The 133,340-nt window shown below is 34.6% G+C and overlaps 8 protein-coding genes across 9 annotated transcripts; 4 read left to right on the top strand and 4 right to left on the bottom strand.

Moving 5' to 3' along the window:
- The first annotated feature begins 7,405 nt into the window (after positions 1–7,405).
- Positions 7,406–12,661, top strand: LOC117333727 (QRFP-like peptide receptor). The gene is made up of 4 exons (XM_033893153.1): positions 7,406–8,038; positions 8,619–9,058; positions 9,869–9,985; positions 10,573–12,661. Exons 1-4 carry the CDS (start codon positions 7,708–7,710, stop codon positions 10,942–10,944), a joined length of 1,260 nt encoding a protein of 419 aa, XP_033749044.1. The 5' UTR covers positions 7,406–7,707; the 3' UTR covers positions 10,945–12,661.
- On the bottom strand, positions 12,258–26,916 carry LOC117333737 (protein Wnt-8b-like). Its single transcript, XM_033893164.1, has 6 exons — positions 26,597–26,916; positions 24,229–24,319; positions 19,912–20,044; positions 16,724–16,849; positions 14,685–14,827; positions 12,258–14,513 (listed from the first exon to the last, which is right to left on the bottom strand). Exons 1-6 carry the CDS (start codon positions 26,671–26,673, stop codon positions 14,016–14,018), a joined length of 1,068 nt encoding a protein of 355 aa, XP_033749055.1. The 5' UTR covers positions 26,674–26,916; the 3' UTR covers positions 12,258–14,015.
- On the top strand, positions 17,360–19,404 carry LOC117333747. The gene is made up of 3 exons (XM_033893173.1): positions 17,360–17,593; positions 18,153–18,578; positions 19,052–19,404. Exons 1-3 carry the CDS (start codon positions 17,497–17,499, stop codon positions 19,228–19,230), a joined length of 702 nt encoding a protein of 233 aa, XP_033749064.1. The 5' UTR covers positions 17,360–17,496; the 3' UTR covers positions 19,231–19,404.
- Positions 26,917–32,983: 6,067 nt separating the features above from the next.
- On the bottom strand, positions 32,984–35,282 carry LOC117343138 (carbohydrate sulfotransferase 9-like). The gene is made up of 2 exons (XM_033905495.1): positions 35,175–35,282; positions 32,984–34,241 (listed from the first exon to the last, which is right to left on the bottom strand). Exons 1-2 carry the CDS (start codon positions 35,280–35,282, stop codon positions 33,117–33,119), a joined length of 1,233 nt encoding a protein of 410 aa, XP_033761386.1. The 3' UTR covers positions 32,984–33,116.
- Positions 35,283–39,141: 3,859 nt separating this feature from the next.
- On the bottom strand, positions 39,142–90,470 carry LOC117333691 (DNA ligase 1-like). Its single transcript, XM_033893113.1, is given in 23 exon segments — positions 39,142–39,676; positions 40,213–40,305; positions 41,820–41,846; positions 41,848–42,018; positions 43,190–43,342; positions 43,825–43,907; positions 44,114–44,219; positions 44,221–44,331; positions 45,338–45,544; positions 45,885–46,000; positions 46,336–46,421; positions 46,786–46,885; positions 47,610–47,778; positions 49,181–49,282; positions 50,702–50,766; positions 51,531–51,703; positions 55,033–55,089; positions 56,506–56,610; positions 84,527–84,659; positions 85,976–86,050; positions 86,411–86,633; positions 88,019–88,332; positions 90,324–90,470. Coding segments are annotated over 22 exon segments (2,751 nt in total). The 5' UTR covers positions 88,322–88,332; positions 90,324–90,470; the 3' UTR covers positions 39,142–39,583.
- LOC117333717 (complement C1q tumor necrosis factor-related protein 7-like) lies at positions 64,794–81,066 on the top strand. Its single transcript, XM_033893142.1, has 4 exons — positions 64,794–65,529; positions 76,414–76,763; positions 78,266–78,409; positions 78,952–81,066. Exons 2-4 carry the CDS (start codon positions 76,511–76,513, stop codon positions 79,356–79,358), a joined length of 804 nt encoding a protein of 267 aa, XP_033749033.1. The 5' UTR covers positions 64,794–65,529; positions 76,414–76,510; the 3' UTR covers positions 79,359–81,066.
- Positions 90,471–90,765: 295 nt separating the features above from the next.
- On the bottom strand, positions 90,766–96,851 carry LOC117343057 (helicase SWR1-like). The gene is made up of 3 exons (XM_033905385.1): positions 96,519–96,851; positions 91,872–91,946; positions 90,766–90,988 (listed from the first exon to the last, which is right to left on the bottom strand). The coding sequence occupies exons 1-3, from the start codon at positions 96,533–96,535 to the stop codon at positions 90,766–90,768; spliced, it is 315 nt and encodes a 104-aa protein (XP_033761276.1). The 5' UTR covers positions 96,536–96,851.
- Positions 96,808–130,670, top strand: LOC117333701 (transmembrane protein 184B-like). 2 transcript variants are annotated; one of them, XM_033893131.1, is made up of 8 exons: positions 96,808–96,920; positions 99,589–99,810; positions 117,336–117,501; positions 119,368–119,458; positions 120,894–120,969; positions 121,229–121,320; positions 122,339–122,508; positions 123,082–130,670. In XM_033893131.1, the coding sequence occupies exons 2-8, from the start codon at positions 99,589–99,591 to the stop codon at positions 123,609–123,611; spliced, it is 1,347 nt and encodes a 448-aa protein (XP_033749022.1). In that variant the 5' UTR covers positions 96,808–96,920; the 3' UTR covers positions 123,612–130,670. The 2 variants fall into 2 exon arrangements, with proteins under 2 accessions (XP_033749022.1, XP_033749015.1); XM_033893124.1 differs by having other exon boundaries at positions 96,836–97,013.
- The last annotated feature ends 2,670 nt before the right edge of the window (positions 130,671–133,340 follow it).

Raw genomic sequence — 133,340 nt, 5'->3', positions numbered from 1 at the left:
TTTCATCGTCCTGTCCATAAGTATTCGTGAAAAATGTTTATCATTGATTCGACACGTTTCGAAAAGTGACATAGCTTGGTTTAGATACAAGATATGGCGTGTGTGACCTATGTAGGACTAGGACGCTCACACTCCCCAAACACCTGGTCCAATATTTGAACGTTTTCATTTGTATTACATTTCAACATATTTTATTGGAAATCAAATGGATTGAACATCAGGCTTAGCCTATATTAAAGTTCTCTCCATAACATATTACATTTATTTCAAATAATTAGTATCCGGTTATCAGTCAAGAATGGAAAGTATAGTATATATATAGAAAGAGTATTTGTGAATAATATATAATGATAATCTGATGTTATTTTCTTTTTCTTTATAATATTTTACAAATCATTGTTAAATATTTATTAGAACTCGTTAACTACGTAGGAGAGAGACAAGTGCCTGATCAACAACAGAGTTTCTGACTATAATGTCCATCTGGTAAATACCAGTAGTCTTCTACTCATGTGTTGACTAACACGCATCTCCCTACCGCATATAAACTGGTACCATATACGAATTTAAAATAAAACATACAATTGTCTTATTCTGGTTAAGCCCAAATCAAATAAGATTATCAATTGAGATTGTAATTAGTATGGAGATAAATAAATTATACATAACTAGCAAGTCACCACATCTCACCCAACTTTACCCTGTAAGGCATGTAATATATATAATGATGCTTAGTTAAGAGGGTTACAATCACATTGACACTATTCACTTTTGTTTATATATATATATTATATATACATTTGTATGTGTGTGTATGTTGATAATATTATTTAATAGATGTACAGTGACTACTCTTGAAAACAGAAAATAACACGTACACAATGACAGCGTCCATAAATTGTTGAATATTTATATATATATTATATGATTATTAAATTATAAAGTAAGAGATATTTTGCACAGACTCATAGTGATATGTATATGTGTATATATGTGTTACCTGGCCCTTTGTTATGGTATTACTTTACTAGTAAATGATAATTATATGTATATGATCATAGTGACAGAATACATGTATGCTGTTATTAATATTCTCAATAAGTGTATATTTGCTATTTTACACAATAAGAAATACTTGTCACCGGTACATTATTAACATTTTCCTCATCATTAAGATCATCTGATCCATTTAGTAAAATTCCCTAAGAGTGTCCCTAGGTATGTTATACTGTGGACATAAGAAGAAGAAATGGTATGATGTTTCTAACCCAATGCCACAACTGCAGTCAGGGGAATCATTTAGATGATCTTTAAATAGATCATAGTTTAACTGGCTTGCACCATTCCTTAATTGACATAAAATTATGTTATCATGTGTAGTACCATGATTTTTGAAGATAGCTGAAGTAGTATTATTATTTACACGGTTGTTAGATATCATCTTTTCAAATACTCTAATGGAGGATGCGTTAAGGATTTCAATACTAAGATCATTCAATTCACGGAACATAGACGGAAAGTAGCTATTATAATAATTTTCACTGTGGCATAGTGGAGGGTTGAAAGTCCGAGTGGTTCTGAGAGGATGATTATGTTTATCAATATTATTTCTAAAATTGCTGATAATATCAGATAGGTAGGTAGGCGTACTTTGATGTAGTATCTTGTACATAAGAAGAAGTTTATGTATTCATTTGTATACAACTAAATCTTTTTCTTATTAATTTTTTGACTTTGTTTCGCCTTTTCGTTATTTTACTGTTCTTTTTTACACCTCGGCATGTTTTCCTCTCGGGAATAATTGGGGTCATACTATTTTCTAACTGTGATGTCAATATTTTACTGATGCTGGACCAGGTATCACGTCTATATAGCTCTGACTGCGTATATTAATATAAGTGGATCCTCCATTGTATACAAAACACAGATTACGCCACCGCTGAACAATAGGGATCTATCTATATTCAGAGGTATATCAGGAATGTACCTACTTCTCTTAGGATGAACCTTATTTATTGTCGTTCACGACTCACTCCGGTATATTATTCCGTAAATATATTCGAGTGATCTCCCTTCACACGATCATAGGATAGATGTATTTAGAATCTGAACGCAGAAGTTGAGGCGTACCAGACGTTTGACGGAGTAATGTCATTTGTATTGATATCCAATATGAAAAAAAAATCACTTTATCAATTTATTATTTTTTTCGAAAAAAAAGTCCGTGCCTTCTACCGGAACGACAATGGGGAGACATAATTGATCGGTTGCATCCATTAGATCTAAACCTGACTAAATTGACCATTTGATGAATCTGTTGAAATCAACGGAATGGGAATGTTAAGTATGTGTGTCATTAATTCACCACCACGTGATCATAATTGATGAAGGATGAGTTACTCAGAGAAGAGTTGTGCATATTTGATTTATAAGTTTGAGGACAGTAGAGAAATTAAATCCTTAAGATGAACTTGATGTGGAATAATTTAAGTGATAACATTGGTCAGTATTGGAATGGTAACATTTACATTACATTGTATAATGCGAATTATTTTTAAGTTATAACATGAAAATGAAAGAGTTGTCTCCCTTCCATCAGAGTGAATGTCTCATTTTCCAGGTATTGAGTCCCTCCGCGATCCATCATAGTGCATATCTAAAGGTGGCAAACATGTTGAATCGCAATGCCATTCAAGAAAGCACTGCTATATAGCACAATTATAAAAACTACCATGTCTTCTCAAAATGTCCCGACACTTTATCACTAGCCCTCCACCTCTGGGTTGCGAGTTCGAAACCTACGTGGGGCAGTTGCCAGGTACTGATCGTAGGCCGGTGGTTTTTCTCCGGGTACTCCGGCTTTCCTCCACCTTCAAAACCTGGCACGTCCTTAAATGACCCTGGCTGTTAAATAGGACGTTAAACAAAAACAAATAAACCAAACTTCTCAAAATGACCCTTTAAATACTGAACAAAAGTGAATTATCAAATGTCACTAAGGAAAACGCTCTTAAATATTAACCTAGCCGTGTGTTAGCGAGTAAAGAAGTCATTAAAATGAAGGACAACGGAAATATGTCTACATGTATAGTAACAATAACCTCAAAAGTGACATCAGGAGGTTGAAACGTAAAACCATTGAAGAGATGATGGTTGTGAATAAGTCATAATACAGACGGCAGAGCGAGGACATCAAATATATATCAATAGTAACTATGACCTCAATTTTGACCCCAGGTGGGTGAAACGGAAACTCATTTTTGAAAGTTCTGAGTAAAATGTAAATTTCGGGATAATCAGACAATTAACGAAGGCAGAAAACCGATGACGTCAAAATGTATTTATAGTAACAATGACCTCATTTTAAAGCCAGGTGATCAAAACACAAACTAGTCCAAGAAATGACAATTGCAAATAGCTATATAAAGTTTCAGGACAATCGGGCAATTAATTAAGTCAATAGAGCGAAGACATCGTTTGGTAAAAAAAGAAAGAAAATAATTTAAAATTGATAGTGCCAGAATTAAGGCAACATTAAAAACGAAAATTGATGGTGCCAGAATTAAGTCAACGTTACAAATTGATGGTGCCAGAAGTATGTTGCTAAGAGCGTTACAGCGGGCGTGCTACATGATGGGTTTTATTATGGAGCCTGGCAGTCCAGTAAAAGAGCAAAACAACCCACCTGGGAGATGTAAAGTAAAATCTAATTTTAAAAGTGCAGCTAAACTGGTGTTCAGTAAACGATCACTAAGTATCGTACGTGTGCCCTTTTAAATCAAGATATTTTAAAAGTAAAATTTCACGCAATACAAATACCTGTTATTACGACATAGAGGCAAACTGTGTTATGCATGGTAATCTAGAGACACTCTGAAAACCTCCCCAGACACAACAGAACTATTATCTCAGTTTTAGATGGTTCAAGTTGTAGCGACCAATTGTTAGCCACTATTTCGTGGTAAAATTGAAAATATCGATTCCCAGTCTTACAAAATGAAACTATTGATATTTCGTCCTTTTTAAATTAAACAGTAGACATAGAACAATAATGGTAAAATGACAGGGGCAATCTATTGGATGTAAATTACCTTAAACAGTGAACTAAACTGTAAATCTTGAGGAGGACACCATCTGCTTGGTAGGTAACACAACGCCAACATTTCACCATATGTCAATCATCTTAAAGTGTATGATATTCATTTATAACCGTATCATAAGGATATTATTAAACACCTTATAATTAAGTGTTTCCATATAACAACGCTAGAGTATTACGTGTTAAGGGCGATCATATTGTTATTTTTTACATAATGTAACGATGCATTTTTATGAACTTGTTAAACAAAACATATTTTTTATACAAGCATGTAAAATATGGCTGCCATAATCTAAGATGAGGCTTCGGCGGGGAATGTGCTTTAGTTAATTTAACGATTATAGCCAGTTATAAACTTTATTATTATTTTCCGAGTAACACCAAAACAAAGAGGAAGGCAACACAAAAACCTTCTATAAGTACTAAAATGATCTGTATAATTACAATTAGACTGAGCATGTGGAGGATTCCGGTAACATGTCCGCTTATAAACCATTCGTATTTGCTGTAACAGTACTAGACTAACATACATGCAAGTCGCAGCAGTAACTGTAACGAACCAACAATACATAATTACATGGAGACCCCCCACAAAGTACAAAGAGAATACGACCAGGTGTTCCGGAGGAGTAAGTGTATTTTGATTCATCGACGGCACACGAAGTGCTAGGAGAAATCGGGGTAAGTACTGTAACACTGTCAAATTGAAATCTAGGGTGGTGACGACGGAACCACCAGGTATATTAACAACAACGAATATTGGGCTTCATATCGTAAAAGGAAATAGACATTTCCAAATGAGGTCATCATGTCAATCATATGTCATCATTTAATAGATAACAATAAACTTGTATACATTTTTTTAAACTTCTTTATTAACTGTGGGCCATATTACCCATTAGTACATGTTCTATACACAATCGTAATATACATGAACAGCAGCAATACAAAATACAATATGAGAACGAGTTAAAAATATACATATAACCTGGATATTATTGGCTTCGAAAATAAATTTGCATGGTATGATTTAATTCACTGACAGAAGGTACCCTCAATAACTTATATATGAAAGTCTAAACTTAATTTCAAATCATGTACTATTGATTACATATAAAATTGATATAATAACAGTATATTAAAAGCTATATATTTGATTCAAATAGAATACTGAGATCCAACGGTGAGGGAAATGCGAGAGTGGTTGGGGATACCCCTACCAGAAACTCGCACGTCTCCCGTTGAAATCAGGCAGATCTGATTGTATGGTGAAATACTTATGTGTATCAAGTTAAAATACATGGAGCGAGCATAAGGGAAAACATGTACATACACCGATTCAAGAATGGCTTGAACATTTTACATTACAATGCGTACCGATACACACAATGTTTGGTATTGAAAACAAAATGATACTTTCCAGTCAATCAGTATATTTATGTATCCATAGAGACTACACTGATTCAGTGGAGATTGGCATCAATATAAAACATTATGTTTTAGTATTGTATTATTTTGTATCAGAACAGTTACCTCATGAACAATTATTTTCAGTTGGTTCAACACAATTACTGGATAAATTAGCATATTTTAATGTTACAATACCTTGTGTCAAACGTTCAAATGAGAGAGAGAGAGAGAGAGAGAGAGAGAGAGAGAGAGAGAGAGAGAGAGAGAGAGAGAGAGAGAGCAATATTATCTGTTTGGTTCAATTGTTTATAATATTGCGACAGAGTCTAGTGTCAATATGTAGGTGCAGACAAACGTAATCACATGTTCCAGCAATATATTATCTACTAAGTGGAGGAGACATTCTGAGTTTTGCTCAGAAGTGTCTTGGTAGCGATCCCTCTTTGGCTAGCTGACATTGTGTTTGAGGATATTGTATTCATTTATTCTTCAGTTTGGTAATGTAAATATGATAGAAGTTCTACAACACAACCAATATGATATTTAAGCGTGTGACGTTTCGATGACTACACTGTCACCTTCATCAGACTAATCATAGTGCTATCATACTGTACTTATGTAGTAGTTGTTTTTGTTGTTGGTACCAATTACAATGTGTTGGTATGTATTGTTTATTTTTATACTAATTTGTGTTTTATTGTGTTTTTTAAAAATTAAAGCTTCATTTACCAAGTAAAACGACACACAAGATGTAAGCACATATCAAAACAAATTAATGGTAGGAAACAGTCGAGCTTAAATGAATGAAATGGTCTCGTCAGACGATGCGACGGAGGAAAATGAAAAAAAGTCGAAAAAATGTGCCCCGGTGTTTAATATTATTGTAAACTAAGATTTATTATAGAATTTCTTACGGACATCATCAATATCCAGACCTTTGCATAAAATCAAATGTTTTACGAAGAATGATATAATTCTTTACTTTGAATTTCCTCCTTGTCCCATCAGCAGCGTTTATGCAGTATCAGACATTAAAAAATATATGTGTGAGCTGATCAACAGCTACAGTGCTTTATCCACCATAAAACAACACTTTGTTTAAGTTGTCATGCAGGCCTTGAACTGGTCCGTCCAGTATTAAGAATTAAATCGCTAACGGGCTAAACACTCCATACCCATTGAAACCTTTTGATATCAAGTCTATTTCAAAAACATTAATTAAACATGATTGAGGAGATAAATATATTGAAACATGACTTATTTGTAACAAAGTTGTACTTTAGAAAAATCGATTAATTGTAAACAGTAATTGTAACTGATAGCCATACACTCAACTATAAGCGAGATTATCCTATCAGTATCATATTCATGAAATGATAACCCTCAATATGACCTCATGTTGCTTTGTCAATATATCTGTTACATAATCCTGCCCTTTGATGTCACTTCAAATCTTTGGAATCCTATTTGCCAGCATCCGTAGCAGACCGGCGAAGGGACAGGGACAGCAAGCATACAAGGTCGACTGTCTACTCCAGATGACAATAAATCACTGCTTTGTTTACAGAATTCGTCAATTGGTCATTTACAACCCGTCTAGTTCTCACACGACCAATATTTATGGCTCAATAAATATGTATCACCATATTATATGGTCGTAAAAACCGACGGTCAATAACGAGTGATTGAAATACACTTATTTAAGCGTGTTTTTTATGACCCGGCGAGGTAAAACGAGTTCTGGACATGGAGAAGAAAATAAAGTCAAACATGAAATACGCTGGTTATTTCAATACGAGACAGGTCTAACGATAGAACGTTGTGCTCCTTCACGGAAATATTATTACGTTTTACCATTTCATGACCTCCTCGACGGGATCCGTACACAGTGGCGAGGTTAATAAGAGGGTACATTAATGGCAACAAAGGTTACCGTTAGAAAACCTACCCAGGAATAAACTTCAAAGAGAATGTTTCATTACAGGACAGGATGTGTGCCGAGCGCAAAGAGATTTTTATTACATAAACCCGTTTTTAAACCAGTCTTTTTCCAAATATACTACTTCAAGTGAGTTTGGTCCATAAGAAGATGTAACCCTTGACATTGGATATAAATGTATTCTCAGTCAAATATATTACTCACATAGCCACAGATGATCTCTAGACGCGTTTGACGTTTCAAACGTTCACCAGCAATAATGGCCGGCAACTGCGGAGAGCAGGTCCATGTCGATGTTAGTATGAATAACTTTCCGGGAATACGTAAAATTCTTCCTGGCTGGGAAATAGGTGTGAAGGTTACCATATTGGCTAGTATGGAACTGATAGCCATTGTAGGAAACATACTCATCATCGTGATTGTCTGGCAGAACAAGAAGATGAGGACGGTTACCAACTACTACATAGTCAACATGGCGGTGAGTGATCTGTTCGTCGCCTCATTCTCAATCTGGATGCATCTGGTGGACGATGTGACCGAGGGCTGGGCCGTCGGTGGGTTCTTGTGTAAATTTAACCCATTCGTCCAAAGTAAGTACTCGAAGAATCCCTCCATTCGATTTCAAACAAAATTCAATGTAACAAGAAAATCGTTCCTTCCTCCTTTAGTGAAAGTATTGGTACTTATTACGCTTTATTATAGGCCATCATTATTTCCCAGTGTAATTTTGAGTTATCAAATACAGTCATAATTGTATTCGATCTCGCATATAAAAATATCGTTCAGGAAACCTCCAATACAAGTTACTGTATATCGACCCACATACAATGTACAATTGTTCAGAAATTGTTTATTCAGCCACTTTTTATATTTCTCAAACAAAGTCCTTTCCAATCCACAAACATTCTAAAAAAAGGGAAAGTGCGCCTGTTTGAGAAACATATTTCTGCTTGGTTGTGCCGTCAAGCGAAATCATATTCAACTGGTGAACAATTACAATCGTGCTGTAATGATTGAATAAAAGGAATGTCATATTTGCTTTTACCTCCCAAACTATGCGCTTTTTCTTATATGAGAATTCTTTTAATGTTAACTCTGTAATCGTAAATAAAATATATTTAATCTTTTCATGTTGAAGAAATGGATTTTGAAGCCATTTTTCTTTCTCAGTTACAGCGATGTGTGCTAGTGTATTTACACTGATGGCCTTGGCTGGTGACAGATTTTTCGCCATCATGTTCCCACTTAAGTCGAGAGTAACTCAGCGGAAAGTGAGCATTGTTGCGGTATTAGTTTGGCTTTGTGCCACCTCAATTGGCATGCCCGTGCTTTTCGTGTATACGTACACTGAACGTCATTGGAGTGACTTTACGGAGAAGTTCTGTACTGACGTTTGGCCGGGAGTACGTGAGGCAGACGGGGACTGTGACAGTGGAAGACAATCCCGTCGTGCATTTTGGACATGCGTAGTTGTTGTTCTCAACTGGATTCCAATGCTCGTAATGACAATAACGTACACCGTCCTCTTTGTAAGACTCCGCAAACAGAAAATAGTACCAAGTACTGGGTCAATATCAATATCAACAGTTCAACAAAGGTCAAAGAAAAAGGTAACATTTGTTCATTAACATATCTAATTTGGTACATACCACGTGTTTTCAACCTCTAAGAATGCCAAAACACGGACAAACCATATTTCGACCACACATTCGATAAAAGCACGGCATAATACGAATTAAAGAAATATTTATATACAATGTAGATGAAAATAAAATGTTAATGTGGTGCGGAAACGAAAGTGTCTTTTGTTACACCGAATATCAAAGGAATCGTGAAATCTATAGCAAAATCTTGAATATATAGTCAACAGGTGGAATAAGTTGTCTGAATATTCATAAGCTCATCAATTTGTCAGGTCAATGTTTTGAAACCAAATTCTAATTGTAAAACAGTACGGTTTATCATGTTATTCTCTGGTTGTAATTTTTTTAAATCTTTGAATGTGTAAGCGAAAATCTCGACAGTTAAGGAAACACGAGGAACGTGAAATTGGCTCTGGCTTCAGTAAGTCGTCATGTAAATGAATCTAGATCTAAAGCCCAATTGTCTAATGTGTGGTTATTATAACATTTTGTTAAAAACATTTAAATTATATTTTTTTTCTCGAAATTTGGTCTTTTTCAGTCTTTTTGGTCTTAAGATGACCATTCTCAATTTGCCGACATGTAACTTAGTTTTAAATATTAATCATTTACAGATGTTCTATATTGAAGTACATTTTTTTATATTATCCTTAAGCTAGTTAAGCTTTTTTTAACGACTACTGTAGGTCAGATCTTAAAAGAAAATACATAATTTATTAACTCAATTAAACGAATCATGTAGGCCACGTCTTATGCTCATTTCTTTTTTGTCTTTAGGTAGTGAAGATGTTATTTGCAGTCCTCCTGGCGTTCATATTCTGTACTATTCCTTTCCAAGTAGCAAGATTGTACGAGCTTTACAGGGAGGTGGAAGATTATACAGGGAACAGCAAGGTAAGAAGTAACATATGATCTATTTAGACATTGCCATCTTATTTCGATGAAATATATTACATTAAAAAACATGAAACAACTTGTCAATGAAGCAGAAAGTGAACAAATGGTATTTTTCTCCATGCACTTTCTCAAGGGCCTGCAAGCAAATTTTACTTTATGTTTTGCTCTTTTGTAACGATACTACTCTAAAAATAGACATAGCTACAAACAAGAGCGAATATCAAGGCAAGTAATCAACTATTATAGTTAATATCAGCAAGTTAGAACAAATATAACTGAAATCAAATAGATGTTCCCAACCAGCCCCCGCTAAAAGTAGTAAGTGATCTTGACATTGACCAAAAAACCCTGAAACTCGAACTTGTCCGAGATACTAGAATTATGATTATTTATGATTGTCATCAAAATCCCCGGAGGAATGAAGCCACTGGAGCGTTGACAAATTTGGCGGACAGAGAGGAAACCTATAGACCCCCTGGTTTCTAATAACAAGATAAGGAAAATAATAATAAAGTAAGGTTAAACACGGATAAATCGAATGTGATAATCTGAGAAGTGCCAATTATATATTTCCTTTGTTCCAGCTACCAGTTTGGTATAAACCGTTGAATTTCGCCGCAGTTACACTGCTTTATGCCAACAGTGCTATCAACCCTATGGTGTACGGTGGAATGAACGAAAACTTCCGAAAGGGCCTCAAAGACCTTATCAGTGGTATATTTAACAAACATAAGACAAACAGGAGTGACTCCGGTCGGAGCCTAAATGTCTCCGAGACTAGACAATCTGTGATCAGTAAATATAACGGTAATATGCACAGAGATTCGATACAAGCGTTTTCAAACGCCGAATTTCAAGAGGAATCTGACACTTCGGATAAAGTGAACGGTGTAAGTCACAAAGAGAGTGATATCAAAATTCTGGATGGATGTATTAACCCGTCTATGGAGTTATAACCAAATGGACTGGACGGTGCTTATTGTGCTGGCTTCCTATCTTGATGTTTCACATCATTTTCAAACAAAACAAGGTAGTGAAACGGACAGATTAGTTATTTTTATTAAAGGGTACTGGCTCATCAATTTTAAAGTTTCTGATATCCTTTACTTCATAAACAATCATTCAAAGATGTGAAGTTTATCTATTATTCAAAAAATAAAATAAAACAAGATAAAATAAAATGAAATAATAAATAAAGAAAAGAAAAATAAACAAACCAATATGACGTCACTTCAGTTAAAGACAGACGAAATCACTATAAAATGAACAATATTGTTACATTCGCATCGTCATTTCCGGGCTTCCCATATTGAGATACGGGGTTTATCCCTGCCTAGCTCATATGTACGAAAGACTCTAAAGTATTTTCATGAACCTTATTTTTGCTGTCTTTAGCACTTATTTAAAGCCTAAAATGAAATAAAATACCATCTTAACATTAAACTTTTTGAATAGTCACAATAAATAGCAAGAGTGGTAAAGTAGCCATTTATTATTATGTTCTATTGATTTAATTACATTTTTGAAAGAAATTAAAACAAAACAACATTGTTTTATACATTGTACCTTGAAAACAAACAGTAAATTAAAGCAGGCTGTATATCTCCACAAGAATGCCACTCTGTTGTATCAGATTTTTCATAATCAGAGTTTGAACCATTGGAGAAACATTTCAGTATGCATTTTTTAGTCCTATTCGGTAAATAAGAATAAAATAAAAATAATAATAATGGCTTAAATAACAGATATAATCTACATTTGCATTACGGCACTTTAAGAAAGCAAGCCCATTTTTACATCTTTGGTATCGTATCAACGGAGGTTGATGATACTTTAAACCTGATGAGCCATTATCCTTAATGTACATATGGACTGTGTAAAGCCAAATATTTCGAAGTAATGCCAATCATATATGCTGAAAAAACACGCCTATGTAGAAGGGAAAATTGCCAATTATATACTATAGTATAGTATGCTGTTAAAGGTCAATTAAGAGCAGATTCACTCAGTGGTGTTGACATTCTTAGAGTTATTGACCTTAAATTCTTCACGGGAGACATAGGTGGTAAGGTATGACAATTACTATTATAGTGAACTGTCGCCTAGAGTATGTTAGAAGTGATCTCTAGTGACAAGCAAGAGTTAGAGTACAACCATATCTAGATAACTGATATGCAGAAATATATGATTGACCACCTGTTAGGGTGTGATTGAAGGACAACCCATAAATATGTGAAGATATAGGTAATGTACAACATAGACGAGTATATAAGCTTATGAACGTCTTTATTATCAACAATTATCACAGATATTCATATTATTTCGCTTCTTATACCCTTTGTCAAATATAGTATACTGAAAAAAATATAGTTAGGGAATATATACTTGTACTTTGATAAACGTTAGGGAATGGTGCCTATTCCTGTAGTTTTGTGTTTAATATGTTAGTCGAAGATATGAACAAACAAAGTATTGCTACGATGTTAGAGAGGTAAATGGTTTAAATGTCTATTACAATCATTTATTGTTTTATTACAATGTTAATCTCTAGTAAATCACTTTTTACTCTGGTTTGATGGCAATTAAATGAACTCTTTAGTGAGAATATTCGCCTATTATGTTTTACTATTATTTTAAAGCTAAGATATACCACGAAAACTCAGGCTTGAACGCGAAAAATATGCATACATTGCGAGAAACCTATTTATCAAATGTTGCGTTTTTGGGTGGTTCATATCTGGTATAATTCTTTTTCATTAACGAGTATTAAATACATCCCAGTGGCACCTAAATGATTTCCTCAACATACAATTAAAATTGTACAATATGTACAATATCGACATATTTAAGTAGTTTTATCAAAATGTTAGAGGTTTTATCAAAGTTTGAGACAAAACTGATAGATTTTTCTCAGAAATATATGTAGCTGACCATAATCCCCCAAATGAATTTTATTTTCAAGGTACCTATTTTCCGGATTCTATGATCACCTCCAAAATATCGAAAATCGAGTTTTCAGGCCTATTTTATTTTTCCTGTCTTCCCTTCTGGTTTCGACACTTTTAACCATAATGTTAAAGAATAGTAATCGAAAGACAAAACAGCTGTATGAATTTTTACATTCAGGATTCGGCATAAGCATATCTATAACTGTATTACTTTATGTTTAAAGGTAATATCTAAGTCTCTTTTGTACAAGCATAAAAAGTGCATGCAAAATCTCAAACTTAAGAAATATATTGCTATGATAATGAGTTAGTAATAAAATACATGGTCTCGCGTTTAAAAATGGAGAAATACACTGATTAATATTTCTTGATTTAACAAAAACATACATTACATCTTATGTTTAATGATTTTGATAACCTGTTAATCTTAGTGACATTTATTAACAAAAGAGATAATTAACAGTCAACTAATTGACTTTTATTAATCTAATAAATAACAAACAATTTAAGCACTTTTACGTAACAGGTCAAAAAGTATTGCAAAAAACTGAATATTGGTAATGCACCTTTTTTTGAGCACTTGAATTTACGCGCATTAAAATAATCATGTGCGTTCACAATATAGGCATTTTATACCGATTATCAGTTTTTACGTTTGGAGGTGATGATGATATTTTAGAGATATATATGCAAGAGATAATTATCTATTTACATCAAACAGCAAAATTCATCAAAAAAAATCCGGAGCAACGAATTCAATTTCTTGACACAGAAAACTAAAATGCGGTTCAGAAAACATCTACAAATATTAACAACTATAATTACGTACATACTTACAAATAATGGCACGCCGAGTTGTTTCTTATTAATACAGAGACAGTTTACATAAATAATTAAATGATTATAATCAATACTATTCTTCGGTAGTATCCCAAGTATCAACTATAATGTACAAAATGAATTCGTATAGCATGGTATTCAGCAACGCAATCTAATGCATAAATGTGTCGAACCGAGGGTCAGAAAGTGTTTCTCGCGAAGTCATGATCAGTTTTCACATTTATGGATTGTTTAACACATTATTTGCTGCATGAATAGACATCATGTTTTTGTTCACAGTCAAAACAGGCCACGTGACAGCACCAATGGAAGCGACAGTTGCACGTTGTCTTAATAGTAACTACTTCATGTTTCACTCTTAATCCACAAGCTTTGCACAAGGTCCGACAACTCTTTCGTTCAGCCGCATTTTGTTTGACACCCACTTTGTTCCTTGAGCATTGCCTCCCTAATGTCCCGTTCAGAGAGAGGCTGTAATTTTCCTTGCAGTAGTTTGGAGACTTTTCCAAAAACACAAGCTGTTTGTTAGAAATCATGTTCAATTTTACACCACTTACAACATTGCCTTGTCGCAGTTTTCCATCAAAGAAATTTACATGTACTGCTTTTTTGTACTTTCGTTTTAGATAGTTTCCGATTGAGCGGAAACTGCCGAGTTGTCGCCAGCAGGTCCGCACAGAACAACTTCCGGAAACACCATGACATTTACATATCAAGTGTGTTGTTTTTCTGACACTCTGAAAAACAGAATTGATGAAACACTTTTATCTATATTTCTTAAAAGGTGCTTATGTTTAACATTCTGAATATCACGTTTTCCATTACGAACAATCGATTTATTAGTTTTAAACATTGATGCGGTGCGTATTTCGAAGTCAATTCAATCTCAATTCCGTTATCAAACTTACCATTCGTCCAGCACCATTGTTGTGAATAACAGCAGCGGCGTACGAATCTTTGCCCTTCTTCATGGAGATAAGATAGTGTTTTGAGACGGAATCTCCAAATTTGATATTGTCACTGCATCCTCCCCAGCTCCAGTTATATCCGCCTGTGAAGACAATTAAATTGTATCAAAATAAACAGTTCCGCTCTTAATATAGATCATTTTCAATTAATTAAGTTATTTGATTAATTTATAAATACAACTCTAAAAACTGGGCGTAGATGAACACTATCCATGGAATGTATACAGTCTGGTTTTATAGACCCAATCAAAGTTGAAGCAGGGTGTATGGTAAAGTTTTAAACTGATGAACTCTTCATGGTATTCTAAATCGAAATTGAACCAAATTGTCAATGAATATAATTATTTGGTAATTATAACAAAATATGTTTCAATATCTTCATTCGATAAAATATAAGCTGGTATTCAAAGAATATAGCTCCCAACTTGACACGTTTTTATTATTCTATGACCAATGTGTAACACTATCTACTTGTAAACAGTATAGACTTGTCCCAGCCTACCAGTATAGTGTTAATGATCTGTAGTTGGTCTACTTTGACGCCCCACCAATGTTTCAGCGACTGACTGATACTTATGAAAACCATATTTCAAATTAAGTAATTACAATTATTTTGTTTTTATTTGAAACGAAATGGATTATTATTAATGATCATACCATATGTATTAAATGTTAGGGGCCAAAAGTGTGAAAATTCATAAGAGTGTTTAGAAAATTCACTAAAATCCAATGTTATATTTCACATGCAATTGTCTTGGTTATGGTGTCATAACGTCCCCAAACGACGGTATGTGTGACATGTAATACTGTTTTGGGGCAACAAAATCGCTACATCATACTAACAGTAAAAGAAAGATTATTGATTTGAAAAAACGCCTCCACATCAAAAAATAGTGATTGACTGTTTAATGAAATCCTCCATACGTTTTAAAGGTATTTGTGATTAAGTGTGCCGGATGATTGTTAAAATCTACTTGACTAATGAATAATCTTTACACACTTATACAGATCATAGGTTCACAAAGTATAACTTGATGTTGAAAAGGAAACCGACAAAACAAGCTTATTCATTGTCCGCCGTACATGTCAATGCATCTTAGACTTGACCGCTCTTGGAGGCATTCGAGTGTAAATAACGCGATGAAGTGACCACTTTAAGGTTTACTGTGTCAAACAGTGTTAAAAGACTCCGGGCAAAAGGCGTAAGTATGTCAGAAAATTGGCTCTACCATCCTTAAGTAGGGATTAAACCGCAGATATCTCGCGTTCATTAATACTATAATGATAGACTCAACACATGTTCTGCCTTGTAGCTTCCGGAATTCAGTAATAAGATTCCCCGTGTCTTAACATGTTTTTTTCCCCTGGAACGTTCAGATGTCATTATCTCATTCTTTGACAGGTTCAAGCCGACCTTTCTTGCATTAATAGTTCCGGATAAGGATAATAAACAAAATATATCTCATATGATATATTTTTCAATGAAGGTAATGCAGGGATTTCTAGTAATTCGACTGCATGTGGTGAAGAGTACATTAGCATAAGTCTCGTATAAGTTAATGTATCAGGGTAGAAAAAGTGATGATTGTTTAAACCTGTTCATCGTTCGTGACTAATGGTATTATCACAATTACCACGTATTTGCATGCGAAAGAATTTTACAAAAATGGACCAAAATTATACTAGATCATTCTCATGGAATTATTTCACCGTGTAAACATCCTTATCGAATGGCTCATATTTATGTTTGAAATGAAAGGAAGATTACAACCGCTTCAACGATAATGTAAATCTTTCATCGTAGGGCTAATATCGAAGAATATATTCCATCATATTTAGTATAACTGACCGCAGTGACAACGTTCCGTTTCTTTAACACTGTAGGGGGGAAAAGACTGTTGCTGTTGTGGATGATGACGATGATGTGGATACCATTAATTCCTGAGAAATATCAATAGGAAATAAAAATATATAAGTACCTTTAACACCATTGCGCGAATCGTCACACGCGCACACGGGGTTCCCGCCAAGGTTACACTGTGACGTCAGATCAAACATAATACTGGCGGAATAGATTGCATGGACAAATGCTGTCTCCCGATTGGCTAAAACAATAAATAAAATAATATATAAGTTATATACGCCAACTATAACTTATCCACATTTACACGTATAAGTTATTGTAACAAAATCAAAAGGGTGATTCTCAGAAAGTTCTAAAGATTCAAAATAAAGTAAATATACTATGTTAAATCTTTCTTAATACACAGTTGTAAAGACAAACTGATAATAACATGCGACCATTGGACAATCCAATGCCGTCATTACCTTTTCTTTATAATAGTTCTGCATACGGCTTACTGCTGAAGTTTCAACAGTCATTTTAACTGCAACTTTCCGCCTTTTGTTTTATCCATTTGACATTCATTTAGAAAAACAAAGACACTTCCACTAACTGACGCTGAATTAAACACTATACCGTCGAGATGGAAATTCGTATATCCAAATACAGAACTGTTAGTCAGGTAGTATCAAAAACGTCATCAATCATCTTCGACGATGGATGACCTAATCTATGCCTGGAAGCTATGACCACGACTGGTTTAGAAAACCGTTCAGAGGGGTAGAACACAACACGATACACATATACTAGTGAGATACCCACTTCCCGGCTTGTGTCATAAGTGTGTTGTGACGGGATATGAAAATGTTAAACGAAACGTTTGATTGGTAACTGGCCTTACCAAGAACCATGAATTTATCGCTAGCAATGGCGATTGTGTTTATTCTACTGGTGATGAAGTGTACTCCAACGATAAGCGATGGAGACCAAGCTGACTCAGTTAGACGTAAGTTGTTTGTCTTATCGTCTCAAATGGTAACGACTGATAATCACAATAATTATGAAATCAATTATGCATTTTAAATTTCACAAATATTTTACGTCATGTTCATACGAAAGCGAAGTTCTTAAACGTTAAATAACAAATGGTATAAAAATACACGTCAGCACAATGTCGTCATACTGACTTTTCCTGACCAATAGTCACGTGTTCATTTGTCATAGAAACCACGACCAGTATGCTTTGACACATTTGTCACGAATATAAACACTGTCGGTACACACGGTGGATGATATACGATAAATGCATTAATGGAATTAACAAACGTTATTATTCAACTAATGACTTGGTAATATGAAACAACATATCAACTATATTTATAAAGATAACGAGTATATGTATATAGCTAAGATTAAAAGAACACAGCCAGCATATTCGTACAGAATTTCGACGATATTGATATGAAAAGTTACATAATTATAATATGGAGAACAGATTCGTACATTTCTACGAAATTAATGAGGATTACTGGTATATAAACTACAACAACTCCATTTATCCGTAGATGATGTAGAAGTGTATAGAAAACACTTCAGTATGACCTTTAAACAGAACCCGGACACAGTGATAGATGCTCTGATGGAACAAGAACAACGGAGGAAGACTAGACAACATCTAAAACCCAGGAGAATACAACCACCCTATGTCAGGTCGCAGAGGGTGGAGGTGGACCAACATGGCCGACATTTCATTTGGGACCACCGATTTGGCTATATGCCTGTCCACCCCTTACCTTGGGACTATCCCGTAATGTGGGTTGATGGACTGGACGGACCCATTGCTATACCTATGGGGATGGAACCTACCTATCTACCAATAGAACCTGTCTTCCTAGTCAATCCGACCCCGAAACCAGATTCGTGTGATCCTATGAGAAGCAGATCATCCATAAAGGAACAAAACAAACCTACGATGTCATTCTACGAACCATGTGAGATATACACCACTATAACGCTACTTGGTTGCTGATTTGATATTTTTATACCGTGCATAAATGGCACAACTCTCTTAGTAACGTAATATAATTATTTCTTACATATCAGTTTTAAAAACTTTTGCTAAGTATGAGAAAGGCGTTTTATATTTGTAGTATGGATATTATAATTATTATTTTTCTATTTCCCCCTAATAATTCTATATGGGCATTTCATTTAAATATGCCAGTCAAATATCACGCATGCAATTGCCATTCAACTAGGCAATGTAGGCGACTGGAGTTCGATTCCACTACCGGGTGTGAAATGGTATGGGGTCACTTGTCCGGGGTTTTTCCGGGTACTTCCCACAGTAAAACCCTTCACGCGCTTCTATCTAGGCCAACAAAAGTTATTGATACATGTTGATATAACTTCTTTGTTGTAAAATACAATTTATATAATAATGAAATATACAATATGATTGCAGCCTCCGATCCGTGTACCGGGAAGCCCCAGTCTGAATTTGCAGTAACGGCGACATCCGGCATGGCGGATATCCTTTGTATGCTCTGTCAGTATCTCAAAAACAAGCGGTGTGTTTGGCATTTCTGTGTTCATCCAGAGGGAGTATACAGGATCAACATCAGTGAGCACCTCAAAACGTAATCAACAAGGTTTGCAGGGACAGAACTAGAAAAGGGTTAATTCTGATTCAGAAGTATTTATTTAGGACTTACCATATTGATATTCATACAGAAAGGCGAGAGAAATATATTTTTAGGCATAATTTGTTTGTAAATAAATCAATGACAGGAAAATTGATTAAACTATTAATAGCCATCCGTGTTTTACACGTTGTCTATTCCAAGGCCTTACAGCGATTCCAGTGATGTACAACTCGTTTAATTTTATATAAAAGTAACAGAATGAACAATGGAAGAATCCGATTGGAATTATCTGGTCAAAATCTTTATCATATAAAGCGAGCGCGATTTGACCGTAGAGATATTCTTAAAAAAAATACTTCCTGTTGTTCTACGCTGATCACCAGTAACAAGGCTAATGCTTTTAAGAGTATAATGTACTAAGTGGCACTATATTGAACACTAGTGACAGTGATTGGATCATTTCAAAAGTATAATGTTCAATGTCGCACAATATTGAACATTAGTGACATTGTAGGGGTCTTTCAAAAGTATAATGTTCTCGGTTGCACTTTATCAAACACTTATGGCAGTGTTAGATCAGATTGAAAGTTTTCTCCTTATTATATTTTATGATAGTGGTGATTGTTGAAATTTCTCCAAACAATTTGTTCCAGAAATGGAAATTTATTTAGCATATTACCTCTAATATTGTGTATTTGACGATCCATGTCGACTATGGGACAATTCCATCTGTCCCATCTAAACTGGTGACGGCATTCTTTAGCTGCTCTAAGTGACCCACGGTCCATACTTTTCATGAACATTGTATGTATCTGTAAAAGAGAAAGAAAATGAAAAATTGCACTACTACAAAATAACATTTCACTTGCCAATGATATGTAAATAAGGATATCAAAAATGGCATACTTCATACGGCTTGGCAAACTGTAAAACGGGAAAGTTTGTGGATACATTTTATCGTGGTTTCAAGATTTAGCTAGTATCGTCGTTCAAATTCCCTATTAACCAATACTAATCTTGTATTGCAAATAAATTCGTTGGATTTGTTTTCGCGGTTTCTCGACAAAGTGATTGTTGATACACACAAATATTTCCTGTTATATTTCATTATCAACGGGTTTAACTGTACTGTATAGATACATTTTGATGTATCCGTTGACCTATTTTCAATACAAAAGCTGTAGCAAACATGCACCGAAAAAGTACTTGGTTGGAAATTATAACAAAGACATTGAGATTGGGTGTTCGTACGATACATAATACTGCATCTCATAATAAACAATTATATCTTCTCTATCAAATCATGTTCAGTTTACGGAAGTCTACATGACATCTTTCACGTTTAAGTTATCTATTACCAATGTTTGACATGATGTAATTCACACTCTGTTGACGGGTAACATCATCGTCTCCATGTCATGGAATACATTAGCTTCGTTATTGTTTGTGTTAAAATACTTGTAATATGACAATAACGGATATCTACCTACGGCATATATTGCAGTGCAGTTGACATCAAACCATTCTATTTGGGGGTCGAGATTGAGTTTACCGAGTCCATGTAAATAATAATAATAAAAAAAAGTCAATGGATAATTTCTGATAGCATCCAGAGCCAAAAGAATAATACTTTTTGTTCAAAAAAGTGAACTGGAAGTTTATCGTCGACCAATTAGAATGCTACCTAAGAAACCTCCACGAGACATATTGTGTTTATGACAAAGCAAAAATGAAATGTTCAGTCAGCCGAGAGTAATTGTTTTCTTGCATTTCTTCCAGTCTATATATTTGATATCAGTATTTCCATTACATCTATTGAAGGTCCACCACAAACACGTCTATATAACATCTTCATGTATTTATGATCCTAAGACTTATTTCCTACATATTCTTTCATTGATAAAATTACGACGGTATGTCTAGCTATTTAAAGATAAGTACGGGCCTGAGTCGCCTATTAATTAACAGGAGTGTGAACTGCTTTATACTGATATTTTTTGCGGTTTGTTCTAACAAAGGATAAGATCCATATAATGATAAGCGCCACACCTAGACAAACAGCTGATTATTTTGAATAAAAAAATGTATCTACAACATTGTTTTACAATGTTTGAAATTCCTTCAATTAGACAACTTGTCTCGGACAAAGATAAATGATTACGTAAGAATGAGGCGTATTGTTCGTGGTCGAGCCCAACCTATCGGGTATTTGGTTGTATCGTGATGTCGTTGGTCATGCCATTAATTGTCTTATGTGACAGATTGCGTTTAAAATAACGAGATCAATATCTACCAGAAAGGTCAAAGGTTACATAACTTAATTGTAATGATCGTCTTCGATGGCATTGTTTTGTCCGTAGACGTATAATGTTAAACAGACAGATATATAATGATTTCCTATAAATGTGCAGTTTTTCTTCTTGACATTAAGATATGTGGAATGTGAAGCCCCCCCTGTGTTCCGTGAATCATTGTCTCTAACAGATAAACCCTTAGTGTTAACACGCTGTATACTTCGATTTTAGAAAAACTGTCACGAAAACCATTAAAGCTCTCCTATCAAATCTGGTCAGTTTAATACACTGAAAACATTGGTTAATGACTTTAAGTTTAGCGTGTGGATTTATAATCTAATTACAAGTTAATGAGTGGTTGCACGCGCATTTTGTATTCAACACATCTAAGTAGTTGATATCGTATTGCAATTGTCTGGGTCATGAATGGCCAGGAGGGGGATCAGGTTTTCATTCATCATTTTCCATAAAAGGACAATTGTACGGACTGTTACGGGATTTAGATAACGATAGAGTCATTCGCAAGAGCGGGTCATCACCCATTAAACGCGCGTGCATTTGGGTCAATTACATTTCATTCCATATTTGGAAAAATTTGTGTTAAAATATATTAACATGTTTAACCCCAGTCGTCGTATTTCAATTAATCAGACTGATGTTCTTTTACATTATATGTGTATATCTTCTTACGTGATAAATGTATTTTGTCAACTTAGTTCTGCACCTTGATGTTGTAACGACCGCAACAATATCTCAGTTCGATTACACGATCATCAACAATGAACAATCGTATCTACTTATTTGGGAAATTTATATAAAAATGTAATGTTCTGTATGATTAAGTTGCCTTATAGATTACACAGAGATTATATAAATGACAGTGATTATAATCTTGATACACAAGATGTAATGTGAAAACAACCTTTCAGTACAGTCATTGGTAGGTAACTATGTCAACAATGTGTCGTAAATATAACAACAATCAGTCTATTTCACAATCACCCTAAACTGGTAATGTATGTGCGTCATGTTAACTTTAGACATTGGAACATTTTTTTTAAAAGAATTTATATTAATATATTCCATCAATTGCGTATTTGTTTTCTAACCGATTAGGTTACTTCTCAATTCCGATGAATAAGTTTCAATGAATTTCCTTAAGTAATCCACGACATTAGATGATTACCTGCAACCAGTGTCATACATTACGAAAACAATTATCATAACGAGGCAGCTCAATAGTAAGGATTAGGTTCTCATATGTTTTTCCGTTTCATGAAGATTAATTCGACTGAAACATCCATTTTGATTTTGTCGCAGTCCTCGTGGTTCTAGTATTCACGCGACCAATTATATTCATAATCTGATAAATGACACTTCTGTCTGGTTTATATAGGGAGGATTCAACTGTGATTTCATTAGATTTTAAATAATGTGGAAATGTATTGTTAACCTATCAAAATATTTTGACATGTCACAACAGAAGAAAAGATAACAAGCTTAATAATTTCTTTCTCTTTCCGACGTTATCACGTGATCTTTTCACCCTCGTGGTTACTTCTGTTACACAGTTTGTTGTTAACGGGAAGTCAGACAGCTTTTTATGATGTTTGTTGAAATAATATAATTTCTTCAATGACTACAGATAGCATTTATCTTACGAAACGAATGTCATAGCCTTGTCTTGACATTGACGACAGTTTTAAGGATTAAAAACACACGCCGGAGTGATATAATTGTTGTAAAGCAAACATTTAACGTCATCAATAATAATGTCTTAATTAAAGACAATGATGTCTTGTCTCTAGTGAGCGGAAAATGTTATGTAATGCTTATACATTTGATTCCCATGCAGACATTTATAGACACTTGTGGTCATAATATCTGTACGGGCAGAAAGAAATTTGTCAACACGGCAAATCATATCACTCTATTTGTTTTTCCGATAAAACACTAAAACCTGAATTGGCACAAGAGACATAGGGGAACCATCAAGTTTCAGAAATATCCTAGCTGTACTTAAAGAACACGAGAAAACAAATTTCAACTGTTAAATTTCAAGATGGCGACCTGTCAACCGTTTGGTTTTCCTGCCCAGTCTCAAAAATGAACGTTATTGTCAAAGCACACTAAAATCACTCATTGCAACGACACGCAGACATCCATATAAAGTATAACGGGGCGTTGGTATTACTGGCATGTCCAAAAATAATGAATAGCAAATCTGTTTTGAATCTGTCCTTAAAAGGATCGACATTAAAACTATTAATTAACAAAGATTCTCAATCGTCACAAACAACACATACCCTATGTATTGAAAAAGGATACAAATGAATAGCACATCTAAAAATAATCAATAACTGAAGTAATCACAAAAAAAGTCTGATAACCTATCTAAAACAAAATCTGTCCAATCTATACTTTCTACGGCTATTTCACGACTCGGTACTAATCATCCGTACGTCTTTTGTGGTCTGGCAAAGAAACCTAGCCGCCTCTACTACGTTGACAAGACTGGAGACAAGATAGATATGGATACACAGAGGTTGATGACATAATTCATATATGTCCATTGTGAATGAATATGACTAGATAAGGAGATACATAGCTTGTCAGATTTATGAGTATGTACTTATTGTGCTAAACACGGGGTGGTATTTCCGCCACCTATACGGGCCAAGAGGCCAAAGAACTATGCCTACCTGGTATTTAGTCCATAGATTATTGTTTCTGGTGAAGTTATCAACCAAATGATTAGCCTTTGGGCCAGTCATTAGAATTTTGTTCAGTGACCTGAAAAATAAAATCAGGCAATTATGGTCATACGTTAAATATAATCCCGTATAAGATATAAAACTGATAGTAAATAGATAGGATGGGTGTCAGTTAGAGACGATCATATGAGGGCACGTAAAGGGTCGACTGGGTACATGGGCATAGACCCTGAGTGCCCCCTTTTTTATTGTCTCGCATTGTTACGTTAAAGAGATCGTTACACAAACACAGCAGAACTGACAGCGTCATAATACGCACAGTAATTGTCAGCTGGTTATTTTTAGTAACATTTATAATAAATCACGTGTCTATGTCCTATTATTTTGTTGGTATGATTGACAGATTGAAAACATTTGACAGACATCACGTAGGCATAAGCGTCCGACTTTTAAATACTATAGAAAAAGTACATAGTACAAAAATTCATAATGAGTGAAAGAAAATTTTGGTTTAAGAGACAATAGAAACAAATACACATCAAAGTGTCACATGAAATAACCCTATCTCAGTACGAAAAGATAAAGAGCATCAGAGTGAAACAAAACACCAAAATAAAATGAAAGACTCGTGATATCTCGTACTAAAACAGAAGGAAAAGGAAAAACAATAATTAGTAGAATCCTGATGCACAGCACATGATCAAAGTATTAATTTAAAGAAAAACACACGATAAGAAGAATAATCATTAACAGATGCTTAATATTTAGAAAAAATATATTTAAGAAACATTTGCGCAATATGATACTTTAAAAAGATATACAAATAACAATATTACACATGCTCTTATTCCGAACCAAAGAAGGATATGTCTGTTTTTTTAAATAAATAATTCCAAAGATTTATATAGGTTCTTAAAGCTTTGATTTTGTGTTCTAGGATTGTACAAACCACACATAAGGTATTATCACATTTCAAAACAAATTCTGTTAGATACAGTAACATGTCAATAACGCAATAACACTATTAGATAGAAGAGTTAGTATTATAGGTTATTCCTGGACAATCTAATTAATCATTTTGCAATAGAAATCCAAACGAACATCGATAATATAGCATTTAATAATCTATATGACGATTATATTTTGCCTAGGCTCCTTAATAGTTTTATAACTGTATTTACTTTGGATACACATATTTCATGACTACTCTTGCAATATTTCCAATGTTTAAAAAACAATTTTCATTTTGCAAGAGATATCTAATACTGATGATAATTTGATATTAAAACTTAAATACCAAGGAATAGATATACAAATGTACATAATTTGAAAACCAATTCAAGCTACTTCATAGAATGTACTTTAACTTATTTTTCCTGTATGCAATGAGTAAAAGAAACGGCGATAAAAACTGATATATAGGAAGACATTTTCATTCGATTTCAAACGAATACGAAATATTTGTTTCCTAACAAAACTCTTTTAATTTGATTACGTTTATAACAGTAATAACATCACTACATATGTTCGATTGCTTTTTCATTAATTTTCGATCCGGTAATATGATTTAATATCCAAAAAGACTTCCTGACTTAGATAATATCTTTATTAAATAATAATATCGACTTATCGACGAATACGAAGCATCATAGCCAGAAGGGCACACCAAAACTTGATGTAACATATAGGTAATCAATAATTAAAATTATGATTATACAATTTTATTTACTGATAATTTGTTATGACAAGTATACGTGGACAACACATGATGAAACATAATATATGAAATGTATTACACGAAATGAACATCACAGTTTACTGACAGACAAAACTAATGATTAACTGAAATTGCTTTAGTTATCTAAGGTTATGATATATACTTTTCAGAAAGATTGTTATAAAAGTTACGTATTGTTTAGAAATATTTTGTTTTAAAAGGTTATACTTTTTAGACTAATAAAAGATAATGGAATGATTTATATCCATGAGAATAACATTAAAACCAAAACACATACACTCTCTACACAAGAAGAGTTACTCATTACAATTAAATAATACAAAGTATTTACAGATGAAACCTAAAGACGACATATAAATAGGAAACATTTCAAGAATTGTGAACATGAATCATATATCGTATCGACCAAAAGTGTCCGGGATAGGACAGCTTCCCTTTTATAGTAATTGACTGACATGGAAATGTTTATCAAATTCGAATATCACATCTTATCTGAAAACTACAAAATAAGTTAATCAAACAAAGGTAAAGTTTTAACTTAAAACAACATTTTCGAAAAGAGACTTTATGAAGCTAACGAATCGCGATCACCTTAGTCGATATGTAGTTTAGACCTACCATGAAGTGACGTGTGAGAAGAGACAGAGGCTGGAGATGAGGAAGACAGGGACCCGGGAAAGGTCCGGTGGCCTCATGGTCACCACTTTGTACTGCAGAGGAGGAACTTGGATGAGTGCTCGGCGAATAATCCCATAATAATTAGTCCAGCATAACTAGCCCTATTTCAACACGAAGGGGCAGCCCCGAGGAGATTCTAGGTTAATTTATTACATTGACAAGAGGACCGCCAATCACATTGTCGTCTCTGTCCACCGTGCCTCCTAATCTTTACAAGGTATCGTTCACACTGATTTACCGACTCAATGCACTCAAAAAATACCACTGAAATACATACTGCCACGTGGGATAAAGGCTGTGTATTTAATCCCTTGAGAATCAGTTCGACTAGACAAAGTGAACTAGCTGTTTGAATGTTGGGGCATGTCTGGCTGGCGTGTCCGCCTTTGCGTAGAGAATCGCTCCCTCGAATAAAGAAGCAGCAGGCTTAGATATGCTGAAAGTACCAGGTGACAGTACGACCGTTTTAACATCTCATCAACCTTGATATAATTAGCTTGAGGTGTGATCATGCAGTTTTATCTTTAGGGGTCAGTGAAACCGAACAAATCAACCATACACTTTACTTCATTTTTTGCAGAGAAGACCTATCGTTTACACAAAGAAAGCAATGACATTTCATTTTGCTGTTTTTTTGGGTAGATTAATATTAGTGCAGATAACAATATCATATTTATTTAGTAACAAATCTTATTGATGTCATAGGTAAGTATTAGTGTTCATATTGTTTGGGACAGACAGTTTTGTTACACGTTCAGTTTAATTATAAACCATGTGGCCAACAGTTTGACACAGATCGTGTTAGATTTTAGGAAGGAAATTTAACATCAGTTGTACAAAACATCAATCGTCACAACTAAAGCTGTTAAATTACCCATTAAAATATCTTATAAGTTGCTACATTGCTTAATCATCATAAAACGATAGGTAACATTCATAAAAGGTAACGATGAGTATCCTTGGGAATGTCAAACACAAAGACAAAAAAACATAACTCAAAGTCGACAGATACGAAATGAAAAAATAGAAACCGAGGATCAATAGAGCTGAGGGTGAAACTAAAGTGTCGAGTAGTGCTCTGTCGCAGTTACCCGTCTGAATAAAATATAGTCCGCAAGACCTCAGAACACAACATACATACATCATTAATTCCCTTGAACTATTCTAGATTTTTTCTTGAAGAGTTGTAGAGTCAAATTTAGTGATATCGAACTCTGATAACTCGAAGTAAAGATTCAGACATGAGGGTAAAAATTCTATATAAAGTTCGGTTCCCTCGAATATTCGGGATATATAGTTTTTTTTCATGACCCCACTGACTTCGAGAAATGAGTTCAAATGTACGTATACACAATTAAGACAAAACTACCTTGGATAACATCGGACCAACTTGTCAATGTTCGACAGTGGATTCAATATAAATTCTGCATTTCGATAAACACACCAGCCATATAATACTGAACATCGTGTAATAATTAAACATCATTTCAAGAAGCATGGTTAACGTATTTCTATGTTGACACAACTTGAACATGAATATTTTGTGGTTGTTACTTTGTCACCTCTGAAATCTAAAGGTTCTGAGCAAAATATTCTCTCTACATCAATTCCATATAAATATATTTTGTACCAATCTCGGGGTGAATGCAGATTGTGCAACATCACATGCAACTAGTTTGAAAAATGTCACTGAAGCATACATATATATTACCAATCTGGGATACAAGATTACTACATTAAAAAGGTACCAAAGGTATTGAGGTATAGTTATTTAAAGGATCGGTATCACACCCATGATTGGTCCAACTCTCATATCACAACAATTTAGAATTTGTATGACCTTCTCCAAATATAAACTTGGATTCTCCAATAAGAACTTGCAACCTCGGTGAAGAAACTGCGGAACACTATTTTTTATGTCTACTATTCAACCATTCACGATTAATACTTAGATATCAGCTGTTTAACCAAACATTACCCATGAGCACTTTTATATAATTGGTTTGTTTTTGTTTAACGTCCTATTAACAGCCAGGGTCATTTAAGGACGTGCCAGGTTTTGGAGGTGGAGGAAAGCCGGAGTACCTGGAGAAAAACCACCGGCCTACGGTCAGTACCTGGCAACTGCCCCACGTAGGTTTCGGACTCAGAGGTGGAGGGCTAGTGATAAAATGTCGGGACACCTTAACCACTCGGCCACCGCGGCACTTTTATATAAACAAAAACATTACCTCATGACCACTTTAATATAAACCAAAAACCTTACCCATGACAACTTTGATATAAACCCAAACCTTACCTATGACAACTTTGATATAAACACGATACTTTGTGGATGTCATGAATGTTATGAAAAAAATAAATACATTGTATTACACTACATGTGTATATACCAAAATTATTTACATATTATATTTAGATATTTGATTAAACATAACTCTTATATATATTTGTTTGATAACTCCAATGTTTGTATCATATTAAAGATATATAGAAAAGGTATATATAGACTTTGCCTGATGTATTATACTTTTTGCATTTGAAACGAAATATAAACTTTGATTTCTCAGGTGTACTATTTTCTCTGACCATATATTGTAACATGACCTAAACGGAAGAGTGCCAACTTGGGCCCTCTGGTGGCTGTCACAGGGAAGTAAATAACTTGAGGTTAGGTGGCCATGATATGACATGAAATCGAGGTCAGGTCAGAGGCCATTTCGAGTTATGAGGGGGTAAAGTGGAGGGTCAATTTCCTGATTGGCCAATTGTTAACGAAACTTAATGATATTTCTGGAATATTTCTTCATAATTATGATGCATTGATATGTTGATATTAAGACCAATTGAAAAAAAACCCACAAAAAAACCCAACAATAGTCAAAAAAGTAGGTCACAGTAACCAAATTTGATTAATGCCAATTATATCCTTAATTTCATGTTCGTTCTAGGACAAGGTTTTAGTTATTGCAAGAAAAATCCTTAGAGATCAAATATCATAACAATTGTTTCCAATCAGAATTCTGCTCGAACATTTTCTGTTGTTTTTTTTAACGATTTCTTTTTCATTTTGTGAAGCAGGAGCGTAGTCATACTTGGTTTAGTTTATTTGGTTTATTTTTGTTTAACGTCCTATTAACAGCCAGGGTCATCTAAGGACGTGCCATGTTTGGAGGTGCAGGAAAGCCGGAGTACCCGGAGAAAAACCACCGGCCTACGGTCAGTACCTGGCAAGTGCCCCACGTAGGTTTCGAACTCGCAACCCAGAGGTGGAAGGCTAGTGATGAAGTGTCGGGTCACCTTAACCACTCGGCCACCGCGACCGCGTAGTCATACACGTTCCTCAAACATATATAAACATAAAGATACATATTATATATATATATATACAAACAAAACATAGCATATTGATATATATCGGGTCTGTTATACAAGAATTCCACGAAAGTTGATGTGTCGCCTGCACAGCAAGCTAAAAAAAAACAAAACAGCTTGGATATTCATTGTATCTATTCCAAGTATAATTTGTATGATTTGCCGGATCGATTCCCATGCAATGAATGAACTCACGAATGATAGTAATACCTATATGGCGCCTTTTTTCACAAAAATTGGAAACATATAGATCCATCGGTTTTAAGTAAAAAACAAAATTTTCAGGATCTGATTTTATTTCCCTTGGTGAACATTTATAAGCAGAAAAACAACAAATGCTGTGTTAAATTAATTTGAGTAGTAATAATAAATTGATATCAAATGCAATCTTTGCACAAAACCCTGTGTGAATTAATTATTATTGCAGTGATTATTCTTAAACCAGTGTTATGAATATCTCACCTGTTGCCAACTCATCTGATGACTAACATTTAACCCTAGTCCTAATTCTAAAGACGTTATGTATACACATCAATTGGAGTGGTGGATCTAAGAGGTTTTGTAGACATGATGAGTGAAGTCGTTGATAACATTTATTGATTGCAAAAACATTTACCTACATTTATGTACAGAACTTCTTACCCCGAACATGTCATCATAGTGCTATCTATACTGGTTTGTGATGCCTGTAGTAAGACCTTTTCCCAAGCAAGAACTTTTGGTAAGGAAGCACTGTATGAAGTTTGAGTTTGATTGGCCAAAAGGAACTCAAGTTATTGCACGGAAACCAATTTTCTATTAATAGTAACAGTGACCTTGACCTTTGAACCTGAAAAGCAATCCCAAGCAAGCACTTTTGGTAAGTAAGCACTGTATGAAGTTTGAGTTTGATTGGCCAAAGGGAACTCAAGTTATTGCACGGAAACCAATTTTCTATTTATTGTAACAGTGACCTTGACCTTTGACCCTTGAACCTAAAAAAGCAATCCCAAGCAAGCACTGTATGAAGTTTGAGTTTGATTGGCCAAAGGGAACTCAAGTTATTGGAAGGAAACCATTGTGCGGACGACGCCGCCGCCGCCGCCGCCGACATAGTAATACTTATATGCCACCTTTTCAAGGCGACACAAAAAATAGATATATATATCTATACACGTATTAGTTAAAAGATTTAAATTGATTTCTATTTATTCCTAATGTTGGGTAGATGCTTTGTTATTGAGAAAAGTATATATAAACCAAATTAGGGGTTGGTGTCTACACCTACCAAATATTTTTTAATCATAACACAATACAGTTTTTGTTAAATCTGTTTGGGTTAGTCATGGGTTTAAGATTTTTTTTTGCTGAAGATGACGTGACAGGAATACTTTATACAGCTACATTATGAATTATAAGCTCAGGCGAGTTAGCGCCCTTGATCAAGGCGAACCTATGTTTTTATACTAATAGATAAATAAACGCTAGTGTTTATTTCATTTGAGCATTAAAGGTTAGTTATTGTACTCTCACATTTAATACATTTATATATAAATACCAAGGTATAACGACCGATGAATGGCTCTTCGTGCTTTTATTCAATATCATAATAAAAAAACAGTCTTGTATTATCTATTGTCTGAAGCCTATAAAACCTGTCACATAAACACACTTAATATCCAGTAACTGACGATGCATCCAGTTATAGAACATAATAGGAGGATCCACAATGATAAATGAATCAAAAGGAACATAGTTACTCTATGTTAATACTTGAAATTCACATTAGTTTATGTCAATACATGAAATTCACGTTAGTTTATGTCAATACATGAAATTCACGTTAGTTTAACATAAAGTACTTGTCTAATGAGACACATCATTGGACCAAGCAAAAAGCGTCTTAATACACAGGTATCTTAATATAGGGGGTCGTCAAGTGGTGCCGAGTAGGGTGGAATAGGGTTTTAATTCAATAACATAATAATAGCAGTATGTGATCATAAAAAATATCATCTGAAAATAACATTAAATATATACAAATTGTTTAAGGAATATCAATTGTATTAACGTTCATGTTTGTGTAGGACTTCAAAGAATTTCTTTTGAAAATTATAATAATTTAATGAGAACTTTGTTTATTGGTTAGAAGGTACGATCTAAGATGGCAGGATGGCGTGGAATCTAGTCCTGACGCATTATCCTGACAATGAGACGCAAAAAGATATAAAATCGAGGGACATTAATCCAATAGGCATTACATGGACTGTCCCAAGAGCCAGAGACAATAATTGAATGTGCATTGTTCTATATCCAAGGCCAAAGGAGCCTTACTGCTCGCTTGGATTCATGTAATTACGACAAATGTTTCCATTACAGGTTATAATGAAAATAGGTTCCATTTGAAATCCATATAACAGGATTGTATTTCTCTTTATATTAGCTAAACCATATTAAAGTAGGGATCTTAACCGTTTTTGTTCTGAGACAGAAAGAGCCAGACGACGGATTGAGTTATAGTCTCTCAGTCAGGATGAGAAATATTGTTAGTAATGTTTTAGGTGTCGTTAAAAGAGAAAGACACTGCGTTACGACATAGGATCATCTTGTTCCTTTGGGCCAGGTAAGACAATAACCATAAACAATTACTAAGAACGAAAATAACTGTATTATCTTGATAGTCAATAACAAGGAATGCAGTCCATACGATACAGTAACACGGCAGACTGATTATTCTCGTATTTGAAGGGGAGGGGAGGGGGTGGTGGTGTATCATTAAAATCACTCACAGCCCTCCGTGTGGACTTTCTTTACTTTTCGGAATCTCTATCAGTTCCAAGTAAGAATATTATGATGCTGACTGGAACCCAACGGAACTGTTATGATATAGATTTTAAGATTTCCTCGCCCTTTCATTGGAATGGATATATATTAAGGGAAAATTCAAATGAATACAATTTCATTTATCTTTTATTTTTCATTACGGACAGACTTAGAGACATACTGATTCTTAAAACTTTTGAATCTTAGCAGGTATTCGAGATCGACAAACTGTGGAAGGTACTTACAAGAGGTAAAGGTTCGATAATATGCTTTAACCAATCATTTATTCAGTGCCAGCTCGTTTAAACAAGACTTTTGGATACTGCTCGTATCCAAAGTAGTCAAAATCATTCTGAAACACATACGCTAGCTTACGTAGTACATCTAATGGTATCTGGCTATAATACTGCAAAAACAAGGACTTCCTTTGTGATTTCAATGCATTAAGTGAAGCTGAATCGAAAGCTTTTCTGATGACACTTATCATTGAATCTAGTGTCAAATCAAACACTTCAGCTTTTGTAAAGGGACATGGTGTATCTAAACTGACAATGCCTTTGATTTGCAGCTTTTTCCAAATTCTCAAAAGTGCAGTGTGAACATCCACACATCTTCTTATGTCTGTTCTCATTGACACAAAAGCTTGTGCAATATCATATATAGTATCATTTATCATGTTATATGACGAACCGTCTATAACGCTCAAGTACGACCGAAGGTTGAAAGTTTCTAGAATGTACCTCACATCATATTTAAATGTCTCCATATGACTTATAATGTCGAATTTAACTTTACATGGATTGCATATCTCAAACGCCGGCATAAAGTGGCTGTCTTTTTTCTCACCTGTCGTCTGAGATTTGATGACATATTTAACAAATTCTAAAAACGTCACATCATGTCCACAAGTTTTACTCTTCATAGTAGCGTTAGGTCGGACCATCCGTACGATGTGTTCCCCTATAGAGTCCCAGAAATAAACATTAGGCGAGAATAACTTGTCTATATATCCAGAAAGTAATCTAGTATATGGGTCTCTGACAACCATGAACTTGACAGAAAACTTTAAAATGTCATCCAATTCATCTAATGTTTCATTTACAAGGTTTCTGTAATTTAGCAATCCGTTTTCGGGCCTAATGTTGTATGGGCTAATGATAACGCCTTTGTCTATTTGTTGAAGAAGTCGACGCCAAAATGTAGAGCCACTTTTCTCAACGCCACAGTAGAACATCCTGTGTTTGTGGTTGTACTGGAAGTGACGTAGGTTTAGTGGAGTAAAGTTTGAATCTCGACCGTCTGCTGGCTTGGTCGTACACGCACGCCATAATCGTCGATATCGTTCGTCTATCTGCTTACGCCATCGAGATCTACTCTTGCCGACTTTGATCCTAGTGGATGTGTCTACCTGTATTAACAGCAGACAAGTATTCACTTTAGCATTTTACCAGAGTGTCGGAATGATCCTACAAGAAGTATGGAAGAAGTATAGTACACACCCCAGTTCAGAAATATATATATATATATATAATTACATTATTTCTTGTTCTTTTGAAAATTGTCCAATATCCCGAATATATATTAAATTCATTTAAATCGTGCAGTTCAAGCGCTTCATTTTCCCCGACATTCCTTCGAGATTTCAACACGTTTGGTCCTTAGCTCCCATGTCCTCAAAGACACCAACAGGAAACCGGTGGCAAAAAAAGATATATCTAGATACAAAAGACATGTTCAACCACAGGTGCCTGACTCGTTTTATAAAATAATAACATATAAGAGTACACACCAGTGGTACAACATGCGGTATGGCGACGCTTTCTCTCCCTGAACACCTGGATCCGCATCCGTTTTAGAAGGAAGTTGGTATCGATTAACGTCGACGCCACATCATTTGTTTTTTGCTATTTCAAATACTGTAAATTACTTATATTTTGCGTGGGATTTATTTTCATATTAATACGCGAGGAGAGTCAATCGCGAATTCAAATCTTTCGCGATTATTTTTACGAGAATAACACCTGTGGATGGCGGCTAAGCTATCAGGTACCGATATACGAGTCTTGCGGTGTCAATGACTCTAGTAGCTACCCATTCGGTTATTCAGCTACTTCTGGTGATTTACAGTAACGTTATGAGAGAAAATACAAACAAAGTTTGCAAAATATACCTAGTGACTCGAGAAAATACAAACAAAGTTTGTAAAATATACCTAGTGACTCAGCATATCATTAATTATTTCAATCTCTGATTGATATGACAACTTCAATGATACAGATACACAGATATACAGATATCTATCAAAATCATTATTAATAACCTTAAAGGCTATTATACTTACCGACTGTGTTTCAGGGCTCTGTCTAAAACGTAGGTGAACGTGGACGCCCAAGTGACCATCTGTGTTTTCTATCGATACCTCTGGAAGTAAACATGTACACTTGGACATTGAAAGTTCGAAACAGTTTCAATAGAAAAGAATTTACAGTAAGATTGAGATCACATAGGATTGGAAAGATACATATGTGAGGAGCACCTTTGTAAATGAAACTTATGACAAATAAAGTATATGTCCTATTAGCCATATAAAAAATAAAAATAAAAGGAAACTTTATTTTTACAACAGTTGCGACACAAGTTAGGCCAGCCAATATTGATCACTCTTTAGCAATATAGAACAGCGCCATACAGATGTTTCGTCTTTCAAAGACGTAACAGAGATACTATAGGTCCAAAGTCTGGGAAGGGAAATAAGGGGCAATCAACAGGCTAGAACATAGCAGGGACAGTGCTTCCAACTGAAATTTAATAAATTCCTATTTTGTTGTTGTTTTTCATTGGATGGTTTCGAAAGCCTTTTCATAATATTAATAATTGAAATACTACGAAGGCAATAGTGTTGGATCATGAACAATGTACTAAATCATGATATGGTTTCTTCTTATTATCAATCTTTGAATTTGCAGGTGGTTGACGCTGGTGGTAAGATTATTTCCCATACTTTCGCCACCTGCATGTTTTATGTTTTTTTTTCGCACTATATCTAACTGAATTTGTATTGAATGGGTGCTAATATCTTGCAGTGTAGCTTGTATACCGTTAGAGATCAGTAAAGACATTATCAAAGATAGTCTTTCAAATGTCTTAAAGGCGAACTAGTGTTGTATGTTGTTATTATCAAAGACATGCCAATTGGTTGCCACGGCTAACCAAGAAATACTTAATACCTTTACAGACTGTTTTTGTTATAATCAACTGTGAAACTGTCGTGCTTTTTTCTGAAAAATAACGGTCAAAAACCAAACCAACCACACAGGACGATGAACAGGACGGCGACAACCACACACACAATCCTCTGACGTCGGCGACGACGGGTGAATATTCCAAACATCACCTTAGTCAATCGACATAACTCTGAAAATAAAAGACTAGCTTGTCAGTAATTCAGAAACATGGAGTAACATCACTGGCTAAAACTAGTGGCATTTGTTCAGGGAAGACCATTAGATCATTAAAAATATTCAAGCTCTAAACACAGTACTGATATTTTAGTGATTTAGCGGGTTTTTTCTTATCTTCTTCATAAACTATACAAATGTAAACATTTAACACGTCCGTGACGATCTTTATTGGTGATATGTAAGACTGATATTTATAGGTTCTATGTAAGACTGATCTTTATTGGTTCTATACAAGACTGATATTTATTGGTTCTATACAAGACTGATCTTTATTGGTGCTATGTAAGACTGATCTTAATTGGTTCTTTGTCAGACTGGTCTTAATTGGTTCTATGTCAGACTGATCTTAATTTGTTTCTTTGTCAGACTGATCTTAATTGGTTCTTTGTCAGACTTATCTTTTATCTCCCTTTTCCATCTTACTCATTTCATAACAAGGGAAGTCTTCATATGAAATCTAAGAAAGATGCAACTTTCTGAGAAAAAGCGATAACAAATTTCAATTGACAAAATCCAAGATGGTCGCCTTTTGGCCATTGTGTTTCCCCGGTAAGACTCAAAATTTAATGAGCACACTTAGATACCAAGAGGAACCTATATCCTTCCAGTATTTCTGAAGAAATAATGATACCTATGATACAGCTGGCCAGTTGTATTTCCCACAAGCTCAAAATTCAATGATAGTGGGCTAAAAAGCTAAAAGAAATAATATCTTTCTCGCTGTACTTCTTGTGACTTTAAATGTATATATGTATATTAAACATGTCGTCATTGTCTTTTGAAGACAATACTCATGCTATAATTAGAGTGCCGTCCTTCACCAATCATAGCTGGTTGTTAAAGTCATTGACACTAACGAATTTGACAGAATGTTACACTATACTTGCAGATACTAGGAATGTTTGAGGGTACATTTTACCTGATTTCCACATTTAATTTAATACGTAGAAATCAGTGTACACTAAAATGAATACAAAAGTCACAAAACAGTCATATAAATACATTATAAAGGGTTTCAGGAACCCGATAGGAAAACCTTTTAGACAAAAATTATGAGTAGGTACAATGTATGTACAAGTAAACTACCAAAGTGCAAAATAAGTAAACAAATACCTTGAGTGGCCGTAGTTGTACAGCTAGGCTCAGTTCGAGAAGTGCAGTCATTTAACGGGTATACATGGTATGTATTGTTTCATGGCGCGGAACGCTGAGGTATTGTCTAGCATTTAAAGCTCTAGTGATCAATGCTTACAAGGCCTTAACACAGCCTAACTTCACATCGGGCTTGGTTTTTTGTGTAATAAGACACGTTAAATGTACAACATTCTAACGAAATACTGCTTTGTCTATGTTAAAATAGTATAAAGTAAAGAAAGCTCAACCAGAACGTGAGAAGGTCCTATCGTGAACTGTGATGTACAATGTGGGTATATTTGTTTCTCAATTAACGCAGTGCCCTTACAACAAATATAAAACCACATATTTTATTCGAGATAAAATTTGCTCACTTTTTTTTCGCCTGACTCGTATAATACAGGGGTGATCACAATATCCCCGGGGTAGATGTATAAATGACAAGGACTTCAGTCTTCGTCTGAAATTTACAAGGACTTACTTCTGAAATTTATGGTTTATGGTAGCATACCTAGAATAATGACAACAGTACTGACAATTTTACACATGATGCAAGAAATCGCCCCTTAGTCCTTACATCAGTTGGCTGTGATGTAAAAGCAGAAGACACTACTTAACTTTCCGGACCATCTGATTTTCGTACCCTAACCCAATATTGAAACTTACTGAATTTCGAGTCTTTTGCAACTACCAATATAGATTTTTGATATTTTCTTTCTTTCTCGACCTTTTTGGACAATTTACATGGTCAACACTTCAGGCCCTTTGCATCACTGAAGAGACCTAGAAGGGCGAACCAACTGTAAGAGGCAGTTTAATTTGGCTCTACATTACCTAGTCTCAATTTGTTTTGAAAGGTGTTAATATCTTGTGCCTTTTGTTCAATTCTTTGAGTGTATGATGTCTGCTTCCTCCAAAAAAGTGTGAACAGCTCTAGAAAATATCTTAATGAGATAGCCATGTCTGAATTGACTGCCAGATGAAGGTGGCATAAAGGCAGGACTTGGTATTTATCCCTCTGAAGGATGCTACTGAAGATTTATAGCATTCCTAGAAACATTTCAGTGCGAATTAACTTTAACTAAATGTTTCTTTTTATATTACACTACAGCTGGAGTAGTTACGTTTATGTTAAATAATCCCCCTCCCATTGTTTTATGGTGATTCGACTAGAAATGAGAATGCATCTGCTATGTTTTGTAGTCATTTTCTTCTGCTAGTCTTTCTGTTCATATCCTATTCTTAATCTCATCATCATGATAAAAATATGAATATTTACAGGATGAAATTTGATGGTCGATCCCATCCTCAGTACTACTGGGGTTACGATCAAATAGCATATGATCGTAACCCCTGGAGTATTGAGGATGAGGAGTTCTATGAAGAATCTGGATCCACTAATATTTACCCAGTATTCATGACTACAAGGGCAAGTTAGCAGAAATGCAAAACAAAAAGTAAATCTTAATAAAACATAACATTTGTATAAATTTTATACAGTGTACATATTAGGTATTTAAGAACTGTCTTCTTAATGCTGTACTGCATTCGGTGATTTAATTGGAATGCTAAACAGTTACAAGAATAAGAAAGGTGATGACAGTTCAATAGGTCACCTGAAATATTGTATAAGGTGACCAAAAAGACATAACCTTTAAGAAATGGACAATAATGATTTGTAGATGTATCAGAAAATAAAGACAAACAAGCATATTTAGTAATTTTTTTTATTTATTCACATTTCATATGAGCTACATAAACATCATAAAAACATAAGAATATAATAAGTCTTTATTCCTAATATCAGTAAATGATCCTCCAATATCGGAATCAGAAAATGAAGTGAAGTTGAGTGAATTATAAATAAATGATGTAAGATAAATATGATCTATTTCACCCATTATCCACATGATTTCCATCCAAAACAATTATACCCCATATATTCGCTTTTTTTCATTAACCCATCAAACATAGCTATACTGCTGTCCAGTAAAATTTTGCCCAATTATTTCGGTCTGTTATGTTTTTTGAACATAATGGTGTTGTAAAAATTAATAGATTAAATAAAACAAGGGTTATCTCATAACATCGCTACTTTAATTCAGTTGTCTCCCTTCCAATAGGACATCATAAGATGTAACAGAGTATTCTCCCTTCAATAGAACTCTTCCTCATCCCCCTCTTTACTAGGTTCTGAGGTAGTCTGTTGGTTCTGAATCTGGTCCTGGTTCTTATACATGTCTGCCACCTAAAACACAAACACATCAACTGTGACATACATCTAACTTGAAAACATGGAACCAAGTTTTTTTACTCCTAAGATTAAATTAAAGTTCAAAATTGAAACCTTTACGTTTAATCATTTTCTTCATAAGTGATAAACTTCATCTTCTTTCAAATTCAATTATTCTGAATCTACAGCATTACATTTTACTTCAATAAGTTGGTTAAACGAATATATTTTTGGATACATGCCAAATTGGATGGTTCTGTCATAAAGCAATGCAAGGTATTTGAGGAATTGAAATTCAGTTAACCAATAGAACTATTAAAGGAATGATATTATATATAAATATTAAGACTATCACATTATATATAAATATTTCGACTATCACATTATATATAAATATTTCGACTATCACATTATATATAAATATTAAGACTATCATGTTCATAAATATTAAGACTATCATGTTATATATAAATATTAAGACTATCACGTTATATATAAATATTAAGACTATCACATTATATATAAATATTAAGACTATCACATCAACAGACCTGGGTGGCTGATGTAGCATCTTCTGGTTTCTTGTCATCTCGGATTCTCAGGAATCGTGGGAACCGCAGAGATATGCCTTTCTCTGGATCAACCTGCAAAAACATCAGCATTTGAAAGTTAGGTTTACCATTGTTAAGTATCCCAGTAATAAATTGTGAATTATCTTGTTATAACAAGGTATTCAGCCATATCCTTCTAATATGATCAGTAAAAGATGACATATATAGTACATACAGGCTACTATAGTTTTACAAAGGTAAAATACAAGTGCAATCAATGATTGTGAAAGCTCACCGGCGGCAGCAATCACACTATGCATTCATTTTTTATGGAAGTATATACATGTCACTTGGAAATTGTACATCACATTATATCGCTCCTAGACCTCTAATGGATGTATAAACCAAATTAGAACGGTGTGGACTTACAAGCTTTCCAAAAACTTACCCCAAAATCTTTAAGTGAGTTTTGGTGCCAACAAAATGAAGTCCACAAAATGGTAAAATGCGAAAAAATCACAATTGTTTTTCTGCATGATTTTGCCATAACATCACCCCTGGACCTCTAATGAATGTATAAACCAAATTAGAAGGGTGTGAGGGGTATACTTTTGGACTTACAAGCTTTCCAAAAACTTTCCCCAAAAACTTTTAAGTGAATTTTGGTGCTAAAAAAGTGAAGTCCACAAAATAGTAAAATATCACAATTTTTTTCTGCAAGATTTTGCTATAACATCACTCCTAGACCTCTAATGAATGTGTAAAGCAAATAAGAAGGGTGTTAGGTGTATACTTTTGGACTTAAAGCTTTCCAAAAACTTACCTAAAAAACTTTAAACTGGATTTTTGTGCTAAAAAAGTTACGTCCACAAAATGATAAACATGGCCGCCGAAAAATATAAGGAAAAAATAAATGATAAATTACATATCTTCCTCCCGAAAAATGCACAATAGAAATAACTGCCTGTCATTGATTTATTTATCTATGCATCACTTCTGAGTACAACGATGAAATAGTACCAATAATATGCGTGATGCCGATAAACACTGACCGCGGCCTTCACCTTTTATACAAAATCAGCATGTGTACGGTCGACCAATTTTCCTGAACTGTTATATTGTTTAATTGTAGCACAATATAAACAGATTTTAAGAGAAATAATGTGAGTACAATATATACATTTATATTCTGATAATGTATGTATCATTTTCATAGAATTTGCTGTACGACTCCGTGTGTAAAAGGCGTGTCTGTATGGCAAAGATAATTTTACTCATTGATTTTGCTTTGATCTGTAACCGTGCACAATATTGTTTATTAGATAAATGAATAATTGTTATCATGTACAATTAATTTCTTTGCTATTATTTATTGTTTATTTTCGACCATGATATCAAGCACATGTTTGGCATACAGCCGATGATACTCGAGTATTTTGTCTCCGTATACAAACGGACACGGATAAGTCAAACTATCGGATAAGTAAAATATTTTGCTTGGTCTCGTGGACTTATCCGAGTTTTACTGTACATACTTTTGGTCAAATAATGAAAAGCTATATTAGATTTCTCTTAAAGCTACTGTTTTTTGTTCACAGTTTACTTACGATTCCAGACGCTGCCCTGTGAGTAGGGCGATATGGAGAGGTCAGCACATTTAACCTCCCATACCTGGACAGGCTCAAACCAGTGATCAGGTTCATGGGAGCTATCCCAACAGTAGTACTGTTTTGGCTTGTCTATTACATTCTCCTTGAAGAATGTGGCATGTTGCTCCAGATCATCATCTTTGAATCCTGTTCCAATCTGTGAAATATTATATCAATATGCAATATGATTAAGACATAAAAAGACAAAGTTCCAAAGTTCTTTGAAGTATTGTTGTGATATCTACACAAGTATTTTACAACATTTTAGACAGATCACAGTAAAAACTTTAAAAGATGCATGCACACAAAATATTTTCTACATATATGTATTTCAAGATAATTTGAGAAATATAACTCACACATTCATACAAAATCCCATTCTCTTAAAACTCTTCATAATATGTTTGCGACAATATTAACCCTTACTTCTCCAAGCTTCGTATGATAATGTTTTCAAAGTAATTGAACAGATATGAAAAGGTGTTGATACAAGAGGCCCATGAGCCTTAACGATCAACTGAATTTGGAAACATTTCTGTCAATTTGACCCTTTTTGATCCTGCCCATCAGCCCCTGGGGATCAGTTGGGCCAACTGCATACCAACAAACTGTCTTCAAAAACTGCTAATTCTAACCAAGTTAGAATCAATTCCAAAAGAAAATCAACAAACGATAGTTCAAAATGTGATATCCTTATATAAATCCCAGGTCATGAAATTCACAAAAAAAGTACTTTAAGACACTTCCACCTACATGATTCTACCTTATTTGGGTTTGAGAAGAAAACATGTGCATACCATCAAACTGTCATCCCATGGTGATAATGTTAAACCAAGGCAAAATGAATTCCAATACAAATTAAACAAATCAAAGTCACAACTGTGATTTCCCTATATAAACTTAAGTTAACTCCCTCCCCAGGAGGGGCCGCGGTGGCCGAGTGGTTAAGGTGTACCGACACTTTATCACTAGCCCTCAACCACTGAGTTTCGAGTTCGAAACCTATGTGGGGCAGTTGCCAGGTACTGACCGTAGGCCTTTCCATCTATGAAAAGTATTTGATTCTTGAGGAGAAGATTTTTGAATGTCAATTTGCCCCATTTTGCCCCGCCCCTGTCCCCTGGGGGGTCAGGGACCATATAATTCACAATTTTGGTTAACCTTCAGCCATAGAAAGTTTCTGCAAAATTTCATTAACAATAGTCCAGGAGTTTCCTGAGAAGAAGTTGAAAATGTAAATTGTTTATGGACGTACGACGCACGACAGGTGATTAGAATAGGTAATTTGAGAGTTTGTCCGAGGTGATCTAAAATACACTATTAGTTACCTTGCATATAGATTGAAACTCTTCACTGTCTGGTTCATAACAGGCCAACAAGAACCCTCCATACTTTCCTGTTCGCTTACCAGACCCTAAGTAACCTCCAATGACTACAAGGTCCAGAGTGTCCCCAACACCTTCCAAGTAGTCTTTCTTTAGCTGTAAATATACATAAATGTGATAAGTGATGATCCTAGAATTCAAGTGGGAGTTACTATTGATAACTTATAGGTATTTATTATCAATTATGACTTCATAGGCCAGAGGTACCAAAGGAATCGAAGGGAGGTTACCATCCATAACTTAAAGGTGTGTATTATCAAAGACGACCTGACATAAGGGAGGTAACTACCCATCGCTGTCTAATATGATAAAGGGAGATAACCACTCAACACTTAACAAATAAAACAAAGAAATCAATATGTACAATATTTGAAAGATTTTGTATTCAAATATCAACATTTAAAAGTATTCACATTAAAAGATGAACATTTACAAGTATTTGTATTATAAGATCAACATAGTGTTTCCATTCTGAAACATGATTAATCATGTATCTAAATCTTTCCTAGAAGTAAAGGCCTTGAATGAAATGCTATGACTAGGACAGAGGACAGACATATTTGTAAATACAACCTTACCTTCAACCAATTGTGGGATCTCTTTGCTATTTCATATGTAGCATCTACATCTAAGGTCTTCACCATAAGTCCTTCACAGTTTCCTAAAATAAACAAACATTTCAAAAAAAGTTTCAAAAAATCATGTTGTGTCAAATCCATTTCTTAAAAACTTTTGTTTCCAGAATAATCAATTGATGAATTGTCTGCTAGCCCGGATTTTGTCGATATGTTCTTTTGAATATATTTCAGCTGTAACAAACGGTCATACATTCAATTAACCGGAGGTGTTAAGTCCCTGTCACTATACCTTTAACAGATTCATCCAGGAAGACAGCTATTTCCTCTGTATCTGAAGAAATCATAGACTTAGCGAACACAAACTCCCCCTCCACTTCTGTGAATGACTTGTGCAAGCAGTTCTCGCCGTCGCTTGAAGGGCTGCTTCACAAGTGATTCACCATTGAGGTAAAGCAGGTCAAAAGCATACACACACACTTGTATCTTTATTTCTGAAGCATCTGCATCCTGGAATGTAAGAACAAGAATATTTTGAGCAGCATATAGAAAAAAAATCAACAATGGCTCGGTTTTGCTACCATAATATATACAATACTTCATATAACTGATCTTTTGTTTTTTGAAAACAAGAACTTGAACTATTATTCCCATTAAAGAAAAGCCACAACATGGTTATAGTTGTACTATTAAATATATTGTAATTGTTTCTCGTGACATTTTTGTTCTTTCTTAAAGCCTCTCTTTGTATTCATAACATAAATTATGACAAAATCACAAAAGTATGTGGATAGAAAATATACCTTAATGATGATATAATATGAAAATCAATACTGTAAGAGTAGTTCTTTATTATTGCAATTAAAACCGGGAAACTAACCACTGATTATAGGGAATCTCTTATGCAGTGCTCCACTCTCTATATGTAAATGAGCCGCAGAAAATTTGTCATGCAGGCATGGACAAACCGGTTTTGAATAATGGTGGACTGGCATTCAAAGCCAAGCATTACAAGCCCAAAGTCAATCAGACATACTGATTGCTGATGTGAAGGCAACGAGAAGGATTGGGTAAAATCAAATCATCAACAACTCACAGAGTCACTGCAGGTCTGTTAGACAAAAACTAAAGGTATGAAAAGCCACCATGAATTGGTAGTGAATCTTTTCGGCATTTGATAAACAAACACATCACAGGGTTAGTTCACACTATCTTTGTTTATTACATACTTCACATATGAATTGTTGAAGTGACTGAGCAGATTTGATGGAAATTAGATGAAGATGAACCTAAAAAGATTATAAAGGTTTAACAGGAAAAAGTTTTATGTTTATAAACAAAAACATTTAGAGGCTTTAATGTCTAGACATCATATTATTGAGTCATCATGATCCTATTTTTTTTTTTTTTTTTTTTTAAATTTCATTCATAGCTAAAAAACAGCTATTGGATCTATCTAACCACCCTTTGTGGGTAGTAAAATAGATCTAGATTAACTTCTGATATCGTTACCTACCTTTCGTTTCCTGTGACTGAGAACCTGGAAAGGCTGTATCTGTTTCTTCTCAGCGTCCCAGGCCACTGCCTCCGAGTCTATAACACAGGACTTCACGGACTCCTTCATCACGTTGGGGATCCTGGCTATGATGTCTGGGTATTTACTTGTGTTATTCTCAGAGTTTCTACTGTAGATATTCACTGTACCATTCTCTAGTATATGTATCTGAAATATTGATTATTACAAGAAAATTTTAATGATTGAACTGGTGTACACTAAAATCATCTTATTATATACAAGATTTTCCCCGAAGGCTGCGATGATATGCCAATGTATCCTTATTTACAGATTCCAAGATTGACCAAGAACTCATTAACCTACAAACATCATGAATCCTGGACATGATGAAATTTGGGGAAATAAAACGACTGCTGAACCTTTTGTTATAGGAATAACACAATTTTTCAAGTTAGTTGGTAAATACTGACGAGATGATGAGACGTTTGGACCAGAAACAAGATAATGTTGATGGGCAGTTGTAATGGACAGAGTTGGAACACCTCACCTGTGCACGTTCTCCGTCGTATTTATATTCACAGGTAAATTCTGCATTCTCAAATCTCTTTAACACCTCACTGACACCTTTGGTTGGATGTGCCAACATTGGTTTCAGAGGAACACCTAAAAAGTGAGAAATGGAAATGATGATTAACACGTATACTGAAAACAGCATCATTATAAAACTAAATCAAAAGATTAATATTTGACCTAATAACACTTTTAAAGCATAAATATTTTTTTCTGATTAAGAAAGTGAGTTTCCTTGATTAAATATGTCAATACATTTTTTTTTTTTACAAATGAAGACTGTTTTAGAGGCAAAGAAAAGAAAGAAACAACTTTTTTTCTCTCTCCAATCCTGATTTTATTATAAAGCACATTATATCTTGGGATGTTTTGAGGTGTCGGTAAGAACCCTACACTTTAGTCAATTATGATGGTATCTTAGACCTTACCTGGTGTGAGTTTGCAGTGTTTTGGTAGATCCTCTATCCCATCCTTCAGTAATGTAGATATGATAGAGCCATAGTTAGGGCACTCACTACAATCAACAATGGACCTTCAACATGTACTGCAATTCTAAACCAGTATAATCTAATGTTGATCTACATTCAGTGGAGAAGACATTTACCATTTATAGCCATTCAAAACATTGAACACATATCCTTTAAATGCTACTGAATAAAATGATTTTTTTTGTATATAATCAGTATAAACACTTATGCTACTGCATAAAATGATTTTTTTTGTATATAATCAGTATAAACACTTATCAGTATACAGATTTTATAATTAGTAATATCCCAACGCCCCACCTTACTTCTGGTAAAAATACTTACCAGTATACAGATTTTATAAGAAGTAATATCCCAAAGCCAGAACTTACTACTGGTATAAATACTTACCAGTATACAGATTTTATAGTAAGGGCAGATTCTTCCATCTTCTTTTTTAAATTCTCCGCTGAAAGACCTTTACCGCCATCAAGTATTTCTGGAGGGAAATCTGTTGATCAGAAACAATATCTATTTAGGGCTTTTCCAGAGTTATTTGTGTGGCACTTGTATTAAAATTTTATAAGTGATGGGGTAAATTCACATTTTTATATATTTCCTAATGCTTTATGTGTTTTGAAATTTTACGGGTGATGGGGTTTCTGAAAAAGTGCCTCACACAAGGATAATTTTGGAACAGCCCTTTATTTGATATAGATACATTTTCAGCTTTTGTCATCTTTAATATGTATAAAAGATTTTGAATTCAGTACTTGAATTTTATATCAGCAAAGGGATTATCCTTCCTGATTACAGATGAAGATGACCGCAATCAAGCAAGGCACAAGAGGGACCAGTTAGAAAGACCTGTTGTAAGTTAAGTACGACATTTTCCAAGGCCATAAGCCTGGATTCCAGGCCTTTTTTTCTCTTTTCAAGTGTGTCTTTTTTATTTCAGATCTATATTTTTTACCTATTGAATCCTTTTTTCAAGGACTTTTCAAGTGTGTCTTTTATTTCTACATTTTTTCCTTATACTTTTTACCTACTGAATCCATTTTTCAAGGACTTTTCAAGTATATCTTTTATTTCAATTATTTTCTCTTATATTCCCTCCTATTTCTACATCAGTGATTGTATTTTCCACATTTGTCATTAACCTTATGTATTCAGACATGGTCTAATATAGTAATGGTCAGTCGCGGCAGTTGTTATAGTTTGGCCGATTGGTTTACCTTGACCAGGTGGTGTGAGAAAAACAGCATTGCCTAGAGCTGTGAGAACACTTTGTTCAGCCAGACCAATCCTGAGCTTGCCTCCTAGAGACCGGATGAGGTAACGTGCCTCTGACTGTCGACACGCCACAAACAAACCTTTGATGATGTCTATCTTCTTGGACATCACCTAAACAAAAATTGACATTTGGACATTTTTTCACAATCTGCATTTCATATATTTTTGAAGTTAACTATTATATGTCTCGCCTGTCCCACTTTTTAAGTATAGTGTTTTAGCACACTCCAAAATTCACTAAAATTTCAGCACTTTCCTGAAATAAAAACAACCAAACAAACTTCTACTTGCATTGGTAGTATGGAAGCACACTACATACACATACATATCAAATTTTGAAAATCTCTAATTCTCAATATTCACCTATTAAATATGTCTTTTTTACCCCGAAAAACACTTTTGGAAAAGTGACAAGAAAAAAATTGATTTCTTATTGAATCACTCCTTTTCCTGAGGACTACCATCCATGTCCCCGAGGACTATATATCATCCATTTTCCTGTAGACTATCACCCATTTTCCTGAGGACTATCACCCATTTTCCTGAAGACTATCACCCATTTTCCTGTAGACTATCACCCATTTTCCTGTAGACTATCACCCATTTTCCTGTAGACTATCACCCATTTTCCTGTAGACTATCACCCATTTTCCTGTGGTCAATCACCCATTTTCCTGAGGACTATCACCCATTTTCCTGAAGACTATCACCCATTTTCCTGAGGACTATCACCCATTTTTCTGAGGACTATCATCCATTTTTCTGAGGACTATCATCCATTTTCCTGAGGACTACCAGCCATGTAAAAACCATTTTTCTGAGGACTATCATCCATTTTCCTGAGGACTACCAGCCATGTAAAAACCATTTTCCTGAGGACTATCAATCATTTTCCTGTAGACTTTCACCCATTTTCCTGTAGACTATCATCCATTTTCCTGTAGACTATCATCCATTTTCCTGAGGACTATCACCCATTTTCCTGAGGACTACCGGCCATGTCCCTGAGGACTATCATCCATTATCCTGAGGACTATATATCATCCATTTTCCTGAGGACTATATATCATCCATTTTCCTGAGGACTATATATCATCCATTTTCCTGAGGACTATCACCCATTTTCCTGTAGACTATCACCCATGTCCCTGAGGACTATCATCCATTTACCTGAGGACTATCACCCATTTTCTTGATGACTACCAGATTGAGATACAAAATGCAATACACTTTGAATTTACAGACCCAAGATTTAACTAAAGAGACCCTCGTTTAATACTGATAAATGGTATATTTACCCGTACTCGTGCCTCTGCATCATAACATACATGCAACAATTAATCTCATATTCAGGTAGTTTTTAAGGCCATTAACCAGCTAGATTAAAAGGTTTCCAAGGTCAAAAGCAAATTTTAATTATTGTTTTTAAGACCACAAAACAAAATTCAAAAGACTTTTCAAGACTGTACCTATTCTGTCACAGTTGGCTGTACTGATTTATGGTAGTACTTACATTGTTGCCAGACATGACTGCTATTTCCTTCAGTTTAGTAAACACAGCCCGAATGGTTAGCTTGGGAGGAGCAAACATGGTCCTCTGGTTACTCCGACTAGACTGTAACACAAAACTCACATACACAATACATGATCATCAGAAAAAGATATTATCAAATGTTTATGCAATATGAGTATTTTAACTAATTTTATAAGAAGGCATCATAAACAAAGCCCCTGAATTACACAAGATAGTTTAAAGTTTTTACTAAAGACATACTTAAATTTGGAAATAAAAGCTTCTTAACATTAAAGACCAGTTATCTTCTTTATTGTGGGCTATATGTAGTCAACATTTTGCGACCCCTTGGTGGCCGTCATCATGTCATAACATACCTATGAACTACGACCCCTTGGTGGCCGTCATCAGGTCATAACATACCTATGAACTACGACCCCTTGGTGGCCGCCATCAGGTCATAACATACCTATGAACTACGACTGTAATGATACACTTATGCCATGATGCGGTACCTATTGCGATATCCATCAACAATACATCTCAATCGATATAAATTGTCAACAACTCCGGTAAAACTTCACAGGTAGGTCAATAAACATCCCCCCTCCTAATAAATGAGTAGCCATATTTGATGCATTGTCGGACTTGTAGCTTACATCGGCAAAACATATCCGGCACGTTTCCACGATACCTGAAGTGTTGCCAAACAGGAGAGCGATAAGGTGTATGAAGGTTTTTAAGTTTCATCTCCGCCATGTTTCATATGTCTATCACTATGTACTTATTTACAACAGTAGCTGCTATTGGACATCACTTAATACGAAAGCTAATCAAAATTTACGTTAGTGCAATGTTATCTCCCGCCAAAATCGAGTTGATACTAAAAACCGGACCGAACCAAACCAAAACAGCAAAAAACGAATCAAACTGAACTGAAACAATTAATCACAGTTTTCTTTGCACCACAGTGTATCGTTACAGCACTACTATGAATATCCCTTTCAATATGAATTTAAAAAGATGGAGCATATGTTGGAGAGGGAAAATAAAACTGTACCCGAAGCTGTTTTGTCTCAAAGAGTCATCAGTAATTCATAGAGATGAAATTGTTGAAATCCTGGCAATATCCTAACCAATGTCAGCTATGGAAGTGGAGATACATTGACCCAAAATGTAATTTATTTCCTCTTTATTTGTTTCAGGACATTTGGATGATTAATGTAGTTGGCAGAGCGAGGATGTTTAAAATATATTTATACTAACTGTGACCTCAATTTTGACCCCAGGTGGTTGAAACACAAACTTGTACAAGACCCAATGGTTGCGAGTAAGTGTGTGAAGTTACAAGACAATCGGGTTAGTAATGAAGTCGGTAGAGTGAGATAATTATTTGGTCATGCACACATGTACACACCCTATATCCCCGCTTTGACTCACCTTGAGGGAATTACAACCTTAATTCTATATAAATAGTTATAGTAACCTTGACCTTGAAACATCAGTATTAACATAACCTACCTCTGCCACAATGCCAAGGTCACCCTTCTCCTGAGCATCGGCCTTTATTTTGTCCATACTTCTCCCTAGGTATAAAAGAATAAAAAATAATCAGTTTATCATATCAAGCCAAATGAAACTCGATGCAAAATTGTTTTTATATTTGAACAATATATTTTAAGTCGAGATTGGGTTGTATGTATTTTCACATATTATCATATGTGAAGTTTTTTCCTTATATACAGAGTGGTAGGTCTCACATAATTTATGTCATATTACAAATAAATATTGTAAACAGGGGCTCATGATCATAAACATACACTCTTCCTGAAGATGATTAAGTTAACCTTTGATCCTTTGACCATGACAGATATGTCACCAAAATATGTTTAGGTAAGTTCAGTTATAATCATACTACAGTGTAAATATCAACATCTCGATCTGTTGATAGGTTAGAGGTGACTTGTACACAATAATTTTTAAATGAATACACACATGCACATATGGAATGCTATTAAAGTAATTGCTACATTACTGCATTAGGGGGTACAATTGGTGTTAACGTACATATTTTAGCGGTAATCTTTTTTAGCACTTTTCACACTGAAAACATTCCACTAAATTTTGATTGCACTAATTGTATTTTATTTTCCAAAGCAAGCGTTGTGAATGAGCCAATTCATCATAAAGCCATTCTATTTAAATCAAGTTATGTGCAAAAAAAAAATGCATTCAATCTAAATTAAGTAAAGTGCAGACAATTTTAGTGTGCCGAAATGAATAATTTACAGTATGCTGTAGAACAGCTTCCTATGAAACATGTCACCAGTCTCACGCCAATCATACTGACCTGTGGTCTGAGCAATGGCCTTCATGAGGACAGTCTCGCCAATGCCTAGCTCCATGCCCTCGTAGGCAGGGGCCAGTTTATTTAGGCAGAGATACACACAAAATAGAAGGTCATCAGGACTAAGGGCTATCACAGAGCGGAAAAAGTTACACAGGATATCAATGATCTTCAACCTAAAAACAAAAACATGTTAGGACTAAGGGCTATCACAGAGCTAAAAATACACAGGATATCTATACAATCTTCAGCCTAAAACAGAAACACATGACTGGGCTAAGGGTTATTACAGAGCTAAAAGAAACAAGAGGTCAATGGGGCCTGTATCACTCACCTGGTTGGATTTGACCAAATGTCAAAATAGTGTTCATGTTCAATTCGTTTTATTTGTCAACCTCAAACAATGCTTTATATAAGCCTTAAAGTATGGGGATCCCAGCTGCTTTAAAGAAAGAATGAAGTCCAGACTCTCTAAGTTTACAACATGCATTCATAACTCTATGACTAGTAGCGATTTAAAGGAATTACCTTTATTTCCCCTATGGGGCCAAAGTCATCATTAAATGCAAAATCTGTTTCACTTTCCCCAAGGATGTTTCTGACTAAATTGGGTTCAAATCCATTCATAACTTTCATAATTTCCCCTATTGGGCCCCACTCCTTTGGCCCCTCGGGGGTCAGGTTCACCATTTATGCAAAATCTGTTCCCCTTCCCCAAGGATGTTTCCGACTAAATTGGGTTCAAATCCATTCATAACGAAGACTAGTAGCGATTTTAAGTCTTTACCTCTATTTTCCCTATTTGGCCCCGCCCCTTTGGCCCCTCAGTGGTCAGAGTCACCATTTATGCAATCTGTTCCCCTTCCCCCAAGGATGTTCCTGACTAAATTGGGTTCAAATCCATTCATAACTTTATGACTAGTAGCGATTTAAAGGAACTGCCTCAATTTCCCCTATTGGGCCATGCCCCTCCTGCCCCTTAGGGGTCAGAGTCACCATTTATGCAAAATCTGATCCCCTTCTGCCAAAGATGTTTCTGGCCAAATTTGGTCAAAATCCAATAAGAACTTTTTGACTAGTAGCGATTTGAAGCAAATGTTGACAGACGGCGGACGGACGCTGCGCCATGACATAAGCTCGGTGATTGTGCAGAAAACTGATTTTCGATATATATAAATGATGAACTTGACCTTTGAACCTCAAGAATTAACAAGCAAAACCAAGAAAGTACTTTCAATCAGTTATGCATCATTGATTATCAGTCTGATCATCCCATAGAAACTGTTATGTCTTAATTGAAAACCATTGCTGTTCACAATAAATGACCTTGACCTCTGAGCATGAAAAGTAATTCCAAGCAAACTCTCTTGAACCCCTATGAAACTTGAGGTTGATTGTGTTTAGGCATCATGTATATGGTAAGACTAGGAGAGGATGAATGTGTATGGTAAGACTAGGAGAGGATGAATGTGTATGGTAAGACTAGGAGAGGATGAATGTGTATGGTAAGACTAGGAGAGGATGAATGTGTTTAGGCATCATGTATATGGTAAGACTAGGAGAGGATGAATGTGTTTAGGCATCATGTATATGGTAAGACTAGGAGAGGATGAATGTGCTCATTGACCATTGATTTCTTTAGTTCACTTTGGTTAAATATAAAGTGCTTTATTTAAATACAAAAGCTTTCTTCAATAAATTGAAAAATGGCAACATGAGCACAAAAGCCATTAAACACCATTCAATCTGGCATGTGTACATTGGTGTGGAACACTCAGTAAGGTTTAAGAATACTGAAGTAAGCTAGAAAGGATTGTCCAACTCTCACTGATTTATCTCGTATAAATCTGTCAGAGATTTGTCATCTATAAATAAATGTCTGAGTCTAAATGCCAGACATCCTTGTAGCGTGCCCCCACACTTCCATTACCAGCTTAAGTATTAAGCCAGAACATAGACAGTGACACATCTTCTGTAGCAGTAATTGTTAATGAGTTGTTTATCACAAAATATCTTCCTGCTTTCTCAATTGCACCTTCAACTTTGCTTGATCCAGAATCACCATGACCAGTATCATTTTGCCTGGTTTTATAACTGAATCTTAAACTGGCTGTTTCACATAGCTAAAATGATCCCCCTCCCCAATTTCCCAAAATGTTGAAAGAATTATAAGGCTATCTTCCACTTTTTTTTTAAAATAAGTCATTACTATATTTCCCCAATTTAATCAGACAATGGGTGTGGTACATTTGAGAATTCCAGGTAGAAACATGAGATAAAGGGGATGTTGGTATCCACTACCTTGTGACCTTCATTGGATTCTATGTAAGTTTGATCTGTCTATACATCAATGGTCTTAAGTTTCTATTTCACTGACATGATCTAACGACAAAACAGGACTAAGCTTCTATTGTTCTGATAAGATCTTATAACTTAAACACGACTGATAGGGACAAAATAAACTCACAAATGAAACTCGCAAAATCTGAGATGGTTCCATATTTGATCAATCTCAAAATTGTACATGATAAATTACGGGTTGAGAATCAACCTATATACAAGAGGCCCTGGGGCCTGAACGGTCACCTGTTCGTGAGTTTTGATATATTTTGGTAGAATTGATTCCACAGCATACTAAAGGCTCAATATCAGGTCTCTGGGCCTCTTATTACCTAATGAGAAGTCGTTTAAAGACATCAGCATATTTGACCCATGTGACCTTGAAAGTAGGTCAATGTCATTATCTTGAACATTCTTGATGGCACTTCACCCCAGCATGGTCCACAGGCACAATAACATGGGTGCTCTTGCTTAATGAAGAGAAGTTGTTTAAAGATTAAATATTTGACCCCGGTGACCAAGGTCATTCATTTGAACAATCTTGATAGCCCTTCACATTGAAGCATGCTACAGGCCCAATATCAAGTCTCAAGACCTCTTGGTTTTTGAGAAGACGTAATTTAAACATTTTAGCATATTTGACCCCTGTGACCTTGAATGAAGGTCAAGTTTATTCATTTGAACACTCTTGATAACCCTTCATTCCAGCATGCTACAGGCACAATATCAGGGCTCTGGAACTCTTGCTTAATGAGGAGTTGAAAATGTAAATTGTTTACGAATGAAAGACGACTGACAAAAGGCAATTAGAATAGGTCACTTGAGATTTTGTCTCAGGTGACCAAATAAAGTTGAGAAATATCCTTGGCTTCTGAAGAAATACTTCATTGAAAACAAGGAATTGTTTACAGATGGATGATGGACAATGGAAGGGTGATTTAAACAGCATTTGATTGTAATGATGATTTGCTAAAAACATTGTACTGAGAAATCTGAATATGGGTAATAGTCGCAGAACATTGAAATGATAGTTCAGTATGAACAACCCCTATTAAAGAGAAATACACCGAAAGGCTTTACATACAATAGAAAGTATTAATTTATAGATTCAACAATTATTTTGATGACTTTAGTAAATGTACAGTAGGATTTTATATACGTATACCTTGCAGATATCTCCTCAATAGCTTCAAAGGTCTTGGCCAGAGCAAGATAAGGTACTCTGAAAGTGGATACACATACATTGTATAATGGACTGCCGGCCCTTCAAGACAATTATTGTGCATCTTTTGTTTACACACAGAACGTGCAGAGACGCAACTTTCAAGGTATAAATATAAATATATTTATATAGAACTCATAAATACATACCATACTTAAGTTATTATTAAAACATCATTTTTGTTTGAACTGTGGTAAGAACAGGTGTATCTAAAGTGATTATTGTTACTGTTTTATAACCACACAAAGAACATCTGCCTTCAACTTCTCTATAATTGTATTTCTGAGATGTTGCTCGAGTGTATTTATATCAGATCGTGAATGCCAGATGTACTTTTAAAATAGCAATAATATGATCCTAATAGACAATAAAGACATAAATAAACAAATGAATTTGAAAAAGGAACTTATGCTAGAGCTATAATTGGTTTTGTAAGCTATTTGTTTCAATATGAATGGGTTTCTTTAAGCATGTTTTGATGTTTCCACTATCTGTTTCATACCTAACAGTCTAGCTGTATTATATACCATTGTATATTTTATATATTTCAATTAATACTTTTTCACAGGTTCTCTGAGATATATCTTAAGTTTAGTCCGACTAATTGGGTTTTCTCCAACTATTTCTATTTCCTCCCAATATAAAATCCTTCACCCACAAACAAGTCTGGAACAGCAAGAGTGATCTATAATGCTGATGAAACTTTTTCACAATTGTGATAAAATAGATAAAATTTTATTCTGAATCATGATTAAGATGTCACATAATATAATTAATTATCATTAAGCTGATTCTTTATTCACATTTACATTACTTATCAATATTATATACTGTCCGATTTTCCTCAATTCTCATTGGCTAAAACATGGTCACATGGAGATCAAAAATATCAGACATTGACAAGACATTCCTATTTTCAGAAACACCGAGTCAACATTGTGTTTATGGTGTAATAATCATTGCGATGTCACAGTGCCCAATGTAAATTTCATGTTGTCAAGATATATATAACGCAATTCCATCTTCTTGTAAATAGTTTCATAACCAATATACAAATTAAGGACTTTTGATTCAGTTATTATGGTGTTATATTGACCTGGTATAACTCCTTATTGACCTCACCGAAGGTCCATAATTGATAATCATTTTTATTCTTTTAAAAACATTTCAAGTACAAGGTACTAATGATTTAAAAGTCTAATATTTTCAGAAATATCATAGGATTTGTGTGAATATCATAATCAACAGCTACACTAGTTATAACTAGTTATATCTTGTATATGCTTGTTATCTGAAAGCAATATAATAGATATTTGCTTTTACCAAACCTGTCACACCTCTAACCTTAAAGATAAACAAATTAAATGACTAAGTTCCGACCTATCCTTAAATCATCATACTAAATAAAATGCTTACTTTTCTTTATGTTTCCAACAAGCATCGTCTATCGGGTGGTAACGAGATTTACTCGGAGCGTACGTAGCATTGTCCTCCTTCTTACTGGCAAATGGGTTTATTTTACTGAAGTGGAAAAACAGAAAATATAATGCAAACCATCAAAATCAAATGAAATAATGCAGCAAAGTTTTTTCTGAATACACAAGTTATTTCCCAGGGACTTTATAATGCAAAAGAGGTAATTATTCTACTCCACAGAAGCTCATCTAAGGGACTGTCCTGGTGTGCTGTTGTGATGGGGTCCCTGGGTAAGACATTTTACCCTAGTAGAAAGCATGCGGCAGGTATCCTGTATGTTGTTCAGTGAGCTAGCCACCATCTACTACAAGGATACAGCCTCGGTTGTTCATGGGGTGATAAACACAGCAAACAAACAATTATATTTCAGCCTGATTAAATCTAGCACCTCTGTTTATAAGTCTGATAATCTCTTGAATTAACTATCAAACAGAGAAATTCTCCCTTAAGCCATATGCATGCTGCAGGCAGCAGAAGCATTGTGATAGGATATCAAACAATACTAAACCAAACCAATAAGCATTCAAAATTTTCCAAGGTAACATTGCTGCCTCTGAGAGGATGCGTCATTTTGTCAATATTTCCTTATTGCTAGACAAAGGTTTTTGTGTAAATGGTGTAAGGTTTTGTGTAAATGGTGTACGGTTTTGTGTAAGTGGTGTAGGGTTTTTTGTAAATGGTGTAGGGTTTTGTGTAAGCAGTGTAGGGTTTTGTGTAAGCGGTGTAGGGTTTTGTGTAAGCGGTGTAGGGTTTTGTGTAAGCGGTGTAGGGTTTTGTGTAAGTGGGTTAGGGTTTTGTGTAAGTGTGTTAGGGTTTTGTGTAAGTGGTGTAGGTTTTTTTTGTAAGTGGTATAGGGTTTTGTGTAAGTGGTGTAGGGTTTTTCTGGAAGTGGGTTAGGGTTTTTCTGGAAGTGGGTTAGGGTTTTTCTGGAAGTGAGTTAGGGTTTTGTGTAAGTGGTGTAGGGTTTTTCTGGAAGTGAGTTAGGGTTTTGTGTAAGCGGTGTAGGGTTTTGTGTAAGTGGTGTAGGGTTTATCTGGAAGTGAGTTAGGGTTTTGTGTAAGTGGTGTAGGGTTTTGTGTAAGCAGTGTAGGGTTTTGTGTAAGTGAGTTAGGGTTTTGTGTAAGTGGTGTAGGGTTTTGTGTAAGCAGTGTAGGGTTTTGTGTAAGTGAGTAAGGGTTTTGTGTAAGTGGTGTAGGGTTTTGTGTAAGCAGTGTAGGGTTTTGTGTAAGTGGTGTAGGGTTTTGTGTAAGTGGTGTAGGGTTTTGTTTAAGTGGTGTAGGGTTTTGTGTAAGCGGTGTAGGGTTTTGTGTAAGTGGTGTAGGGTTTTGTGTAAGCGGTGTAGGGTTTTGTGTAAGTGGTGTAGGGTTTTTCTGGAAGTGGTGTAGGGTTTTGTGTAATTTGTTTGGGGTTTTGTGTAAGGGGTGTAGGGTTTTGTGTAAATGGTGTAGGGTTTTGTGTAATTTGTTTGGGGTTTTGTGTAAGTGGTGTAGGGTTTTGTGTAATTTGTTTGGGGTTTTGTGTAAGTGGGTTAGGGTTTTGTGTAAGTGTGTTAGGGTTTTGTGTAAGCGGTGTAGGGTTTTGTGTAAGTGGGTTAGGGTTTTGTGTAAGTGTGTTAGGGTTTTGTGTAAGTGGTGTAGGTTTTTTTTGTAAGTGGTATAGGGTTTTGTGTAAGTGGTGTAGGGTTTTTCTGGAAGTGGGTTAGGGTTTTTCTGGAAGTGGGTTAGGGTTTTTCTGGAAGTGAGTTAGGGTTTTGTGTAAGTGGTGTAGGGTTTTTCTGGAAGTGAGTTAGGGTTTTGTGTAAGCGGTGTAGGGTTTGTGTAAGCGGTGTAGGGTTTTGTGTAAGTGGTGTAGGGTTTATCTGGAAGTGAGTTAGGGTTTTGTGTAAGTGGTGTAGGGTTTTGTGTAAGCAGTGTAGGGTTTTGTGTAAGTGAGTTAGGGTTTTGTGTAAGTGGTGTAGGGTTTTGTGTAAGCAGTGTAGGGTTTTGTGTAAGTGAGTTAGGGTTTTGTGTAAGTGGTGTAGGGTTTTGTGTAAATGGTGTAGGGTTTTGTGTAATTTGTTTGGGGTTTTGTGTAAGTGGTGTAGGGTTTTGTGTAATTTGTTTGGGGTTTTGTGTAAGTGGGTTAGGGTTTTGTGTAAGTGTGTTAGGGTTTTGTGTAAGCGGTGTAGGGTTTTGTGTAAGTGGGTTAGGGTTTTGTGTAAGTGTGTTAGGGTTTTGTGTAAGTGGTGTAGGTTTTTTTTGTAAGTGGTATAGGGTTTTGTGTAAGTGGTGTAGGGTTTTTCTGGAAGTGGGTTAGGGTTTTTCTGGAAGTGGGTTAGGGTTTTTCTGGAAGTGAGTTAGGGTTTTGTGTAAGTGGTGTAGGGTTTTTCTGGAAGTGAGTTAGGGTTTTGTGTAAGCGGTGTAGGGTTTTGTGTAAGCGGTGTAGGGTTTTGTGTAAGTGGTGTAGGGTTTATCTGGAAGTGAGTTAGGGTTTTGTGTAAGTGGTGTAGGGTTTTGTGTAAGCAGTGTAGGGTTTTGTGTAAGTGAGTTAGGGTTTTGTGTAAGTGGTGTAGGGTTTTGTGTAAGCAGTGTAGGGTTTTGTGTAAGTGAGTTAGGGTTTTGTGTAAGTGGTGTAGGGTTTTGTGTAAGCAGTGTAGGGTTTTGTGTAAGTGGTGTAGGGTTTTGTGTAAGTGGTGTAGGGTTTTGTTTAAGTGGTGTAGGGTTTTGTGTAAGCGGTGTAGGGTTTTGTGTAAGTGGTGTAGGGTTTTGTGTAAGCGGTGTAGGGTTTTGTGTAAGTGGTGTAGGGTTTTTCTGGAAGTGGTGTAGGGTTTTGTGTAATTTGTTTGGGGTTTTGTGTAAGGGGTGTAGGGTTTTGTGTAAATGGTGTAGGGTTTTGTGTAATTTGTTTGGGGTTTTGTGTAAGTGGTGTAGGGTTTTGTGTAATTTGTTTGGGGTTTTGTGTAAGTGTTATAGGGTTTTGTATGTTCTTCTAATGGCTGGGTATTTTATTATCAAGTAATTTTAAAAAACAAGTTTGTCCACTGAATCTTGATAAGAATGACAAAGAACTTCCATTATTTCAATGTCAATGCTGAATTTCCATTACTTTGACGTCAAACATCTACATATCAAGTTAAACCTGTAGAGCCATATCCCTCCAAGTATATCACTATGCATGCCTATAACATCACTCACAAGTATTGATTGGAACAGAATTTCACTCAGATCAACCGATGTCAAATTTCATATTAATTCAAAATCATGTCCACATATGAATCATTTCTGGAAAATAATCGCTGTGATTTCAGTGTGAAGCAGATCTGCTTACATGACTGGTTTCATGTATCAGATTCCAAGTACAAGAAGTTTACAGAAGCATTCTATAAAAAATCGAGATAACTCAAAACTTGGCCTCAAGGATAAGCAGTAAATCTAATCAAACCAAAACTGAACATGTTCCTGAAAGACTTTGCTGCTATAATTGATTTGTGTTATTAATTTAAGCAAAAGATCATGTTGAAATGCTGTAAACAAAATGAATCACATCTCATGACTGTTTTTATGTTATTACAAAAAATTATGTACATTGCATACCCAAATGTGAAAAGAACTGGTCATATTTATTTTTAAATGTCAAGAGTCGAGGACAGCCTCAAAGTTCCTGCTCATTAATACAACTCTGGGTAGAGAATCCTGGTGGTGGCCTTGTGTATTGGTGTTGAACACTTGTCTTTTCTACCAGAGCTATTTTGGTTCCCATTACACGTATTAACGAGTATTAATGAGAGTCTGTTCCTGGTTTTTGGGTAACTACCGAATAAATTCTGTAGTAATTTATAACTTTTAATGATGAATCACCTCAAATTGACAGCACTTCCTGGGAATTATAGTCATATTGATAAACATTCAATTAAATTCCATGGTAAGATGTAGTTTATCACAAATGCTCATATTGCAAACATCATTTGAGAGAGTTTAGTAATAATAGTAGATAGATAGTTTTCTATGCATTATTTATCAACATAGCCGTAATACTTATTCCACTCAACAAGATTTCAATGACCAGAAACTCAACTCATAAAAAACATCAGAGAATATGAATTACTAAAACCCACTCTGAACAAAATTTCTGTCCATCAGTCACCAAACCCTGTACACTCCTGCAATCTTACACAACCAATATATCACATATTGACAAACAAAATCTCTGTTGAAGAGGAAATAAAGAATGTGTGTCTGTCTATCAAACCTTTCGACAAAGTTTTATACATTGACTCAACATCCCTCATCACTGTTACGGAGGCTTATAAGGACAAGGAACAATAAAAGGAACGAGAAGAATACAAGAAACTGGGAAAAAGATTGAAGAAGGAGAAAACAGAACCGAAATTTTAAAGATGGAAGTGAAAGCAGTGATTTTTGGGATTCAGTTCTGGACTCAAAATTTTCTCTGGGACTCACTAAAATTTTGAGTACCTGCTCAATTTCTTTAGTTTTTTTACTTCAAAATTTTGAAAATGGTGCTTTGGTCTTGCATGAGAAATTCCTACAAAAAATACTTGATACATAGAAGGCAATAACAGATATGGAATCGAAGCAACAAGACATAGTATGGGTATTTTAATCAATACATCCTGTAATGACCTGGTAAAAGCCACCGAACTTCACACTCAGAATCATACCCCCATAACAAAGGTCAATAAACAATAGCCAGGCAATGAAACTCCTGTCCCACATCTGTCACTTCATAGATTACAACCTACTGCAAAATTCTTCTGGGAGGAAACTGTAGTATAATGCCAGACAATATTAGCTAGTCAGCCTAAAATGAAGGCATATTCGTATATATTTATTGCTACAACAGGCCAGAATAATTAAAGATGCCCTGAAGGGTATAGATAACATATCAATTGTTTAATGGTGAAGCAAAAAATAATTGAGAGTAAATTCCTTGTAAAGAATTGGAATTCACACATTGACATTTGACCCTTGTGACCTTGAGTGGAGGTGAAGGTAACTAAATTGAAATGATCAGCCCTTGTCCATGGGATATAGTTGCTATAAAACACAAGCCTACAGTTGGTGTTGCATGCCATCAATTAAATTTTCTAAGCAACACAGACCTTGATAGCATAAAAATTGTACCTGCTGCCCCCATTGCATGATAGTAAGAGGCGACTAAATTTGGGATCTTAACTTTTCTCTTCTTTCTGAACAACTTTCTTCTTCCTAATGTCTCCCTTGACAATGCTTCACTTTTGGCCTTTAGTTGAGCGTTCGCCGCTTTGAGGAAGGCTTTGGGTTCTGTCCTCTAGCCGAGACATACCAAAGTCTTTAAAAATGGTAGTTGCTACTCCTGCTTAGCGCTCAGCATATTTGGAGTGGAACGACTGGTTCGCCCGTTGTCAGTATAATATGACCAGGTGGGGTGTGCTGCTGGGTGTCTTCGGCAGTATGCTTCAGTGAGGTAGCACTATAAATCGGCAAAAGTTTCGGCCTATCACAAGGAGACTTAACACCAACATACCGCAGCCTCCCAAAACACACATACGCACTCACGACACGCATGCATGTCGCACGCACGGGAGGCCGTCCTTAAATGACCTTAGCTGTTAATAGAACGTTAAACAAAATAAACCAAACCAAACCTTGATAGCAATGAACAGATGTCTCATTTTAACAATCACTTTAAGCAATAAACACCTGTCTCATTTGAACAATTTTCTGTAAATTTGTGCAATGAAAATAAGGGGATGAACATCTTATTTCAGTGACAGTGACCTTTAGTGTTGGGAGTTTTTGACTTGGTATGCAAGCACCAGAAGTTTGACCTTTTGACCCCTAACTCAATGTCGCACTATAAATCTTCTAATAATATTAAACTGCATTAATTTTCAATACAATTGGTCATTCCTATCACAAGTTATCATCTGGAAGTCAAAATATGACAATAAAAGTCTTTTTAGCAGCAGTGACCTTTGTAGTGGACATTTCGACCCTTAATTCAAACCCACTCTGTATTACCTTATAAGCTAACATTGTATGGAGTTTCAACCAAATCCAGCTATCCTTTCTAAGTTATCATCTGGAAACCAAAATCTGACAAAAAATATCTATTTTTAGCAAAAGTGACCTTCGTAGCTGACCTTTTGACCCCAACTCAATTCCACTATTTATTACCTCTGGCTCATAACCTAACATTGTATGGAGTTTCAATCAAATCCACCAATCCTCTCTTAAGTTATATGAAAACAAAAATTTGATGAAAATTATCTATTTTTAGCATGTGATTTTCGTAGTTGACCTTTTTGACCCCCAAACTCATCACACTCTGTATTACCTTCTAACCTAACATTTAACATTTTAAGTGTCATTCAAATCCATCAAACACTATAGTCCCGTCTGGTATCACCAGCAGGGGACTAAAATCTAAAAAATGTTCCCCTGCTAATAGTACGCTTTTTAAAAAATGTTTTCCCAAGGTGTTTATTTTACCATTTTAAATCTGAGCATACATGGTAGGTTATCTGCTTTTTCACCAGCACAATTTGTCAATGGTTACAAAATCAAATGTCTTATGGAAGAAATATTTCATTAAAACATAGTTGTAAATGCATCTGTTAATATTTCATTTAAAATGTTTTTTTATATCTTTAGGCAATGTTTAAATTGTATGCTGATAATATAACGAGAAGCTTAAAAGCACTTAGTTTGTTCCGAAATTTTTTTTTTTTTCATTACATGTCTTTTAATGTAATATATTTAATCAAAACAGATCAACAGAAACTGAAATATCCTGTCATTAATTCTAATGGTTTATAGTTTGTGATGAAGTGTTAAGTTAGAGTAGGCCGGATACAGGAATTACATTTATATTGGAGACATTTCAGATGCTGCTGAAATGTCTGCCATGTTGGATAAGATTGCAGCTATAGATACCGGGGAGGGTATTCTATAGAGTGATCATGGTGTAACAATTCTATTAGCTGTTCACTCCATATCAACACATAGTTAGATATCAATGTTTGTAAGTAATAACTACATCAACAATCAACCGCATCAGACCTGTCACCTTCAATACACCAGACAGCTGTAACTGTTAATATACACAGTACAATGGAAGCTGGAAAAGCGAGGGACTTCCATCCCAATTCTATTCATTTCAATACACATACATACATACATATATATATATATATATATATCAGGAAAATATTAATATCTCTCTATCTCGATTCAACAAAATGATATACAAATAAATAAAACAAAATATACTAGTTACTTGTACATCTGTTCCGCATTTGGATTATTTACATGGAATTTTGCATTGAAGTGTTGGTAATGAAATTTTTCATTTGTTTCCCAAATTCAAAAATAAAAAGAACACAAATCATTTTTCTTAAGCTAGAAAATGTCTGTAAGACCCTGCTGCCACTTCACACACTGAAAAACTGTTTGGTGAGGATCACATCAGCAGTTCCAGAGATTAGCTAGTTACATTGCATCGGGACAGGACCGAATGGACATGGGAAACACTATATACCCCCATTTCAGGGCGGGGGCATAAAAAAGTAATTTTAGTAATAAAGAAGATATAATTTCCTCCAAATCTTCTACTGAAATTCTGGTGACACCCAATTTTTTTTTAGCCGAGTCCATGTCAGTGACCTCATGAATACATTGTGGAGTCTGTCCCCCATTAATTCTCTGACCACATCTCTATCCTATTACCTGAGATGACTAGCTGATAGACCATGCCTACAATGTACATGAGATTGACTTTTTTCTACACCTAATTTCTCGGTATTAGCCCTGTCCTTGGACGAGATTCCTTTAGCTTTGTAGCAGACCAGTTAATCTGTGGCAAAAAGTTACAGTGACAACAACTCAATAGTCCTGTTATTTCCTCCCTATAAATGCCATCAACTCGGATAATTTGTATGGGCTGTGACCAATGTGGAGCCAATTTCAATCAAATCTGACAGACACGGAGAATGTCTCCTTCCCTGAATACCTATCAGATGTGTTTTGGTCCATCACAGAAATCATTTAATTTCTCATTCCCTATTTTGCGTGTATACGTCACTGAAATTTCAGAAAAATATATCCGCTATAATTTAGAAAGTGGTTTTGTTTAAGTGATAGTGAGAGTTGTAGTGTCTACCCAAGTAGCAGGAGAGACCGTCTGGCGACCAGCATCTGTCAGCTGTGTATCGCTACAACAGTAATCACTTCACCAGATACTTCGGCACTGTCAGCCGTGGTCCAACCGATGCTCTCACACAGGTACGCCAAGTTGTGATGCGGTAATCGCTAAACTTGATAAAGATGGTCAGTAATGGTTAAGTGTTCTTGTCACACAGGTATGTATGAGTGGTGACAACTGTTAAAACTGAAAAATAGACTGTCACAGATACATAGAGGCATTAAACAAGAAAAACTGATCCAAAGCACTTGTCACATGGGCATATCAAGTGGCGATAAGAGTCGTTAAACTCGATACATACTCTGTCAATATTGGTCTGTAGTGCTGGTATATATTCACAAGTGTTGATATTTGTCCAACAGGATAGACATTGTTACAGGTACATCAAGTTGTGAAAATCATTAAATCGGACAGACCCTTGTCACATCAAGTGGTGAAATTGTGAAATTTGATAGACTCTTCAAGTGGTGAAATTGTGAAATTTGATAGACTCTTCAAGTGGTGACAATCGTTAAATTGGATAGACTCTTGTCACAGGTACATAAAGTTGTGACAAGATAAATGGGACAGATTATGTCAGAACTGGTCCAGAGTGATCGTCACACAGCCTGACAGGCACATTGAGTGGCTATTATCATTAAACAGGATACAGACTTCAGTATTGGTCTACTGAGTGTCATCATACAGGCACACAATGAAGAGATGATACCTGTTAATCGGGTAGGAAAACGGCAGGATGCTTTATTGAGAGATCCAGACAGGCCATCTTGACATGGATAGGTAAGTCAAATCTCGAGTTATGTCTCTACTATAGTGATAATCAACCCAGTTATCATGCCGATGTACCAATTCTATATCAATATTATGGTTCCCAAGTATTGTTTTTAAAGCTTAGCTTGCTTTAGAACTATTGAATATTATTTACACCTTTGCTTGTTTTAACTTAAAAGTATCAAAGTTTTTCGTGGAAGAACATTTCCTACTAAATGTCTAAAAAGGTTTAATGTTTTTTTTTTCATATTAAAATGTCAAAGTAACTATATCAACTAATGTTTTTAACTGCTTTTTTCTTGATAATCATTTATAATTTTGACACTTTAAACATAGGTAAAATACTTCTTAAATGGTTTGTTCCATAGGGACTGTTTTCTGAACTGATTAATTCCATATTCAATCATTTATTTTCTGAAACAATCTATTCTGTTGACTTATTCCACTGACTAATTTCTAAAAGGATGTACAGTGCATTCCACTTAATCGGGTAACGCTTAATCGGGTATTTCGTTTAATTGGGTAAAATTTCAAAAACCAAAACCATTTTCTCTTAAATCATGTTAAAAAAATTCGTTTAATTGGGTTGGAAAAGTCGTATTTTTCGGTTATTCGAATAGAACAATCGGGACAAAAAATAGAAATGCTCCGATTTTCACGAAAGTCATCGCGTATTTCTTTAAGTTTTAGACATTTATCAACAAATAGTGTAATTTTGATGGTTCAAATGTCAAAAAACAGTTAAATATTACCTTAAACGGTAATGTTATGTCGGGGTTTTGTCATGTTCAGAACTGTGTTGTTGTTGATTCTGCCTCGTGTGGTTTTTCCCCAACAGGAAGTCGACTAAGAATTGTGGGTAAAATTAAATGTTATTTTTAGAGTCAGCAGCAGGCAAAACGTAATGGGGTTTTAAAAGCATAATTAAGCGACTAGACAATTAAACTTTTACGTCTGGGATGTAAAATCTTCGAAGCAAAAACCAAAACAATAGGTTTTTACCTGGGTCTGATATTGCTACAGATCGATTGATATCACCGCTTACTGTATGTGGCGAATCCAAAGTGAGGGGTTCGCCACGGGGAAATGTGACGACACCGATACACAGGTGAGTTAAAAATCAGTAGCGAGCAGTAAAAGGACAGACGCCCGACGTTAGCTCATAATTCCTATTCAGGTTAGGATTAGAACTGGTTAATAAAAACATTACATTGGATTTCGTGTTGTTTTATCAGTGACTGCCAGTGTCAAGTTCGTATAAATTTATACCACAGGAAACGACCTAAATAAACTCGGTTTCTCCGATCTCTGTGCTTTGGTAATTGGAAATAATATGGAATATTTTAAACTTCAAAGCGAACATAAGAATGTCTCTATGATAAACATAAATGATTTTAGATGTAATTGTCGGCGAGTCCTTAGATCGTATGTCAAATTAGGAACACACGGATGAAACAGGGATGTATGACCCCCCGATTTGAGGTGCTACGATTGTACTGTGCCGCGAATAAGAAAATCATTAAGGTTTTGTTATTTTAATACACACATTTTTATACAATTAGTAATAGTAATCTGACAATTTGACATCAGTGAAAGCACAAACAAAAACACCGTTTATTAACAATAATAACGCAAATATTTTCATCCAAAATCGACCCAAGTCTGACTACCATTACGGACCAAATCCAAGATGGCGACGTGCATTTCGGCTTATCGGGTAAGTCGGTTAATCGGGTAAAAAGTCCCCGCAAATAGGCAACCCGATTAAGCGGAATGCACTGTATTCCAATGACCAATCAGAAACTGTCATTTACATGTGTAAAATTAATTTACAAAAAAAAAAAAAAACATCTAAAATATATATTTATGTAATTTCTTAATTAAAATGTATGTTTTTCTTGACATCTATTTAATATGAAGTACATTAATACATTCTGATATATATTTCTGCTCTCCATTATTAACTATCATAAATTTGAAGAAAAAAAATAAGAAGAAATCAATTTTAACAAATTGCAAAAATCTCAGCCTCCATATCGCTTTTTATTTCCATATATCAAAATTCAAAAGGTATTTGTTCACTAAATAAAAATACCTTAAATATTTCATATATCAAACAGGACATTTAACGCCCAAACTGTCTCATTGCTTTTATTGAATTCTTTATGAAATTATTCAAGGATTTAATATTTCTGTCAGTTGTCATGGAAACAATGTATCTTTTGGAAAATTAATCTGAGAAATGTTCTGAGGGAGTGATCACTGACATACACAAGAAGTCTTGATAATTTCTTTCTTTCCACACAATTATAATCCATGTTTCTATTTTAGTTTATACCTCGTTATCTCCTTCAGCTCTTTCTAACATGATACAGAGGAAAATTGGATGTAGTACAAACGTAATGATATGTAGTAAAAACCAAACAATTTGCTAGACAATTTGGCATTTTACAGTCTCCCAACAGATGGGAAATCTCATGCACAGGTGTTGAATTTGTGTAGAAACTAATTGTTCTGACACTAAATGTTTGACAGAGCCACCATATTCAATAACCCAATAATTGCATTTGTTGGTATAAATGTGAGTAAATATGAAGTATTATCACGTTTTTTTAAAGGCAATATCAGAAGTTCAATGTATTTAGTGAACCCATGCTCCAAGAATAAAGTTGAACACCGAATGAAAAGTGTTTAAAAACTGAGTGCAAATTTTTTTCATACAGATCGAAAGTCAAAATGAAGGGCAGTAATGACATATATAGGTCGAAGGTCAAAATATAGGACAGTCATGACTTACTGAGTTGTTGATGCTTGTTATAATTTGCGCTTTAATGATACATTTAGATGTAACATGTAGATAAGGAGATATATTTAGCATAATGGCACACATATTTTTCCATAGATATTGGCATGAAATTCATTTTTAATCTTTTTAATAGTTCTTGTGCATCGTGAAGTCATAGCTATCTCCATCGCCCCCTCTAGTATATATTAGCATACTTGACCGGCCTTTGAAATAAATGTCTAATTTTCCGATTTCATTCTTTCTTGTGCATCATACAGGCAACTGTGTTATACATACCGGCAACTATGTATATGTACAGGCACAACTGTGTATACGTACAGGTAACTGTGTATACGTACAGGCAACTGTGTATACGTACAGGTAACTGTGTATACGTACAGGCAACTGTGTATACGTACAGGCAACTGTGTATACGTACAGACAACTGTGTATACGTACAGGCAACTGTGTATACGTACAGACAACTGTGTATACGTACAGACAACTGTGTATACGACTGTGTATACGTACAGGCAACTGTGTATACGTACAGACAACTGTGTATACGTACAGGCAACTTTGTATACGTACAGGCAACTGTGTATACGTACAGACAACTGTGTATATGTACAGACAACTGTGTATACGTACAGGCAACTGTGTATACGTACAGACAACTGTGTATACGTACAGGTAACTTTGTATACGTACAGACAACTGTGTATACGTACAGGCAACTGTGTATACGTACAGACAACTGTGTATACGTACAGGTAACTGTGTATACGTACAGGCAACTATGTATACGTACAGACAACTGTGTATACGTACAGACAACTGTGTATACGTACAGGTAACTGTGTATACGTACAGACAACTGTGTATACGTACAGGCAACTGTGTATACGTACAGACAACTGTGTATACGTACAGGCAACTGTGTATACGTACAGGCAACTGTGTATACGTACAGACAACTGTGTATACGTACAGGCAACTGTGTATACGTACAGGCAACTGTGTATACGTACAGGCAACTGTGTATACGTACAGGCAACTGTGTATACGTACAGGTAACTGTGTACAGGTAACTGTGTATACGTACAGGCAACTGTGTATACGTACAGGCAACTGTGTATACGTACAGGCAACTATGTATATGTACAGGTAACTGTGTATACGTACAGACAACTGTGTATACGTACAGACAACTGTGTATACATACAGACAACTGTGTATATGTACAGGCAACTGTGTATACGTACAGGCAACTATGTATATGTACAGGCACAACTGTGTATACGTACAGACAACTGTGTATACGTACAGACAACTATGTATATGTACAGGCACAACTGTGTATACGTACAGACAACTGTGTATACGTACAGGCAACTGTGTATACGTACAGGCAACTGTGTATACGTACAGGCAACTGTGTATACGTACAGGTAACTGTGTATACGTACAGACAACTGTGTATACGTACAGGTAACTGTGTATACGTACAGGCAACTGTGTATACGTACAGGCAACTATGTATATGTACAGGTAACTGTGTATACGTACAGACAACTGTGTATACGTACAGACAACTGTGTATACATACAGACAACTGTGTATACGTACAGGCAACTGTGTATACGTACAGGCAACTATGTATATGTACAGGCACAACTGTGTATACGTACAGACAACTGTGTATACGTACAGACAACTATGTATATGTACAGGCACAACTGTGTATACGTACAGACAACTGTGTATACGTACAGACAACTGTGTATACGTACAGGCAACTGTGTATACGTACAGACAACTGTGTATACGTACAGGCAACTGTGTATACGTACAGGCAACTGTATATACATACAGGCAACTGTGGATACGTACAGGTAACTGTGTATACGTACAGGTAACTGTGTATACATACTTTATTTTTTTAGCAATACAATTATCTGAACCTGAAGAAAAAATAATAATTTAAAGACCTCCATAGTCTTTGTCAATGCTAATTGGTCAAAGCAATACAAAAAGGTCCATCATTATTTAAAAAAAAAAAAAAAAAAAACTCAGGTCCAATCCTTTGTACCATGATAAACAAAAATGGCCTATGTGACTAAAATGTCCAAGTCCCAATTGCTTATTTTTTGAAACTATTCTTTTTAATTTTCATAATCAACAAGATCTACATATTTACTTAAGTATAGCTGTCTACAGCAGGTTCCGAGATATTATTAGAACATCAGCATATTACATGGCTGTTTCCATGACACTGAGCATCATCACTTTATAGCTGCTAATTTGAGCTTTTTATCTGGGAAGTGTTAAGTCATCTGGATCTGAGGTTTAATTAACATAGGATGTTATTGGACTGCTGATTGACTTAATGTACCCACAAAGAACATCAGCACTGATAGCTAATATCAGGATATCACAAATCTAATAAAATATCTCACTTTTTGTCCTATGTAACTATGGCAACGTTTACACACCAAGAGGCATTCCATAGCTAAATTGTTGTGATATAATTCACCAATTTGTGCACTGCTCATTATGATCATGATTAATTGTGAAGGTTATAGGGACTACTAGATTACTAGACTCATCAGTAGAGAATTTCAACCATGGAATACCCGATATTTGAAATCTGACCCGACTGCCAAGATTCCACTTATCTAATTAAGAAGTACATCTTGGGATTAAATATATACCTGTATACGTACCTGTCCCCAGGTTTTGTTAAGAATTGCCCAGCTAAATTGCAGGTTAGTCCTTACTTTGAAAAAGACATAATCTTAAGGGACAACAATTATAAAACTCAATTTTATGGACTTTATTTCATGATTGTATGCATCCTGAGTAATCCCTGTGATCAGGAATAAGATTTACAGTCCAACCCGGTTATGACGAATTTCTGGGGACCCCTCAAATGTGTTCGTACTATACAGGTTTCATATTACGTGGGGTCGTATTTCCAATGTGCCACACCATGTATCACATGTACACTTCGTACATGTTTGCATACACAAGTTTCATGTTACTATTTCCTCTCTAAAAATAAACAAAACTGCATTTTAATTTAATTATTTAATATAAAAATAAAACGTTTAAAACATTGTACATTGTAAGTGTGTGGTGTTCAGTCTTTGGTTATTTACAGTTGGCCTACCAATACACAATAGGCCTACAACGGCTTCATAATGTCATATCACGATCGCGCTAATCACGTTTTGCAGCTGTGAAAAAATCACTGACCAGTGTATGTTTTACTTTTTCTGAGCTGACCTTACTTACAAATATATATCCAGGTCTAAGAGATTTTTGAAAACACAATCTTGAATATCATTTTGATTTTGAACGAATGATTTCAACTTGTCAAGGCATTCGCGGGCCTCGCGATCTGTAAGGCATGTTTCCGGGTCAGTACTATCATCATCGTCGTCATCATCATCGCTCTTGTGGAGTTCTGTTCCTTTCAGAGAAATAATGTCAGCCTCAGTAATCTCCAATGGTTAACATTGTTTAATTGAACACTACTCATTTACCTGTATACCTGCCTACAGCTGTATACACTTTCTAAAATGCGCGTGGGACGGTACGTTTCATTGGTATAAAGCGAGTTTTTGTATTATCAGAGTTTGTATTAAGTGGGTTGGACTGTATTAGTAAATTTTCATTTTGTTATTTTTTGTTTGTTTGTAGTAATTGGTGATTCACAACTGTTCAAATCAGACCAATAGTAAATCTGTCAGCATACATGTAGATGTCTAAAGAAAAGTCTGAAGTATAAGAAATGCCAAGTGGTAGCCTTATCTATGTGTCATCATGTATCCAGTTAGAGCAGTGTATGGTGATAACAACTGCCAACAGACAGCTGATGGATGACAGGCCATGACATAAGATCTTCAGGTCTTTGAAAAGTAAAGCTAAAATTCATCACAAAACATAGCTTAGACAGTTTGAAAATGTATTCTATAATTTGAATCGTCTTAAAATCCGAAACTCTTGTGAGGGAAGGTACACAAGTACCCAGACAATAGTGGTGATGATTTAGGAACCAAAGCAAAATAGGACTTATACATCCCATTAGTGTGCCTCGTTAGGATCATATTGTGATACCATACAGCTTTATTGGCCTGACCCAGACTACCAAGATCGTGGATTCTCTGATCAAGAATAAGTTCATGAAACTCACAATAATTTTTTGCTTCCCCGTTACCGAGGATGTCTGCAATGTAATGTACTTGGAATGCTGAAAATGTGTCTCTAAATTTTGGGTTTTCAGATATCAACAAATTAAGAGCACTTGATTTTCATGTTAAATAAGGCTTCTAAAGCAATGTCCATACATCTCTGTTCTAGAATAACCCTTGAAAACATGTTTGAAATACAATATCCCAAATATTTGACATGCATTGTATGCTACAATTTTTGAAGGTCAAGGATATGCTGAATCATAAATGCGCCATACGTTTCTTTTCATTCAGTGGAAGCACTGACCTTGACGTGAGTACAGTAAAACTACAACTAAGATAAGTGACCTTCAAAGTAGGCCAAGGTCATTAACTTGAACAAACTTGTTAGCTCTTTAACCAAACATGCTGCCATGGGCAAATATCATGACCCTGGGCCTTTTTGTTATGAAAAGCTGTAAAAAGCTTACATATTTGACTCTGTGATCTTGAAAGTATGTCAATGTTATTCATCTAAACAAAACTTCTTAGCCCTTTATACCTCATCATGCTTCTGGCCCAGTGTCTGTAAATTAATGAGAAGTCTATTGCAGATTTTAACATTTTTGACCTGTGACCTAGAAATTAGGTCAAGGCCATTCATTTGAACAAACATAGTAATCCTTCATCTCAGAATAATACTGGTCATATATCATGACTCTGTGCCTGTTGGTTAAAAGACGAAGTGGTTCAAAATGAAATGTTGATGCTGGATGGAAGCTGGTACCGCATTACAGCATAATTAAGTTCGCTTGCACTTCTGATATCAAATGCTAAAAAAGAATGCCTCTATGGTCAAGTATTCTATAACTCAAAGTTCCCCTATAAACTAGGACTCGGTAAAACATACATTGAAGGAGCTAGAATTGACATATCTCAGTTTTTTATGATTCCGTTAGGAAATAGAAACTGATTGAGGTGCTTTATGTGATGCCTATCAATGCAGATTACAATGAGGTTTCGATGTAGTCTAATTATACAGCAAGATGTATTTGTACAAGGTAGCCCTGCAGCAGTAAACCATTCACAAACTAATTACATACAGACTGGTGCTGACACCTGCTGGTGATTTACGTCCACTCCCTGGGTACACCTTATGTAATCTCCATGTAAGGCCTATGTCAGCTTGTAGTAAGCCTTGTACTTATATAAATTACACCACATTCATTAATAACTCCCTAGTGACAGTTTATTAAAACCATAACATTGTAATCATCATATTCACCAAATTCTTCCTTGCAATTTCCACTCATAACCAAACAAGAGGCCTATGGGCCTTATCCGTCACCCAAGTTATCGAGTGTAATGATGTTTTGCTTTAAAACTGAAATTTGAAAAGTATATACGGTATATAAAAGGTGTGTTCATTTGAATAACCTCTGTAGCCATTCCTCCAAGCATTCTAACTGACAAATGTTGTAACTCTTGGCTTGTTGGTTTTTAAGAAAACATTTCAATATTTCAACACATTTTTGACCTTGAAAGTAGGTTAAGGTCACTCATTTGAAGAAACTGTAGCATTTCATCCAAGTATTGTCCTCTTGGTTATTGAGAGATTGTTCAACATTTTAACACGTTTTACTCCTTTAACCTTGAAAGTAGGTCAAAGTCATTCATTTAATCAAACTTGTTAGCACTCTTGGATCTCGATCATGATCCAGCAAAAATTTGACTATTTTGACCGAGTAACCTCGACCTTTGGTCAGTTAACTCCTTTCATTCTAACAACTTTGCTTCATCAGCTAATTAAGTGCTTGTCAGTGAAATGTGAAAAGATGCAAAATTTGACCTCGACTTTCAGGGCCTAGACCTTGAACCTTAATATTTGACCTCAGCATGTATTTTGGGGAACCTAACACATATCATGACCCTGGGCCTCATGGTAATTGTGAGTTAGTCATTTACATATTTTAACAAATTTGATCCTTGAAAGGTTTTAGTTCCAGAGAAGTCATTAATATCAATATTGCCATATGGACCAATTTTTGAGCCCGCCCCTTAGGCCCCTAGAGGGTCGGCCCCCAGAGGGTCAGCCCCACCATTTGTACAATTTTGAATCCCTACCCCATAAAGATGCTACCAATCAAATATGAGCCATGTACATGACTTAGTTTCAGAGAAGAAGTCGTTTATATATCTTTAGCCAAACTGACCCCTTTAAGACCCACCCTTCAGCCCCCTGGGGGTCAGCGGGACCATTTATAGTTTTTTTTTAATACCAATCCCCTAGGGATGCTACCAGTCAAACATGAAAGATATTTAACGTTAACTTCTAGACAATTGATTATATCAATTTAGCCAAATTGTCTTATTTTTAACAAGAGCCAGAACTACTTAATTCTTAGAAGGACAGAGGGAAGGAGAGAGAGAAAAGAAAAGCATATTTGTCCCTCCCTTTTGTTCTGGTAGCTATAGGGGATTTATAAATGAAATGGTTTGTTAGTTCAGATGTTTTAAGATTACCTGAATGAGTGAGTTATCTGGATCTGACAACTGACTTTGGTGGGTTTTCTTTGGATTGAAAATCACTACGGGGGGATGGAGACACAACGTCCCTCTAGGTAGAATTCGGTACTGATCTTGATGAAACAGCCGTGGATGCTAGTAGATACCGAGGTCTCACATAAAATCTAGGTAATAAGTATAGCAAGAGTGAGTCCAACACGGTGTTTCTTCCAAAAATTTATTCCTGCAGTTGTTTACATGTTTCGACTGTTAGACTGGTGTGTCTAACAGTCGAAACATGTAAACAACTGCAGGAATAAATTTTTGGAAGAAACATGTTGTTGGACTCACTCTTGCTTTAGATTGAAAAGTTCGGCATATCTATCTGAATGACATTTTCTGTTGCTAAGCATTGACTCAGACTGTCAATGGTTTTTATAACAATGAAAAATACTTTACAGTCAGTCAAAATAATGAAATATAGATAATAAATTTTATTACATTGGCGAATGCCCATGAAAACACCCACAGGAGAATGGGGGATCTATATCATGTTGTTCACTTCATATCAACTGATATCAGGAAGTCTGGATGTTAAAAAATGGCGTTGATTAACTCCCACTAGACATTGGATGAGATAACATTGATCTAAACAGCTCTTAAATCTTCCTTTTCCAGCCAATTATAAGAGATGTTTTGCTAAGACCTTAAAATATGGAGATAAACACATATCATATTAAACGTATGTGACGTTATAGCTGCCCTTCCCTTCATTTAAATTTCACATGTAAAGAAATATACGTATACAGAATAGGTACATCAGTAAGTTTCAGCTTATGCTTTTTAAATTCATATACCTGCTAAGATTGGCATCTTAAGACTATTCATATACCTGTTTAGATTTCATCTTAAGACAATTTACATACCTGCTAAGATTGGATCTTAAGACAATTCATATACCTGCTAAGATTTGTATCTTAAGATTTCTACATGCAAAGATTCTACCTGGATTCAGGATTACTACACCAAAAATGTGTACAAGCTAAGAATTCAACCTTAAAGTTATGACTATTTCAGATTTATATGCTAAGATTACCACCTGAGATTTCTACAGGCTATGGTTTCTACCTGAAAATCGCTACCTGAGATTTCTCCCTTCTAGGTTTGTTAGCCGAGATTTCTATATGTTAAGACTATATATATTTATTTCCCACATGCTAATCAAGATAATTACCTGAAATTTCTACTTTCACACCTTTCTATTTAACAATGTTTTCAACATTAGCGATAGTTGGTGGTTACAATGATTTGTCTTCATTACATTATTTTGACAAACATACCATTTATAAAGTTTTATCAGTAACAGCACATATATATGTACAAATAAAAATTAACATTTAAATTTACTTTTATCAATTTTATTTTCAGATGAACCCAGGAAACGTAAAATAAAACTAGACTCTTCACAGGATGATGAAAAGTGACCTCAAACTTGTGTTGATCAGTTTAAAACAAGACTAAGTGAATGGTGATCATGAAAAAGTTTTTAACAAACACCAACTTAAACATTAAGGTGTACATACTGTCCTACCTATTTCTGCTGGTAGTGAAGAGTTCTCTTGCAACTCTTACCTACAGCAAAGCTTCTCCTTACTGTCAGTGCTGTTCCGGTCCTCCAGGTACACCTGGGGCACACGGTAACCTGGGACTCCAAGGACCAAGGGGCCAGTCTGGATTTAAGGGACAGAAGGGGGAGATAGGGAATTCTGGAATACCAGGTAACATGACCATTATTTATGAAATTTGAGTTAAAGTTATCATTGCCATGGATCAATTAAATCTAGCAATGGCTTTTTGGTTATACGTCATATAATACTTCAATAGTTGTACTTGAAAACTACTGTCTTACTAATATGCTCTGAACATTTAGCTAGGATTCGCAATGTATACTCAGTTAGATTGAATTTATTGTCAATATATAAAAGCAATCTATGGATGCCACAAATAGTTATCGGTCACCTAGATTGCATTTATATTAACAATAAATGCAATCTAACAAGCGTTTATTTGTATATTTACATTTATGTTTATAACTCTGTCTTTCTGTAATAAATATGTGCTATTTTCACCCATTTCCCTGTATGTTCAAATTCCTTTCTGTGATTGATACGCAAGCAATCTGATACAAAGTACAAAGCCTTGCCATGACGATGATCAACATGGTGCCAAAATTATGTCATAGTAACGTAATTGTTCTCAATCAGAATCCATATCTACATTTGATTCATCTGTAGTGCATAAGTGAAGCATTTCTCTAACGTTGATCAAATTTATGTATCAATCACATCACATGATTTAGACTACATCTATGAACTCATATATATACATGCAGTACAGATTAACATTGGTGAAATGGAAGACTGCCTCAAATGTCAATATAACCTAACAAGTGTATACAAAGTATTACTAAAGAAAATCCTGTCCCCTATACCAGCCCACAATAAAAATAGTGACAGTGACCTCGACCTTGACTCAAAAGCCCTGGAACTCAATCTTGTCCAAGATATCATTGTGCTTTATCATTGTGTGAATTTGATCAAAATCACTCAAGGAACCAGAACTGTAAGCTGATGGCTGTCTAATACCCCCTGCTCCCAGTTATTTGCAAGATATAGTTTTATAGTACTGACACTTTATTTTGAGGTTTTACAAATTTAGAAATAATAGTAAATTCCAACCTGTTAAACTCTATTTTGCACGGTTGTCCTGGCAACAAAACCAGCTATACAATAATATTTGACATAATTTAATACCCCTATGTACCAAGTTTGGTCGAAATCAGACAATATCTAAATTGAGACCAATTAGAGGCCACATTTGCCTTAGCATGGTTGTCATGGCAACAAAACCTATATAGTGCTGTTAGGCATATGCATATTCCCCTATATAACGAATCTAGTCAAAATCAGACAATATCCAAATTTGACCAATCAGAGGCCCAGATTGTGTTGCCATGGTAGTTGTTTTATGTCAAATAATATGTTTTGTTTACTTACAACATTTGACCAAAGATGAACTCAGAAGAAAATCGGCCAAACGACTGACAAGTTAAAGCTTTTTATGGGAAAACCTGTTGGGGTGTACTTTATAAAAGCGATTTCAGTGGGAATGCACTTCAGAGATAGAATTCAGTGCCAACATTAATTTTACCACATACAACATAAGATTTAACAATGAGACAACAAGCTTATAATTTGATATGGAACTACTCTATTTACAGGTCCACTAGGACCTACAGGAAAAGCAGGGGACCGAGGCAGAAGGGGAAGAAAAGGTCAGAAAGGTGAATGTGGAAGTCGAGGGAACAAAGGGATGAGAGGAGAGGTGGGCCCGTATGGTGTCATGGGTCAAAAAGGGCAGAAAGGTATGTTACACAGTATTAGGATTAGAATCATTTATAGAGGGATCTTGGTGCCCACCATCAAATTATCTTATAATTTACAGGATCTGTCTAAGACCGACCTTTATTGGATCTCTGTGAGACTGACCTTTATTGGATCTCTGTGAGACCGACCTTTATTGACCTCTGTGAGACTGAACTTTATTGGATCTCTGTGAGACCGACCTTTATTGGATCTCTGTGAGACTGATCTTTATTGGATCTCTGTGAGACCGACCTTTATTGGATCTCTGCGAGATCGACCTTTATTGGATCTCTGTGAGACTGACCTTTATTGGATCTCTGTGGGACTGACCTTTATTGGATCTCTGTAAATTGATATTTTCTCTACTTTTTCTTCTTTCTCTTACCCACTTTTAAAAACAAGAAAAACCTAGATACTAAATCTGAGAAAGATCAATGAAGAATTCTCTGAGCGATAGGATATACTCAGTTATTTTTTATCATTTACAAGTAAGGCTGGTTCGACAGTATTACAATAACACTTTTTATACATTTCAACACAGGGCAATCTGGAGATGTTCGGAGACAGGTAGCCTTTTCAGCCAGTAGGACCTCGAGACTTGGTCCTGTGTTGGAGAACACAATTGTGGTCTATGACAACATCTTCATCAATCTGGGTGACAGCTTCGACTCCTTCACATCAACTTTTGTCTGTAAGGTCAATGGCACATACATGTTCGCTGCCCATGTTTTATGTAACTTGGATTCCGACGCCTTCGGCTGGATTATGATGAACGGTAACTATGTGATCCCCATGCATGGTGACCAGCGTGCTGGATACGGGACAGGAAGTAACACTATTATACTACATCTCGTACAAGGGGATCATGTCTGGATACAGCTGTCCAAAAATTCTTCTCTCCTAAACGATTACTCAACATTCTCAGGCTTTCTGCTATATGCGGACTGATTCTTTGTATTAAGTTAAATTGTACATGACAGTGACAATATCATGCAGGACAATCTAGTAATGATACAATCTTTAAAGCATGACAAGATATCACATTACATGTACATGTCTCTACAAACTGAATGCAAGGCAATCAGACTATCACATTCATTACTTTAACAAAATAAGTGCAGAAAATGGATTTTTTCCTTCGAACTGGAGCCAGAAAATGAAATAGATGGCTATAAATTGTGATATTATCAATTGTATCAAATCTTATACAAATATTTTTTTAATTCTTCAGCCATGGATTTAAGATCATTAAAGTCTTCAAGCAACTATATAGCATAACTTTACAGTTACACTGTGTTTCCAAATTCTTCATGGGAAAATCTTTAAGCAGTACAATTTTCTAAGCAACTCTGCCTGGTGTATAACATAATTACCTCCCCTTAACTTGTGACAAAAACCGTTGTCTGAATTATAAAATACAAGTTAAGATTTTTCCTGAGAAGAAAGGATAAGAAATTGACCCATCAGTATATATATTCCAACTTTAGCCAAACTGAATTAAGTTAATGAAAATCAGAATCGTACTGTGCAAAATTCACCACAAAAACTTGTAACGTTCACAATATTTATATGAGTTGAATCAATTTTGTTGCTAAAAATATGTTACTTCTATATTCTACTAGAATTCTACTAGAGATGAGAGTGGTTATTTTTATTTTTATATTACAGTCAAACTTGATGATCATTGAAAACCATGATCTATTGGTAAGAAGCTTAGGTAGAACAATCAAAACTACCATTGGTCATTGTCAGAGGTAGAACGATCAATTGGGAATAAAACTACCATTGGTCATTGTCAGAGGTAGAATGATCAATTGGGAATAAAACTACCATTGGTCATTGTCAGAGGTAGAACGATCAATTGGGAATAAAACTACCATTGGTCATTGTCGGAGGTAGAACGATCAATTGAGAATAAAACTACCATTGGTCATTGTCAGAGGTAGAACGATCAATTGGGAATAAAACTACCATTGGTCATTGTCAGAGGTAGAATGATCAATTGGGAATAAAACTACCATTGGTCATTGTCAGAGGTAGAACGATCAATTGGGAATAAAACTACCATTGGTCATTGTCAGAGGTAGAATGATCAATTGGGAATAAAACTACCATTGGTCATTGTCAGAGGTAGAACGATCAATTGGGAATAAAACTACCATTGGTCATTGTCGGAGGTAGAACGATCAATTGAGAATAAAACTACCATTGGTCATTGTCAGAGGTAGAACGATCAATTGAGAATAAAACTACCATTGGTCATTGTCAGAGGTAGAACGATCAATTGAGAATAAAACTACCATTGGTCATTGTCAGAGGTAGAACGATCAATCGGAAAATAAAACTACCATTGGTCAATGTCAGAGGTAGAACGATCAATTGAGAATAAAACTACCATTGGTCATTGTCAGAGGTAGAACGATCAATCGGAAAATAAAACTACCTTTGGTCATTGTCAGAGGTAGAACGATCAATTGAGAATAAAACTACCATTGGTCATTGTCAGAGGTAGAATGATCAATCGGGAATAAAATACCATTGGTCATTGTCAGAGGTAGAACGATCAATCGGAAAATAAAACTACCATTGGTCATTGTCGGAGGTAGAACGATAAATTGAGAATAAAACTACCATTGGTCATTGTCAGAGGTAGAACGATAAATTGAGAATAAAACTACCATTGGTCATTGTCAGAGGTAGAACGATAAATTGAGAATAAAACTACCATTGGTCAATGTCAGAGGTAGAACGATAAATTGAGAATAAAACTACCATTGGTCATTGTCGGAGGTAGAACGATAAATTGAGAATAAAACTACCATTGGTCAATGTCAGAGGTAGAACGATCAATCGGAAAATAAAACTACCATTGGTCAATGTCAGAGGTAGAACGATCAATTGGGAATAAAACTACCATTGGTCATTGTCAGAGGTAGAACGATCAATTGGGAATAAAACTACCATTGGTCATTGTCAGAGGTAGAACGATCAATCGGAAAATAAAACTACCATTGGTCAATGTCAGAGGTAGAATGATCAATTGGGAATAAAACTACCATTGGTCATCGTCAGAGGTAGAATGATCAATCGGAAAATAAAACTACCATTGGTCATTGTCAGAGGTAGAATGATCAATCGGAAAATAAAACTACCATTGGTCATCGTCAGAGGTAGAACGATCAATCGGAAAATAAAACTACCATTGGTCATTGTCGGAGGTAGAACGATCAATTGGGAATAAAACTACCACTGATATAATGACAAGTCATCAATAATGAATAGAGTTTTTGTTGGTTGTATCTTCTATTTTTTTTTTTTTTTTGTAGCTTGAACAATCCTTTATTTCTGGATTCTTCAATGATCATGAGGTAGCACTATAAAATCATCATCAATTCTGCGCTATCACAAGGAGACAAACATGAACATACCACACCTTCCCAAAACATACGATCACCACACATACATCTTGCAAAAAGGGGATATTCTCCTTAATTGATCATAGTTATTGATAGGATGCATGCAAACAATACACAAAAAATACAACTATTCAAAAGATAAAAATTTGAATTTCATTCATAATTTGGGACAGTATGTAAATATTATATTGATGTGTTTACCACTTGACAAACCCAGTGTTTTGGGTTGAAACTTTGACATCTCATTTTGACAGTTTTAAGCCTTTTTGGTAGTTGAATTTTTCAGGACTATGAAATTTTATTCTGAATTCGATTGATAATATATATTGACTTATTTCAAATTCATCCGATTATGCTTTATAGATATTACTGATGTATCACAACAATTTATTGCCGATGGCTTCCTATTTCCAAGAATACAAAGATGTTATAAAAGACCCATATTTTTTTTAGGAAATCTGAGACACAAGACCATTGGACTTGTTGACAATATCTACAACTGCTTTTAAATTTTACATAAGACATATTTCCAACAGATGACAAAATGAAATATAATCTTTGATTTTCTGTTGATGATGGATTACCATAATTGTTATTATAATTTAGTGTATCAAATTCCATGAAATGTTCATGCTCCCATCTAAAGCTTGTAATATTACACCTCTAGCATCCTAATTTATCAAAATTAAGAGATGTCAAACAAGGAGCTGGCAGCTACCAGCCCTCTATATACAGTGCAACTTCCGAAAACCGAACCTTCTAAAAACCGAACACCTCTGAATACCGAACGAATTGTCATTGTACGGAATTGGTCCTTCTATATTATAGTATTAAAAAACTTCCAAATACCGATCCCTCTGAATTCCGAACACCAGACTGATTTTGTGTCCGGTTCCTGTTAAAATATACCAAAAATTACTTCTGAAAACCGGCCTTACCTGAGCGATTATGACACGAGGTCAGGCCAGTCAACCGTGAAACAACAACTGTGACGGGTATTGTGTGAAGCCTTATTGTCTCGGGACTTACGTAGGTGATTTGTTCAGGTATCCAATATATACCCCAAGGGGGCATTATGACGGAAGGCCTAGTGTATAATCAACACGACAATTATGAAACAATGCCACACTTCTTCTCAATGCAAGTAGAGCTAGAAGCCTGAGTTTCGCATTTAATTTAAATGAGGCCCAGAAGGGGTTGTTTTCGTGAAGAACCCCGTGATGTTTTTTTTAGACAACAGCGATGTCGGAAATACGACCAGTATCATCTGATCAATTGTAATCGATATTGAAACAAAACATCTTCACACCCTTTAATATTATTTGATGTGTAAAATATTCTGTATCGGACTATTGGCCCCATCCAAAATGTAGGCCGATCGTAAAGTGTAGTTGTACATGTGAAAATACTGTTTAAAACTATTGTTATAGTCATTTGCCTTTCTTATATATTCTGCAATATATAAATTGATTAACTTTCATAATATGCATATTATTCAGACAATCCAAATTGTCTAAGTATGTACGTGCCCTTTTGTAATCGGGTGCATTCTAATAAAACATCGTCCAACCAATTATATCCGGAATTTGACCGGTCATTTTTCGATCAACTTCTCCAAACCGAACCCTCTATAAACCGAACAAATAGTCATGTCCCATGCATGTTCGGTTTATAGAGGTTCCACTGTATATATATATTGTGACAATAAATTAAGTATACCAAACAAAAATTACTACATATACCTTTAATTACTGAAAACATTAAAGGACAACCTTTAAATGAACTAGTCAGCTGGAGACGTATATAAAAATCAGTACCAAATTTATCCTCCAATAAGCCCCCTCCCCTAGTGTAAAATGTACTACCTTATTTATCCTCAAATATGCCCTCTCCCAAATGTGAAATGTACTACCTTATTTATCCTCAAATATGCCCTCTCCCCTAGTGTAAAATTTACTACCTTATTTTCATATTTTTCTTCTTTTTAATGTCAATTGCAGTAGAAAGTACAAAATAAATTGCATTTCCAATTGTTTATCAAACATTTACAAAGACCTGATAAAATATAGAACAAGTTCATAATTCATACAAAGTCAAATCGCATAGGTACTTTTTATGACAGCAGTCAAGTGTGTCTTCAAATTAATCTATAAATATTCAATTTTAGTCAATGTCAGAATTCAATTATCAAATCTGTAATGGATGGCCACCAATCTATAATTAATCATACAAATAATTAATCCAACACTTGATATGATTAAACTACAGTAGTGAGCAGGAAAACAAAAATATTTATACTTTTGAAATATACCCCTTTACAGAACAGCTGAACCAATGTAATACTGATTTTTTTCATCATATTCCGGTTGTGATTAATTCTGTACATTGTAATAGTCATTCTATTTGTGACTGTAAACACAGTGTAATTGTACATTGTAATATTAATTATATTTGTGACTGTAAACAGTGTAATTGTACATTGTATTATTCATTTTATTTGTAACTGTAAACAGTGTAATTGTACATTGTATTATTCATTTTATTTGTAACTGTAAACAGTGTAATTGTACATTGTAATTCATTCTATTTGTGACTGTAAACAGTGTAATTGATGTTTGTAATTTAGATAGATGTAATTTAACATCATTAACTAAAGCATTTAGAACCAATTCAAAGAAATAAAATCTAACACAAACTTACGTTGTTTGTTCTTTCTTGACTGGTTGTTCTTTTTCTTCCTTCTTACTGCCTTCTTCCTTTGATTTTTCTTTATTCTGGTCAGTCTTAACATCTTTTGTCACATCTTCGGTCTTGATTGTGGTTTTCTTTGGAGCTGACAGTAAAATATTAACAACAATTTTCAATTTGCATTTCACATCTGACCTTCAAAATTAATAATATGCAGAGTACTCTTCCGAGTCTTGAGGTTAAGATTTTTGAAATTTTAGTCAATTGACACTTTTTGCCCCACCCATCACAAGTTTGGTTGACCTTTGGTCATGGAAGGTTTATGGAAAATTTCAAAGGTCAAAAATGTAAATTGGTTATAAAAGGACGCACAAGGTTATTGCAATAGGTCACTTGAGAAGGTCACTTGAGAAGGTCACTTGAGAAGGTCACTTGAGTTGACCTAAAAAAAACGTGTTTACAACTCTGGTCAAGACAGTGATGAGTCTGATGACCCTTTGTAAAAAGTGCTCAACTACATTATAAACCACAAAACATGAGGGGTCAATCTAGCCCTATTTCTCAAGTGTTTATGGGTAAATTTCCCCAGCAGAATTCATTTCTTCTGGTCTTAAATGTTTCACTAAAAGCCAGTAAATATTCCCCAAATGACCGATTCATTTCCCCCCGCGAAAGCATTGTCTTTCTTCTAACAATTATTTTGCAAATACTCTTCCATAATTAGGCCTGACAATTATTTTACATTACATAATTTTTATTCAGCCAGAATAAAAAAATACCAAATCATTGAATATTTTACATACCCTGATCATCTATACAATGCTAACGATGTAGAAAATCAACTTAAACAACCTATAATTAATATTCTGGGGTGGGGGAATATGCCCACTGGCTCTTAGAAACTGAGGGGTTTCCAGCTAGATAGTGAAGAGTATATTCCCCTAAATCCTGCCTTGATCCATGAATATGAATTTTTACAAATTTTAACAGTACAATATGAAAACATGTTCTAGTGTTACTAATGCTCTCACAAAATGGTTTGCATAAATATTGGTATATATACATATGAAAATAATATTAACCTACCAAGATAAAGAAAAGCACTTGAAAAATTTGCTGTATAAGGGAGATAACCTGATATTTATTGTATGTCCCTGTGTTTAAATCCTTGATCATGAACCCATATATTAAAGAATTGTGTGCTATGAACAACACACATGAAGATATTTTTGATGCACTACGAATGAAGGTTTTGATAAAATTCAATACTTCATCTTGGAAGGATGATATAATATCAAATTGTCAAAAATCAAACAGGATTATGACAGATGTTCTCAGCCTTTTTGGTTCATGTAAAGCTATAGAAAGACAAACTTCATGGATTCAGTGCAACTCGCCCTCTTCACATACCAAAGTAGAATTGCAATATTGAATACACACGATTCCTGATTATATTCTCACCAAAGAAGCTGTGAACAGGAGCTTTGGGTTCAGTCTTTACTGAAATAGTCTTCTCTTCTTTTGGCTTTTCTTCTTCTGGTAAAGAATAAAATTGAAACATATCTAAATTATGTCAAAAGGGTGGGGAAGTTCTTTTGATGCCCAAATTACCAACAATTTACCTGATATCATTTCAATAATTCATTAGACTCACATCAGTGATATTTAATCATTGCATCACCTATGTATTTAGTGCATATTCTGATAAAATAATTTACATTTCAACAGTGTATAATATGGATGTACATGTGTAACTATCAATAAGATTGCACCCTTACTCCACTAAACTGCACGTAATACAATCATGCAAAATTTCCAAAGAATACCATTCAATATCACAAAATGTTCCTCTTGTCCATTCAGGCTCAAATTAAGTTTTAGAAGAACAATTCTCACCTGCTTTGTCAATTTCTGTGTCTGATGCAGATTGACTTGATTCTTTTTTCACCTGTTTAGGACTTTTTTTCTTACTTTCTTTTTTAACTTTAGGTGTTTTCTCCTTTTTCTCCTTGGATGACTGTTTCTTGCTTTTGTTGGAACCCTTTCCAGTTTTAGGGGAAGTTTTATCACTACCTTTTCTTGTTTTGCTGGTCTCCTTTTCACTGGATTCTTCATCGGACTGAAGAAATAATCAGATTTAGGAAACAAGTATCAGTAAAGGCAAAGTTGGAAGTGCTCACCTAGAAATCATCCCTCTCCCCCCAATCAATAAAATAAATTTGTTAATTGATTCATGAAAAAAGTATCTTATATATGAGCATTGTATTTTGGAACTATTCAAGTGTGGCCTTTTGACCTTCAATTCTGATACAGATTCCCACTGCATCTAATCCAGCGAAGGACTTTATTTGAGTGATGTAATGGTGTGAATATGACCTAAATCTGTCCAGGCGTTCATGAGATATCTTGTATATTATTGTACACAAGCTTATTATTTGGTCAAACCTAACTTAGACCTTTGACCTTGACCAATGATCACCAATATCCAGTAAGAAATAGATACTGATGGTGTTAATACAATCTAAATCTGTAGATATCATGTACTCACAGCCAGTTCCATTTTTAACTTACAACCCAGGGATCATGTTTGCGGGGGCAGAGCTGGAACTCGGAGCATAGTAGTATGATTGTGTTCATATCAATGAAATGTATGAGTGCTGGGGATACCAGTGGATTGTTAAATATGATAACTAATTCCACATTACAAAAAAGAATCAAGTCACAAAAGCAGAATACTCCAAGACCATTCCTATACTCCAAGACCATTCCTAGTAGCATATACGTGAATCTATATAGTTACAGGATAGGGATCTCAAGCATTTCCATGCAATGAACCTGCTGGAGCTCGCTCTCCTGGAATAGGTTTGAGCGAGAACACCTGGTAGTATACATGAGGAATTTGTACATTTTTCATTCTCCACTTCCCGAGTATGCAGAGTTTGTTACAACAAAATATTATTGAATTATATAGTTTCCATGAAGACACTTACTGCTGTTGAACTCTGTCTTTGGGCGATGAAAGTATAACACTATTACTACTTCTAATATTGGGCCTGTTCATGATGGTACACAAACATGTCAAGGGTAGTGACAGTTCTACCTGCAATCTGAACACCTCGGCTAAATGACAAATGGGATATGTGAATACAAAATCATGTGCCAACTTTGTGTCATTTTCCGATGTTGTCAACATTTAAATTCCAACTACCCCTACTTCAAGTACAGCCAATCACCACAATCGTAGCATGAGTGGGATGCGGATTACTGTTTGTGTCAGTACCTCCAATACAATCAACACCCATCAAAGTAGTGAAGTACTTTCACCGCCCACAGGTAGGGTTCAACTTCAGTAATGAACTATGAACCAATCCTGTTTCTGGTTCAACACATCCAAAAGTAAACCATTACTCATAAAAGGGTAGTACACTTTTGATACAACAGTGTTGACAGCTTAATTGACAATGAAATAACATGATGATATTAGATAACTTCTCTCCACTTTACCTTCATCTCTATATCATCTGAATCTTCCTTTTCCTTTTTATCTAATTCTTTATCCTTGTTTTCATCTTCCATTTCAATATCTTTAGAATCTGTCTTTGCTTTAGACTTTTCTTTCTTTTTTGTAGAAGCTGGTGACTTTACTCCAGTCGATTTTTCTGATGATTTATCAGTTACATCAGCCTCTTTCTCTCCGACTTGCGATTTATCAGTTGCTTCAGCCTCGTCTTCTTTGCCCTTTTTACTCTTCTTAGATGGAGTTTTATCCTCATCACTGTAGTTCAAAGTTTTCCTCTTGCTACCCATCGACTTTCTAGCTGCAGGTACAAAACACATAATTTCATTAAAAATAAGTGTTTAAACTGTTTCATTGCTGTTTTAACTAATATTTGCTTCTTTATTCAATGAGATTTGACATTTCTCTTTCAAAATTTAAGAACTTGATTTTCATCTTAATATAACAAAAAATTACTTATTGTCTTTGTAAATTTGATTATTTAGATCAAGTATTTTTGTCATTATATACGTGTAGACAGGCTTTCTGTTATGACTGTCAGACTTGTAGTTTTTTGGGAGAAATTTATGGTTATTGGTTAAACCATGTTGAAAACATCTAATAGCTGGATAGCAATATATACATGCTACTAGCTATTAGCATCTGGCCCAATACCAAGATCATAGGCCTTCTAGTCACTGAGAAATGGTGTTCAAAAGGAAAAGTTGACACCTGTTGGCCAGTAGATTCCGCACATGGCAGAAGTTATCTTATCTTGCCCTTTGAGCAAATAAGCGGTACCCTGCTCTTCTTCCTTATAATTGAAGGAATATCATTCTACACGACTGTGAAATCACTTCTGTAAATAGTCCCTGTTTGAAAACCCTGGGGCTTTTGTTTTATCTTGAGGAAAATATTGGATTAGCGGGAAGGAAATTTTCATAAGTAATCAAAATTTTTTGTTATTAGCAAATAGTTTCAAATGGAAATAAGCCATCAATTGGCATGAAAAAATCAAAGGGCCAAAGGCCCTGAGAAACGTCAGGGTCTGAGGTCATATAATAAGAAATTTAAAATTGGATTTTATAGTCAGACAGTTACATTTGTATCAGATGAAATGTCTTAATCTGGTTATTCCTATTCTATATATATTCAAGAAAACATGTATAACATATTTATCTGCTGACAACTTTCCAATAGCTGAGTATAGTTCTTTCCCTATTTCTTTAATGCTTGTGGAAGATTATTGATATACTCCTGAATCAGTAAAGCTGCTTGTAAACTTTGAAAAAAAATCAATTGAACGACAAATCGGTCTATTAACAGAACATGTTGTACAACCAAATATAAAATCCAAGATGAGTTTTTTCAATTTTATTTATACTATAAGGTGTTAATTAGGCCTAGCAAACATCTATTTTATGAACCCTAGTAACATATTTTATCTCCGATAGAAAATTGCGGTCGCGTTGTCCGACGAGACATATCTAGTTTTGACATCGACGCCAGTATATCAGTCACGATCATAATCATTAGATTCTTTTCAAATAAACAAATAATAACCTTATTTAATAAAATCCTCACGAAAAACGGCAATGTAGTTTGTTACAACTTGCCTTCAATTTCCTAGTGATATTTCTTGCGTATTCTAGTGACATACAAATGAATATGAAACTGCAAACGGTTGTTGATTTAGTTACATTAGACATAACCGCCATTTTGGCCGACTTGTGATGAGTCAAGTGACAGCTGAAGTTATCTCGTGGAATGCTCGGTTGCATTTCACTACGTAAATAGGGTTGGTTTTAGGCTTATATGAAATGTTCCTGCATATGAACTCAGGATGAACATATGAGTCTAAGACATGTGGATAGTTTCTCTGTGAATGCATGTAAATTGCCACGACGATCAAACTGATTTTTTTACTTTCGTTTTCAAGGCAGAATCGAGACAGAACTACCGTAATCCTATGCCAACAAAATTGCATATACCGACGACGAAAATGTTTATATTTATACTCTAAAATAGTCTAGAACACCAAACATTCATATTTCATTTTAAGTAATTGCAGTAAACACGGTTTACATCAGTTAAATCGTGTCAATAATTGCTATCAAAATAGGAACTATATTAGGCTGCGGATGTATATCATTTGTATGACAGAAAAGAGGAATTGTTAGCCGGAAATAAAAGTGTCACTAACAACATTTTCCCACCACGACTATAACGGCAGGTACCAAAGGCATCCTGACGTTAAAAATCAGCCTTTTATGTAGTCATATCCCATTAACTGTTGTTTTCTTGATTACAAACCAGTTTTCCTAACAGGTATTCCAAATGGTGATTTGGCAGCTGGAGAGGCAGCATTTACTTCTGTCGAGGACTGTGAAGACACACCAGAGTCTTCTTCTTTGTCATCGTTTTTCTTTTCATCATCTTTTTCATCATTATTTTTTGCTTCTGAAATGAAACAAATAAATCCACCTATATTTCACATAAACATCAACCTAATAATGATAGAGATAATACTGAATAATGATAATAAATTAAATTTCAACTATCAAAATCCCAGATAGGACACCTATTGGCGACTTCGTTTTTTTCAGTAAGTAAGGAGAATATTAAAAGGAAACTGGAAAATGATCTTTGCAGAACTGTCTGAAAAATGGCAATAACAAATTAAACACCACCTATCAAAAGTCAAGATGGCTACAGAGGCCTGAGTGGTATGTTTTAAAAACCATATAACATTCAGTCAATATAACGAGTCGGACACCTTCACATCTTCTGTTTGATCCATTTCCTCTGTTTCCATGGCTACTGGCTCCTTAGTATTTTCTTCCTCCTCTTCATCATCATCACTCTCTATAATTCGAGCTCGACTTTTCTTTTTGTTGGGGACTTTGACAGGAGAATCTAAGTCCTTTTTAGGTGGAGATGAATTTTTAGGCTTCAGGGGAGATTTCTTTGGCACATTTCTGGAAATACACAATAAATAAAGCGATGTAACAAACGCTTATCTTAATCATCTTTTAACCTGAATAAGACTTCAGTATGCAATTCTAAATGGTCAAACATGAATTTTGAAAACTATGATTGTAAGGGCTGTTCCAGGAAAACATATATAGGACAGGGAAAGGCACTTCAGTTAATTACATGTGGTTGGGTGGGTTCAAATTAAAATCACATCTATGGGTTGGTGGGGTTTTAAATAGATTGATTCCGTTGTTGGGTGTATGTGATGTATTTGTACCATTTTTAACATTAAAGTTGCTTCTTTACGTAGGTACCATTCATAAAAAAGTTGATATGTGGGAGGGTCATCAAATTTTTAAATCAATTCAATAGGAGGGTCCTCTAGTTTCAAAGTGACTTCGAAAATTCCCCACATCCCAGATATGTTTTCCTGGAACAGCCCTAAATGATATTTGTACTGACAGTGTGTGTGAAAATGAAAAGTAAGGGTTAGCTTGTGCCTACCTTAATGACATTACACCAAAAATAACTTGAAAATGCAGTGAGATGCAAAAAAATATGTCACTCATTGCTTACCATGATTGATACTTATTCACTGGAAAAGCCAGTTGAGTGATATCATGACTAATATCTCAATAGCACGGTTAAATAACCTTCACCTTTGACCAAACCCCATGAAACATTTTAACATCCAAAATACTAATATCGGTTATGAAAACTTGTATAATTAAATACATTCTAACCAATAATTTATTTCATTTGCTGTAAATTTAATTTACTTTGTATTAATTGAACATTGCTTTCTTTTACTGTCTCTTCAAATCAGTTATATTTTCTTAATTACATGTATGAAATATTAGGCCAAGGTTTATATGTTATGCATACTTTTTAGAGTCCTTTTTCTGCTCTACAGTTTTTTCTTCTTCCTTGTTTTTCACCTTTGGTGATGCAAAAAATGCCCTGTAAAATAATGAACAAAATGAATTACATGATATAATTGAAAACATACAAACATATATACAAGAAATAAATTCAGGAAGCAATAATTATCAGAACTCCAGCTCTCCACTACTGTACTTAATTGGTAAAAATTTGTTTTAAACAAATTGTCTTTTTATGGTTGTTTTAAAGTGCAAAATAATTGGTGATTTCTCCTGGGCAGAACTCCAACATAGTTTTGTTTGTTTCAATGTAATGTGTCTTATGCCATATGACATACATGTACATTTTAAGAAAAATTCATATACCTATTAGGCTTGGGTATTGGAAAGGTCAAAACGATATGATATGTATTACGATACACTTAAACGATACACGATATGTACTGCAAACACAGGAGTGTCTGCTTATTTTTGCTGAGTGTCCAATATCTTTCAATATCTTGTAAACAAAATTGCTTATTCCTATTTATTTATGTTTTTTTAAACTTTTGGTTTACAGAATAGTGAAATATTCAAATTTAGATTGATTAACTTTTATAGTTATAACTTTTTTATCCAACAAAGACATCAATTTTTAAGAACAATTATTTCAAATTTAGATATTAATTCCATGTATTAATAGATCCAATGTCAATATTAACAATAAGCTGTGATCTGTAATTTGTTGTTCTTTAATTTACCAGAAAGATGTTGATGCTAGCCTATACTACTCGGGGTATAAATAAACAATATTTTATGTGCAAAATATTGAAGAAAATTTTCACATTTCATACCATTTCGGTGTTATCTAATCAACTTGTGCATCACAGAATAGGCATATCACCTTGTTTTGTTCAGGAGCTTGTTGTCAAAATTTTCAAAGTTAGAATTTTGATTATATCAAACACCAAAATTACATTTAAATGTTTAACAGTGTCATGTTATTACCTCTTTTTCATGAATCCATCATTGCATTAAATGCACAAAAATAAAGACACACATTTACATTTCCAGACTTAATCCTGGTAACAACTTGCATTGAAAATGGCATTGCAATATAAAAACAAAAGTGGAATATAAAGCAAAAAAAAATTCAAATTAGAGCGTCAATTAAAAAAATGGCAGGGCAACAGTGTAAAATTTGTGAGCAGGGGAAAGTGAGGGGCTAAACTGATGAAATAAACCACTGTTATGGGAATAAGTGAGTGTTTTTTAATAAATGAAGAATACATAATCCAGGCATGTTGTCAAGGCCAGAGGAAACTCAGGCTAATAATGTTTTGACCCTCAAAGTGTTTTAAATTGGTACACCAACTTGCAATCACATTGGCTGTCCATGCAGTGATGACATGTGCTACCAATCATATATCTTGTTATTGCTTGAAATATTATCAGTCATCTTGTTATTGCTTGAAATATTATCAGTCATTTGGCTCAAAATCAACAGAAATAATTCAATACCTAATCTGAAATTCTGATTATGATATTCGGCATATATATTTTTGGTTAAGAGTAATCAATAGTCAGGCTGATGGCATAAATCTGTTAACTTTCTAACTGTTACAAAATGAAATAGTTAGGCCTTCTTTATCCCGAGTTTCCTCTGGCCCCGACACCATGTCTGGTATAGCGCCAGAGCGCACTACTATATTAAAATGTGGAATGATCCGACAACCTTTGATGTCCCTAAGAATTTGGTGCAAATACAATAAAATCGGGTGTGACATAACACCTACCTTACATATATAAATGAGATATTTATTTACCACCAGAACACCCTCGCTTTACGCTAGTGAAAATTTCATACTGTTGACCCACCATTTTGTAAGTGACATTACCATTACCACTCGAAACGGAGCGCAATGGACCGAAAAGACCATGTATCATTTATTTTGTTTTTTTCTTCTTACATAGTTTAAATTAAGAAAACTAAGCTTCTTATTTCGCAATACCTGTTATATTCAATTCAAAAATTCATTATTTATAAATTATAAGCGGTAAAATATATAAAAATAAATGTATTATTTTTTTTTCTTTTCGCTCCATCGCACACTGATAAGGGTAATTAGTCCGCCCGCGACCTACATAGTTAGCAATATGGCCTCGAACCAAGAATGAAATTTTGACTAGCGTAAAGCAAGGGTCTATAAGGACGGAATAAAACACCAAGATGGGACTAAATGGATGTTCTGGCGGTAAATAATTATCTCATTTATCCATATATATGTAAGGTAGGTGTTATGTCACACCCGATATTGTATTTCCACCAAATTCTTAGCGACACCAAATGGTGTCGGATAATTCCACGTTTTCATATAGAAGTACGCTCTGGCCCTATACCAGACATGGCGTCCGGGGCAGAGGAAACTCGGGCTAGGCCTACTTATGCTTGCGGGCTATTCGAAACGTCATTCAAAAATACCGAACCGTCCCGCCATATATAGTCTAGGTACCGGAATGTCGGGACACAGAATGCGTTCTTATCAAGCCAATGTTAAAATAATTCATGATAAAGACAATTTCCGTACATATATTTGTTATCCGTCTACTGTAGACGGCAGCTCTAGATAATACTGAACATTGTCCGTACGTAATCTGATTTAAATCGATCGTTGCATCTCGGTGTATTTTCCTGGAATGCTAGTCGTTTCGGTAACAAGTCGTTTCGGTAGCAAGTCGTTTCGGGAGTCCCGAAAAGTCTCGGGTCGTTTCGGTACATACGCGAGATTTTTTCGGGACTTCGGTAGGTCGTTTCGGTACTAATAAAACAATGCAGATTCTATCATTTTTGTGTTTTCATTGCATTTTTAAGTGACTATAATTGCATCAACAATCTATTATTGGTATATAATGCTTACTAGCCACGACTCGGGTTAATGTCCCTTACAACGTTTACTGTAGACTACCACGTGATAACGTTTAATGATCTACACAAAAACAGCAAAATTCTTGCTAAGTTTTTTTTTTATCAATATCAAACAATCATAATATATCATCCATAACAATAATATCGATAATTAGTATAACTCGATATTACAAATCAACAACAAATATACATTGGGCCAACGTCGGCATACGACCGTCGCGTTTGTGCTGTTACCGGATCGGGAAGGATCAGAAACACGACCTATACATTATACTTGATCGATTAGGGAAAAAAATACATATATTATATGGATAACTGGAGCATTTTGGATTAAGGTATTTTTGTAATTATAGGAAAATGGCATGAGAAGAAGGGGAGAGGTAGAGTTAAAACTACAGTTAGGTGCACGTGACTACTGTATAAGAGGAAAAATAATCTAACTCCAGATTTTTCAGATATTCTAGTGCTCTAACAACAATCTGTTGGTCTAAACACCCTTATGCATTGAGAAATAGAAACAATTTTGTTATTCCTGACTATAGGCTTTCTAATACAAATTCATCTTCTTTACATTCAACTCTTCGTCTACATTAAAATAATAATAATATTTGATATTCTCCTATAGCTTGAGCATTTTCAAAAATGCTTATACACCAGATATTAAAACATTTAAACCTCCCAGTTATTATGGTTTTGGTGATAGGAAAATTAGTATAATTCATACTAAGTTAAAGTATCAAAACAGCTCTCTCATATATATGACTTATTTCGTTTTTACCTAATAGAAATGCCGAATGTATTTGTGGTAACCCTTGCGAAAATGCCTTACATTTTTTCTTTATATATATTTCTCTATCTTCACGTATTTCTATACATGTATATATTTCTCTAACTTTACGTATTTATATACATGTTTATATTTCTCTAACTTTACGTATTTCTATACATGTTTATATTTCTCTAACTTTACGTATTTCTATACATGTATATATTTCTCTAACTTTACGTATTTATATACATGTATATATTTCTCTAACTTTACGTATTTATATACATGTTTATATTTCTCTAACTTTACGTATTTCTATACATGTATATATTTCTCTAACTTTACGTATTTCTATACATGTATATATTTCTCTAACTTAACGTATTCAATTCCATACCTACATGTATAAACGTAATGATTTAACAAACCTAATACGAAATAAAATAAAAAGTAATGAAATCACCCTGTATAGCCTTTATTTCTCGGGCATGGGTTGTTACATACCAATTTTGATTTTGATTGTATTGCTTCTGTAATAGAAGTTTGAAAATATCATAAAGGAACGAACCACCAGTGCTGGTTTAAAGAAAACACTGCGCTTGGGGGTTAAAACAATGCCGTTTGTATTATCGATACATTTGTTGTCATAGGTGTTTATACTGACTGTATATTAATTATGAATCGTTTTAAAAACAGATTAATTCATGTTAATTATGTATTAAAAAATTAAGGTGTTTATTCTAATGTTGATTGAAAGTACCGAAACGACTTGCTCATGTCTCCCGAAACGACCCGGACTTCTACCGAAACGACTTCCGAATGTCCCGAAACAACTTCCGAAAAAGTACCGAAACGACTTGTTACCGAAACGACCTGACACCTTTTCCTGTCTAGTTGTTATTGTTACAATAATTCATAACAAAGAACAATTTAAGTAAAGATAGGTATTCGTCTACAATAGGGAACAGTGTCCGTACGTAATCGATCGTTGCATTTTGCTGGTTTTTTTCTGTCCGGTGCTCCTTTGGTTCCAAGGCTCCGATGTCTTACCGACTTCAGTTTCCCGCCAGTAACAATAAACAGGAAGTGCCCATCATATCAACTAAAACTGTTTTCGCCAGTGAAGAGTTCCAGTACCGAAACGTGAAGCCAAACATTCTTTTTCTTTTCGTCACTTTTTGTTTAACACCACTAGAAATGAAAAGGAAATGACACTATATACCATCCGATTCCATTGTAGTACCTAGCATCACCAGTTTCCTCCAAGTTAAAGCGTTTAGATAATGTTTAACGAATATCGATGCTGTGACGTCATGATCATATGCGGAAACGTCATTTCCTAGATTCTGGCAGGAAATGGACAGACACTTGTTAAAAATGTAAATATTGATACATTTGAATGTTGTGTGAAAAAGCATTATTGTGAAATGATGCTTTATTTGTAATAGACATCTTTCTGTTTGCATGTCAAGGTGAGTTTTTCTTCGCAACTACCATTGTAGGAAAACAGATGTTGAGCTAATCAACAAAATAACAACGATGCATATGCAACCGGTTGTACCATACCAACAATCGGCATTATTCCATTGCCATGTTTCTATATAGATCCAGTTTTGTTTGATCGGAGTTTAAGTAATACGTGGTTAATCTACATTTAGAAATAAGGTAATTTTCGTTTAAAACCAATTAATTTCGAACCTGATATATCATAAGTAATAAGCTAAGTTAGTTATCAGTAATAGAGGTTTCGTAATAGACATGCCTTCCTTTTGGCTTTTCATGTTGGGTGGGGGTTTTGAAATAAAATCCCCTGAACTCGAATGATAAGCCCTATCGACACATTTCTAACATTTAATTTGCAGGTATTTGACCTCATTGAAAGTCTAGGTGGCCTGTATATACTGTACAATATATTTATAGGTGTTCTAATAGGAATTTTCACTCTGCACAGAATGAGTGAGTTCATATCATAATCAAATATAATTGTTAAAAATACAGTGACCTTGTAAGTTTTTGTATATCATCAATATTAATGCTTATATTTTAATACTTTTAAATTTGTATTTAATACTTCCGAACTTACTGATAGGTTGTTGGTCTTATATCCTAAATTGTGAAATTACATGGTTAAAACAGATTGTATGCCAAGTGGTGGAGTATTCCCTATACAGCTTGTTCATGGCCAAACTCATGTACATATTGTTGAAAAAAATAGTAAACAGTAAGTTTGAGGTTCATTAAAAATAAAGGACACTTTTTTATCTGAAAATGATCTGGTTTATAAAATACCCAATGTGAACTTTATATTTAATTGCATTGATCTTGTTTGAAAAAACACTGAAAAACACTTGAGTTTTTAATGTGGGAAGAAACTGGAGTAGGAAAAAACCCTTTGATCGATCAAGTGGTGTAACCTATAAATAATATATATATCCAAAAGGGAAATCAAATGAAATTTGACATATATATATATAGTTTACATTATATATAACATAATTATAGCTTTCTGTTAATAAATTAAAATTTAAACTTTCTCCGAGTATATTGTATACCACAGCCAGAATTTCTAAAAATGAAAACAAATTACCAAGGGTAATAATGTCTTACTGGCAGCAAGGCTGCATATCTTTAACAAGGGAATTGTGGTATACCTAATGGCCAATTTCAATAAGCAGGATTGTATGGCCATCTTTGTCTAATAGACCCTTTTTACAATCACTGTTTGTTGTTATCTCCCCTGCCGCTGTGATATTCAGAATGAGACGAGAGGCATATAAATCATTTCTGGTTTGATGCTGATAAAAACTATGTATGTTGCACATAGACAAGTGTTGAATAAAATTTTATTGATATTTAAAGGCAAGTCAGTCATGACCATTTGTAAAGTTAAGTACTTATTTAAGAGTATATTGTATTAAATTATACTGCATATGGCAGACAATTCCATATTGCATGTTGTTTTTTACCGGTGCCTAGGAGCACAATGTATGTGCGATGTAGTTTCACAGTCTTATAAATAAGTTACTTCTGTGATCGGCAATAAATCAGTTACCTCCTTCAATATCTTGTAGAATATGTATGAGTATGTAATATAAGGTGTCACTTTTATTTAACTGTGTTACTGTTGATAATTGATCACATCCTATCGACACATTGTCTTACCTGAAATACTTGACCGTTTCGACAACTTGACTTCTACTAGGTAGCTACTTGACACGTACATGTAACGATCGAAACTTTGGTCAGGAATAATTGTGATAGCACCGGAAACTCTCTATTAAAACAATTAATTTTCAGCAATTTTCCAGCAAAATAAATGAAAGTTATAGCACGTTAAAAAAAAATTTGGGTCAATGCTATGTTCACCGAACATTTTTTTAACAAAGTTCTTATCAGACATTGTAATGCTGATGCATGTTCCTTGTAATTATTTTTTTCCAAAGTGATTAAATTTTCTATTATTCCTTCGTTTCACCGTTTCCAAGTTTTCTTGTCCTAGTTATACTAAATATTCAAACAACTGATGGTAATTACATGGAGGTAACTGCCAAAGGTCGGTTTGCAACTGTCCTTTGTGGTTGCATTCAAGTCCATGTATGTAACATTCTTTGACGTGTCCAGTAAGGAAAAAGGGTTAATGTTTGTTACGCTGTTTACCTCGGCAGATTTCCTGAATTTGATTCAATGTTGCTGGAGAATGATCGAGAGTGTAACATATATAGCGACAAGCATAGCCTTGTTACTTGTGACACTTTCACCTTTTGTCCTGAAAATATGTTTAAACTTTAAGTTGAACGCCATAATGCCTCAATAGCTAGAAGTAAGTGTTACACCTCCAGCCTCGTTTTGACTTTGATTTAATTGATACAGCAGTTACTTTTAGGCACAGCGATTGTGAAACTTGCCTATTATTATTACGTGTTTATTATCAATTCAAATGCTACTTCATTTTCATTCAATAAACCAATGTCTACTTTGACAATAAGTAATGTTAAAACCTTAATTGTTTAATAATGATATTACATTGTATTTCCTTCTTTTTTTCAGATGAACACCAATGGCACAAGTGTGCCTGTCTCGGACGTGACTACTCCTATACCTGTTACAACAAATATCCCTGGTAACCATAGCTCCATGACAACAGTTCTACCAGATAATGTGACAGGGAATGCATCGTACATCCAGCCCCTGATCTTCCTCCAGACCAGGGCAGCCCAGGGGATTGGAGGTGTATGTGCCTTCTTGGCCCTCCTTATTACTGTTCATCAGGTAAGTCACAAAATTCTACTCAAGATAAAATTGTAATGATAAAAAAGAAGACTTTATAAGTTAAACAGTTGTTACACATAATAGACCAGATATTCCCTTGGCTAGTATCCAAATGGTTGAATCATCGATAATACACAAACAATTTTTTAAACATTGTAAACTTTTGTAATATTTGGTTCTTGACAACGGGGCAGATAACCTGGAAAAGTTAATCATTTTCTTGTCTGTACTGACTTGGACTTCATGGAAGAGGCCTTCCACACTGTTTGCCTTTAGCTGAAATGGGATTTGGGTCCTGTTTCCTGGCTGAGACATAATTATATAAGGCTATCTTAAATTACCATGTATTTGGTAGGGCACAACACAAAAACAAGCCAATCTATGAAGAGGTTGTCCATTAAAGCCACATACTCCCAAACAACCTTAAATTCTAGTTGCATACATGTATTAATGGCAATCCAAGATGCTCATTCACGCTTTCCTAACATTTAAATTACCACTGGCCTGGATGCTTGACCACGAGAGTCCTGGAGACATCAGTGTATAAAAATAACTCGCCACATTTATATTTATTGCGAGATTTGTCACGGAGCCGAGAATGAGGCTATAACAACGTGCGCTGCACATAAACTACAAACATGGCCGTTGTTTACATATCGAGCATACGTGAACTTTACCTAATGATGCTTTCATTTAATCATATCAACAGAATATTGGCATAATAACTGAACAAAATAAACAAACAAATATCTAGTTTACATTTAAATACTTAATTTTAAAATGAAGCAGTATGCATACAACAAAACATCGATAAAATTTTAGATCAGTGAAGTTGACAATGTTCAAAAGCTTACCAGCAATCCAATAGACGTCCGCAAAATCAGAATTTGAGTCTATTTGTTTTTCTTTTCTTGCTTAGTTCCAATGAATCATTTCCTTTCCTAAGGAAATACTCGGGTTTTGTCGATTCCACTCACTTTTGCGTCTTTTTTTTTGCAGAATATGTCTGCATTTTCCCAGGTCCACGCCTTCGGCATTCTGCCATTTTGTATGGACTGTAAAACCACCTGTTGCATTGTGGGACTAATTTTCAGAGAAACTTGGCCTGGCAGCCACAGTTATTATTTTTGGGAATTCCCTGTATACTTTCATAAATACACATTTTCTTTCAGTTTCTGATTCACGATAGTCTGTTAGGTACTGTAAATCACTTATATTTTGCGAGTACTTAATTTCGCGAACTCACCAAATTTGACTTATTCGCGAATACATAATTTCGCGAATTCTGATCTCATAATGACTTTAATTTCGCGAATGACGTTAACAGATCGGCGATTTTTCCATGTTGGTAGCCATTTTGTTTATGTGACAGTACAAGAAAAGTCATGTGATTCATTCATGTGATATCAGTGTCTGGCCATACTGAATTGTATTTACCGTACCTGTATACATGCTAAATGGCTTACAAAGGCTGTGTCAGACATTGATCAAAACCCACGGCTCATTAAGAATGCCTGGAAGATGACGGAACTACAATAAGTTGTGAGTTAACGTACATTGTAATTAACGTACGTGTGTATACAGTTATACCGATGAACAGTTCTCGGGACAGTCTATTGTGAATGATTTATACTCCAGGCGATTATTTGCTCTGAATGTTTGAATTAAATAAATAATTTGTTTGATTTCAACTTTGTTATGGTAAATATCTTTTTGAGAATCAAGCGATGTGAAGTGCTATGTATACATGTAACCTTACATAACTTACAACAGCGTGGGTAATAACGTACGACGTATTCCGGGTGACCATCCGGGATCCTCGGGACCGTAATTTTTAAACTTGAATTAACTTCTAGACTACGTTTTACATGTAGTTAATGAAGTCGGAGTTCAACCACAATATCAGTGTTCAGTGGGTTTTTTTTGTGTGTGAAATTTTGGTGTTTTGTAATATAAAAACACACTCTGATATAAGTATATAATTTATCATTCTATCATTCTATCAGTATTTTAACGGCGATGTTTGCTCACCAACTAAAGATTACGGTAGATTCAAAATGGACGCCACTTAGTATTCTTGTCATTCTTATACAAATATTCGCGAGGGATTTGAATTCGCGTTTGACTCTCCTCACGAATTAACACGAAAATAAATCCTAAGCGAAATATAAGTGATTTACAGTATGTATCATGTCCGAAAACTGTAAAAAGCTCAAAATGTAAACTTTGATATATGTTTCTTCGGGAGTATGTGGCTTTAATTAACTAACTAATTTTAACATCAAAGTAATAAATTACTGTAGCACTTCTTTTAGATTGATATTTTTCAAACCAAACACTGCTTTCAGTCTTTGATTGTGTTTTTAGTGTGAAAATATTCATAGCTGTTATATATGTATCACAGCATGAACATGTCAATTTGATATTCACTAGCTTGTTTAGCTTATTGTGAGATAAAAGGTATTATTTCCTGATTAACAGTCGAAAGGTGCTGTTTCATCATTCAAACCTAATAAGCAGTGGTTTCACTTTTTTACCCAGGTAATAGCCACATTTTTGTTGATATCTGACTCATTATAATTCATATACCAGGTAAATAGATATTTACCAAATTTGGTTGTTTTTCCAAACCGTGAATGCTACTCATGAACTGTTGACCGATCACACGCTGCGCAAACGAATGCACCAAATTTCAAGCGTTTAGATGATGGTGTTTTATTACTTGTTGTCTGTTTGTAAACATTGCTTTGATTTCGAGGTTTTGAAGAAATTAATAATGGCAGGTTTCTTATCCTGATAGAAAACAGGGACTCGGTGACTCAGTGAATACTAAATTCTGCATGCCTACTGCGAATCAAAAGGTATACCAAGGAGTGAGTTCGAAGAAGCAGACAAATCTGAGTTATACGAAAAGCTTAAGAAGCTCTAGTTACAAGCAGGCTACTATTTTGGGTCATTAATTCGCATCATCGGTCATCAACCTCGGGAAAACAGTTTTGACTGTTGACTGATGAGGCATGAAACAAGTGTAGATTGCAATAGTCAACCAATAATTTGAAAAATTACATAGACATGTACATAGAAAAAAGTTATCTTTATGAGATATTGGAAAAGTTAGACTGATTAATTATGGTCAATACATTGAATAGAAAACAAATAATTGTACTTTCAGTGGCTTAACTGATTGACTTTCTAAAGCAGCAAAATAAATTGCCGTCTCATGTAAATTTCCATGTTTACAGTATTGAAGCCATTTTTAATAGTAGCAAAATGACCTATAGTAACGAATACAGAAAGCATGCTAGCTTACATGATACAAAGTCAATAATGATTAGTACTGTTGTATAGTGGCATAAAATTGTGGATACATTCAGACATATGGGGAACATATATAAAGTGAAAGAATTGCTTTAAGCTAAAGGTTGCAGGCAGAATTAAAGCCTGACCTATATTTTTGTAATTCAATATTCATTACTGAAATTTTTCACTGTCCCTGACTTAAAATTAACAAGCCAAGAGATCTGGCCTATGTCTTACAGGTGAGAAATTATAATTTAATTAGCCCAGGGAATTTGGCAGTGTACTTAAAGTAATAGAATTGAAATTGATGTGTATACACATGCATAAATTTCATTTTGAAACTATTGTATAGATTTATCACATAATTGCCGTGGCCTGTTATCCAGTGAATTCACCCGTATAATATTTTGTATATATGTCATCAGTGTAATATACCCTGGAGGCTTTTTCATTGACTGTGCCCATTAGAAATCAGTTGTGATGTCATAATATGGACAGTGACCTATGTGACATCATGATTTATTAATGGTGCAACAAAATGGCTGTCTCCATTTGATTTAAGACCTTCAAATTTTTACTATAAAACTTGTCAGAATGGAAGTTTTCTGACTAGTTATATGATAAAAAGTATCTTGAATGAGTTTTCATTTGATATGAGACAGGTTTAAGATATTTTCATTTTTGTGAGCCTCTGAGACGAGTTTCATAAAATAATATGTATTGGAGTATTATATCAATATATTAATCAGTTTATCACATAATAACAGTAAACAATTAATCTGGATCGAACTGTTGATGATTTTGCATCGCCTACATACTTTGTGTGTGTTAGTATAAAGTATGGGTTGAGGGATAAACCGGATAGCAAGTTTCTGGTTTCCGGAGACCACTGTCGAGTCTATTCAAAACATCAGGAAATAGGCAAGTCGAGGGAAAACAGAAACTTGCTATTAATATATCCCTCAACTCCATACGTTAACTGTTTTATTATACCGATACAGACTGGACAAATACTTCCAACCAGACAATTTTGTAAAACACAGGCTGTTAAGCTGTGTCCTGTCATTTAGATAGCAATGAAACTAAAAGTAACCAGAATTAATTAGAATATACTGGCTATAGCGACCTACATGTCATTTAAAAAAATCCATAAGAATAACTGCATGACCTGGGATTTGACTTGGTTAATAATCTGTTGTTGGTGATATTCTGGTTTTGTGTCTACAGAAAGTGATTCTGTAATACTGTATATATTCATCTTTATTCTGAATATATTAACCCAAATTTTTCCTAATTCCTGATCAGATTAAACAACCTTATATAATTACTGAAGTTACAAAGATCTGTCAATCTCGTCTATATTCTTCCCTTCTCCTCCAAACAATGTAAAAGAACAGCAATGCTTTCAACTTTTTTGTGTACACCTGAGTATCTTTTTGGATCACCTTCATCTAATTAAGAAAACCGTGACAGTACCAAAAAACTAAGAAGCTATCGTCTTTACATTAAAAGGTGCCTAAATTGGTAGCGATCTCTGCCCATCTCTCTAAACGCTTGGTATACGTAACTGACAGCGAGTTTGGTAACATGCTCCACCCTCCTCTCACCTGATTGGCTTGGCGGAAACGCCTGAGTGTAAATGTGTTTTAGTTCAGCAGGGGTGTTTTATTTTCCAGACTAACACACAGGACTAAAACACAGATGGTAAATGAAATGGAGGGATATATATATATACATGTAGTTGATTTAACCAGTTACTTTTACATATAAAGTACAGAAATATTAACAGGATTTATTTGTCATGAAAACAAATTTATATCACAATTCGAAAGTTTGATTAGTGTTAATTCAACAGTTCACCTTCAGTGGTCAAGGTGATGGTATCAAGGGTCAAGCTGGGGTCACATTTGAGTTTGAGTGTCATAATAAACAGTGTCCTGGATGGATGTTATTGGTCAGATAGAATCTTTATATTGATTTTCTTCTTCCTCTCTAGCTGTAATGATAGCTATCAAGTGATAAAAGTAGCAATATGGAATACTGTGTCACAATCTGATATAGTTGGTAACTTGGTATACAATATGTTGCGACATCTATCGCATGCCATTCCAATAGAAACAAAAACACTGCTGATCAATCCACATTCACTTATCATTTTAGCTGAGTTTTTTCTTAAAAGAGGCACTTTCATCTGAACACATAAACAGCGCTGGAATTTCGCTTGGGGGATGTGTCATTTTTTTTTTCCTTTCACTAGAAAATCCAAGACCAATAAAAATAGCCTTTCAAATGTTCGTTGGTTCCAGGGGTTTATGATCATATAGTGATTACATGGTAAACAATACATTGTAGTGAGAGTATTTGTATGGTATGACCCCTCCAAACGCTAATACACAGCAATATGGTGACTGGGAATCCCTGCAATGTCAACTAGAAATTTATTGATTCTGTTCTTGTTAATTTTGAGCAAGCATTACTCTCTGTATTGATCTGGTCATCTAGCGATTTCAGGCTTGTATCCCAGTGTCCTCTTCAGTAACGGATTGTGTAGGTTTTATAGCGTCGGGGCAACCTCTGTCATTACACTCGGTGACTTTCATGTTTGTACAACATTTCAGGTAAACATACAAGATTCCTGTTCCATATACCAATAAATGAACTTTGTTTATTGAATCCACATGTTTTGAACAGAAAGATAAAAAATTCAGTATCTGTAGATCTGATATATATATATTGACTGCTCTTGAAACTGCTGTTCTTTATACATTTTTATAGAGATCCTATAGAACTTTGCCTGTGATCTCTGGCATGAAATAAAATGACATTTTACTGCTTAAATTGAGATTTTACTCCCATGTTTAAAAAAAAAAATCAATTTGGTAAAAAAAAAACATGACTGTTTAGCAACACATCTATTTGATGCAGTAAGCAGCATGCTTGCAATTCAGCAAGATAGCAGGGCTTCCCTAATGTGACAAGAAAATGTAATGGATCATCTCTCAATACTCCTTGAACATTATTTGTTTCCTCTGTACTAGCTAGGACCCTTGTCTTCAGTCCTGAGGCCAATAAATATTAATAGAATTTGTTCCATTATTGTTCTCAAATAAATACTGTTTACATTTGACAAGTGTTTTGACTGTTTATGTAATTATTGGAAATTTTGTACAAGTGCAGTCTATGATGGCAAAGTTCACTCGGCAGCTATTGCAAAATGGAAACAATAAAGTGTCAAAAACTTACTAGGATGGAAACTAATGTGATTTATACACAAAGTAACACCAGATATGTGGATCCGGAGTTGAAGCAAATTCCAAAACTTAACGGCGACATATTTAGTTTTATGTATACAGTGGTTAAATCCAAATTATAGTAAAATTTGGAAAATAAAGTCTATTTTCATAACTCATTTAGTCATTATTGACTACACCTCTGATTATTGTATCTGTCAAGTGTCAAATGAGGGGTGGAGTATAGGGGTGGGCGAGAGTACTGATATGGATTATTAGAATCCTTTCAAAAACTTACCTTTGATTTCTTATGCATGTTGTTATTCTCTGCTAATTTTTTTCTTTTTTGAATAAACATAATTTTACTTTGTTTTGATTTCGTATGAAATTAATCAACCTATTACTAATTTTTCCGACACTTACTGGATAACCTGATGCCAGGCTTCCATTGTGATAAACAACAATTCTGAGATATAATTTCATAAATCTCATACCGTATTTGTGCTAGGTCTTATATTTTGATATGAAATCTTGTCTAATGTCAAGGAAAATGAAATGGTATTATTTTTCAGATAAAAAAATTATACAACTACAGTCAAACCTGTCTATAAAGACTGCCCAATGAGAGGCAATAAACCTGTCACTATAGACAGGTTTCCTTTACAGAATTCGTGAAGATTTTTGCACCAACCAGTTTATGTCTTACTACCATAAATAACTTGTCATTGAACAGGGCATTTAGAAGACCAGTCAGTTTTTACATTTTAAGAAATCAAATCAATGCAGACACTTTTTATATATATGTTTTTATAAATCATAAGGGTTAAATCTTTATTAAAAAGACTTCCATTAAAAATCCAAGAATGAAACATAATTAACTGATTAGTTTGTTAAAATAGGTAAGCCCATCAGACGGCTCCTTGCAAAAACTGGTTGGAAAACAAAGGCACTTCTGTCTCACAGAATAGCCTATGGTCATATATCGGTGTAGCATGGTATTTTGAATCATGGTGAAATGACCCCGGGGTCAAAATACCATTATGGTAAAATGACCCCCCTCTCATGGTAGAATGACCCCCCCCCCCCCCCCCCATCCCCTTCCAAAAAAAAAAAAAAAAAATCCTAACTTGTTTTTCATATATCATTTAATATATTTTTTTAATGAAAGCTATATTGTATCAGATAAGTGATTTTGCTCACATGAAAGTCAATGATACCTTTCTTAATTGTAGCTCTGTCTTCCGTTTCACAGAACAGAGGATCTCTGCATCAGAAATTAACAAGGATCTCTGCATCAGAAATTAACAAGGATAAATTATGTCTTTCACTGGCAAAACACACATGACGTATGTTTGGGATGTTATCTAGAGGTTAGTTGAGAATGTAAAAGCGATAAATGAAACTTCAAAATGTGATGAAAAGTGAAAAAATATCAAATTTTTTTAATCTTTATTTTTTGAGGATGTTCGAATAATTTCCGAGGATCTCGAGCGGAAGCAGAATAACTTTATGTACAATGTATGTAGATTGAATTTACAAGTGCCTATTCCAGGTCAGCTGCAGTAATTATAGCAGATGGTGGGGGTCTTTTGTTTACATAATCAAGCCAGGGTTGAAGTGTCAGTTTTCTGGGGTTTCATGAGGGACATGACTACTGAGAGCAGAAGATGGTGGACAGAAATCGGTCTTTATATATAGAAAACAAAAGAGTGACACCCTCCACCCCCCTTCCAAAATTACCATTCATTAGTCACATCAGATATATATGGTCGCTATACAGAGGGGACATGATATAGTAAAATCTCGCCGGGAATCTGAAAATCGTCGTTATGTACAGACGGTTGTTAGAGCAGGTTTGACTGTAAATGCTTAGATACTATTTTACAATAAATCAAATTAGGTAGAGTTAGTGATTTTTTTTTCATTTGCTAACTTTCCATTACCAAGAAGAACATGGCATTGTTAATACATTGTAAGCTGGCGTTTCTGCATTGGTGATGATAACATTTGTTAGTTGATCGACTAATTGTCACAGTAATAGCATCTTCCTCAGATTTACAGTACCATCCCTAGTGTTGATGGTAAAAGGTACATGACCACAGGATTTGAGTTAATTAAGACGGTCCTATTACCCGTGCAGATAGACAGATTGATTTACTGTCACGGGTCTTCAACGCCAACTTACAGATTTATCAAAGTAGGTCTTGATATGGCACCAAGAGGATTCCAAGCACTTGAGCTCGGTGTAGCTGTGACATTACCGTATTGTATGTAAATGTTGGCATCAATACTCCATTTAGGACACCACTTGATTTCTGATCTCATCTGTTGTACATTTGTTCATTGTTTACCTTTACCTATCTTGATAAACGTGTATACATAATACTCTGGTAAGTAATAGAAATAACTTTCCTATGATTTCTATTCATATGTCATATATATTAATTAAGGGGATATGACAAGTTCAGGAAATAATGAACCGATTGTCATTAAAATGGACATGAATGATCTTTGTACCTCCGTTTGCTTTGTTGCAAAAAATGACTCTGCCTTTCCATGCTAATTTTCTCATTATCTAGACTATTTGGAGAAATCATGCAATTTATCAAAATAGTGATTTTTTCAAAATAAGAAAGAGTAAAAACGATTTTCTCATCAAAAGAATAATACATATATATAATTACATCTATATCACATTATTGTTAATTTTCTAATTATCACAAAAAGAGGAAATATAGATCATCCCTTTAAATATCATGTTATTCTGTCTTTTTTCTTGTGTTACAGACCAACATTACCAATCCTGACCACATAAGCATCGTTTTTAGCTCGTCTCTTCGAAGAAGAGGGAGAGCTTATGTTGTCGCGTCGGCGTTGGTTTTTCAAATGTTAAGTTTTTGGTGCAAGTGTTGAAAGGCATAGTAATTAATGGTAATATGGTCCCTGTGGGGGTTGAACTATATCCCCTGCTGGAGTTAAACTAAAAGATTTTTTGGGAAAAAAAATGGATTTAAAATTTTTTTTGTGCAGGTGTTGAAAGCTATTAATACATCACTTTATGATTGTACTAGGTTGCTGATATTTGGTAAAAAAAAGAGTCCCTCTGGAGATGCACTATCCCTCCTTGGAGTTAAACTGGTAAAAAAAACAATGTGAAAATGCTCACATTAGACCATTTATATACTGGTCGACATTTTTCAAGGGAGACAACTCTCATTAGGATTATTTTATCAAAAAATTGAAGAAATAGGTCCAAAAGCAATTACATTTGTATTAATATATTTATTTAATCTACAACAGCATAGCTTGCATGTCTCCTGAATGTTTGTCAATAGATAATTTACATATATATATAAATTGGTATGGCTTTGAAAATTGCATGAATACACTAAACACAATCTGACCAAGTAAACAATATAAATATTATTAATGCAATTTGCGAAACCATACCAATTAATATACTTTTAATTATTAACAAACATTTGCGAGACGAGCTATGCTGTTCTCCAACAGCTCTTGTTTATGTATCAGTGCTCTCAGGGGGGATAACTCTCATGAACTGTACTCTAACGCAGGTCTGATGTTTATTTTTTGTCTGGATGTAGCATTTTATCAGTGTTTCATATCACTTTAATGTGACTGAACCCAAACCGGATCAGGTGCCAAAACTGATCACTTTCCACAAAAAACTATTTTAGATGTAAATCAACATTTGAATGGCTATAACTTGGCGTAGCCATGAAGACTTTTCCTGTAACCCTATTTCTGCTTGAGTAACTAACGACACCTCAATGTGACCTTGAGATAATGCCTCCAAGCCTATATCCACACAAATAAATGAGGACCACTCAGGGGTGACCTTGAAGAATCAACTTGAGCCCTATTTCTGCTTGAGTAACTAATGTGACCTTGAGGTAATACAATCCATTAAGCCTATTAAATGTCCAGACCAGTAAATGAGGACAACTCATGAACAAATAAACAAAACCATATATCTTCGCCATTGAATCAGGATCATCCAGGAAATCTTTAAGTACCCAGACAGTAACCTAAAAATTAATAATATCCCCTGACAGTTAAATTAGGATACTTAAATAAAATTACTTGTATACAAAGATAGAGACGTTTGGCAAGTATATAAATGACTTTGCCCTACAGAAACATGCTTCTGTACACACAGGAATTCTTATTAGTCCCCTACCGGTGAAAACAGGGGCACTATATATATATAGGCTTTGCCTGCGTCCGTCCAGTCCATCAGGTTAAATTCCTACTTAAAGTTTTATAATGGCACACCATTCACTTAATAATGGTATTAGGATGCTGATTCTTTGCATAGAGGTTCTTTCGGTGTGTGTCATTACTTTTGTACAGTTAAAACTGAAAAAATTATTGTCATTTTTTGAAATTTTTGCCATATTATGGACTTAACTGTTTTTACTGTATTCTTGAGGTTAAAGTTTAGGGGACATGTATTGATTTAGCAATACTCACAGAATGCTTGTTTATATCAGTGATTGGTGATAACAAATCAAATATGTTTCAGTTGAAAGTATTTTACAAAATTAAGTGTATAGGTACAAAATATACACAGCTACAGGACAACACAGTTTAGATACAGAATCTCCTTAGAGTCTTGCTATGTTTGTGACTCTGTAAACACCCAAGGAGTGAAAACATAACGTACCTAATGTAGAAGTGAACATTTTATGTCTGTGTATAATGTACAAGTCGTTCGTCATCTTCTCAGACGATGTGATTATGTCACATATGTTATACTTGGGCCTTCACAACAAAAGGCTGCTACACATCCCACTTATCATAATCAAATGTCTACCATACCGTGATATCAGCCTGATGGTTCGCTTAGACAGACTACATTTATTTCTCAATACTTGTTTTTTGCAGCATCTATCAAAAAAAAAATTTATGGTATGAGTAAAACAAATATGACTCTGTATGAATATTTAGTCTGTACTCCGAGACAATATTATATACTGTATAGGGTTTTTGATAAATAGAATGTATTATGAAATTATACAAACAAAATCAATAAAAGAAGTGAATTTCAGGATCGTGCATGGTCTGAGCATGCAGAGACTTAACACAGAACTTTTGTGTTGTTTGTATGGGATATTATAATATAGAACACGTACCATTTAGATTATACATTTGTTTTAAAAAATATACCTTTCTACAATGATCATTGGTGATGACTGTTTATTTTAGAAAAAAAAATTGTGTTTTGTCACAATAATTCAATAAAGTTGAAAAATAAATATATTTGTACACAGTGACCAGTGCCCATTCATTCATGACTTGCTAAAAAGGTTTTATGCAGTCTTGTACTAATTAGCTCATCTGCCAAAAGGGGCAAGTGAGCTTATTGCATGGTATGACATCTGTCATCCATCAATCATCTGGAGGTCGTCCATCCAGCATCAACAACTTCTTCTCAATAATTAAAAGGACCAGAGACCTCAGATATTAGGCTGGTAGCATGCTGGAGTGAAGGACTTCCTAGTTTTTTTTTAGGTCACCTGAGACGAAGTCCGGCATCGTGTGTTGTATACAATTTACGTTGTCAACTTCTTCACGATAACCAAGAGGCCCAGAGCCATGATATATTGGGCCAGCAGCCTTTTGGGATGGAGAGCTATCAAGTATGTTCAAATCAACAAGGTCCAGTATGGTGAAAAATTTAAAAAAAAAAAAAAAAAAAAGTATGTTCAAATCAATGACCTTGACCTACTTCTCAATAATCGAGAGGCCCAGTGGTATGCTTTGTTAACAGAATAAAAAATTTGTTCAGTTAAATGACCTTGACCTACCTTCAAGGTCACACTGGTAAAATGTGTAAAATTATTTTAAAAAATACCAACTATCATTATCAGAACTCGGATAACTGTTAAGGTCCATGGACCTCTTGTTTTTGTTTCATTTTTTTTTTTCAAATGAATGACCTTGACCTACTTTCCATGTCACAGGGGTCAATTATGCTCAACAAATTAACAGCTTCTCAATATTTAGAAGGCCCCTAGAGACCTGATATTGGGCGTGTGGCATGCTGGGGTGAAGGGCTACCAAATTTGGTTAAATGAACTACTTTGACTTCTAAGTCAAGGTTACTGGGGTGAAATCCGTTAAAATCTTTAAACAAGGACTTCTGAATATCCAAGAGACCTGGAGATCTGATAATAGGCCAGTAAGTGTACTAGGATGAATGGCTACACAATTTATTTTAATGAATAAACCTAGCCTTCACTTATGTTTGAATAAAGTGGTAATCAGCTTAGCATCTGCAAAAAGTGGATTATAAAGCAGGTGAGGGAAACAGGCTCCTTGGGGCATCTTGTTCAATAAAACAGAAAATGTAAAATGTCTTAATTCTAAGTTGTGTTTAACAGAATAAATATGGTAATATGGAAAAGTGTGAATAAACTCAAACTGTATTGCTTATATAATTTCTTCATCAATAAGAATTTGTACTGGGTAGATACGTGTGTTGAGAACAAATAGCCTTGTTTGTTTGCTGGCTTGTGACAGAAACTTGTTTTAAATTGCTGGTTGGTTTAGGAAGTCAGTATTTTTTGCCTGTTTGACATTAATGCATCTGCAACAAGCCTAAGACCTATTATCTCTAGTTTCCATCTCCAATTTCTGTTATCTCACTATGCTCATTTATTTTACATGTGCAACTTGAAGCTTGAATTCCTCAACTATAGACAATCTGCCAGTTACGCTGTGGATTAGAACAATAGCATGTGCAATGTGTTCAGTATACTGGTGAAGAAATGTGCAGGTTCTGGTGTTATTAAAAAGGGAAACATTTCATACATTGCATGGTCCATTGGGCAAGTCACAGTGCTGAAGCGAGTTGATTTACATGTTATTGTTTAAATACTTAAATGCCATTCTCATCCGTTCTTGTTTTGCCAATATATTTGCACATGTCTATCACCACATGTTGTTTTAGTACCTAGTTTAGTCCCAAGGTCTCTCTCTTTCAACAGTTTGTATTTTTGGTGTCTATGATTTTTTGAATTTGTCAGAATTCCACTGTTTACATAAAAATGACATTTTTAGCCCACCATCATCAGATGGTGGGCTATTCAAATCGCCCTGCGTCTGTCTGTCCGTAAACAATTCTTGTTATTGCTATTTCTCAGAGAATACTAAAGGGATCTTTCTCAAATTTCATATGTAGGTTCCCCTTGGTCCCTAGTTGTGCATATTGCATTTTGGGACTGTTTGTTATCACTATTTCTCATAAAGTAATGGAAGAATTTTTCTGAAATTTGATATGTATGTTTCCCTTAGTCACTAGTTTTGCATATTAAAGGGGACTGATTATAATTAGAAAACAACATGGCCGACAAGGTGGCCTTCTTTTGATTTTGATAATATCAGTTTGTTATCACTATTTCTCAGAAGTTCCAAAGGGATCTTTCTCAAATTTCATATGTAAGTTCCCCTTGGTCCATAGTTGTGCATTTTGCGGTTTGGGATAAATTGGAAAACAAAATGGCTGACAGGCAGCCATCTTGGATTTTGAATTTTGCAGGTTGCTCCTGCTATATATTTGTACTATATCAAGTTAAATGTTTTGAAAGAAGAGTGAAAGAAGGAAAAAGAAGACAAAAGATAAGTCTTTCATTTGACTGATATAGATCATTCAATGGTGGGCGCCAAGATCCCTCAGGGATCTCTTGTTACAGCCTTGAGTCAGTATTCAGTAAACACTATAAAGTAGTTGATGTATTAGACACTTATAAAATGAACAATTTTTGACTCCCTATGAATTACACTATATAAAGGCAGCCTGCAAATGTGAAGATGTATATATTCAGATCACAAGCCATGCTGGTGTGTCAGTGTACAGCTCTTTTTTCTCTTTTTTTTCTTCAAATATACAGTCTGAGAAGAAATTTGAAATATTTCAGTTTTATCATTCCAAGGAAATTGTGATAATATAACTAATGCTACAAAATAGTAATTTGATAGATTTATATGTCTACAGGGAAAACAGTATTTGATTTAGTTGTCTCCCACAATATGTTGTTCTTTATAATTCTCTTAATTGACTCATCTATTTGGTCCAATGTTATTTTGTATCCAGGTGTTGTAATTATCACTGCTTTTCAATGAAGAAAATGTGTTTTCCAGGCTTAGAATCAATGAATTTTTTTTCTGTTACGATTTAGCTATTGATTTCCTATATGATACCTATCTTTTTGTAGTAAAACCCTGTACAGGCCTGTCATGTATGTAAGGGAGGCAGACTTCCACTGATTCCCTCATTTCCTATACACATCTATAATGTAAAGATTTAACAGCAAGCCAAATGTTCAGTTTGCCAGGCTTTGAGACCAATATTCTGATAAATAAAGCAATTTACTTGTTAGGATATTGGTTCATGAGCTAATTTTCTTGTAATTACATTTACTCATTTTAGGTGAAATAGTTGCACCCTGTGACGAGAGCATGTACAGACAGCACAGCTTTAGGAAGTACCGAGAACTATTAGATTAAAAAAAACTAATTTAAATATTGGCCTTCAAGTCCTGTGCTTGAGAAATTATGGTCTAATCAAATCTTCAAGCTGTTAATACTCCCAAAGCATATTGCATGGCATCTCTTATGTAATCGAATGGTATCTTCCAGAATAGAATCTGGATATTGTAATAAGAAAACCATTATTTCAAGTAAAGTTTTATTCTGTGCTTCTAAAATACACAAGTTTGGTGTATGAAATCTAAAGATGTCAAGATGGTTTTATGAAGTTTTTGAGAGTTCTGAATGGAAAAGAAACAAAAGTTGATATGTATTGACGTATTAGATGTGGTTATTACTCATGACAATCACTTTCCACCAATAATTATCCTTACTTGGGATGAACAGAACTCATTATAGTATTTATCATATTGTCTGTCTTTCTGTTGACTAGCTTTTCGTTCTTATCATCATCTTTTGCTATGATATGTCTTCATCATAGCTATGGAGCTGAATCTCCCAATAATGTGGATTTGTATTTGAATTTATTTTCTCTTTTCTAAAACTCTGGATAAAGAGAGAGAATATAGCTGTCATGAGTGTGTTTGATGTACCTGTTTAAAGTTTCATACTGGTATCCATTATAATTGATGTGCTGTAATGAGCTCCTTGTTGGATGTGGGTTCCTTTATTGTCTCTGCTAAAGTCATTATCTTAGCCTAATGGAGTTTGTCCTTGACAAGGTGAAGGTTACTCTGTATAGCTTTTCCCAGGTGCTGTAGGGATAATCTCCAACAGTAAACATAATGTATATCTGTTGTTAATGTTTTCTTTTTTCTATATATCTGGTTATTAATAGATATACCTGCACGATAATAGATAAATCTTTCATAATGCTACACGATAGTTAATAATATAAACCATTGATGTTCACTTTTAAATTCTGTGATATTAACATCTGACTACTATATATTCAGCAGCTATACATGTCTGAAGCTACTAGAATGCAGCTGGTGTCGTATTTTTGTCTCTCTTTGTGTCAGGAAAATGTGGATAATTATTGTATTGTTAGATCAGACAATCACTGTGGATTGACAATCATATACAGATATATACCTTGTCGGGAATAACCTCTTTTTGTCATGTCGCTATGGTAACTGGGCGACTGTATCCATTGGTTACAAGTAATGACTATAAGGATTAAACATGATTAAATTATCCTTGAAGATGTTAGGTTGAGAATTTGATTTGTTTTACATTACCAGTGTACAATTACTTGGTTTTCACTATAGACATTGGCTTAATGGAAATATAATACATTGATGTGTTTCTCTCTGCCATTATCAAACACCCTTTCCATCACCCTTTTTTTCCCCCCTGAAATTAGACCAGAATTGTTGGACAATTCTGGGACAAATCTATTGTCAAAACACTGCCCATACAATAAACACATATAAACAAGAAATGCTTGAAAATCATAGTTACTGTTCAAGCTTTTCTTGTATGTGTTTTTACCAAAAGAGGAGTTGGATTCCATTACATTGTTTGTAACTGTACATGTAAATTTATGGACAACAAGTGATATAGATAAAAATAATATGTAGTTTTCAGATTTTACCAATTAAGATTGGAAAAAACATAAACTAGGGAGTAATCCATTTTATTTCCCTGTATATGGTAATTTGAAGGTCCCATTGTTTCTGATTAGAGGATGCTTTTGGAATACAGGAATACACTATACACTGTATATTTCCAACTTTCCAGTTTACTGCCCTTAACAGTCTTGTAAGCCATGTGATATTTCAATATTTTGTTTATGCGAGATGATAGCACAAAAGGTATGGCATTTTGAATGTACCATCAAGTTGATTAGTAGTACATACATGTACTGGTAACACCTGTTGCTTGTCTGCAGTGTACTGTGAAATAAAAAAGAAATGATAGATCTTCCTTATTTATATGTATCTTACATAAAATCTGGTATCAATAGAAAGGTGATGTTATTCATAAATTTGTTCTTTATGAGTACTGCATGTATACACTGCATAATAAACAACGATTTCTATCTGACTACCCAGTATGATATACAGTACCATACCTATCCAACAATAAAGCCCATGCCTGGTAATAAGCCCAACAATATCTGTGGGAGCTAATGAAGTGGATATGACACTGTCAGGAAATAATGAACTGATTGTCATGAAAATTGACATAAATGAATTTTGTACCACCACATTTAAATAGCTGTTCGATTGGAAATCTTTTTCTTGGGAGGTAGCATTTTATGCGTGTTTCATACCACATTAAAATAAAATACAAGGAAATGCTATTTCATTGTCACATTAAGCCTATCCCTGTTAATTGAGTCGAAGTTTTAGGTGTTGGCTGCTTGGGTTTCAAGATAAATACAGTCCAAAAAATTGTGGTGATTAAAGATCGATCTATGTATACGACTGCTTTTCTGCTAACCCACCTGTATAAAGAGAACTTTTATGATTTCAGATCTACCTACACCTGAGATACTACACCTGCCCTAACGAGCAGCGATGGATAGTAAGGATTCTATTCATCGTCCCAATCTACTCCTTCGATTCCTTCCTGAGTCTCATGTTTTTCAACAATGACAATTACTATGTGTACTTTGACAGTATCCGAGATTGCTATGAAGGTACGTGTACTTGGCGTAAAATTAAGGAAAAGCTCTGATGTTCCAATGAATAAAATTTAAAGAAAGCCCATGAGTATGGTGTATTTTAAAATAATCAATATTTATTGATTTCAGACTTGTTTGATCCTTCCCCCACATCAATCACTTACATGCTATCTTCCCTCATACATATAAATGGTTCATTACTTGGACAATAAAAGTAAATGAAGGAAGTATGTTCAGCAAGAAATATTATGCCAATGCCAACCACCTCACTTTATTCATGCGATACTATGCTTTTTTTACCCCAAATTACTGTAAACATTCATATTTTAGAGATGATCTTATTTTAGCATTTTTTTGTGCTTGAAACATTCTGCTAATTTTAGTTTATTTACATTTGTTTCTATGGCAATCATTATACTTGAAACATTCTGCTAATTTTAGTTTATCTACATTGGTTTCTATGGCAATCATTATACTTGAAACATTCTGCTTATTTTAGTTTATCTACATTGGTTTCTATGGCAATCATTATACTTGAAACATTCTGCTAATTTTAGTTTATCTACATTGGTTTCTATGGCAATCATAATGTTGGTGCACTCATTCATCATTCCGCTAGAATCTGTTTTAATTTAGTTTAACATTAAAATTTGAGTGCATAAATTAATACATTTACATTAAAACATCAATTATCAGTATATAACTTGCATATTTTAGCGTAATCTTTTTTAACGCTTTTCACGCTAGAAGCATTATGCTTAATTATGATTGCACTAATTGCACTTTCTATACATTGTTTTTATATGAAATAATTTTGGTGCGCCAATTTATCATTTCACCAATCTTTTAAAATTTGGAAATGCACTAAAATATGAGTACGCAAAATAATTTAAAAGTACATTGTATGTTTACATTATTCAAACTTGATTGGAATTGCAACCCTGGCTGATATAACAGTTTGATACAATGATAATTTTGAGTGAAGCCCATCCAAATTTAAGGGTTAAGGTGCAGTCAAATAGGGGCCAAATTGACTTTTTCATCAATCTAAATTGTTCTAGAGACAAAATTTCTTCATAGATGGAAAGGTCATCAGGTCTAAAAGGTCTTAGCTATATCTAGCTTTAAGGTATTGGTTTGTGTAAAAAAAGGTCTGTAAATTAATGTAAACTTCTTAGGCTATGAACATTTAAGGAGTTGGCAAGTATACGGTATGTGGTTCTATGTACCAAGGTATATATACTGCAGTTGGAAAATTTGATTTTTTCTGAGCCTGCAGTCCTCTGACTTTTACAATATGCAACTCATTTGCAACAGATTGGATTCTTCTTCCTGAATGTCAATGAATCTGACTGTATCATTTCAACAGCTTGTGTCTTTTGTACTGTAGCTGCAGGCAAGCCCATAGTTTATCTCCCCAAATGAGATATATACAGAAATTCTCTAAACAAGGCAGTAAAAAGGGACTGATATTTCACCAAGATATCAATACTTAATAACCATCTTGTTTTTGAATATTGCAACATTGACTAAATTTTAAAATCATAACATAAGTGGGTTTTTTTGTGTCAAATGACTTTCAATTCTTAACTTTTGTTTGAATATTTTGTACATGCTTTATGTATAATAAGACTAGCTAGTGTTTAATAATGAAAGTGAGAGAATAAACAAAATTCAAATTTCATTGATCTTCCATTATCCTTTTATCTGTTTTAATATGTAATTGAAATATAAGGCATTGATGAATGAAAAGCTTTTAAGAGGTCCCTGCGAGTGTAATTTGATTCAAAATGGCTTTTGAAATTGTTGCATGTTATAAATAATCCGTTGTGATTGCTGTTTTAAACGTTTTACTGATAACAAATTCCATCTCATTTGCAGCTTTTGTGATCTACAGTTTCCTGAGTCTGTGTTATGAATACCTTGGTGGTGAGAGCTCTATTATGTCAGAAATCAGAGGCAAGCCAATCAAGTGAGTGTGATGCCTGCAGTTACCAAGATAAAAAGCCTCTACTTTCACTTCAAAATCAATACATGTTACACAATAGTGATGGTGTTTGGATTGAATTGGATTTTTTTTTTTCATTATTTGTTGAAATTAAGGGGAAAGCTCATGCTATAACAAAAGGTCATGTTGTTAGTATGACCTACAAATTAAGAGTGATCAACTGGCTTGCTAATTAGCATAATGTGTCAAGCATTTCATTGGAAAGGTGATGTTAGAATACTTATACTCTATGCATGCCAGAGTGTATAATTGTTTACATTAAATTGAGTTGAGAGGGGGTGGAGATAGCTCAGTCAGTAGAACATTTGACTAACCTCGGGTGAAGATCCGAGATGTATGGTTCGACAGTAGAACATTTGACTGACCTCGGGTGAAGATCCGAGATGTATGGTTCGACAGTAGAACATTTGACTGACCTCGGGTGAAGATCCGAGATGTATGGTTCGACAGTAGAACATTTGACTGACCTCGGGTGAAGATCCGAGATGTATGGTTCGACAGTAGAACATTTGACTGACCTCGGGTGAAAATCCGAGATGTATGGTTCGACAGTAGAACATTTGACTGACCTCGGGTGAAGATCCGAGATGTATGGTTCGACAGTAGAACATTTGACTGACCTCGGGTGAAGATCCGAGATGTATGGTTCGACAGTAGAACATTTGACTGACCTCGTGTGAAGATCCGAGATGTATGGTTCGACAGTAGGACATTTGACTGACCTCGGGTGAAGATCCGAGATGTATGGTTTGACAGTAGAACATTTGACTAACCTCGGGTGAAGATCCGAGATGTATGGTTTGATAGTAGAACATTTGACTAACCTCGGGTGAAGATCTGAGATGTATGGTTTGACAGTAGAACATTTGACTAACCTCGGGTGAAGATCCGAGATGTCATATGGTTCGATTCCTACCGAGGCGGTTCTCAGGAAACTCATGAGACCACAGTCAAGACTGTGCTGCAGGGTATCCAGTAGATCCTTGAGAGTATGTTTTTGATTCTCCAAAATGATATATTTGACTTGGTATTGAAAGTACATGTCTATTTGACTTATGCTTTAACCCTTCAGATTTCTAAAAAACAGTGATTTGGCCTCTGAAATTGTTGAAAATCAAGGACCAACTGGGTAGCCCTGTGCTGTTGTGGTTGTTGTGTCTCTTGAAAAGACACTTAATTCCAATTGCACTTGCACTTGAAGGCATATGATACCAGCGTCTCCCCATGTATTTTGATTTGTAAGGTAGCCACCAGCTACTATACAGAAATTCTGCCTAAAGTTGTGTATTATTGGGGGGATAAAACGACAAACAAATAAAAACAATTAAGGTTTAAATGTATATGATATAAACTTGCCAAAGCATTGTACATTTTGTGCAAAACTTTTTTTTCTCAACAGATCCAGCTGGATTTGGTGTACCTGTTGCCTTTCTGGTAGGCAGTATACCATAGGGTTCCTCAGATTCTGTAAACAGGTAAGTTAGTTAAAGACAGATTGTGATTATGTGAATTGTAGCTGTAATTCTGTAAGGAATTATCTAAAAGAGAACAATTAAAAAAAAAAAATCTTCCATCATAAATGATAAGAAATTTTAATTTAAATATTTGTATAGATTATACAGGTTTTATATTGTATGTCTTCATATTTCTTCTTTCTTTTCTTCTTTGGGTGACCTTTGCAGATGATCTTCAAAATGAGTTTATGATGATTATGTTTTTTTTCCAAATATTTAGGCTACCCTTCAATTCTGCATTGTGAAGCCTGTGATGGCGGTCATCACCCTGGTACTTCAGGCCTTCAGCTTGTACAAAGATGGCAACTTCTCGTAAGTGTTTGTTCCGATTGTCAACAATCATATATTTTCTCTAGGTCCAGTGTTTTTAAAGGAGCATTCCTTCATTTGAATAAAGTTTAGGTCGTCAAAATAGAATTTAATGGAAAATATGTATTTTTCCAAAGTAGTAAAAGTTTTACTCGCAAGATAAACTGAAGTTCTTCAAGTATGAAGTCCTAAGAATTCTTAATTTGCCCCGAAGTTTCACTAATTACCGCAAAGACAGACAGTATTTGTGTACGATTCATATTTTTTCTGTACATTTCAGTGTTAGTTTCATTACTAGTGGGCACAAACACTCATATAATCCTTATTTGGACATAGATTTCATCAATGGAAATTTTGCATGTTTCTGCTGTCCAAACAAAGGAATGCCCCTTTAAACAGCAGCAGTATATTTAGCATGGTAAAGTACAACAGTTATAGTTTTTTCTAGGTCAAGTAAGCAATATTATCTTGGTAAATGAAAAAACAAAAAAACAAATTCCCAACATCCAGCGAAAAAAATTTATAGACAATCAGCATTATTTGTTGTTGGTGAATGAACTCTTTGACTGTTTTTCTTCAGTGTTACTCTAGATCTTGCTGTTCTTAACTGGTTACCTAATTCGGCATTATCTGGTGGAAGGACATATCAAAGTATTCATTATTTTACGCTTATCAAAATTTGACTGAAGTTTTTCACTGATCTTTTTTAAACTTGTTGGGATTTATAACCATGATATGTATTTGTAATTTTGTGAGAAGCATTTTGATTAAGCCGTTTTTAGCTCACCTTGTCTGAATGGAGGGTGTTTTCTCACTTAAGCTAGAGCTAAGAGGGAGGTGGGCTAGCTAATAGGAGTGAAATCTTTAGATCTCTACTCATATCCAGATGAGCAATGCAGGCCACTTTTGCCTCTTGTTTGACAGATTTCTTTGATTTGTTATCATTACATGTATATAGTCGGCATAAAACAGATGTTAAGTATTGTCCCAGCCAATTCATTCATGTTTTGTATCCTTTCAGACCGAGTTCTGGCTACCTGTACATCATGCTTATCTACAACTTGTCCATCAGTCTGGCTCTGTATGCCCTTTTCCTGTTCTACTTTGCCACAAGAGAGTTGCTGAGTCCTTACGACCCAATCTGGAAATTCTTCACAGTCAAGTCCGTTATCTTTTTATCATTCTGGCAAGGTGAGTATGTTGTCAGAATGAAGTATTAGCTTGATTTTCTCTTCATTTGAATATTGTGCCTTGTAATGAGAAGACTAATCTTTGACACATATATTGAGGGCAGTATGCTTCAATATAGGTAGTATATTAAAGTGATCAGTTTCATGCAATCACAATAACATGAATATACTGCAGTCTCCAAAAACACACACACACATTGCACACATGCATCTTGCACAATGACCATAGCTATTGATACGATGTTAAACAATAGGAACCAAAACCAGTCTTGTAAGTACTGGACCAGAATGGAATATCTTTCACTAAGAAAATCTATAAAGAGATTAATTATTCCTCTACAATATAATAATTTACAACAGGCATTGGGAGAACGCATCCATTCAGTATCAGGCTTGCAGGGGGGGTTGTATATATCATGCATAGCTTGGAATCGGCCACGAAAGAGTTATAAGAACATATTGTTAAAACCAGAGCCAGGAGGTATTTCTGTATGTTAAAGTGTCCAGATCTTCATTATCATACATCCAGTATATGGAATTTAAGGTTCTGTATCAATATTACTTTTCCTTATAGGGGTTGTGCTGGCTATTCTAGAGAAAGGTGGTGCAATCAGTCCCATATACTCAGAGGATGGTATAATGAGGCAAGGAATGGGTACAGTATCTGCTGGCTATCAGAACTTCTTCATCTGTATCGAGATGGTGTTTGCAGCTTTAGCACTAAGATTTGCATTCCCCCACTCCATTTACAGTTCGGGGCCCAGTTCTACTGCTGGTCGTACTGTATCACTACAAAGTATCTCCAGCAGTCTAAAGGAAACCATGAACCCACGCGACATCATGCAGGATGCCATACACAACTTTCATCCCCAGTACCAGCAATACACACAGCAGGGAATGAAGATACCCCAGGAGGAGGAAGCAGCGGACGGCTGGCCGTACGACCAGTATCAAAACCGGCCAGTACAGAACGGCAATGGTCCTTCCTCTGTGGCGGCTAATACACTGAACACAAACCCTGCACCAACACGCAATCAACCTAGACAACCAACTCAGCCGGCGAAACAATGGATCGACAATAACACCTCACCGAAGGTTCAATGAGAAGACAACTCTATTAAGTTCCGATGATGAATTCCAGTGATGAGTCCTTTAATCGACAACTGTTATTCAGTTAATGAGAACGATTGTTTGATAAGTTTGGTATATTCCATGTGTGTAGAGCTGGAAAAGTCTGTTGAGTAAGAATGTTGGGTCTAACTGCACACCTTATAGCTGCTGTAGTGTCACTCTGCCACATTTCAGGTCGTTATTGACCTAGACAAGGACATCAAGGAGTTCAGTTTGATAATTTAGCAAAGAATAGCAAGCTCTCCCCTATCTATATTCATAGGAAACTTAAGAGATCCTTTCACCTCCTTTGGTAGAAAAGAATGGGAGGAGATGGGCAAGTCTTCACCCTAGGGCTAAGATTATTAAAGTCTTTAAACTTATATGCTTTAGCGGTCACCTAATTCTTGCCCTTTGCATACTTTAAGATATTGAACTAAATTATGATTGTGCTATTTGAAATTTTTTTTTATATCATTTTCATATATTATTGGTAGGCAAATTTATCAACATGCTAATATTTTAAAATTTGATATCTGATATTTGATTTAATTGTGCTGAAATCTGGTTGTGTTATGTTTACAGTAAACAGTCATCACACGCGACTTGCCAAGAGTTTAGTTGATATTCATTTATCAGTTTCCTTCATCTACAGAGGCAAAAGATTCCATTTCTCTTACACCTACAGTAGATAGCTTTTAAACTGCTAAAAAGCACATTTCATCATGATTAATTAGATAAGTCCTATTATCATAGTCAGGTGATTGGCACCTTTTTTCAAAGAGCAGTGATTTTAAACATCATTCCAGGCAAAATACTTGGGTTTAAGAGTGAATTGTCTATATTAAAGTAGGTTTCAGGTATATGGGTTGGTATAGTGTGAGAGTATAATTTTAGATCATATCTCTGTTCAAGTTCCAACCAAAAATGTTTAATGCATCCTTTAGATCAACTGACAATTATTTCAATTGTCTACTGAGGATTGATTCAATTGTCTACCAATGATCGATTCAGTTGTCGGCCAATGATTGATTCAATTGTCTACCAATGATCGATTCAATTGTCTGCGAATGGTCGATTCAATTGTCTACTGAGGATTGATTCAATTGTCTACTGAGGATTGATTTAATTGTCTACTGACAATTGATCATATTGTTTACTGACGAATGATTTAATTGTCTACTGACAACTGATTCAGTCGTCTACTGACGATTGATTTAATTGTCTACTGACAACTAATTCAGTTGTCTACTGACGATTGATTTAATTGTCTACTGACAACTGATTCAGTCGTCTACTGACGAATGATTTAATTGTCTACTGACAACTGATTCAGTTGTCTACTGAGGATTGATTTAATTGCCTACTGACAACTGATTCAGTTGTCTACTGAGGATTGATTTAATTGTCTACTGACAACTGATTCAGTCGTCTACTGAGGATTGATTTAATTGTCTACTGACAACTGATTCAGTCGTCTACTGAGGATTGATTTAATTGTCTACTGATGGACACCAAATCCTGGTCATGTTTCCTGACCATTATTACAACAAAATTGACACTGACAGTAAACTCTACTCAAGGATATGGAATATTGAGTCAGAATCTCTTATGTAATCGGGCACCTTGGTGTATGTTTGGCTGTTTGGCTGTTTGAGTTTCCACATCTTAACTTGGAATATAGTTCCCATGTCTTAACTGGGAATTACCCAAAAATGTTATATTAAATGCATCATTATTAATGTTATAATAGAAATTTTGGATGTTCAAATTAACCAAGAACAGAACAGGGGAAATAAGGTATACTATTGAAATACTATTGCATGAGATGTTTTTGTGTATAAAAGTTCTAGTTTTTGATGTTGCTAAGAAAACTAAAAAAATAAATGTACATATATGTACCAGTATGAGTTGAAATGCTGGACTGTTTAATTGGGGTACACGCAAAAGTTTATACCACAAAGTTATACTAAAAATTAGAGCAATATTAAAACGGTAAGTTGGTATTATTATTTTTATTCATTTAATTTTTTTTCGTAGGCAATATCAGTTGCCCACATTGTGGTGGTGGATAACAATGATCAAATAACTTTGTGGTTCAGAATGTCTTCACGCTTACAAAACGTTTTGGATTCACATAGTTTGTATTTTATGCACTTCCAAGAATTCTGGAAGATATAGTTTACAGACAGGAGGTGACATGAAACATGACATGCACAGACCGGAAAATGAGAAAGTTCTTTCTGTTGATATTGAGAATTATATAAATATTGAGGTTTATTGAATATCAGTTATTTCAGATTATGAAATAGAGAAAGCACCTTATCATATTATGCTTTAGAAATCTCAGTGACTTATCTTGAAATTGTACTGTACATAAATGCCTGGTAAGATTGAAGGTTTTCATATGCTCTTTTTGTGTCTCCTGTTGATTTGTGATCAGTGCTAATTAATGGTATAAAGGACATGCTTCAGAATCTCGTATTCAATTATCAATTATATGTCTTAAGCTTTAAAATGTGTATTTTCTGTTTAGTTTGTGAGAAAGAATACTGCCATCAAATACTAGACTTAATGTCCCTGGCATTGTTTGGGCTTACTTCCGAAAGTCTTTTACTGCCCTCCGCAAAATTTTACAAAATTGTAAACACATTTGAAGTTTATATTGACAACTTTTACCATTGGTGATAATTGATTGGCAAATTTTTCTGAAATAAAATACTAAGTCGAAACAGTATTTTATTCAATAATGATAAACCACGTTATAATTACATAAATTTTCTTTACGATAGCAAAATAAGTTAAGGGCTTATATCAGGCACATATTTATAGATAATTTAAAATTGTTCAGTTCAGTTCATAAAAAAAGATATTATATAATAGCGCTATCATAATTGTATAAGAATAAAAAAGAACAAAGGTTAAAATTAAGTGTGCTAATTTTGTTGAGAAAACTACATCGGCTGCCTTTTCCTCCGACAAAGAGAGGTGTCATGGTGATTCTGTATTCTACATCCCAACAACATGTATACATTAATATTTGAGGTGCATAAATGCTGGTTGTGATACTAGTATAATTGAGAGAGGGGAAAGTCTGAGCTTTAATGAGAATTTTGTTCTTCTGGCTTTAATATTCGAGTGTGTAATTGTTCTGATTTGTCATGTGTTTGACCTATCACAGTGTCAGCTATACCGAACAACTCCGATGATTGTCAGGTATACATTTTTATACAGTATATAAAATGTTTTTACATACACTGGTATTTATTGTACTGATCACAATTTTTTACAATAATTTATTTTGGTTTTATACAAGCTTTTGTGAATTGAGGACCAATTATTACAGAAAATTCTTCATAATTTCTTCTCCAGGTCAAATTAACGATTGATGATTTTGTGATTTAAGGATGTAGCTTTTGATATGTAATAGTATCACACTACAAGATCTTGTTTAATGTGAAATATTTATATAATTATATGAAAACTGTGAATGTGTTGTGATTACCTAAGTGTGCTATTAGAAAGAATCCAATTTTAAAAGTAAAATGTAATAAGATGTTCAATAAACTTTTTTTTTTTTACATCATTGCATGCACCCAAGGTAGGATACTACATGGAATTTAAAAGGCGAGATTAAAGTGAGGTATATATTAAAACAGGGAGTTAGATATAACTTGATTTAAAAAGATAGATTTGCTCTTTGAACAATAAGCAAGTTACATAAAGTGAATTAAATATTGAAATACTGTTATACATTTTTAGACAGTAACAAGATTTGGTTTGCAAGATGTGTCTGGATGTTGTATGAAACAGTGTATTGAGTGCCAGGTAATTCATTGTATTATGTATGTGTGTATTGAAGACTTGTGTCACTCGAAAACATCATCAGAACAATCACATTTATGTTAATATTGTAAATATAAATCATTTGTTGTACATATCATTTATTTAAAACAGAAATTTTATGAAATGTAGTAAGAGGATGTGATGTAGATTCAGTATAATTAGTTTGATAGGTAAAGCTTTGCTTGTCTTCTGTTGGTTTTGGAAATATATCAATGAAGTCTAAATGCCAAAACCGTTGTTCAAAACTTCAGCTCTGTTCAGTATGATAACACAGTTTATTACATTTTTACCAGTGAAATATATCGAAAATCATTCATTCTATAAAACACTGCTCAGAACACTGCTTACAAATGACAATGATATATATGTACCAGCATATAGCTCTCCGTCATAATGCAAGATTGAATACATAATATCACAATTTTGTGTACATTTGGGAGCAGTTGACAGTATTGAAATAAATTCTGGGAGAGATTGAGCTGCCTCAGTATATTTTGCTCTAAAATGTAATAACTGGAATATCTAACAGTGTCAGTATCTTCAGTAATACCATATATTTCATGATTGGGGTTAATATTTTGATTTCACGAGTGCGTATCACTCGTGTGGCTAATATTTTGGTATTACTGAAGACACTGTTAGATATCATCTATATATGTTCACCTGTTCATTTATTTCCTTGTTCAATGCCCCATGAACAGCAGGGGTCATTTTGAAGTGTAGTGTCCTAGTAGATGCTGGTGGCTGCATGGTAGTAGCTGGTAGCTACCTCACTGAACAACATACAGGAGGTTTGTGGCATGCTATCCAGAGCTATTGGTTGAAGTTTCTCGGCTTCTATTAGAAACACACACCACCCTGGGTACAGATCAAACACTCACATCGGCCATTCATCTGAGGTAACATTGCCCTAGTCAGTAGAGGTTATGTGAATCTGTACACCAGGGCAATCTTGGCGGGATATCGTGTGATTATATGTAACACCAGGGGTCGTTCAGATTTTAATGTAATATTTCAGGCATAGATCTTGACTGACCTGCAGATTTTAGTATAGGCATTAAAAGTCTTCATCAAAGATAAAACAACATACTGGGTAAAATCACTAAGTTATCCTTATTTCATAAGTGAACATTACTCTGGTCCCACAGGTCCTACCAGTAAATGAAAAATGCCCAGTATATTATAAGAATACTAACAAGAAAACTATAAATTTAAAGTAATTCAAAGTAATAGCTTTCCTACCAACAGAAAAGAGTTGATGTTCTACTTAATTTTGCTTCCAGTCACATATCATATATTCAGTCTGGTACAATCGGTTATGAAAAAAAGTGTCCCATATCATTAATCAAGCTAACAAGTTTTTAAAAAACAAAGCATTGTCAGTTTACCATAATATCACATGTGTTGTAAATCAGTGTGGGAAAAACGCATGTTGGAGCTGCTTTTGACAGAATATTAGCAGGTTCTTTGTAGCGCTAACAAAGATGGTTTGCTAAATAGAATGTTTTATTGTAGTGATAGAAATATTTTTGATATTGTTATATTGTCTGTTGTGGATTTGTGATAATGTAATTCTCTTAGTATATGGATATACGCAGATGTCTTTGTGTTGAAACATTGTAGGATAAAGTATATGTGTTAATTAGCTGGGTTATTCGCTAATCACTCCTGATTTCAACTAGATTAGAGCAATACCTAATAATATAGACAACTGTTTGTAGTTATTGGAATGTTTTTGTGAGGATTCCTCTTCAGAAGTTAGGGAAACGGGTCTACCGGCTAATCAAAGCTAAATATTTAAATAGGGTTTTCTGAGATATGTATGGATATGAACGATGGGATTAATATAATTGTAAATTTCTGCTTCTCAAGTCAAGTTTTTTTTCTGTCATAACAATATTTGCAACATCTAGATATGTAAAAGTAGCATGACTATGCTTAATTTGCTCTTTTTTCTTTCTTTTTTTTGTTCCTTGTGCAGTTTGGAGTTAGCATCCTGGACCTAGTTTATATCTATTTCAGCATTTCCATTCAAAATGTCTCGGTGGTTTATAGATCAATTTATAAAACACATTGTTGAAATCATAGGATAAATATTTACTTTTGTTTCTGTTTGAAGTATAATGGTGGTATACAGGTAAATACCACACTATACACGACTATTTGCGGTACAGTTATCTATTTTAACCTTGTTGAAATATAATGAAATCTTATTGCCATTATTTGGGGCCATTCATAATAAAATTCAGGTTTTGACACATGTATGCATGTTTCCTTTTTTACCAAAATGTGTTATATCACATTCCAGTGACAATAAAAGATATGAATTTAGACATAACAATCTACCTTCCCCGTTTCTAAAACTTAGTACCATCATCAAGGTAAGGGGAAATCACTCTGGAATCGGAAGTTCATGTGAAATTATCATACTACATGTAGTTAGATTGAACAGCTCCTCTTTAGTCGGCCTTTTCAGCCCATCAGCATTGTGAGAGTTTGTTGTCTGGAGTGTCATGTATAAACATCATATATATGTGGCGAGGGTTTCAACTTCTATCACACTGCTGTTCAGAACTAATTCTAGTCTCAATGTTCCTGTTCATCTATTTTCATCGCGATTCATATAGTAATCATTCTATTTAGTTATAACCATAACCCCCTTATAGCATGTTCATCATTTCTAATGAATAATATGAACACATAGTTTTGCTGCTTTTGGGAAGAGTTCACATATGGTTTTCATTATTGTTTAAGGATTTTTTATCACCATTTATTCTCACTGATGTTTTCTTTCTTTCTTTTTTTGTTAATGATTACGGATTTTTCAGCCTATATTGGTGAAATTAATGTTGATTATATTTAGCTCGTTAATTTGCTTTGTTATTATTTACAGCAGTAACCGTCTACATCAGTAAAATGTATATTTTATTAGCTGCTCCCTTTTTAAAAAATGTTAGCGATGTTATATTAAAGTCATGGTTTAACAAAAATACAATTGATACAATGTTTACTGTCACAAAATGATGTACAAATACAAGCATTGTTGCACAGGTATAATGTTTGTGAGGTCGGAATAAAGTACAATGACATTGTCTCGAATGTACTGGACACTTGATCGTGTGATTGTCATTATCTTTGTGCCAATGTTGTATTAAAATGCACTAGTATATGTAACCATTAAATATTAAATGACTATTGTACAGTTAAGATTTGTTTATCATTTTTAGCTCACCTGCCTGAAGGGCAAGTGAGCTTGTGCTGTGGTGCCATGTCCATCCGATTGTCTGTCCATCATCAACTTTTTCTTTAAACTTCTTCTCAATAACTAGTCCTATAATATAAGACTTTGAGGTTTATTTAGTGATTTTTAACATCATTATTGGATGTTTTGAGGTTGTAAAAGTGCAGACAAAAAGTGACTGAGATTTCTGTTATAGTTGACCTTGAAATTGACATTTATAACCTGAAATATTGTTCTTTAACTACCAATGATGGGAATCTAAAAATAACCTGTTGAATTAATTATCTATCATTAGTATTCTCATATAGGACCTTAAAAAACTTTTATTAAAATCCCCAAGAAACAAATTTGCTATGGGACAGAAGGAATATACAGTGTACATATATGACTATCCCCCACCCCACCACCACAAAAAACTAGCTACATGGTGAACACTAGTTGTTATCACACTTATCAACACTCACAAGAAAACACAGGTTTTTTGTATACCAATTTATTGCGGCCATGTCAAAGGTAATCTCGTGATGAAATGTACTGAAAATGTGAATACTTTCAATACATCATAGTACCGTAAAAACTATTGCACAACTGTCATAATATATTGTCACCTGTCTATGTACAAAACAGCATTTATATATTACATATAATATACAATTAGTATACGAAAAATATGTCATGATAATAACCTGTAGAATAATGGCATGCATGAAAATAAATATTGTAAACAGAAATATTGTACTCCAGTCTTTCATGATGGTTAAATTAAATTCACTTTTGCTAGTTGTCATAAAAAGTCTGTTGAAAAACTGCCAATAAAAAAGTAAATATCATATCATTTATGTATTAACTATCTAGCTATAGATGTTGTGTGTTAGTTGATGACAAATCTTGACAAAATATGGTTCTGATCACAGAAACTTGGCACATATTCTTCATCCCTATAACAGTTCTGATTACCTGGTATCTTAATTTTATATATATAGATATATCTATCGGTATATCAATATGGTGGTTATTTAAATTCACCGTTTGAGGGGATGCTGTTGAGTTCATGGGAAGTCTGAATGCAAAATTAGAAGCCAAAAAATTATACATGCACACAATCCACTATATATTACGTATAGATATAATATATGTATGAATATTACCAGGGAGGATATGATTTGTCAATTTATTTATTTTTGGAATAAGATTATTAATTAAAAAATATTTATTCAAAATGAGATTAATTAAAAGAATTTCATTTAACAAACATCATGAATATAGCATAAAGAATTGTGTGATATTTAACTTATACAACATATATGCATGGTGTTAACTTGTAGGATAAAACCATATATAGATCACACCTTTTTATGCTTGTCACAAATGTGGATAATGTCAAGACAAAATCTCATGCTCTCTCAAGGTAGATTGATATATTTAATGGTGAAAAAAGACCAATATAAACATGTTGTTGTATTTTGGCTCTTGCAACCTGAATTAACACACATGGAAACAAGTTTAACAAGCCCAAGGATTCCTAGACTGTCACAAGGTGTGTCTCTGTACCATACTACATTTACCTGAACACATTGATCTATAAGATAAAGTTTATTCAACAATGATTGTTACTTATACTAATTACAGCCAAACCTGCCTTAGCGACCACCTGAATTAAACAACAACCTTTCACAAGTGACCATATTTTCCCCTCCCAATGCTATTTACTATAATACTAGTTACCAGAACCTGGATTAACAGACCACCTGTCATATCTGACCATTTTATCAACTCCCTTGGAAGGTCAAATAAGACAGGTTTGACTGTACTTTTAATTTTGCTATATTCACAGTTATGAAATATATTGCGAAAAATAAGTACCCACTAGCAGTTATACATACTAAAGAAAGGTAAAGAAATGTTTACTGCAGAATTTTTATATAATACCCGTGAACTAGGTCTAGCAACTGCAAAATATTATCCCCATGAAATTTACTAACTGCACAATAATTTAGAGCTGTACAAGTAATTTTCACGAAGGCTTGAAATGTGTGAGACTTCTATGAACTACATATATAATGTAATACAAAAATTAAACTCTTGTGCTTAAGAGTATAACAACATAGCACCAAAAATTACCACAATATCACTTTGTGGATATCACAAAATTGTCATAATATCACGCTACATATCAATATATCAAAAACGTAGTAGTTTGTTAGTATGGGGTTTTATTGCATTTTTGCCAGTGAAATATAGAAATTGATCAGTCCTTTCAATATGGCAGCGTCAAGTTGATGTGGAGTTACGTCACAAAGAGATGACGTCATGAATTCCTGCTCTTTTTGACACTATTAATTTTTCGATGTTTATTAATTTTGTTTTTAGGTATATAAAATGCAATAAAAAGAAAATTGAATGGTTTCCCCTTTAATATAACATATTTCACTCGTATGACAGAATTTTCAATATTTCTCACTCGTGTTTCGCATTCGTGAAAATATCGATATTCTGGTGAAATATTTGTTATATTAAACAAGAAACCATTCAATATCCTCTATATATCACACACCCAGAAAAAACATGGGAACAAGTAAAAAATTGTAGTTTTATAGGGTTTAACTTCCTTGAAAACAGCCAGAATCATATGAGGA

The sequence above is a fragment of the Pecten maximus genome, chromosome 1 (genome assembly GCF_902652985.1).
Source record: "Pecten maximus chromosome 1, xPecMax1.1, whole genome shotgun sequence".
NCBI classification, from domain to species: Eukaryota; Metazoa; Mollusca; class Bivalvia; order Pectinida; family Pectinidae; genus Pecten; species Pecten maximus.
This window is presented reverse-complemented; position numbering and strand designations above follow the sequence as displayed.

Bases quoted from the DNA above. Each gene is read 5' to 3' on its own strand.
- LOC117333727 (XM_033893153.1), top strand. From the start codon at position 7,708: ATGGCCGGCAACTGCGGAGAGCAGGTCCATGTCGATGTTAGTATGAAT. The intron at 8,039-8,618 runs GTAAGTACTCGA...TTTCTTTCTCAG, and splicing joins ATTTAACCCATTCGTCCAAA to TTACAGCGATGTGTGCTAGT. The intron at 9,986-10,572 runs GTAAGAAGTAAC...CCTTTGTTCCAG, and splicing joins ATTATACAGGGAACAGCAAG to CTACCAGTTTGGTATAAACC.
- LOC117333747 (XM_033893173.1), top strand. From the start codon at position 17,497: ATGAATTTATCGCTAGCAATGGCGATTGTGTTTATTCTACTGGTGATG. The intron at 17,594-18,152 runs GTAAGTTGTTTG...ATTTATCCGTAG, and splicing joins CCAAGCTGACTCAGTTAGAC to ATGATGTAGAAGTGTATAGA. The intron at 18,579-19,051 runs GTGAGATATACA...ATATGATTGCAG, and splicing joins GATGTCATTCTACGAACCAT to CCTCCGATCCGTGTACCGGG.
- LOC117333737 (XM_033893164.1), bottom strand. From the start codon at position 26,673: ATGAGGCCACCGGACCTTTCCCGGGTCCCTGTCTTCCTCATCTCCAGC. The intron at 24,320-26,596 runs GTAGGTCTAAAC...TTTATTTTTCAG, and splicing joins TTCTCACACGTCACTTCATG to GTCACTGAACAAAATTCTAA. The intron at 16,850-19,911 runs GTAATATGCTAA...TTATTGTTTTAG, and splicing joins TCAAATACACAATATTAGAG to CCAATCGGGAGACAGCATTT.
- LOC117343138 (XM_033905495.1), bottom strand. From the start codon at position 35,282: ATGTCCAAGTGTACATGTTTACTTCCAGAGGTATCGATAGAAAACACA. The intron at 34,242-35,174 runs GTAAGTATAATA...CTGTTAATACAG, and splicing joins AGAGCCCTGAAACACAGTCG to GTAGACACATCCACTAGGAT.
- LOC117333717 (XM_033893142.1), top strand. From the start codon at position 76,511: ATGGTGATCATGAAAAAGTTTTTAACAAACACCAACTTAAACATTAAG. The intron at 76,764-78,265 runs GTAACATGACCA...CTCTATTTACAG, and splicing joins AGGGAATTCTGGAATACCAG to GTCCACTAGGACCTACAGGA. The intron at 78,410-78,951 runs GTATGTTACACA...ATTTCAACACAG, and splicing joins GGGTCAAAAAGGGCAGAAAG to GGCAATCTGGAGATGTTCGG.
- LOC117343057 (XM_033905385.1), bottom strand. The intron at 90,989-91,871 runs GTATGCATAACA...GTGTATTTCCAG, and splicing joins CAGAAAAAGGACTCTAAAAA to AAATGTGCCAAAGAAATCTC.
- LOC117333701 (XM_033893131.1), top strand. From the start codon at position 99,589: ATGAACACCAATGGCACAAGTGTGCCTGTCTCGGACGTGACTACTCCT. The intron at 121,321-122,338 runs GTAAGTGTTTGT...GTATCCTTTCAG, and splicing joins TACAAAGATGGCAACTTCTC to ACCGAGTTCTGGCTACCTGT. The intron at 122,509-123,081 runs GTGAGTATGTTG...TTTTCCTTATAG, and splicing joins CTTTTTATCATTCTGGCAAG to GGGTTGTGCTGGCTATTCTA.